Source organism: Pituophis catenifer, unplaced genomic scaffold (assembly GCF_029215685.1).
Source record: "Pituophis catenifer annectens isolate HBS135680 unplaced genomic scaffold, rPitCat1.0.hap2 SCAF_9, whole genome shotgun sequence".
Classification (NCBI taxonomy): domain Eukaryota; kingdom Metazoa; phylum Chordata; class Lepidosauria; order Squamata; family Colubridae; genus Pituophis; species Pituophis catenifer.
The window spans coordinates 5,499,590-5,641,815 of record NW_027256889.1 but is presented as its reverse complement, the minus strand read 5'-3'; the positions used below and the strand labels follow the sequence as shown (position 1 = coordinate 5,641,815).

Below are 142,226 nucleotides of genomic sequence, written 5' to 3'. Positions count from 1 at the left end.
ATCATTAATATTAATATATTTTCTAATATATAAAAATGGGAATATGCATCTTTCCTTGCAGTTACGCTGAAACGTAATAAACTATAACTGAGGTAAAATAAATCCAGTCAAACCATGGTTTTTATTCTTGTCTTCCCCACATATATTTTCTTCCTTTCCACCCGCTTATTCCACCAGAGCCGCTTCCCTCCCACGCCGCCACATGGCCTGGCCTTGCCCGGCAAGCCAGACCCAAGGGAGGCTAGGCCAGAGCACCGAGAAAAATTAGGAAAGCCGGAGTCGGCCCCGCCGGGGGTCAGACGGACTCCCGGCCTGCCTCCCCACGAGCCGCCACCTCGCTCACCGTGTTGCCGCCTCAGCGCTACCGGGCAGGAAAAAGAACGCACGGGGCTCCCCACCCGCTCCTCGCAGGGCTCCAAGCATCGCGAGGTTTGTCTCGACCAATGGCCATTCGCGAGATCCTTACCTCGCCCAATCGTTACCCGGAGGGTGGGAGGGAGGGAAGAGGCAGGCATCGCGCGACTTCCCGCCAAACGACGAGAACGGGTTTGCCAAGACGGAAGTTGAGGAGGCAATTTGCCCATCGAAGGGCGGAAGTTGGTTCACTTTTTTTTTTTCCTTCTTGTTTTCCTAACCATGATAATAGGTTTGTACTTTGTAGAGATGCTCAGTCATCCAGGGCAGGGTTGTCCCAAAGATCCTTTTTCAGGAGGCAACTGGACTTTTTTGTTTTTTTCTTGACATTTCTTCTTTTGATATCTATATATCTATATCTATATCTATATCTATATCTATCTATCTATCTATCTATCTATCTATCTATCTATCTATCTATCTATCTATCTATCTATCTATCTATCTATCTATCTATCGACATCTAGGGTTTCCTGCCTAAGCATGGGGTGGGACTAGAAGACCTCCAAGGTCCCTTCCAACTCTGTTATACTATTCTATAATAAGTTTCTTGATTCTGTTTGTTAACTGCGTTCGCATTTCCTTGGTCTTCCTTTTCTAAGCCGTGGTATCTATTGTTGCTGAAGTTCTGTAATAAATATTAAAGGTCTCCCCAAGTTCCTGAAGTATGATTGCTTAATTTTTTAAAAACAAATAATTCCCTCAAAACTGTCAAACTATTCACTAAGTCTGCATTACTATTAATCTTCTCATCGTTCCTATCACCCATCTCCTCCCACTTATGACTGTAACCTGTTGCTGTATCCTTACGATTTATATTGATTGTTTCCTAGTATAATTTGATTGCTTATTTGTACCCTGTGACTGTCATTAAGTGTTCTACCTTATGATTCTTAACGAATATATCTTTTCTTTTTATGTACACTGAGACCATATGCACCAAAGACAAATTCCTTGTGTGTCCAATCACACTTGGCCAATAAAGAATTCTAATTCTAACTGGGACACAGCAACGGTTATAAGTATGAACCAGTTGCCAAGAATTTTGATCACAGGATCATGGGGATGCTGCAAAGGTCGTAACTGTGAAAAAAGGGTCATAAGACACTTTTTTCAGAGCTGTTGTAACTTTGAATGGTCACCAAACGAACTGTTGTAAGTCGAGGACTATCTATACCCACAAAGGCAGGCATGAAGGTGTCTGAATAGTGCAGTGGATATTAACTTTAATAGGGGTAGATAGAGGATGAGAGACACATTTGGACTGTTTTACGAAGCAGAGGATCTTGGAGTAAGCTGCCAGGTCATATGTAAACACCCCGTTCCAAGATTGGAAAGCTAGAAATTGGAGTGGTTGAGTTATCTGAAAGGCCCCGTGAATTACCTGCAGCCAGAAGTATCCAATGCTATTGAGGCTGAAATGGAAGTACTGAGGATTGATGGCTTTTCCTAGCAACTGCCTGGAGCCAGCTTTATTAAGGACGGCTGCAACAGATGGAAATCGATAGGCAAATCTTGCCAGCTAAAGTTCCATTATTGATTTACGTCTGCTAGTTAGCCCTGGGGGGCACACAGCCTCTGTTGGTAGAAAGTTAATAGGGAGAACAACATCACAAGGCAAGAACCCTGGAGGTAAATTATCTGAGGAATGAAAGTTGTTGGGTATCCCAAGCATTATAAGAAGCAGAGATCAATAACTCAAACCCACATTTTCTGGCACTAATTTCTTTCTTCCTTCCTTCCTTCCTTCCTTCCTTCCTTCCTTCCTTCCTTCCTCCCTCCCTCCCTCCCTCCCTCCCTCCCCAAGATAATAAGATTTATTGCACTGAATTTTAAACCAAATCAATTTCATCTCTTTATTTAAGGGTTTAAAAATAGGGGCCAACCTACCACCTTTGTTTAAATAATGGGCTTATCGACATTCACTGATGTCCATTATGTGCCTTAATGTCGCAATATTCAATAGCTTTGTGCAGTTCAACTCCCTCATTTTCAATAATTGCTTTGTGGGTGGAAGCGATTTTCCTGTTGCTGTCTTAAGTGGGCCTCGGTCTATTGCATTCAGCTGACGACACCCAGAAGCAGACAAAGCACACAGATAGAAACGAATAAAGGAGGGGTAGCCAAATTATCCATTCCGCACCATTAGAAAAGTGGGGCTATTTTGTCCTCGTTGGCTTATTCAGAGCTTGCATCAACAGGCATCAGCATCAGGACTATTCAGAATAACCGAATAACAGAAGGGACCTTGGAGGTCTTCTAGTCCAACCCGCTGGTTGAGCAGGAAACTCTATCATTACAAAGAAACAGCTGCCCAATCTCTTCTTCAAAACGTCCAGTGTTGGAGAGCCCACAACTTCTGAAGGCAAGCTGTCCCACTGGTTAATTGTGGTCACTGTCAGGAAATTTCAAGCAATGTACATTCTCTTCCTCTTTTTTTGCTGTTGCTCTATTTACAAGTTTTCCTCGAATTATGACAGTAATTAAGCCCGCAGTTATGGTCCTAAATCATGACAATCATTAAGTGAGTGAGTCATCATGTTCTTGTGCCCAATTTTACACTTTTTGTCACTGTCGTTAAGTCAACACATTGATGAGAATGCCTTGATCATTAAGCAAAGGCCACAGTCGTTAAGCAAACCCATTGGTCACTATGGGGAGCTTTTTCCCGGAAGTAAACTCCAGTTTCCGGGAAAAAATATTATAAATCGCAGTCAAATGTCAATGGGACACTGCAAATGGCCATACATGCAGGCTGCACCCCAAATGTGACCGTGGGTGGGGGGAAGGAAACCAGCTGTTCAAACTGTAATAGTGGGTTGTAAGTAACTTTTTTGGGGTTTGTCATAACTTCGATCAGTCATTAAGTAATCGGTCATAAGTGGAGGACTACCTAAACTTGCTTCCCTAAGAATTAGGAGAAGAACCAATCACTTACCGTGTCCTCATTTGCTGGGCAAGGCCATCCTAGGGTCAAGAGGCAGAGAATAAGCCTTTCCCCCAAAATTTAATCAGCACAAGATTGATCTATTGCTTATAAATCTTGCTTTTTTTCAAGAGACAAACAGGCAATATTTCTATTAGTCCAGTGGGTCTATCTGCTAGCTACACAGCGACCACATATTTAACGTAATTTATAGCTTGACCCCCCAAAGAAATAAGGTCAGAATTCATCTGGCTAGCGACAGTTAAGAGATATTACACCCCATAAGCAAAAATGATTTGGATCTGATGTACCTTATTGTTATTTGTTTTCATTTAGTTAATTGGTCAATGTAATTGTTTCTAATGAATGAAACAACTAAATATTTTTCAGGCTTAATTGGGCTTTCAAGGGATTGCTGATCTGCCTCTTTTTTCAATTATCGTTGAACGCTGCAAATATTTTAGGCTGTTCTATGCCTCATCCTTATTTCTGCTCAGCAATACATTGCAAAACAAATTGGAGTTGAGTATTACGCTCTGAGTTTCTCCGTTCCCATCAGATGCTGCCAATGAGTGAGAACAGGGATGGGGAAAACCAGAATGAATTTAATTCTTTGATCCTCCCGCTATTTCACATTTCACAGTAAAACCTCAGGTCATCATCATGCAGATACAGATACAGATTAACAGAGTTGGAAGGGACTTGGAGGTCATCTAGTCCAACCTCCCACCCAAGCAGGAGACCCTACACCATTTCTGACAGATGGCAGTCCAGTCTCTTCTCGAAAGCCTCCAGTGATGAAGGTCCCACAACTTCTGAAGGCAACTTCTGTTCCATGGGTTGATTGTTCTCACTGTCAGAAAATTCATCCTCATTTCTAGGTTGAATCTCACCTTGTTTAGTCTCCATCCATTGTTCCTTGTCTGGCCTTCAGGTGCTTTGGAAAATAGCCTGACTAACGTTCAAATAAAGAAGACAGGGAATAGCCATTTGGAGATACTTGACGCTTCTGCAGAATAGAGTACAGGTAGTCCTCAATTTACAATGATTCATTTAGTGACCATAGTTACAATGGCAGCCAAAGAGAACCGGTTCGGTGACATCACATCGTCACCACTACCAGCTCGGCCGAACCGGGCTGAACTGGGAGAATCCCACCACTGGTCTGGACCTCTCCGGGGTCTTCCAGTAGCTCTTTTCTTGTTTCACTGTAGAACCAATGCATGGAATTCAACCAAGTTGTCTGTGCATCCATGAAGAGTCATTTAAGAATGATGCTTTATAACTTCAGGCTGAGGATGGATTTTGGGGCTAGGACCACAGCAGGTCTTCATGGAAGGCCAGTGCAAGACTCGATAGAGGAACACAGACCGGAGGGCCAGTCCTAAATTCTTCTTCCTCAAAGCATAGACCAGTGGGTTGGCCAAAGAGTTCAGATGAGAGAGCAACACCGCCAGATGTTCCAAAGACTCGTACTGTTCACAGCTGGGACACAGCAGCTGGATGCAGTAGATCATATGCAGAGGCATCCAGCAGATGAAGAAGACGCCCACCAGGAGAAGAAGGGTGCAAGCCATCTGCATTTCCTTCCTCTTGGTTGGCCAAAGCGGCTGTGAGCGGAAATGGTCGTGGACGACTCGGAAGATGTCGCCGTAGATACCCAGCATGGCTGCCAAGGGCAGCAAAGTGCAGATTAAGAAAATGAAATAAACCAGAAACTCAGGACTAAAGATGGAGGTGAACGAACAGCGGCCTAGATGTTCGACTGGGCCGTGACTGTAGCTCAGAATCTCTGGATCTTGATAGGCTTGAGAGAGGAGGTCTCTGGGAGGTTTATCCCCGATGACGAAAACGAAGACGGCTCTCTGGAAGTTGATCACCTTCGACTTGTTTCTGGTCTCTCCGTATTGCTGGAATCGGTTCCACCCCATCATAGGGGAGAGGCCGATCAAGAGGGACAGCAACCAGCAGAAAACCACGATGGACATCACCCAGCGTTTTTTCACACGCAGGGGGTAGCTGCCCAATGAAAGACATTCATTAGTATCTTTGGACGGAGAGAAAGCAGAAGAACAGAAGAAAGCCCTACTAAGTTAAAGACCTTACTATTTCACCAGGCGGGCCTGGCCTAATTTTCTCCCTCTTTTATAAAAGATTTTTAATTTTTAAATATCTTTTAGTATTTTATACATTCAATTTTAAATTGGTTTTAAAAGTTTGGGGTTTTAAATTTGTCGGGGCCAAAATTATTTAATTTGATTTTATCCTACTTTTAAATTTTGTATGTATGTGTTTTATTGTTTGGCTGTGCACCGCCCTGAGTCCTTCTGGAGTAGGGCGGTATAGAAATAAAATAAAATAAATAAATAAATAAATAAATAAGTAGGTATATACAAAAGTATGAAGGCTATTGCTTAATGCATTGTAAGCCGCCCTGAGTCTCCGGAGAAAGGGCGGCATATAAATCGAACCAATAAATAAATAAATAAATAGATAGATAGATAGATAGATAGATAGATAGATAGATAGATAGATAAATAAATAAATAAACAGAGTTGGAAGGGACCTTGGAGGTCTTCTATTCCAGGTGCCCCCAACCCTCAGGCCGCGGCCTAGTACAAGGCTGTGTGAGTGATGGGCACAAGAGTGCAGGTGCGTGAAACTCCATTCATGCGAGTGGAGAGTGTGTGTGTCTGTGTGTGTCTCAGAGGTGGGTTTCAGCAGGTTCTGACCAGTTCTGGAGAACTGGTAGCGGAAATTTTGAGTAGTTCGGAGAACCGGTAATTAAAATTCTGACTGGCCCCGCCCCCATCTATTCTCTGCCTCCCAAGTCCCAGCCTGATCGGGAAGAAATGGAGATTTTACAGTATCCTTCCCCTGCCACGCCCAAGCCACACCCACCAAGCCATACCCACAGAACTGGTAGTAAAAATTTTTTGAAACCCACTACTGGTGCGTGTGTGTGTGTGTGTGTGCCTGCCACTCACAAGCCCCATACCCAGGGGTGAAATGTAAAATCTGTTACTATTGGTTCTGTGGGCGTGGCTTGGTGGGAGGGGTAATGTGACTGGATGGGCGTGGCCAACTGTTTTTTAAAAAAAACTTTTCAAAGCATTTTTTCCAATGCTTTGAAAAGCCTCTCTGCCGATCAGGCAACTCAGCTGGGATCATCAGAGACTTTTCAAAGCATTTTTTTTAACCACCTCTTCGGCCAAGAGGTTGCAGAAAAAAATGCTTTGAAAAGCCTCTGATGATCCCAGCTGAGCCGTGTGATCATCAGAGGCTTTTTTTTTTTACTTTTAAAAGCATTTTTTCATTGGAAGAGGTTGTAGAAAAAATGCTTATAAAAGAAAAAAAAAGCCTCTGATGATCGTGCGGCTCAGCTGGGCATGGAGGTGGGGGGCGCAGGGATTTTTGCTATCGGTTCTCCGAACCATCCGCTCCCGGTTCGGGCGATCCGGTCTGAACCGGGAGCATTTCACCCCCGCCCGTGCCCACCATGCTGGACAGGGCCTCCAAGGTGGAATGGTTGGGGACCCCTGTTCTAATCCAACCCTCTGCTCAATTCTGAAGTCTGGTTAGAAGTTGAATGATTCAAGTACCACGAGCATGGCTGGCTGGGGAATTCTAGAAGTTGAGGTCCACAAGGGTCTTCAACTTCCAACCACTGGTCCTCCAGCTACTTGTGATATCGTTAATAAACCATGGTTAGACGACGTAATGTCTGAATTTGTCTTAATTGAAATGGGCCAAATTATTTAATTCCTTTTAAACTGTTTTAAATTTTATATGTGTTCGTTTTTTATTTTTGGCTGTGCACCGCCCTGAGTCCTTCGGGAGAAAGGCGGTATAAAAATTAAATAAATAAATAAATCGCTGCTGAGAAATCAGTTCAGTTCTTGCCTTCTCTTAAATTAAAACAAGAACCCGGTTGTCTGAAGCTTCGAAGACGAAACCTGGTTTTGTAGGTTTTTATCACCGTTGTACACCATTAGCTTTTCTCCACAATTACAAACCAGGCAGGTACCTGATAAAATAGCTAAGCGAGCAATTTAACCGGCTGAAAAACAGATGATGTTTTCTGGGTGGATAAGAGCTTTTCCCAACCTCATGACAGTTCATCCTGAAAAAAAGGCAATCTTGTTATTGCCCCCAAAATACAAGATGATAAAACATAGAAGCGGCACTGTTAAAGAGAGAACTGATTTGAGACCAGATATTCTTTGTGTACACCCATCCTTCTTTCATCGCACAATATTATCTCAGGTGTGAAACAACCAAACAAAGATGAATTATCCATCAGCACTGCAGACTGCCCTTAATTCTCTAAACAGAAAGAGAGAGGTGATTCATTATCATTGTGAAATACCGCATTTCCCTGAAAATAAGCCCTCCGCCAAAAATAAAACCTCTCCCAAGAATAAGCCTTCCCCCCCAAAATAAGCCCTCCCTGAAAATATGTAAACACATGCACAGCCAGTCCCCGCCATTTCCTCTGGTTAGGGTTAGGGAGACAGAGCTGGAAATCAGGTAAGACGGCAAGAGGAGCCCCGTCTTGCTCCACGCGCCCCAAAATAATAAGACCTCCCTGAAAATAAGACCGAGTGCTTATTTCGGGGTTCAAAAAAATATAAGCAGGGTCTTATTTTCGGGGAAACACGGTATATATATATATATGTGTGTGTGTGTGTGTGTGTGTGTGTGTGTGTGTATGTATGTATGTATGTATGTATGTATGTATATCCACAATTTATGACCACAATTAAGCCCAAAATTTCCATTGCTAAGCGAGACACTTGTTAAGTGAATTTTGTCACATTTTACAACTTTTCTTGCCACAGTCGCTAAGCGAATCACTGCAATTGCTAAGTTAGTAACACGGTCGTTAAGGGATTCTGGCTTTCCCATTGACTTTGCTGGTCAAAAGATTGGCCCCGAGACACTGCGACCGTCATAAATACAGGCCAGTTGCCATTTTGATCACGTGACCATGGGGGACGCTGCAATGATCGTAAGTGTGAAAAATGGTCGTAAGTCATTTTGTTCAGTAGCTATGGTCACTAAATGAATCATTGTAAATTGAGGACAACCTGTACTCTATTCTTCAGAAGCGTCAAGTATCTCCAAATGGCTATTCCCCGTCTTCTTTATTCGAACGTTAGTTGAAGTAAAAACATAGGAAGAACATACGTTCTTGAAAACATATGAAGAACGGTTGCAGGAACTGGGTATGATTAATCTAGAGAAAAGAAGGGCAAGGGGTGACATGATAGCAGTATTCCAGGATTTGAGGGGCTGCCACAAAGAGAAAGGGGTCAATTTATTTTCCAAAGCACCAGAAGGCAGGACAAGAAACAATAGATGGAAACTAATCAGGGAGAGAAGCAATCTAGAACTAAAGAGAAATGTCCTACAAGTGAGAACAATTAACCAATGGAACAGCTGGCCTCCAGAAGTTGTGAGTGCTTCATCACTGGAGGTTTTTTTTTAAAAGAGGCTGGATAGCCACGTGTCTGGAATGCTATGGGGTCTCCTACTTGAGACCCCATAGCATGTTGGACTAGAAGACCTCCATGGTCCCTTCCAACTCTATTTTGATTGATTGATTGAAACATGTCCCACGGGCATTTGCAGAACCTCTGAGTACCACCCAGATGGCTGTGACTATGAATAATCTCTCTCTTTCTCTCTCTCACACACACACATTCAAACTTCACACTCTGGATTCCGATCCAAGAACATGACTTGCCTGTTGGGTAGCTTGATCTTCAGGTGGGTATGGATGGCTATCACCAACAAGAGGAGGATGGAGAACTGGGTGGTGACCAGTGGGAAGCAAGTGAGGAAGAGACAGGTGTAGAAATACAAGGTGTACTCCATGCTGAGCACCATGGAGAAGGGGATCGCTAGAGCGCCCACGCCAAAGTCAGCCACCGCCAAGGAGACAATCAGGTAGTTGGTGATACATCTCAGTTCCTTGTGCAGATAGATGGTGACACACACCAGCAGGTTGATTGTGATGATGGCCATGGCTAGGATGCTCTCAAGGACCACAAAACCAAAATCCATGGTAGCTCTTGTTCTTGGGGATCATCTGATAGCAAAGTCACTTCTTCTTCCAGAGAAAAATCTCCCTGAACTTGATCTCTTCCAGCCAAATATCTTACATCCAAAAGGCACCTCAACATCCAGATATTTCTCTGACTTCGGCAGCTCGAAATCTCAGCTCCTGGCTTTCCATCACCAATAACAGGGAGCTATCTCTGTTTGCTTAGCGCATTGCCAACACATAGATCAGACATGTCATGGACACGAGATAACTTTTTATGTCAGGTAGTGCATTAACGTCCATGTATTAGAAGATGTATTTCCAGAGTAAACCAATCAATGTAAGAGCTTAAGTGAATTGGGGTAGGCAGAGCTAGAGATAATAAAACAAGCTGAACTGAAGGATATAATTCGCAGGGGGAGGTTATCATGCCAATTCTCGGATTAAAATATCCCTTGTATTAAACGTCTACCTTTCAAATATAGCCAAAGAGAAAAATAGAGTAAAATTACAATTAAATTGTGAGTGTGAGTGTGTAAATAAGCACAAAATAGTTTGGTAGCTGCCTTGTTCAGTGGCCCAGATATCAAGATTGGAAAAACTATATAGAAATTAATTAATCCTGACATTATTTGACTTACTACCACCTTCAAATGGCATATTATTTCCACACAGTGATAGGTGTCCTCCAATCAAGGGATAACTGGAAGATGGGGTCCAAAAAGTCAAAATGGCAGCCATCATGACGTGATCTAAGCCAGGGGTGAAATCCAGCAGGTTCTGACAGGTTCTGGAGAACCGGCAGCGGAAATTTTGAGTAGTTTTGGAGAACCGGCAAATACCACCTCTGACCGTCCCCAGAGTGGGATGGGAATGGAGATTTTGCAACATCCTTCTCCCGAGTGGGGAGGGAATGGTGATTTTGCAGTATCCTTCCCCTACCACGCCCACCAAGCCACGCCCACCAAGCCACACCACACCCACAGAACCGGTAATTTCACCACTGATCTAAGCTCCTCCATTTATATACAACACATAAAAATAGGAGGGGCATTTTGGCTTGGTAGACCTTTCCTTTTGGTCCCTATTGTTCCATGCCATTATCTCTTTTTCCTAACTTTACCACCATCTTTTGTCCATTTATTTCTAAGAGGCAGCTTGGTCTTAGAACAGGGGTATCAAACTCAAGCTACAGTGTGCTTAGATCCGGCTCGCGGGGCTGGCCTGGAAATATCAAAGGACTGGCTTGTGGTGCCTCTGCCACCCAAAACGGGCATCGGGTGGGGGGACTCCTAAGGCCCCTGCATGTCCCATTTTCAGCCTGCAGAGTGCTGCAGGAGGCTGTCCAGGCCGAAAACAGTCTGTGGGGAAGTGGGGCGCGAGAGGCTCTCCTGCCACCTGCTTTGGCCAGCAAAGTGCTGCAGGAGACCATCCAGGCCAAAAATGGGGCGCATAAGCCCCCTCCCCATGCCCCATTTTGACCAGCAGGTTGCTGCAGGAGGCATCCGTCCTGTCTCCCTCCCACTCTCCACACCCTACACCCCCAGCCGGCCCTGGAGGAGAAATACAATGTTGATCTGGCCCTCAAAGAAATCCAGTTTGAGACCCCTGGTCTAGAGGTTACGAGATCAGGCTAGAAGCTGGGAGTTCTAGTCCAAATCCATCTGGGTGATTTTGGGCCAATTGCTAGGAGATGGTGAGTTCTAGTCCCACCTTAAGGCATGAAAACTGGTTGGGTGACTTTGACCCAGTCCCTCTCTCTCAGTCCATCCCACCTCACAGGGTTGTTGTTGTTGTGGGGAAAATAGGAGAAGGAAGGAGTGTTAGGCATGTTTGCCACCTTGAGTTGTTTACAAAATTTATAAAGGCAGGGTTAAAAAAGAATAAATCTAATCTCCCTTTCATCTACCTCCCTTCCTCCTCCCCCTTTTTTTAACTCTTCATTCCTTTACCAGCTTTGGATTCTCTTCTGAGAGAATATATGCATACATACATGCAAAATCAAAGTTTCAGTTTGTCTTTTGTAAAGAGCTGAGGTGGCGCAGTGGTTAGATTGCTGTACTGCAGCTACTTCAGCTGACTGCTAGTTCAGCAGATCAGTGGATCAAATCTCACCGCCTCAAGGTTGACTCAGCCTTCCGAGGTGGGTAAAATGAGGACTCAGATTATTTGGGGCAATATGCTATTTAGTATACTGTCGATTGTTGTAAGCCACCCAGAGTCCTTGGAGAGTGGGCGGCATAGAAATATGATTAATAAAATAATAAAATAAAATAAATAAATAAATGAGGAGTGAAAACTACTCAAAATAACGCCCACTGAGGGAGGGCATCCAGAAGGTGTCCAGGATATCAATTAGCTTAACATCTATTTTTATGAAACTGAATAACAGAGTAACCAAATTGGAAGGGACCTTGGAGATCTTCTAGTCCAACCCTCTTCTCAAGCAGGAAACCCTATACAATTTCAGACAAGTGGCTATCCAGTCTCTTCTTAAAAACTTCCAGTGTTGGAGCATCCACAACTTCTGGAAGCAAGTCGTTCTATTGATTAATTGTTCTGACTGTCAGGAAATTTCTTCTTAGTTCTAGGTTGCTTCTCTCCTTGATTAGTTTCCATCCATTCCTTCTTGTCCTGCCTTCAGGTGCTTTGGAGAACAGCTTGACTCCCTCTTCTTTGGGGCAGCCCCTGAGATATTGGAAGACTGCTATCATGCCACCCCTGGTCCTTTTCCTTCTTTCCGTTAAACTAGAAATACCTCATTCCTGCCGAATAAAAATCAATTTCTTCAAAAGAAAGATGTGGAAATCAAAAATCAACAACTGGCTGTGTTTTCACCAGAAGCAACTTACTGGTCTTGTGGGATCCCGCAAAGGCCGGTCTAGAGACTCCTTGTCTGATGAAGCTGTTCATTTCCCCCCCCCCTTTTCATTTGTACCGTAGCATGTTGTTTAATGGCAGTCTCCAGGTGTAATGAGTTTCTATTTTTTCTCTCATCAGAGTCAGGTTAGTTGCTTAATTTTTAGTACGTAGACACAGACTGCGGAAATGGACAATCTGAATTGGCAAGCCTTCCATTCCACGAATACATTCCGTACGTCCCTAATGGCTGTTCCCCGCATCAGGTGCCTACCTAAATTGGAAACCCCATGCATTCTGGCTCTTTTCCTAATTATGGAAGGGAAAATACAGCTCATCGGGGAAAACGCGCGCTCAAATCTAAGGCAAGCTCGTTAGGAAGATTCTGGATGCAGACAGGCCTGCGCAGATTGCTAACTGCCCTTCCGAGAAACAGGAGTCCGATTAGAATCAGCCGAATAATCCCATGGCCAAAATTGGCAGTGAAAAGAATTGGGGGGTGGAATTTCTCCATAATCCCCTATTGCTTCATCGTTAATATGTTAGGATTTAATGTGGCAAAGACCTTCTTGCATGCTCTACAAATAATAGCAACAGTTCTCCGGAGATTTTCCTTGCAAGCTGTGTGGATAAGGGAAATATATATATATATGTATAATCTCCATGTCACTGGTGGCTTACTGTAGATGATAAATTATAATAGACTGGAGCAGGAAAAAGCAACCAGTTTGCTTTTTCCTGCAGTAGAGAAGGGCTGGGACTTTAAAAGGCTGGGCTACCTTTCTCAGTTGTGAGCTGTGCAGACAGCACTAAAATGTCAAGGAATTATGGACTATACGATATCTATGCATTTAAAGATAAAGGATTGCCCTGTCCAGTCGTGTCTGGTTCTAGGGGCCAGTGCTCATCTCTATTTCTTAGCCGAGGGAGTCAACGTTGTCTAACGACGTTTCCATGGTCATGTGGTCAACATGGCTATAGCCAAAGTGCATGGAATGCTGTTATTTTCCCACCAAAGGGGTACCTATTTATCTACTTGCATTTGCATGCTTTCAAACTGTTAGAACAGCAGCTGAGGCAAGTAATGGGAGCTCACCCCATCTTGTGGCGCTCGGGTCTCGAACCCCTGGCGTGTCAACTTTCTATGCATTTAAAGGGCAGGAAAACTTAAAACCAGCAGGAAAGGGGAAAATCAGAGATAACCATCTTCTCTTCAGCATGATTGTATTTGGGATATAGAGGGCTGCAATGGAACAGAATTGACCCACAACTGGTGACCTACAACACTGGGAGTTTGTTAGCCTTACTAGGTACAGCAGACAGGAAACATAACCAGATATCCTAATTGTGCTTTATTGCAAAGCTACAGAATCTTGCAAGTCTGAAAGGACAATTGTCCTGTCTCCTCCTTTAGAGTCTAAGAAATTAGGGAGGGTCCCTTCTAAGCAACTTGCAGAGGCTCAGGGAGGGTGAAAAACAGGCCTACCAGAAGTTCGACAGGGCCTCTGGAGTCTGGGGAGGCCGTTTTCACCCTTCCAGAGGCTCAAAGAAAGCCTCCGGAGCCCGGGGAGGGAAAAAACGCCCCCCCCACCATGGTGCAGGAGACTGACTAGGCCACACCCACCATGGCCACACCCACCCAGCAACTGGTCAGAGAACTCCTTGCTGAAAATTTTGAAGCCCATCCCTGCCCCCAGGGGAAATGTCATGTGATAGATTGTCCCATCCAATATGATATTTCTTGCAGGCAACCTTCTGCCCTTGAGAGATTTTGGATTACAAATTTTACTGCCATTGAAATCCAGCCCATGCAGAGAGTATCAATAGGGAGGAAGCTGCCTTAAAGAGATAATAACAATCTTTGAAACAACTCTAAAGTAGTTTATGTCTAGGTCAGGGATCAGCAACCTGCGGCTCTGGAGCCACATGTGGCTCTTCCACCCCTCTGCTGCAGCTCCCTGTCTCTCAAAATATGCATCACAACTGCCAATGTGCGACACCTACCGGCACGCAATTTATTGAGCTTTTCAACCCCTGGTAGGCCAAACCATGGATAAATTCAAGAAAAGAAAAGTTTCAGAAGAAAATAGAACATATAATTCAACTACATATGCTAGTTTTGTGGCCGCTCAAGAAATAGTCAAGCACGGGAAGGTTTTTGTGGCTCCCGGTGTTTTCTTTTCTGTGGGAAACGGGTCCAAATGGCTCTTTGAGTGTTTAAGGTTGTAGACCCCCTGATCTAGGTATATAATAGTCACCATTACCAACTGATCTGCAGCCAGCAGAGGGCAGTGCAGGACAGGAATTGTGGAGTCTGTTTTACTTTTCAATTTCATATTTATTTTTTTGTCCCATGCCTGGTGAACACACTCCTCCTTTCTTCGGCCAGGTGTGAGAAAGACCTTGGTTCACAAGAGAAAGTATTTTACTATGGCTACAAAACTTCAGCTATCTCCAATCCCCCCTCCCTAACCCTCCGCTCCAGGGTGGCAGGGCTAAAGCTCCAAGAGGGCTTCAGCCAGGCCAGCTTCAGGGTTGACACACCCCCAGTTCCAGCAACCATTCTTTGTATGTTTTAAGCCTCCAGCCCCCTAATCCTGTGTGTTGCTCTTCTCTGCACTCTTTCTAGAGTCTCAACACCTTTTTTACATCATGGCGACCAAAACTGGATGCAGTATTCCAAGTGTGGCCTTACCAGGGCGTTATAAAGTGGAATTAACACTTCACATGATCTTGATTCGATCAAGATCGTAGGAGGAGCTTAACATGAAGCCTGAATTCAACTTACGACAACTCAGGAAGCCTTTCATGAAGCTTTGAAATCAAATCTTAAGCTTCTTAAAAGAAATCCCTAAGGTCCGAGAAAAGAAAACCAACAACTTAGTTGACAAGGAGGGGAAAATAATCTTGGATGAGGATGAAAACTAAAAAGATAGAAGGAATATATTGAAGAACTTTTTGAAGACACCAGGGATGATACTGATATGGGAAATATAACAACTAGACCAAACATCACTATGGAGGAGGTTGAACATGTAATAAAAATAACAAAAATAAGGAAAGCATATCCCAGTAGAATTTTAAAGTTGCTGGAAGAAAATGGGAAGAAATTTTTACTGCAGGTCTTCAATCGAATATATGAAACAGGAAAGATACCAAATGATTGGGTAAAGTCAACCTTTGTGACAATCCCCCAAAAAATAAATGCAAAGAAGTGTACCAGGGGTGGGTTCTACTTACCTTTACTACCGGTTTGCAACGGGACTGCGTGCACACATGAGCAAAGTGTATGCACAGAAGCGTTCTGATGACATTGGGGTTGGTGTGCGGAGCCTCCCACCGGTTTTACTACCGGTTCTATAGAACCGGTGTGAACCGGGGGCAACCCACCACTGAAGTGTACTGAATACAGAACAATAAGCTTAATGAGTCATGCCCTGAAAATATTCCTGAGAATAATTCACACAAGAATATACAACAAAAATGAGGAGTGTCTAAGTAACACACAATTTGGTTTCAGAAACAATCTTGGTACACGAGATGCCCTATTCGGCATTCAAGTTCCTGTACAGCGCTGTAGAGATGTCAGTCACAGTGTTTACATGTGCTTCATCGATTTTGAAAAAGCATTTGATAAAATAAGACACAGCAAACTATTCCAAATCCTGAAACAATTGGGACTAGATACGAAGACATCCGAATCATAAAGATGATTCATAATCATCTTTAAGAATCATATTGGCATCAGGTAGCAAATGTGAGACTAGGCCAAAAATACTCAGATGACACAGAAATACGAAGAGGGGTCAGACAGGGCTGTATTCTCTCTCCGATGTTATTTAATATCTACTCTGAGTCAATTTTCAACAAAGCAGTGGAAAACATTGATGCTGGCCTCAAAGTAAATGGTGTTCAGATCAACAATTTAAGATATGCTGATGATACAGTTCTGCTTGCCAGTAAGCATGAAGACCTTCAGCTCCTCGTCAATAGAGTCTCAGAAATTTCTGAAAAATATGGCTTGAAGCTTAACCTCAAAAACCAAGATTATGGTCGTCAGCAAAGAACCCATTAATTTACCACTGATAAATTTGGAAGGAATACCATTAGAAAAAGTTGAAAGGATCATGTACTTTGGTTTTAATTGACATGAAAGCTGGGACATGATCAGGGAAGTAAATACAAGGATAGAGAAAGCTCGTACAGCATTCTTCAAAATAAAAAAGATCTTCTGCAGTCACAACATAAGCCTAAGACTGAAAATCAGGCTTGTCAGATGTTACATCTTTTCTATCCTGCTCTACGGAGTACAGAGTTGGTCTCTGACAGAAAACCACTTGAAGAAACTAGAAGCATTTGAGATGTGGATTTACAGACAACTGTTACATATAAACTGGGTTAACAAAATCACAAATGAGGAGGTGATAAGCCGTCTAGGAAAGCAAAGGGAAATAATCAAAGCCATAAAAAAAACAAAAGTTAAAATATTTTGGACATGTGATGCGACACCCAGAAAAATACGGCATCCTTCACTTAATCCTCCAGGGAAAGATTGAAAGCAAACGAGGTCCAGGTACTAATTATTGTCCTAATTATCTTGTTTTTCTCTTCTAGACCACTTTGAGTTTCTTACTTCTTTTTTTTTTAAAAAAAAAACCCTGACTCCTGTAAGGTTATACAACTCTTAAAGTGGGGACATCTTTTTTAAAAAATCCATGCAGAAGTTCTGGATTAGAAAAGCTTAAACGATTTAAAAAGTACCAATATAAGGGTGCCTATAATTTGGGGCATTACGCAGATGAGTGCTTTTTCCAGAGTTGCAAAAATTGAGATGATCCAACTTGGGTTTTCCATGGCTTCCTTTTTCTTTGTGAGCTTCTGGATCTCCTCCTTCAGTTGGCTCGCTTCCTTCCAGAAACCCATTGCAACTAAAGCCTTCTGTTCCTGCAGACAGAGCAAACATCAACATTATTAGACTGAAAACAAACCCGCCACAAGCTTTGCAGATCAGGTTAGGATGGTGGGGTTGGGTGGGAGGTGATTTTGTTATATTATATTAATTTATTTGATTCTTTTTAAATTAGTTTTATTGTTTTAAATAATGTTATTTATTTATTTATTTATTTATTTATTTATTTATTTATTTATTTATTTATTTATTTATTTATTTATTTATTTATTTATTTATTCTCCGGAGACTCAGGGCGGCTTACAATGCTTTTAAGCAATAGCCTTCATACTTTTGTATATACCTGCTTAGTAGGGCTTTCGGCACCCCCCAAGCGGTGTTCTTTTTTATACAAAGTCAGCTTATTGCCCCCACAAACCGGGTCCTCATTTTACCTACCTCGGAAGGATGGAAGGCTGAGTCAACCTTGAGCCTGGTGAGAATTGAACTCTCAGTAATTGCAGGCAGCTGGCAGCTAAGTGCTACTTTAACAGCACTTTAGTCCGCTACGCCACCAAGGCTCATGCCACCAAGGCTCATGTATATTCTGTAAGCCGCCTTGAATCGCCATGTGCGAATAGGCGGCAATATAAATTCAATAAATAAATAAATACTATGTCAGAGGAACAGTGACAATGACATCCCCTAAACTCTACTGAAGAGGTTACTTAGCCTAGTAACAAAATGTTCAGAATCCGACCCACAATCTCAGAGGACGAACCTCCACCCTTAGGATTTTAAGTGTGAAAAAAGGTCGAAAGTCACTTTTTGCAGTGTCGTCGTCATTTAAATGGTGACTAAAAGAACTGTTGTAAGCCAAATTGCTACACCTATTTTCATTAGATTGGCCCTTTCTATATTTAATCACAGTTCCGTATTTTCACCCTGTTCCTTAACTTTCTTTACTACTTGTGTAACTCTGTAAGTGATATAATTGTGGTGACTAGTTTTTTTCTTCCTTGCTGTTTCACAGCACCTCCTTCTGAGCACTAGAAAGCTTTCGGATGCTCCCTTTTCCACCGATTGTACAATTCGCTTTTCTTATATGGTCCCACTGACTTTAAATTTTACCCACGCAAATAAATGTATTGCAATGTTATCAACATGACATTAAATGGAGAGGATGTGACAAAAATAAAGAAAGAAGCATTTGTGGTATACGTACCTGTTCTAAATCCATTGCTTTTCAGTTTTGAAAGTCTGCATATTTATTAATACCTGACTGCTTAATTACAACAAACCATTGCCAAGAAAATAGTGCTACCTTGAATTTGCTTTTGCTCATCTTCTCAATCTCTGCCTTCATCTGTTCCCTTTCTTTCTCCATCTTCTCCTTTAGCTTCTGAAAGTTCATCTCAAGCCTCTGCTTCTGGTCCTCCAACTTCTGTTGGGACATTTCCGTTCCCTGCTTCTGGAGCTCTTGCTCTATGTCTTTGGCTTTGGCCTTCATTTTTTCATCTAAACCAGGGGGGAAAAAAGAACAAATTCCTGCAGCTGGTGTGCAAGATGGCTAGATTTGGTAGCTTGCAAATAATGTGATAAGTAAATAGGCAGCCCTTGCTCAACTCTAGTAACTGGGACCGGAATAAGTCACAACATCACATGACTGGGATGCTTAATGATGGCAGTTACAGTGTCACATCATTAAATGTGATGTCACAGTCCCAGCATCATCTGGCAACTTCTTAACACCTTTACCTGCTTTTTCCTTGTCCTTCTCTTGAAGGCTCACATCACTTTGAAGGATGGTTTTGCTGATGTTTTCCTTGCTCTGGAGGAATTCTTTCAGGATCTTCCCTGCCTGATTGAAGGGGGAAAAAGGAGAATAATCTGGAGCGATATAGTGTTGCCAGCAATGAGAAGGAAGCTTTGCCAAAGTAAACCACCGAATAATCTCCCTGGAGGATGGCACAGCTCTCAAGTGGGTGACAAAATGAGTATTAATTTAGCAACCCTCATCATTTTGTACCATTATTCCTTTCTTAGGTGTCTCCAAGAATTGTTTCTCCACTTTTTGGAGGTCATTTAGAAATTCCTGGTGGCCACCAGGTCGGGAGTAGCTTCCGTTCTTGATGTTCTGCTCCAGGTTCTCAGAGAGTGAGCTCAATAAAGCTGAACAGATTTCAGAAGATTTCAGCTCATTTTTGCTGCAGTACTCTTCCTGTTTGTTCTCCATAGTTTTCTGTTAGGAATAAAACATAACATTTATTCTATGTACCCATTCTTATACAGAAGATACTGGAGGTCAGGATATCAGATCCCAAGAAGCCATAAGCCTTAAATACTATCTATGAATGGAGGACCTATGGAAAACTATAAAGAACCAACACTGAATGGTTGGATCTGGCACCTGGGTCTGGACAAAGTTGAGCAGGATGGAAATCTATATATATAAAAGCGAAACCATTCAAGCCGTAATCACGAAATCTCCAGAACCATAAAGTCTACAATCTTGAAATTTGCTACATATGTTTCTTTTGGCTTTTAGGTGCTCACTAAGAAAGGATTTTTTAAAATGACCATCAGAGCATTTGTATTTCCTATATTATTATTAACATGCTCTGATGCTAAGGAGTTCTACTCCCCCTCCCCACCTGAAAAGAAATCTGTTCCAAATGCAAAACACAAGCAGAGGAGAGGAGTTTCACTTTCAGTTTTACTTTCACAGCAGGAAGCAGCTTTAATACAGAACAGTTGAGCTAAGCCATGCCCAGCCTCCTTCCTGTCTCCTTCTTGCTCATACAACAAATACTGTTTGAGTTTCCAAACACCCCTCAACTCTTTCACTGATAGGATGCTAGCCAGATGAATACCAATGGATGCTGCGGGCTGGGACATTCTATCCCCCTCTCCCTCTGTTCCAACTGCCAGTTCCATTATATTAATACACTCTGATGCTACGGAGTTACAGATTCTACCTTAAGTTTCAGGCTGTGTCAATTTATCAAGCCCGAGCACATAGTTTCGTAGTGAAGCACGGGCGTCCAGCTAGTCTTGAATAAACTGCAAACGGATACAATAAGATCCAGAGACACTCTGAACAAATGGGGCTATCCATGGGCCTCTGCCCTTTGCGATTGTGGTGACATGCAGACAACACCACATATGTACATCTGCCCTTTGTGTCCGAATCTGTGCACACTTCAGAATCTCATGGCAGCGTGACAGACCACAATGTTCCTAGTTTCTGGGAAAAGATCTATTTAACTTGTACATATTTAAATCTTGTATCTTATATTTTAAATTTTATGTGGCATTATATGCCTTATTTTAATTGTGATGCTTCTGACACGAATAAGCAAACATCGTCTATGAAGGTTGGCAGCTTATGATTACCGTATTTTTTGGAGTATAAGACGCACTTTCCCCCCGCCCCCCAAAAGAGGGTGAAAATTTGGGTGCATCTTATACACCGAAGGTAGCCCCGCCCACATGCCGGCCCCTCGGAAAATGGGGCATGCGGAGGCGGCAATAGGCTATGGCAATCCTTGCAGCCTGAAATGGCTGATCTTCGGGAGGCCAATCCAACTGACAATCACTCGCTTGTGCTAATCAGGCTCAAGCTGAAACGGGTTGTTTGCTGCAAGGAGGCAAATTGCTGGGAGGCAGAGGCAATTTTTTTTTCTTATTTTCCTCCCCAAGAAAGGTAGGTGCATCATATAGTCCGAAGCATCTTATACTCTGAAAAATACAGTACCTACCATGAATTCAGCCTGGAACTGACGTGTATCATCCTTAAAGGCACGAGCCATGAACTTCTCAAGGGCTTGTTCCTCACATTTTTTGTGTACGTCCAGAAGTTCCTGGAGAGTCTCAGTGGGTAGCTGCAAGCTTTGCTCCATCAGTTGTGCATAGTGAGCAACTGCTTCCTGCAAGGCTGCCCTGTTCTCAATCTCCGCCAAGGCCAAGACTGCGTTCTCCAGGCAGGGAACGTTCCCACTGGAGATAGTATCCACATAGGACTTTACTAACTTTGCCAACACTGCATAGACAAACATAATAGATTGTTGGAGCATCAGCTGCATATATGGGTGTAGTCTAGACTTACAACCACAACTGAGCGCAACATCTCTGTTCCTAAGCAAGACGCTGGTTAAGTGAGTTTTGCCCCATTTTATGGTCTGTCTTGCCATAATTGCTAAGTGAATTGCTGGAGTGGTTAAGTTAATAACATAGTTAATAAGTGAATGGCTTCCCCACTGACTTTCTCATGACCCTGGGACACTGCAACCGTCATAAATATGAGCCAGTTGCCAAGCTTCTGAATTTTGACCACAAGAGATGGGGATACCGCAATGATTGTTAAGTGTGAAAAATGGTCATAGGTTATTTTTTTCAGTGCATTGTAACTCCAAACAGTCACTAAATGAATAGTAGAAATTGAGAACTACTTTTATTATTATCAGTCAGGGACAGCTGGAAGATTTGAACTCCTTATCGCTCATTCTCTTGAATGAAGCCTCCTCCAGAAAGCTACCCAGGCTGGGAAAATAGGGCAGTCGGCATCCATCTAGATTGGAAAGCAACTTGTGGCATAATGCCTTAGATCAGGGGTGTCAAACTGGCGGCCCGCGGCCCAGATGTATCACACGCAGGCCACGCCCAGCCCAGCTCTACGAATGGAAAAAAGGTCGCAAAATGTCACATGACAGCAACATGATGCAGCAAGTGGTCCATAGTCAACAAAGGCTGTGGTCACATGATCAAAATTCAGGTGCCTGGCAACTGACATGTATTTATGATGGTTGCAGTGTCCCGCGCAGGGATGGAATTGAAAAATTTCAGCAACGGATTCGCTGCCCGGTTGCTGGGTGGACAAGGCCACGGAGGCGTGGCCTACTCGGCTTCCTGCACCATGGTAGCGGGGCGTTTTCGCCCTCCCCAGGCTCCGGAGGCTTTCCTTGAGCCTCCAGGAGGGTGAAAACGGCCTCCGCTGGGCTCCAGAGGCTTCCGATAGGTCCGTTTTTTCGCCCTCCCAGAGCCTCTGCGCACGCCCTGCACTTACCTGGCATCCAAAACAGGTCGCGTGGAGACTTCTGGGTGGGGAGGACAGGGTCAGCCAGTCCCTGGAACATCCGGTTCAGCGAACCAGATAAAAATTAACAGCCCACATCGGTCCGAACAGGCTGAATCCCACCACTGGTCCTGGGGTGATGTAATCAATTTTTGCAATATTCTGACAAAGCGAAGTTAATGGGGAAACCCGATTCACTTAACACTTAACTGTGACTAGAAAGATTGTAACATCAGGCAAACCTCACTTAACAACTGTCTTGCTTAGCAATAGAAATTCTCGGCTCAGTTATGGTCATAAGTCAAGAAGTACCTGTAGTAATAGTAGAACTAGAGGCACTTACAGTTGCCAGTGACAATGTGCCCGCCTGGAAGAGTCTTCTCTCGAGAAGCCCAATGGATGAAACTACAGAACATCTTCACTTGTTCCACAAATTCAGGCTCCAGATCACTGTCCTCCATCTCTTCCAGGTAAGGTAACTTCTTCCTTTTAGTAGGGCAATCAAAGATAAAACACTTCCGGGTGGGGAAGAACAGCCGGATGCATTTGCGTGGCAGATTGAACATCTGATCCTTTTCGGTGTTCCCTAGAAAGCAACATGTCCATCTTGAAGGTAAGTCTGAATTGCATTTGCTAGTGGACATTTCATTGGAGAAGGCAGGACTACAACTCATAGTCTCCTAGCGATTGGCCCAAGCCACCCAACCAACTTTCAAGGCTAAGATGGGTCTAGAACTCACCATCTCCTGATGATTGGCCCAAAGTCACCCAGCCAGATTTCATGGCTAAGGTGGGACTTGAACTCACCATCTCCTGGTTTCTAGCCTGGTGACTTCAAAGAGGGAGATCAAAGAGAAAAATTCAACTGGCTCAAGAGACTCTTTTCACTAATAACTGAGGTCTATTTTGCTTCTCCCTGAAGAAGGAAAAGTTAGGCCCAACAGCTCCTATTCCTTATCCGAACAACCACATAGATCTTCACACTGCATCTGCCATCAGTACCTTTTTTTAATTCCAGAGCATGTTCAAGATAATCATTCTCCGTGATGGGTTGCCCATCCTCTTCCAGCTGCAGTGTGAAATCTCGCACCGCCCAGACAAAGGTTGGGAAGAAGCCAACAAATTCAGAAGAGTCATCTGTATCTCCAGGGCTGGAGGAAGCCTTTGCCTTGATATGTTCAGACACCTCTGTCACAAAACTATTGGCCCAGTTTAGGAATCAATACATGTACATGAGCAGTGAGTAAAGAGGGTGGCCTGGAAGTGTAGAGAGAAAATCTGCTACCACGGCAATTGTCAAATAAATGACACAACATTATAGCTCTCAAAATGAAAGTGAAATTACCCCTGATGAAGAGCAAAGTGGTTCTAATAACAGGCTTCACCTATTTGTTGCCTCAACCCATTTTCTGCTTCTGCACAATATCCCAAATGTAACCAGTCAATATTCAATCAATCAAGTTTAGCATGCTGGGAAAAAGCAGTGGATGAACTTGGAAATTACATAGGCAAGGATGTTTCTGAAAGATGCCTCACTCCAAATCTGATTACATAGAACAGGGATGGGGAACTTCAGAGCTTTATTTTTTAAAAGACACACACACACACACACACACACACATATATAATTGCTTAAGCAACTCTTAAAGTAGGCAAGAGTTATTGAAAATGTATTTCAGAGTGTCTGTATTAAGAGAAAGTAAAAAAAAAAAGATAAATCAGTTTAAAGAAAAACTTAGTTTTTAATAAACATCCTTTATAAAAGGATATTTATAAAATAAATAAATAATTATTCTATAAAGGTTGGAGGGAGGGAGCTAAAGAGAATATTGAAGTTTAAAGCTTGTATGTTAAAGAATAAGATGTAATAGAAGGTTTTGACTTACAAGAAAAAAAGTGTCATTTTTATTTAAAAAATGTTTAGTACCTTTAAAGGGAAAAAAGGAGGGAGAAGGGAGGGGAAGATTCTCCCCCTTTTTTTTTAGCCAAAGAATTTGAAAGAATATAATAAACTTTGTAAATAAAAACGGTGAGAGTTTATAAAGATTACTAGGTGCAATTAGAAATATATGTTATTTCCATAGCAAGGAAGATAAAGCAGGAATAGTTAACTTAATTACTTTATTTAAAGAGGAAAGTATGTTCTTATTTGGATATCACTTCTGGGATTTGTGCCTGTGAAGGAAAAAAAAATGAAACTTTGATCTTGGTTTTGTTAATTAGAAAGATTTGGTGTTATAGAAATGGCTAGTTATATATTAATGTGTAAAAGCAAGAAGTTGAGGCTGGAATGTGTTTATCTTGTCCTGAGCTAGGAAGAGCTGGGAGTTAATTCCCCTTTTTTCTTTTTCTTTCTCTTTCTCTTCCCCCTTGTATTCCACCCCCCTTTTCCTGTTCCCTTTCCTGCCCTTAATTTCTTATTTATTTATTTTTTTTTTGTATTTTATATAATAATAATTTTAAAAAACCGGTGGGGAACTATGGCCCTTTTATGACCTGTGGACTCCCAGAATTCCTGAGCCAACATGGGGAACTATGGCCCTTTTATGACCTGTGGACTTCAACTCCCAGAATTCCTGAGCCAGCATGGGGAACTATGGCCCTTTTATGACCTGTGGACTTCAACTCCCAGAATTCCTGAGCCAGCATGGGGAACTATGGCCCTTTTATGACCTGTGGACTTCAACTCCCAGAATTCCTGAGCCAGCATGGGGAACTATGGCCCTTTTATGACCTGTGGACTTCAACTCCCAGAATTCCTGAGCCAGCTATACTTCCCCACCTCTGACATAGAACTACAGAGCTATCCTTGAGAAGGATACTGAAGCTTGTCCAGGGCAGTCTGATCAATGGTCCCCACACTGTTGTAGACCAGGGTGCTACTCAGCAACACGGCCAAAGCGAAGATCCAATTATCATTTTGAAAATTGCCCTAAGAAAGAAGAAGTAGTAGTTATGATCTCCTTCTGACTTCTTCTGAATATATAGCAAAATAACAGAGTTGGAAGGGACCTTGTAGGTCTTCTAGTCCAACCCTCTGCTCAAGCAGGAAACCCATTTCAGACACATGGTTGTCCAAGGTCTTCTTTAAAATCTCTAGCGTTGGAACGGCCACACGTTCGCTAGAAGGTAACTTCTCAGGAGAATGAGATAGCATTCATTCACCAGTCCATAAATTCATTCACTAAATCATTCATCTATACAGGGTGCTGGGAGTTGTAGTTCAGGGACAATTAGAAGCCTTTAGATTTTATATTTGGATTTGGTAGAGGTATATTAGGCCTGACCCTTGATATTAATATTGAAATCTTTCTGGAAAGTCATATTTAGTGCAAATAGTCCTCAAATTATGATCAGAATTGGGACCAGAACTTCCATTGGCAAGCAAGGTGGTTTTTAAATGAGACTTGCCTACTTTTACAACCTTTAAAATCTCTAGCATTGGAACGGCCACACGTTTGCTAGAAGGTAACTTCTCAGGAGAATGAGATAGCATTCATTCACCAGTCCATAAATTCATTCACTAAATCATTCATCTATACAGGGTGCTGGGAGTTGTAGTTCAGGGACAATTAGAAGCCTTTCGATTTTATGTTTGGATTTGGTAGAGGTATATTAGGCCTGACCCTTGATATTAATATTGAAATCTTTCTGGAAAGTCATATTTAGTGCAAATAGTCCTCAAATTATGATCAGAATTGGGACCAGAACTTCCATTGGCAAGCAAGGTGGTTTTTAAATGAGACTTGCCTACTTTTACAACCTTTAAAATCTCTAGCATTGGAACAGCCACACGTTTGCTAGAAGGTAACTTCTCAGGAGAATGAGATAGCATTCATTCACCAGTCCATAAATTCATTCACTAAATCATTCATCTATACAGGGTGCTGGGAGTTGTAGTTCAGGGACAATTAGAAGCCTTTAGATTTTATATTTGGATTTGGTAGAGGTATATTAGGCCTGACCCTTGATATTAATATTGAAATCTTTCTGGAAAGTCATATTTAGTGCAAATAGTCCTCAAATTATGATCAGAATTGGGACCAGAACTTCCATTGGCAAGCAAGGTGGTTTTTAAATGAGACTTGCCTACTTTTACAACCTTTAAAATCTCTAGCATTGGAACAGCCACACGTTTGCTAGAAGGTAACTTCTCAGGAGAATGAGATAGCATTCATTCACCAGTCCATAAATTCATTCACTAAATCATTCATCTATACAGGGTGCTGGGAGTTGTAGTTCAGGGACAATTAGAAGCCTTTAGATTTTATATTTGGATTTGGTAGAGGTATATTAGGCCTGACCCTTGATATTAATATTGAAATCTTTCTGGAAAGTCATATTTAGTGCAAATAGTCCTCAAATTATGATCAGAATTGGGACCAGAACTTCCATTGGCAAGCAAGGTGGTTTTTAAATGAGACTTGCCTACTTTTACAACCTTTAAAATCTCTAGCATTGGAACAGCCACACGTTTGCTAGAAGGTAACTTCTCAGGAGAATGAGATAGCATTCATTCACCAGTCCATAAATTCATTCACTAAATCATTCATCTATACAGGGTGCTGGGAGTTGTAGTTCAGGGACAATTAGAAGCCTTTAGATTTTATATTTGGATTTGGTAGAGGTATATTAGGCCTGACCCTTGATATTAATATTGAAATCTTTCTGGAAAGTCATATTTAGTGCAAATAGTCCTCAAATTATGATCAGAATTGGGACCAGAACTTCCATTGGCAAGCAAGGTGGTTTTTAAATGAGACTTGCCTACTTTTACAACCTTTAAAATCTCTAGCATTGGAACAGCCACACGTTTGCTAGAAGGTAACTTCTCAGGAGAATGAGATAGCATTCATTCACCAGTCCATAAATTCATTCACTAAATCATTCATCTATACAGGGTGTTGGGAGTTGTAGTTCAGGGACAATTAGAAGCCTTTAGATTTTATATTTGGATTTGGTAGAGGTATATTAGGCCTGACCCTTGATATTAATATTGAAATCTTTCTGGAAAGTCATATTTAGTGCAAATAGTCCTCAAATTATGATCAGAATTGGGACCAGAACTTCCATTGGCAAGCAAGGTGGTTTTTAAATGAGACTTGCCTACTTTTACAACCTTTAAAATCTCTAGCATTGGAACAGCCACACGTTTGCTAGAAGGTAACTTTTTAGGAGAATGAGATAGCATTCATTCACCAGTCCATAAATTCATTCACTAAATCATTCATCTATACAGGGTGCTGGGAGTTGTAGTTCAGGGACAATTAGAAGCCTTTCGATTTTATGTTTGGATTTGGTAGAGGTATATTAGGCCTGACCCTTGATATTAATATTGAAATCTTTCTGGAAAGTCATATTTAGTGCAAATAGTCCTCAAATTATGATCAGAATTGGGACCAGAACTTCCATTGGCAAGCAAGGTGGTTTTTAAATGAGACTTGCCTACTTTTACAACCTTTAAAATCTCTAGCATTGGAACAGCCACACGTTTGCTAGAAGGTAACTTTTTAGGAGAATGAGATAGCATTCATTCACCAGTCCATAAATTCATTCACTAAATCATTCATCTATACAGGGTGTTGGGAGTTGTAGTTCAGGGACAATTAGAAGCCTTTAGATTTTATATTTGGATTTGGTAGAGGTATATTAGGCCTGACCCTTGATATTAATATTGAAATCTTTCTGGAAAGTCATATTTAGTGCAAATAGTCCTCAAATTATGATCAGAATTGGGACCAGAACTTCCATTGGCAAGCAAGGTGGTTTTTAAATGAGACTTGCCTACTTTTACAACCTTTAAAATCTCTAGCATTGGAACAGCCACACGTTCGCTAGAAGGTAACTTTTTAGGAGAATGAGATAGCATTCATTCACCAGTCCATAAATTCATTCACTAAATCATTCATCTATACAGGGTGCTGGGAGTTGTAGTTCAGGGACAATTAAAAGCCTTTCGATTTTTATCTTTGGATTTGATAGGGATATATTACAATGGTGGAATTCAAAAAAATTACTACCGGTACTGTGAGTGTGGCTTGGTGGCTGTGGCAGGAATCTCCATTTCCTCCTGATCAACTGGGACTCAGGAGGCAGAGAATAGTTGGGGGCGGGGCCAGTCAGAGGTAGTATTTATCGGTTCTCTGAACTATTCAAAATTTCTGCTATCGGTTCTCCAGAACTGGTCAGAACCTGCTGAAACCCACCTCTGGTATATCAGGCCTGACCCTTGATATTAATATTGAAATCTTCTTTTTGGAAAGTCATATTTAGTGAGATAGTCCTCAAATTATGATCAGAATTGGGACCAGAACTTCCATTGTCAAGCAAGGTGGTTTTTAAGCGAGTCTTACCTACTTTTACAACCTTTTTTTTTTTTTGCCATAGTTTTTTTTTTTTTTTTTGGGCCATAGTTGTTAGGTGAATGACTGTAGTTGTTACATGAATCACACGGTCGTTGAAATAATCCAAAACTTACCCCGTTGAGTTTGCTTGTTGGAAGCCAGCTGAGAAGGATCACAAATAGCAATCACACATGATCCAGGGACATTCCAACCATCCTAAATACATGCCGGTTCCCAGTTTTGATCATGTGACTGTTGTAAGTCGAGGACTATGTGTAATGGCATTCTTTTGTAAAAAGAAATATACAAATACAAACTCACCTTTCCTATGTCACCTAATCCTTCAGTATCCAGAAGGACAAGGGTTTGGTTAGGCCTGTCCGGATAGGGAATGCACCACATCCAGATTCCTTTCGTTTTAGCTTGCACTGTGGAGCCCAAACAGAAACCTACAAATGGAAAAAATGTGATATACTTTAGATCCCAAACGGTCATCTTGTAATATGTAATAAGGTTTTCATCACCAGTTTTTCTGGTTGTTTACTGTCTTTGTTAACCCCTTGAAACAGGAAGTTATGCAAGGGTGCCATTTCCCAGATGAAAATGCTTATCAAACATACATCATGTTGAACAGAAGAATCCTCAAAGAAAAGGGGAAGGGGCTACATTTCTCAGAAGCCAAACAGAAACTCAGGAGCAGAAGCATAAATATGCATTGATTAAATCAGCGATTTAAACGGTATGTGGAAAAGGTATGGGTAACAGTATGTGGGAAAGGCCTTGGGCGTCTAGCCAAGGAGACACTGCCTAAAAAATGGTCGGACAAGAGGCAGCTCAACCTGCAGATGGATAATGGGAGGAGCAAGAGGCTCCGAAGAGACCTTCCCTAGTTTCTCCGGTGGTAAAGGAGATGAGTGGAGAATTGTACTTTCATACTTGCAAGATTCTGTCAAGGCAGCTTTACAATACAGTAGATTTGTAGATTTGGTTTCCTGTCTGGTTTGCCCAATGAAGCTAATAATAATCATAAAAACTATGATAAAATTCTGCAAGCTAACATTGGTCCAAAGGGTTCCTTGTCACCAGATGATGATCATTCATAGTGAGCATTTGGGAAAATTGCATCCACACCTGTCCATTGGAGCAGAAAACCCTGGAATTGGGAATGTTCATTTTCCCACCCAGGTTTTAACCTTGTGGATATAACCCTGGTTCATCTCAGACGTTCTCACCGGTAGTTTTGCCAGCCAGCCTGTTCATCAGGTAGGACTTGCCCGTGCGATACAGTCCCACGATGGACACCACCACCACCGGCTTCCGGATTTCAGAGAGCAACTGAAGGGCCTCCGGGCAAGCCCGGAGGCCATTTGGCCCGGTCTCAATCAGGCACACGGGAGCTTCCATCAGCATTGTGGAGAAGATGCAGCTGCAGAGAAGATGTGGCAGGTGCAGGAACTCTCTTCCCAAAGAAGAACTATAAAAGACCCTTCCCCCAAGTTCATGGCCTCACGGTGACATTAAGCCCATCCCAGGTCAGGGAGCACATGGGCTTTGTCATCCCAGATCCCTTCTCAAGCCATCTTCCCCCCAGACTTCCAGAAGCCACTCAGCTGGAGGGCAGTGGGTCTCCAGAGCCAACCCAGCCCCTGATGGCAGACCCATCAAAAGGCAGTGATGGGCCAAAGGGGACTACTCACCCTGCAGCTTCCCCAGAAGCATTTCTGCCCAGGAGCCCCCCAACCTCCCACCCGCCCCTGTCCGAAGACAAGAAACCCTCCTGACCCCCAACGGACCCTCCTGCCAGCCCTTCACTCTCCCCACCCCGTCTCTGCCTCCCGCATCCTCCGCAAGTGCTCGGCTAGAGCCGGCAAGGGGGACCCGGGACACCCACCCACCCAGCCTGGCCGGAGGACCCCCAAGTCCAGAAAGCCCCTGCCGCTACGGCGAAGGGCCGGGGGGGGGGGAAGCGTCGCCCCCACCCGTTCCCGGGTTCTCCGCCCCACTTTACCGTCTTTGCAAAGGAAATCAGTGGATCGGCCGCCGGGTCTCTTTGCCGTCTGCAGCGATCTCGCTCGGAGGTTTTATAAAGCAGCAGCCGAAAGCGAAAGAGAAGGCTGGAGGTGGCCGGTCCCTTCGCTTCCCCGAAATCGCCTGATTTTGTTTGAAGGGTAGAGTCAGTGCCAGGATGGGCCACCAGAAGGCTATAGGGTGGGGACAGATCAACAGATTAATAGACTTGGAGGGGATCTTATAGGTCATCTGGTCCAACACACACACAGACACAGACACACAAACACACAGAGGCTCAAGGAAGAGACCCTACACCATTTCTGACAGATGGCAATCCACTCTGTTCTTGAAAGCCTCCAGTGATGAAGCTCCCACAACTTCCAAAGGCAACTTCTGTTCCATGAGTTGATGGGTCTCTGTGTCAGAAAATTTCTCCTTATTTCTAGGTTGAATCTCTCCTTGGTCAGTTTCCATCCATTATTCCTTGTCTGGCTTTCAGGTGGCTTGGAAAATAGCTTGACCCACTCCTCTCTGGGGACTGCGATCATGTCTCCCCTGGTCCTTCTCTTCACTAAACTAGCCATGCCCGGTTCCTGCAACCGTTCTTTATATGTTTTAGCCTCCAGAGAAGCGACTGACTTCTCACCAGGGCAGTTAAGATATCTCTCTTTTTACACACACACACACACACACACACACACACAGAGGCTCAAGGAAGAGACCCTGCACCATTTCTGACAGATGGCAGTCCAATCTCCTCTTGAAAGCCTCCAGTGATGAAGCTCCCACAACTTCCGAAGGCAACTTCTGTTCCGTGGGTTGATGGGTCTCACTGTCAGAAAATTTCTCCTTATTTCTAGGTTGAATCTCTCCTTGGTCAGTTTGGCAATCATTGGCAATCAATTTATGACGGTTACAATATCCTGGGGTCATGTGATCCCCTTTTGCGATCTTTCGATAAGCAAAGTCAATGGGGAAGCCAGATTCACTTAACAATCGTGTTAGTAATTTAACAACTGCAGTGATTCACTTAACAACGGTGGCAGGACAAGTCATAAAACGAGGCAAAGTTCACTTAACAGGTGTCTCGCTTAGCCACAGAAATTTTGGGCTCCATTGTGTGGTTGTAAGTTAAGAACTATCTGTGTAAAACACAAGTAGTACGTTATATTATTTGAGTTCAGGGGCATTTATAGAATATTGATTAAGATGATTACTGCTCTCCTATTTAAACTTTTTAAAGATAAAAAGAAGCTGATACAATATTCATTAGGGTTTCTGAAATATTAATGGTGACAAAGAGAGATCAACAAATTCCACTGAAGGGATAAATATCTACCTTTTTTTTATTATTTTATTTTATATCAAATTTATATACTGCCCTTCTCCCTGAGGACTCAGGGCGGTGTACAGCCAAATAAAAACATAAACTACAAACATTAAAATACTATTAAAAAGATATATATAAATTTGGCCCCGTAATTAAAAAAATACAATGACAACCTGTTGTGGAATGGAAGGACTAAAAAACATTCCCAGGCCAGTCAGAGACAGTTTATTGCGCAAGGTTCAGAGCCAGATTTGTACCTGAAGCTTTGAACAAAGAAAGAACTCTGATACAATGGTTTTTATACATTTCTAAGACAAAGGATTCAGTGAGATCATACATTTTCCATATATGGTTAATCATGAGATCATACATCCGATTTTCCTTCTATGGTTACATTTACTTTTAATAAGCTCATCTAATTACTTAAAGCATTAATCTTAGTTTATAAAATTATCTTAGCCACACAACTTTTCTTAAGTGCTCAGAGTCGCTAATGGGAGAGTTACTACTATCCTTGGGTAAATTCATTGGATTAAGTAACTCTTTGTAACATATAGGTCTTTGTGTCATTCACAGTCAGGTCACTCAGATGTTTTTCCATATAGCAGTCCTTTCCTTGACATCTAGGTATCAGAAGATATATTACCACTTAAAAGGGTTTAACTGTTTGTTAATGTAATTTCCAACAAGCACTTTCCTCTCTTATAATAATGTTAGATAGAGTCTCTCAGAGTTCATGTATCCAAGCACGTCTTCCCCTTATAATAATATGAATAGAGAGGGTCCCCCAGAGCCCATATATCTGACTCTGTATGATTCCTATTTTATTCACATTATTTCTTTTATCTACATTATTCTTTATTTGCTCTTTACTTCAAACCAGTTAAAAACATTTAAAAGCGTTAACGTTAATCTGCATAGCTCCATCCTCGATTAGTTCTAACTTGGATTAGTTAATTGCATGTATCTAAATAACCCAGAGTTTAGAATTCAGTGCTTTTGTGTGTGGTGTGTGTGTGTGTGTGTGTGTGAGAGAGAGAGAGAGAGAGAGAGAGAGAATTATGGTCCTTCAAAAAAACTTTTTTTATTTGCTTTATATTAAAGAGGCAACACACACGCCTTTTACACTGTCTTTGACTCTCCCCCCTCCAATGACGTTGCAATGGTTCGGCCCAACTGTTGCTCGTTCCCTCCTTCCCAAATGTTTGAGAGGCCGTCGCCCTTCACCCCATCGGCGCGAGCTCCAGTCCTTTGGCCTTTTGTATTTCCCCAGCCTGGAAAAGCGACAGTTTATAAATCCCGATCAAAAGCCGGCAAATCAGGAGGATCCTGATTGGTCGCTGGGGTTGAGGGAAAATAACAGGCCGCCGTTGATTGGCCCGCCTTGCCAAGGGAGGATGTTAGGAAAGCTGCGACTGGCTGCTTGGCGGGGAGCTGTTGCAGGGACCGTTTTATGGGGTGGCGGTGGGTGTAGAGAGGTTTCAGAAATGCAGATTTAATTCTTGCGTAAAGTTTCTCTCTCTACCTCGGCGCTCCACGCACAAATAACCTTTTATTATGCAATATTTGAGTGGCACCTCACTGCCTAGTCCCCCGGGAGTGACCTTATCAGAGAGATCCAAGATCCCCCTTGTTGCCTCACAACTATTCTGGTTGAGGTCGACCCGTCTAAATCTTTTCCTCCTCCTGATTGAAAAGCTTATATAAAAAAAGTTTTTGAAAAAGGCCTGGTTGCCTTAAAACCCCTGCAAATCTCTTTTTTCCTAGCCAAAATTTGGGGGCACCTCGGGGTGCAGCTGCATCCCTGCTTGTTGCGAGATCCTGATTCCCCCATGGGGCTCTCCCCCATTGTGTGAGATTGTCTGAAGCCTTTGGGTCCTTGGTTTTGGTCTCCTATGAGACCTGCAGCCTTTGCAAACCATGATTTATTATGCTTCAGGACAGGGGAAGCCAGCCAGTTGGGTCTTGAGCCAGCAATCCAGGATTAAGCAAACTCTGGTTTAGGTCAAGCCATGATTGCAGTCGGAGCAACCTGAGATCCTTTTAGAAGATGCCACACGCGAGGCGGCCCTCTTAAGACTGCCAACCGGGGTCCAGTCTGCGCCCTTTGTCAAACCTTTGTTGTCCTGGGAGTTCATTTATTTCATTTCATTTCATTTATTACAGCTGCCCAATTTTGATGGACTCCGTCTAATTCCAGCATGATCATTTCAGTCATATATCAAAACGACTCACGGGGTGTCCCCTGAATCTTGCAAGCAGGAAATATCCCCAAACAATTTATGGTGGCAATTAATAGACCAGGCTTTTCCCATAAAGGCCCTCATTTCACAGAAAGAGATTCTAGTATTAGTCCTGACCTCTCATTGTTATCTTTATGTGGCCTCAAGCCAACTTTTCGCTTATTTAGAAATGACTTTTCTGGACGCAGATTTGGCTCACTTAAAAAAAATACTTTCATTTAGTTTCCTGTATATGCTAATCCCTCTCTGGCAGTGCTGTTCTAAAGTTGGAAAGCAACTTCAAAATATAGAGGGGAAATGCATGTTTCAAATAAGGAAAAGGATAGAAGATGCATGGCAGGGTTAAATCTCTGGGGAATGTTTTTGATGTGTATAAAACATGGGATGAATTGGAAAAAAATTCAATTTCCTAAACAGTAGCCAACTAACTCTGTGGTTGGATGTACTCTGACTGAGGAAGGGCCTTTATGTTTTCTTCAAAAGATATTTCCTCCCTCTCTTTCAGGTTCACACGTTATGGGGGACAATGAGGATCTTGATGCTGCAGGTGCCTCAAATGTTCAGAGCAGCCTTTCAGACTCCTCTGTGGAGAACAGTGTCACGCAAGATGACTACCCACTTTCCACCACGGCACGCTCTCCAACCTGCGCCCGCTGCCGTAATCATGGCATCAGGGTGCCATTGAAAGGCCACAAGAACTGTTGCCAATTCATGGACTGCCAGTGTGACAAATGCATCCTTATTCTGTAAGCTGGGAGGGGGAAACATGGTGAAAATTAAATGGCGGGCTTTGCTGTTCTTGTTAGGTGTGCTGCAGCTGACGGCATCATCGGATGGGCCTCAGTGGGAAGCGTAAATAAGAACTGAATTGCTCTTTGCAGGGATTTGGTAGCTTGGAAACATGTTCAGGAGGATAGTGCCTGCTTTTGTTTCCGTATAACAGCCGCTTCTGGTTGAACTAATAGCTTCTTGGCCAGTAACTTGCTCTGAAAATGAAAAGCAATCTTGAAAGTGTTCAGTTTTAATGGGAGGAACATGTCTGTATGCTAGCAACTTAAAGGCATTTTTTAAAGCAGGGATAGACACAATATGGTCCTCTAGATTGTGCTAAATTACAAGTGCCATTTGCTTTTGCCAAGGGAAGATAGCAATGGCACTTAGATTTATATACCGCTTCACAGTGTTTTAAAAGCACTCTCTGAGCGGTTTACAGAGTCAGCCTCTTTCCCCCAACAATCTGGGTCTTCGTTTTACCGACCTGGGAAGAATGGAAAGCTGAGTCACAATCTTGACAAGATCGAACTGCTGGCAGTGGGCAGAATTCGCCTTCAATACTGCATTCTAATGACTGCCATCATTTGAACAACATGAGGGGGCATTGCAGGTAGTCCTCGACTTGCGACCACAATTGAGCCCAGCATTTCAGTTGCTAAGTGAGTTTGCATTTTACGACTTTTCTTGCCACAGTTGGTAAGTGAATCATGGCATAGTTGTTAAGGGAATTGGGCTTCTCTGTCGACTTTACTCGTCAGAAGGTTGCAAAAGGCGATCACGTGACCCCGGGAGGCTGCAACCATCATAAATACGAGCCGGTTGCCAAGGGTCCAAATTTTGATCATGTGACCGTGGGGATGCTGCAACGGTCATGTCGGTCATAAGCCACTTTTTTCAGGACCATTGTAACTTTAAATGGACTCTAAATGAATGGCTGTAAGTCGAGAACTACTTGTATTAATTACGCATCCCTTATAGAGGCCAAAGCAGATCCAGGAAGCTATTCCTGACTTACAAGCCTCTATATCCCCATTGGGTTAATTGACAGGTGAACATCAGAGGGAAGTGAAATTGAAGAAGTACAGAAATGTATTTAGTTCCTGATTTATATCCTGTTCTCTAAGCAGTGAAGTGGCTCAGTGGCTAAGACACTGAGCTTGTCGATCAGAAAGGTCGGCAGTTTGGCGGTTCGAATCCCTAGTACAGGTCTCCTGCATGAGCAGGGGATTGGACTAGATGACCTCCAAGATCCCTTCCAACTCTGTTACTGTTAAGTTAATTAAAACTCAAGGCAATAAAGTCTCTTCATTTCTCTTGACCAATTGAACTGCTTCATTTAGCTTTGGAGACAACCAGGCCATTGTCGTGCAGTCAGTGGGAAGGATTATTAGAATAATAATGCAAACAGTGCTTTGTCTTTACTTCTTCTGTTATTTGATTGTAAAGATATATATATATATATATTGGGTCTTCTAGGCAAAGACGCCGGGTCATGGCCGCCCAAGTGGCTCTTCGTAGACAACAGGAACTGGAGCTGAAACGACACTTTCCCAGTGGTTTGCTACAGCTTCAAGACAGTGGGCCACCAAACTTCCTCCCCTTGGCCAAACCGCTGAAAGCGATTAAACCATGCAGGGGAGGGACAGGTAAAACCATTTCTAGCATCTGACGGAATACAAAAATAATTTTAAAAAAAGGCTACAGTGGCTTAGCAATGAGTAGGTGTTCTAGATCAGGGGTGTCAAACTCAAGCAGCCCGTGGCGTGCTTAGATCTGGCCCGAGGACCGCCCTGGAAACAATGAAGAACCAGCCTGTGGTGCTTCTGCCAGTGAAAATGGAGCTCGGGAGAGCCACCCGCGGCCCTCCCAAGCTCCGTTTTCACTGGCAGAGGGTTGCAGGAAGCCGTCACAGCCGAAAACAAAGCTCGGGACCCTCTTTTCACTGGCAGAGCGCATGGGCCACCACAGGTGCCCCCCACATGAGTGATGTCAAACTGGCCACACCTATCCTGACCACGCCCCACACCCCCAAGGTCAAACACAACCCTGATGCAGCCCTCAATGAAATCGAGCTTGACACCCTTGAGCTAGCTTCTAGAACAAGTGTTTCTCAGTCTCAGCCACTTTTAAGATGTGGGGACTTCAACTGTGTGGATCCCAGGGGAATGCTGGCAGTTGAAGTCCACACATCTTAAAAGTGGCTGAGACCGAGAAACACTTGTTCTAGAAGACGTGACACATCACGACTGAGGAAACTGATGTGGTTCAGCCTGGGAATCTTGTCCATTGGCCAAACAATGATTCATATTGGACCCATTCTCCCCTTTGATTGGATAGACAAGAAGGAAAATGAAGAACCTATGAACGAGTCAGAAGATGGACTCCGAGGAACTTCAGGACTCCTGCGAAGACAAAGGCGGAGAACTGCAAGGAAGGTGAGAAAAGAAGTTCTTATTGACGAAGTCATTTTAACAGCAGATTCCATGTAGCGCCTCACCTATCATACTTCCCTAAAAACAAGATTCCTTTAAAAAGTTTAACAGAATCCATGGCAAAGGAAACAAAAATAAGGAACGCTATTTATCTCATTCTATGAACTATACAGTACAGGTAGTCCTCGAGTTACAACAGTTCATTTAGCGACCGTTCACAGTTACGACGTCACTGAAAAAAGTGAGTTATGCCCATTTTTCACACTTATGACCGTTGCAGCATCCCCGTAGTGACATGATCAAAATTCAGACACTTGGCAACCGGCTCATATTTATGACGGTTGCAGTGCCTCGGGGGTCACGTGATCCCCTTTTGTGACCTTCTGACAAGCAAAATCAATGAGGAAGCCAGATTCACTTAATAACCGCATTACTAACTTAACAACTGCAGTGATTCTCTTAACAATTATGGTAAGAAAAGTCATAAAATGAGACAAAATTCACTTGACAAATGACTCGCTTAATAACAGAAATGTTGGGCTCAATTGCGGTTGTAAATCGAGGATTTTTATGTGGAAAATCTTAATATTTTGTAAAGAAAACATTTACCTCTCAGTATTTTATCAGCAATCACCATGTGGCCATTAATTCTGACAAACTGAAACAGGATTTCCCAATTGGCAATGCTTTCTTCCGGCGTTCCTAAGAGCCTAAGACAAATGTGTTAATACCTATGTAATGAATAATCTACATACAACAGTGATTTTCTAAGGATAACTAGCTAACATATTTTGTGGCTCAAGTAAGCTTTCCTAAAAATTCCAAAAAAACCCATAAAAGTTATCTTTTAAAATTACAGTACATTATTTCCTGCAAATAAATTTCAGTAAGATGAATGCTGGGGGGTGAGGGGGAAGGAATTCATTGATGTCACAGAATAACGTGTAAGATTACACAGTATAGTATCTACAATATGTTTCTTATACTAATTTATGCTATATGTTGTCCTTTAGGAAAATTCCTGGTTACCTCTGTCTCCTTGTTCAAAAGTGACTGAGCTGCCCTGGGCTCTCGGAGGACATCATGCTCCTCCTCCTTGGTTCCCGCCTCCTCTTGCAATGCCCCCAAGCTCTTTCTCCCCTTTCCTGCCTCAGGAGCATTCCTTTAATCTTCCGTGTATGGAAGGTAGGTAACCTATTATTTTAGTCATTGAAGCTAGCATGAGTGTCCAACCTTTTGGCTTGCCTGGGCTGCATGGAGTGAAGAGGAATTGTTTTGGGCTGCATATACAATATATAAAGGTAAAGGTTCCCCTCGCACATATGTGCTAGTCGTTCCTGACTCTAGGGGTTGGTGCTCATCTCCGTTTCAAAGCCGAAGAGCCAGTGCTGTCTGAAGACGTCTCCGTGGTCATGTGGCCGGCATGACTCAACGCCAAAGGCGCACGGAACGCTGTTCCCTTCCCACCAAAGGTGGTCCCTATTTTTCTACTTGCATTTTTTACGTGCTTTCGAACTGCTAGGTTGGCAGAAGCTGTGACAAGGAACGGGAGCTCACCCTGTTAAGCGGCACTAGGGATTCGAACCACTGAACTGCTGACCTTTCGATCGCTCAGCGTCTTAGCCACTGAGCCAACGCGCCCGTTTTATACACTATATAATAATGTATATAAATCACATAATAAAACTTTACAATCTTTTTATACTGTAAGCCTCTTATTGGCCTTCCTGCTCAGGCTTGACAACAGCCACTTACAACTTTCTTTTTTTCTGCAGGTTGCCATGGAAATGAAGCTTTATACACACCAGAGAGTTATCTGCCTGCTCCAGGGCAGATGTTTCATCCGGTGCCTGGTGTCCCCTGGTGTCTACCTCCACCTACTGACCTATCGAGGTACACTGGGCTTGTGAAGGAAGGCAGAATATACCTGTCCCAGGAGAAATGTCTATGGAGATTCACAGTCATCCAGGTCATGGTTGTCCCAAAGATGCTTTTCCAAGAGGCAACTGGACTATCTGTTTTTTCTTTGAAGATGTTTCGCTTCTCATCCAAGAAACTTCTTGGATGAGAAGCAAAATGTCTTCAAAGAAAAAAACCTTTGGTTTTTTCACCTTTGGGACTGTCCCAGTTGCAGGATCCAATTTGAATCAGTCACCAGGACCAGAAGTTTATTCTTCCAAGCTTTTAGACTCGCCCTTGTGGCCCATTGGCTGCCGGCCCCTCCAGCAGCCGAATCAGATGAGGAGGAGGCATGGCAGTCAGGGTCAGCATCAAGGCAACCTGAGAGCTCCGAGGGGGAAGAGGGAATGGAGCTGTCAGAGAGAGAGAGACAGAGGCGGATCCTGGGCTGTCCGTCAGCCCTCAGATGGAGAGTCAACAGCCCCCAGGTCTGGAGGTGGCTGATGATGAAGAGGAGGAACAGCTGGGTCCAGTGCCTGACGCGCGGATGCGCAAAAGGCAGAGGAGAGGAGAGCAGTGAAAATCCATGGGCTGATCTGGGGAAGGAAGAGCCACTGCTGCTAGTGAAGCCCCATCCTACCTCTGGGGATAAAAGGCAGGGGGCAGAGATGAATAGGTGTGGTAGACAACTACCGTATTTTTCAGAGTATAAGATGCACCTTTTTCCCACAAAAAAGGGTGAAAACCTGGGTGCGTCTTATACTCCGAATGTAGCCCTGCCCAGCTTTTCAAACGGAGGTTTCAGAGGCTGAAAAAAGCATCAGAAAAGAAGCTTCAGAAAAGAAGCCCCCAGACAGAGCTTCAGAGGCTTTTTTTCTGAAGCTCTGTTTTAGAGGCTTTCAGAGGCAGGAAAAAGTTTTTTCTGAAACAGTTTCAGAAGTTTCAGAGGCAGAAAAAAAAGCAAGGCACAGAGCTCACAACCAAGGTACCTGTTGCTAAAATTCACCTCTGGGAACAGCTGATTGGGGGTATTCCGGGAGGCCCCACCTGCCAATCAGCTTTTTTCTTATTTTCCTCCCCAAAAACCAAGGTGCATCTTATACTCTGAAAAATAACGGTATTCATCTCCCCTGCCAGACAGGCTTGTTGAGGTGAAAGAGAAACTTTTTGCCAGGGCTGCCGGCACTCCTAATGAATCTTTTGAGTTCACTTCAGAGGGTTTGTCATGTTTGGGGAGCTGAATCAGAACACCCATCCTCAGGGAGCTTCTCTTTCTCCAAAAAGTGACACATTTTGTAGAGAGAGAAGTTTAACGCATTATAAGCCGCCCTGAGTCTCCGGAAAAGGGCAGCATATAAATCAAACTAATAAATAAATAAAGTACCTAGCTGATCCTGGGTGATTTTAGAAATGCCAAGCAGAGTCCAATCTGGTTATTACTTGGATGGGGGGAAATCCATCAGGAAATCCCAAGGCTGCGAACAAGATTGGAAAGCTGAAATGTACCGTCGCAAAAATCAAGCTGGATTGACCCCCTAAATAAATGGGATAAGAGAGTGACCCTGATCTTGCAGGTGTCTAGAGAGGCATTTAAGGCCTGGTTCTTTTGCTAGTACTTGGGTCAGGATGAGTAGAGCTCCCAGTTAGAGCTATTTAATTCTGATTGCGATTTAATAGTGGTGTTTTATTTATTAGTCGATTGTTTAGTCCTGATTGCCATTTAATTGTTTTCGTTTGCTTTAATGGTGTGTGTTATTTTTCTTCTGTGTTTTAGTTTAATGATTTTTTATATGCCACCCAGAGTCGCGTTTGAGTTGGGCAGCCATGAAAACGTTCCAAATAAATTAACAATAAAACTCAACAGGAGTCAAGATTATCTTAAGGGAGAAATGAAGTGAACCGAAATGGGTTTATAGGAATATATTTACAAGAAGCAATTTAAGCTGTGCCAGTTGGATGAACTATGGGAAGTTTTAAATACTCGATTCCTGCAGTTTTGAGAAGGAAAGTTTTTAATGAAAAGAATGAAAACCTATCGGATTTATAAAAAGAAATTCTGGCAGAATTATTTAAAAAGATACCCAACCCTGATTCTTCGTTCCATCTGAACCAGATGAGATAATATAAGGGCTACACTAGAGCCTAGATACAAATTGCTTAACGCCTTGTAAGCCGCCCTGAGTCTCTGGAGAAGGGCAGCATAAAATAAAAAATAAAATAAAATAAACGCAAAAAAAAAAAAAAACACAAGCTAGGTTTTATTATAGAAATGTGTGAAATAATGCAGAGAAAATTAACACTTTTTAAAATACCAAGTTATATTGGTAAAGAAAATGCTCAAACTAGTTAGTTGGAACTACTAACTTAGTTCTAGTTGGATGGAACTCTTCCACCAGAAGAATATAGTGGGAGCATGCAGTCAAAAACATGAACCAAATGTAACAGAAAGAATGGATTAATTGGATAAACAGAAAACAAAACTGCTGGAATAACGATTTCGCAAGCAGTCTTTCTGTCTAAGGCGAAGCCTCACATCCTGGGAGGAAAAAATACTTCAGTGAATGGAATAGCCAACTTAAATTCGGTGTCTTGTATTTTCTGATTCGGCATCTTGTATTTTCTGATCCGAGTACAGGGGCAGATGTCTATCCTGACAAACATTTACTCCAAACAGCAAGTTGTGGGTGTATATGTAAGGAGAACTTGGAAGAATGACAGGTGTAGTAGTCTCTTCCCCCTCAACAGTTTGTGTTTTAGCAAGGACAGAAGGCAAGTGGGAGACAAGCTGCCACTTAAGAATGTTACAAACAGACCTCTCTCTTTTTCTTTCTCTCTCTCTCTCTCTCTCTCTCTCAGCCGCATGGCTCTGAACCCCATCAGTGGCAACATGGATTTGAGCCGACGTTCCAAGGCCCCACCTCTGGGAGGTCAGGTATTTTGTTTTACCTGTGTTCAGCCCATGAACAGGAGTCATTCTGTTTCCTCTCCTCAGAAGGAACCAACCTGAGGGAAGTTGTGATGAAACAGTGAAAGAGAATTATTTCATCTGTGGGTCTGATATGGGGACAGACTCAAAAAGAGATTCATTTGATTGTGTCTCTCTTGATATCTCCATTTCCAGTTAGTGGCTGATAGGAGTGAGATAGAAGTAAATCCTCAACTTACAACTGCTGGGGAAAAAAGGGACTTATAACTGGTCCCTCACAGTTATGACCATCTCAGCGTCCCATGGTCACAGGCACAGGCATGTATTTATGACAGTTGCAGCATCCCTGGGATTGCATGATCATCATTGGCGACATTCCCAGAGGGGCTTTTGACAAGCAATGTCAATGGGGAAGCTAGATTTATTTAACGATTGCAGCAAAACAAAAAAAAAAAGTTTGTAACATTGGCTGCGACTCACTTAACAATTGCATTGCTTAACCAGGGAAGTTCAGGTCCCAAATGTGGTCGCGAGTCGAGGACTACCTGTATTGTCATAAAGAAGTGCAAGGCTTCCCACTTCAGTGCTACTTTCCTTCCAAATAACCCACTGGCTGAATTCAACCAGCACACAAGGTTAAGCTAAAATACCCAGGCCCTTTGTGGCATAGGCATTTGCAGGAGGGGCAAATGGCAAAATGGACATCGCAACATGTGACGCACCTTGAAATCATTGTGGCTAGCCACAGGCATCTCTGGTTTGTGATTGTTGTGCCATGTTGTGGGAAGCTAGTCCCGTTTTAACAGATCTTGGGAACTGGGCTAATCATATGGAATATTTGTTTTGGCCTTTTATATAGGCACAGCAATTAAGTTGTTAATGTGGCTGTAGTGTATGTACATTGCACGAAGCCAGGCATTCTCTGTGGGGTTGCTTCCTATTTAGCACAGATCTCTTCCTTGCAAGGATCTTATGCCTGCAGACGATGCAATAACGTGCAATAACTTACAGAATGCACGAATTGAGCAAAATGAATAAAAGAGAATGCCTAGCCCGGGGATAAGGCAGCCTAAAACGTATCCATAAAATGATTAATTAAAGCAAACAGTTTTGCTCTTTGTCACTGGCAGGTGGTCAAATGACTAATTTCTGGGACAGTGTTTCGCACAGGGTACTTACATAAGCGACCAGCGCGTCATCTTTATTCCGCTCGAATTGAAAGTTCTATAAAAGAAGAGCCCAGGTCACGTGGCACCTCCTAAGCCAGCCTTGGGCTCGATTGAAACTAAAGCTAGAAAAAGCCTAGGCTCTGGTATAATTTTGCTCTGTTCTCTTAGGATGAGGTAGTAGGAGAGGATAGGTTTCCCCTGCCCTCACAGTGTTTCCTCACTTGCTGGAAAAAACAGATGGGACAGCCACTTGTCTGGAATGGTATTGGGGGGGGGTGTCTCCTGCTTGAGCAGCGGGTTGGACCGAAGACCTCCGAGGCCCCTTCCAACTCCGTTGTCCTGAATTGAAAAAATATAACTTTGGTCCTGTTGACGTCTCTTTGTTGATCCTGAGGTTAATTGTGTGTCCTGCTCTCTTTCAGCCCAATTCTTCCGCTCACCTTTCAGTCTGGCCCACCCGAGGGTTTTTCTTCTCGCCCCTTTCTGAGCAACAGCTCCAGAAAGAGGCCGCCGAAGCCTTGATGGTGTTAAGGAATGCCCCCCAATCTAGCCCCATGCTTTCCCCTTCGGGCCTCCTGCCCCCTGCCAACACCATCTCTGCCCTCATGGGCCCCCCGAGTTTCTCCCACCCTATAGAAGCCATTCCCAACCCTGCCCTTCCCAGTCCTTTCCAGCCACATCCCTCGTACTTCCTGCCTCCCTACGTTCCACAGGGTATCAAGGCCTCGAGGGACATAGCCTTGAAGCGAGCCCACGTACCCCCAGAGTCGGTCAATGCTCACCCCGAACAAGTTCCAGGGCCCTTCTTCTTTCCACTGTTCCACGGTAGCCCTCATCCCCAGCAATACAAAAACGTCCGCCTGTTCTCGGTCGCTCCGTCTCGAGGGGCTCAGGTAGCGACTTCTCTCATGGTTTCCAGCATCCAGCCGGTCAAACCGAGCCTTGGGACGGCTTCCGGTTACAGCCACCACTACCATTTTGCCCCAAACTTGAGAACTTACCACAGCACCTCAGGCTCCATGCAAAAGACTGTCTGCTTGCCCCAAAGCATGGAGGCCGGCTGGATTTCTGAGACCAGCGTTGAAGTCCTTGCGCCCTCTAGCTCCGCTCCTGTCCATCCGCCGCTGATGCCTTTCTGCGTCTCGCCCATGGACGTCTCGGTCACCATGCCCTTCCAAGCAGGATCCCCCGTTGGGATGGATCTGCACATGCTCCCTCCCAGTTTGTCTCTGCTGAACCCCGGCCCCTGCCTTCTAGCTCAGCCCTCTTTCCCAGACCCCTTACTTCTCCCAGGGCAGCTGTCTCAGCAGTGCCAGTCCCAGCAGTTCCAAGAAGGAAGGTGTTCCGGCAAAAAGCTCAAAGAAGAAGAGCACGACAAGTGCCATAAGGGGCCTGACAGCAAGGATGAAAAAGGTCAGATTTCTGCCAGCTGCTCAGAAGTTCATTATTTTACGTTACGTTAATGCCGCCCCTGCGTGCATTAAGCACGTAAAGCAACTCCCATCACCTCACCAGTATGGCAGAGGTTGCGATGATGAGAAATGTGGTCCCTAATACCCAGTGGATGTTTTATGTATGGATCTTTGCAGTTGTTCAGAAAGCCTATGGAGCGAGTAGAGAGATCAATAGCAATAGCGCTTGGACTTCTATACCGCTTCGTAGTACTTTATAGCCCTCTCTAAGCAGTTTACAGAGTCAGCTTCCTGCCCCCAACAATTTTACCCACCTCAGAGTGATGGAAGGTTGAGTCAACCTTGAGCCTGTCAGGATCGAACTCCTGACTGTGGGCAGCGTTGGCCTGCCATATTGCATTCTAGGCACTGCCCCACCAGGGCTCTTAAATTTAAAAACAACCAAGCAACTTATGACACTGGTAACCCAATCAAGGCGAAACAATAATTATCTACACCCAACCCATCCTTGATATGGAACTGCATCTCAAACCAAAGTGCAAATGGTTCCTGTAGTCTGCAGTTTTTCTGGAAATCCGTTCATACTCCCACACCATTCGAAGGGTGTTCCTAACAGCTAGCGTTTTGCCAAAATCCGTGTCTGAATGGCTGTTGTAAGTTCAGTGGAATTGTGATATAGGAGGTGTTGGAAGAAATGTCCATCTGGGCTCAGTTCCAAGTGGGGGAAAAAGACACTGGAAACCTGGTGGCTGTTTGGAAAAAGATGGTTTAATAGTGGACAGGACCACATGGTTTCGAGGTCCTGGGCAAAAAGGGCACATGGAGTGGAGAGAGAGAGAAATTTATATCCTCTGTTGGGATTTGAATTTGAGCTTGTATTCTGATTGGTTGTCAGGCTCCCATGGGGCCATGCAGGGGTAACTTTGTAGGTTGTCTTTTGAGTCCCAAGCTTGGTTGACTCTTGCTGGGTGATGATGTAATAAAAGGCCTTTGGGCAATTCCTACTATGGCTCTGCCTGAAGGAGGTAGATCTTTGTTATGTAGAACAAACTGGCCCAGGCCTTAATGGCCCATTGACAAAAGGGGGGGGGGCTGAGTTTCTGCCTCCCTTTTAGAGGAAATAGTCTGCTCTTTTAATATTTCCTAAAATATTTTCCTAGGAGAGGGGAGGGTGCTAACTTCCTATAGAGCAATAGCTCAGTGATATGTAGTATCAATGATCTAACAGGCTTCCTCTGTTCCGTTTAGATTCAGCCGCAACAGGGCCCGAGTGCCTGACATCCAAACAAGCGCCTAGCCAGTCTGCTCAGCAGGTCTCAGAAAACCCCCAGCAGCCAAGCCACCTCCACCAGGCCAACGGCTCCCCTTCGGTGTCTTTGAGCATCGGCCAAATGGGCTCCATATCCCTTCCCAGTTAAGTCTTCTGGTTGGGAAAGGACAAGGCTGGCATACACCCAACTGCATCTGCGGAAATCTTTGAGCGGAAGGGGGAGGCTTCCGTTGATTAAGGCCCCACTCCAAGCCAGGAATCTTTGAAAAGGAGAGGGGGCTTCTACACCAGGTTGCAGCCTTGGCATGTTTTTCATTCTACCTGCAACTGAATTATTGCAATTGCTTTTATTGGCGTAATGCACCAAGTCCAGATCATTTAACACGGTCAATTCATTTTTAACTAGTTCTGTGCCCGATGGAAGGCCGAGTTTGTTTTGACTTGAACCATTGTTATATTTTAGACAACAGGAAGTTTACTTTTAGACACCAAGTTGGTTTGCATTCCTTTTTTGAAAAGGGTATTTTCCCATCGTTTTCTCAAATCAGAGGGATATGATTGATAAGCAAAAACAGGTTTAAGGCGCACTGAGAATTTGATCCACTTACGGGATCTTGCATATTATTGATTCAGGAGAAGAAACGAATGTTGAATTCATGATCCGAAAGTTTGCTGCTAATAAAAACGTTGAGAAGTACTACTGAAGTTTCTACTGTCTTTTATCAAAAGGTTGCAGTTTTCAAAGACTTTTAGAATTTGGTCATGTTTTACAAAGTTAATCAGGGCTCTTTAGATTTTAAACCCAATATCCTTACAGTGTGCACTCCAAGTATTTTGTTAGGTTTATGTGAAAACTTTCAGCTCCTGTTGAAGGTAACAGAATTCTGGGAACTGAGAAATTAAGCATATTGCTTTGATAAATCTCTAGAAATACCTTTGAGGGTAGGAATGATAGCTATGAATGTATGATTTAAATAATACATGGCAGTCATAAAACCATTTTACATTCAACCATGTATAACCCTCTTCTGTGCACGACTTTAACCTTTCTATGAATTTCTGGTTTTATTTCCATAATCAGATTTCTCTTACCACATCTACTTCTGCAACACCTGTGCAGCTAACCCGTGATAGATTTCCTCCCTTAGCTAGCAAATGTCACCTTCTTATAGGGCTGTGATCCCAATTTAAGTGAGCTGTTATTCCCCCCAAATTGCCTTCAGTGCTGACCTTAGGAACCATCCCTTTCGCTTGAAGATTTGTAGAAAACCGGCGCCCTCATGTGGCTGATGGAGAGACTGCAACGATTACTATCGTATTAGTTCCTATTTAACTATAACGGATGGCGCATCTATCTGTGGAACAAGGCAAAACAGTCTTCATTAAACGACTTGAAAGAAATGCAGAGCCTCAAATGCATGTTATAAGATAACCTTTATTGACATTGACAACCCTAACCCTAACCTGTATACTGCACAAGTGAAAAAGAGGGCTGTGAAAATATTTACAGACCCCTCACATCCTGGACATAAACTCTTTCAATTCCTACCCTCAGAACGACGCTATAAGGGCACTGCACACCAGAACAACTAGACACAAGGACAGTTTTTTTCACTCTGCTAAACAAATAATTCCCTCAACACTGTCAAACTATTTACTAAGTCTGCATTGCTATTAATCTTCTCATTGTTCCTTATGATTGTACCTTCTCATTGTTCATTGTACCTTATGATTCTTGACGAATGTATCTTTTCTTTTATATACAGTGAGCGTATGCACCAAAAACAAATTCCTTGTGTGTCCAATCACACTTAATTTAATTTAATTTAATTTAATTTCGAATTTATATACCGCCCTTCTCCCTGAGGACTCAGGGCGGTGTACAGCCAAGATAAAAAACATAGAATACAAATATTAAAACATTTAAAAATATATATAAAATTTGGCCCAAAAAATTAAAATCGCAGACTAATTAAAAGGATTTAAAAATTTTAAAAATTTCTTCTTAAGCCAACCCGGCTTGCTGAAAAAGATAGGTTTTCAGGGAACGACGGAAGGCATTGAGGTCCTGGATTCTTCTTATCTCCGTGGGCAACTGATTCCAGAGGGTGGGAGCCCCCACAGAGAAAGCCCTCCCCCTGGGGGCCACCAGCCTACATTGTTTGGCTGATGGCACCCTGAGGAGGCCCTCTCTGTGGGAGCGCACGGGTCGATGGGAGGTCATCGGTAGCAGCAGGCGGTCTCGGAGATAGCTAGGCCCTATGCCATGGAGCGCTTTAAAGGTGATAACCAACACCTTGAAGCGCACCCGGAAGACCACCGGGAGCCAGTGCAGCTCGCGCAGGAGTGGTGTTACATGGGAGCGCCATGTTGCTCCCATCACTACCCGCGCTGCTGCATTCTGGACCAGCTGGAGCCTCCGGGTGCTCTTCAAGGGGAGCCCCATGTAGAGAGCGTTACAGTAGTCAAGGCGAGAGGTGCCGAGGGCGTGAGTGACTGTGCACAGGGAATCCCGATCAAGAAAGGGCCGCAACTGGCGAATCAGGCGAACCTGATAAAAGGTCCCCCTGGTAACAGCCGTCAGATGTTCCTCCAAAGACAGCTGCCTATCCAGGAGGACTCCCAGATTGCGAGCCCTTTCAGTGGGGGCCAAAGACTCGCCCCCAATAGTCAGTGATGGAGTCAACTGACTATATCGGGATGCCGGGAGCCACAGCCACTCAGTCTTGGAAGGGTTGAGCCTGAGCCTGTTCCTCCCCATCCAGATCCGCACAGCCTCCAGGCACTGGGACATCACTTCAAGGGCATCGTTGGGGTGGCCTGGGGTGGAGATGTACAGCTGGGTGTCATCAGCGTACTGGTGGTATCTCACCCCAAAGCCACGGATGATCTCGCCCAGTGGCTTCACATAAATGTTGAACAGAAGGGGCGAGAGGACCGATCCCTGCGGCACTCCACAAATGAGAGGCCTCGAGGTCGACCTCTGCCCCCCTGCCAACACAAACTGCGACCGGTCGGAGAGAAAGGAGGAGAACCACCGTAACACGGTGCCTCCCACCCCCAACTCTTCCAGCCGGTGCAGCATGATACCATGGTCGATGGTATCAAAAGCCGCTGAGAGATCTAATAGGACCAGAACAGAGGAATAACCCCTGTCCCGAGCCCTCCAGAGATCATCGACCAACGCGACCAATGCCGTTTCCGTGCTGTGCCCAGACCTGAAACCTGACTGGAACGGATCCAGATAGGATGTTTCCTCCAGGAATTGTGGAAACTGTTGCGCGACCACACTCTCAACAACCTTCGCAATGAAGCGAAGGTTGGAGACAGGACGATAGTTAGCCAATATTGCTGGATCCAGGGACGGCTTCTTGAGGAGAGGCCTCACCACCGCCTCTTTCAGGGCAGCGGGGAAGTGACCCTCACTCAAGGAAGCATTAATAACGCCCTGGAGCCAGCCTCGTGTAACCTCCCGGGAAGCCAGTACCAACCAGGAGGGACACGGGTCCAGTAAACATGTGGCCGCACTAAGTCTCCCCAAAATCCTGTCCACATCATCGGGAGTCACAGCATCAAACTCCTCCCAGATAACATTCTCAAGACTGTTCCTCGTCACCCTGCCCTGATCTACCCAGTCAGAGTCCAAATCCCCCCGGATCTGAGCGATTTTGTCATACAGGTATTGTCCGAAATCCTCCGCCCTGCCTTCTAAGGGATCCTCCCGCACTCCCAGATGGAGCAGGGCGCGGGTCACCCTAAACAGGGCGGCCGGACGATTCCCTGATGACGCAATAGAGGCGGAAAAGTAGTTAGACTTTGCCGTCTTTATCGCCACTAGGTAGGCCTTAATATGCGACCTTACCAGTGTTCGATCAGATTCAGCGAGACTGGCCCTCCAACCGCTCTCCAGGCGTCTTTTCCGGCGCTTCATTTCCCTCAGCTCCTCAGTAAACCAAGGAGCCACCCGGGATCGGCATCGGGTCAGAGGCCGCAAAGGCACAACTCGGTCCAAGGCCCCACCAGCCGCCCGATCCCAGGCGGCTACCAGGTCCTCGGCCGAGTCATGTGCTAGATCCTCAGGAAATGGCCCAAGCTCCGTCTGGAACCTATCAGGATCCATCAGGCGCCTGGGGCGGATCCATCTAATTGGGTCCGCCTCCCTGCGGCGAGGGGTCGCGGTTCGAAGATCTAGGCGAAGGAGTGAGTGGTCAGTCCATGACAAGGGTTCCATGTCTATATCCCCTATAACAAGACCACTCAACCACTGGCCAGAGACAAAAATCAGATCCAGAGTGTGACCTCCCCTGTGAGTAGGGCCATGAACTAACTGGGTCAGGTCCATGGCCGTCATGGAAGCCATGAACTCCCGAGCCACCTCAGACGTTTCACCGACAGATGGCAAGTTGAAATCACTTGGCCAATAAAGAATTCTATTCTATTCTATTCTATTCTATTCTATTCTATTCTATTCTATTCTATTCTATTCTATTCTATTCTCTGTACCTACCTACCTACACACATATATACATATAAATCACAGATAAGAGTCTTATCAAACAGGAAAACAAACTATCCAGCTATTAGCTCTTATCTACTTTATTATGCACACAGAAACTCTGGTTAACCCCGAAAAGGAGGATGCTGGGACATGTAGTTTAATAACAAACGGGAAGGCACCAGGTTGGAGAAAGCAAGTAGATAGATGTAGGCCAGGGGTGGGCAAATGTGGCCCTTTTACAACCTGTGGACTTCAACTCCCAGAATTCCTGAGACAGCCAAGCTGTCTCAGGAATTCTGGGAGTTGAAGTCCACAGGTTGTAAAAGGGCCACATATGCCCACCCCTGATGTAGGCCAACTCAGCCGTAAATCTGACTGAACCAGATGGCTAGAAACGGATAACAGGACTGCAGAGCACATGATTTTCCCAGGCCGCAGTTCCACCGGGGATGCTCTCAAGCAGCCACGTCGTCGACGGAGCCAAGAAGCGAAAGATGAATGGGACTAGAGCGGGCGATACCATTTGCTTCACCAGGAGGGTGCTGGGAGAGACAAAACGAGCCTCTTCTTCCTCCTCCTCCCCCCCCCGCTTCCAAGGTCAGGTGGTTCCGCCCAGGTGGCAGGCAGGAAACCGCTTCCAAAGCGGAGCTGAAACCGGGCGATCCCAGCAGTTTCTCCGGCAGCTGAAAGGTCGGGGGGGGACCAGTTTATGACTATTATTTTTCCCCGATTAACACCGTGAGTAGTTCCCCACCCCTTTTTTTTCGAATGGTATCGGCTGTTTGCAAGCAGTCAGAGCTTGCAGGGGGAATGAACCATTGTGCCCCGGGGAGGAGGAAACGGATTAAAAACCCCGCTTTTATTTCCTCTCCGAAAACGGAAAGATTATTAATCCGTTAGAAGGCTTTAAAAAAAAGGAGACTGGAACATGGGACACATATCAAGAACTATATGTGATGGGGGGGTGTAATCCTCCTCCGCGTTTGCCCCCCCCTTTCTGTGCATTGATGCATTGATCCACTACTATACGGGTTTGATGGAATTGGTGCAAAGGATGGGTGTAATATCAAAACGCTGCAGAGAAATGTCGTCTTTTGCCGGGGTGGAAATGGCAATGGCTGCACAGCTTCGCCGTTACTTCTAGCGCTATTAGCGCCGCATTAAAAAAAAAACAAACAAAAAACCAGACAGCCCTACAGGGATTGCAACAGAATAGGTTTACGTTTCCCCCTTCTTTGAGGAATGGGACCGCCCAAGCTTTGTACGGTGGAAGGGGGGAATGAATGGACGAAACCATTGGCGAGGGAGGAACGGTGACTGGCGCCGCCTGTATTGTTCCTGGGCGAAGTAGTCCTTTCTGGCAGGTCCAGCTGTTCTTTGGCTTTGCCCTCTGGATGGGGAGCAAGCGGGGTCCATGGTGGGATGTGCTGTGGAGGAGCGGGGAGGGCAAACTGTTAAACCAGGGATTGAGTCCCCTTCTTCTCTGCTTTGTCTCCGTAGGATCTGCAAGGGACCATGAGTGATGGTGACAAGAACCCCGCCAGCACCCCAACCCCGGTCATCGACGTCCAAGGGGATGGACGATGGATGTCGTTGGTGAGCTGCTTGCTGGGCCGCAGGGATCTAGAGAGAGTCTTGGGGTGGAGGGGAGGCACCCCCTTCTCTGGAACTGCATGGCTTCTCCGATCCCCGTATATTCTGTTAAATAACGGAGTTGGAAGGGACCGTAAGCCACGATGTAAAAAAGATGTTGAGACTCTGGAAAGAGTGCAGAGAAGAACAACGAAGATGATTAGGGGACTGGAGGCTAAAACATATGAAGAATGGTTGCAGGAACTGGGGATGTCTAGTTTAATGAAAAAAGGACTAGGGGAGACATTATAGCAATGTTCCAATATCTCAGGTGCTGCCACAAAGAAGAGGGAGTCAAGCTATTCTCCAAAGCACCTGAGGGCAGGACAAGAAGCAACAGGTGGAAACTAATCAAGGAGAGAAGCAACCTACAACAAAGGAGAAATTTCCCAACAGCGAGAACAATTAATCAGTAGAACAACTTGCCTCCAGAAGTTGCAAATGCTCCAACACTGGAAGTTTTTAAGAGGAGATTGGATAACCATTTGTCTGAAATGGTAAAGGGTTTCCTGCCTAAGCAAGAGGTTGGACTAGAAGACCTCCAAGGTCCCTTCCAACTCTGTTGTTTTATTCTATTCTTTGGAGGTTGTCTAGTCCAATCCGCTGCTCAAGGAAGAAACTCTATACCATTTCAGACAAATTGCCATCCAATTTCTTCGTAAAAAACATTTCAATGATGGAACACCCTTCTGGGAGGCAAATCGTTCCACTGATTTGTTTAACTTGGGGTTTAACTCTCCCATGCTGGCTGGGGAATTCTGAGAGTTGGAAGTCCACAAGTCTTAAAGTTGCCAGTTTTGGAGACCCCTGACTTTAAGGAAAGACCCAAAATGTTGGTGGCAATTTTGAGCTGACTCGGCTATAGTCTACTCTTGGAGGCACAACTCACTAATTTCCATGAACAGCCAAATGGGAATATATCAATATATATGTCAGAAATCTTGGGGTTAGCACCCATAAATCCCCTGTCTCAATCCACTGAATTTGGCTTTGGGTCCCAATTCCTGTGCTATTCCTCAGCTGTTTTCCCCGCTTCCAGAAATTTAGTCTCTCCTCAGCTTCCCCTCTTAAAAACTCTCCAATTTTCTCTACTTTCTGCAGCACCACCGTTTCATTGCCGACAGCAAAGACAAGGAACCTGAAGTCGTCTTTATTGGGGACTCCCTAGTGCAGCTGCTGCACCAGTTTGAGGTAAAGTGTCTCTGAAAAACTCTCCGGGGAAAATCATCAAATGGATCCATCGTTTTTATCATCTGCTCATTGGCCTTTCTCTCTATCTTCCCCACCAGATTTGGAGGGAGCTTTTCTCCCCACTGCATGCCCTCAACTTTGGCATCGGGGGCGATGCCACACAGCACGTGCTCTGGCGCCTGCAGAACGGAGAACTGCAGCACATCCGTCCAAAGGTAACAAGATGGCGGCTCATGAAATAGGCCTCAAGCCCAGGATCATCTCCCTACAGTTCTGAAAAATGTTACTCAGACCTGCTCCCTGTATATTTATTTATATCCCACCTTTATTATTTTTATAACTTAACTCGAGGCAGTGAACATATCCAACACACCTTCCTCTTCCTGTTTTCCCCACAACAATCCTGCGAGGTGGGTTGGACCGAGAGTGACTGGCCTAAAGTCCTCTTGTGGGCTTTCATGTCTAAGGCAGAACTAGAACTCACCGTCTCCTGGTGATTGGCCCAAATTCACCCAGCCAGCATTCATGGTGAAGGTGGAACTAGAACTCATTGTCTCTTACTTTCTAGCCTGGTGCCTTAACTGCTAGACCAAACTGGCTCTCATATATATATGATGGATGGATGGATGGATGGATGGATGGATGGGTGGGTGGGTGGGTAGGTAGGTAGGTAGGTAGGTAGGTAGGTAGGTAGGTAGATAGATAGATAGATAGATAGATAGATAGATAGATAGATAGATAGATAGCTATTAGGGGGAGCGTGAGATGCCAGAAATGCGAAGAATGTATTCCATCAGAAAGGACTATTTTCTTAATGGAAGCATCAAATGGGAATCAAAGAGAAGGGCAAGCTAAGGAACCTATGAGCGGATGCAATCTGAAAGATATACCCATTTAGGTTTCTCCAACTCCACCCCTTTAATTTTTCTGCTTAATAATTAGGGAGAACAAACAGCCTGAGATTATCTGGGATTCATTGCACGTTTAAAGACTTGAAACTTTTTCTTAAAAACATTCTGTTGTAAAATGCTATACGGTACCTCTATGGCAGTGTTTCTCTATGGCTGGGTGTGGAATTCTGGGAGTTGAAGTCCATACATCTTCACGTTGCCATGGTTGGGAAACACTGCTCTATCAGTTGCGCAGAGATTCCTCAAACTAGACAAACTCCAGAGCAGCATTCAACTTAAGGATTGCTGAGGACTACAAGATAAGTTTGTCTTTACTTTTCAGACTCTGTAGTCTTGTCCATCTAAAGATCCAGAATGTACACTTTTTATAGCAACAGGTTTTCCCTGCGCACGAGAGGGTGTTGTGTTGCCATAGCCAGATTTCCTGTCGTGGTGTTAGATGGGTAGCTGTGCGTAAGCACCAGGGTCATTCATTACTTCCTTTCACCCAAGCAATCAAGAGAATGATTAATGCTTTCCCTCCCCTCCCCTTCCATTGGTTCTAGATTGTGGTACTCTGGGTAGGCACCAATAACCACGGACACACTGCGGAACAGGTGACTGCTGGCATAGAATCCATTGTGCGCGTCATCAATCAGCAACAACCCCAGGCCCGTGTGGTTGTATTGGTGAGTTCCAAGCTCAACTCCATCTGATAAAAAATGCCTTTAAAAAATGCCATCCTCTAAGCCAGCCAGAATCATATTGGCCAAAGAAACTAGAATGGTGTGGTTATATATGGTTATTTTCATATTTATGAAGCCTATAGCTGTGGTCCTCGACTTACGGCTGCCATTGAGCCTGGTATTACGGTTCTAAGCCATGGCTGTCATTAAGTGGGTCACCGTGCCAGAGGTTATGACTATTGCAGCGGTTATAAAGCAAACAACACAGTCGTTAAAATAAGCTTTTATTTTCTTCAATGGGTGCTTTTTTATTTTATTTTTTGGATGGGAACTGGAATTAAATGCTGGAAAACTGGCCAAAAAAAAAAAAAAAGAGGCAAAAATCGTAGTCACATGACCACGGGCGCTGCAAATGGAAGCCCGTTGCCAAAGCAACCAAATTGCGATCACGTGACTGTAGGTCGGTGGGTCTCCATCGGAACTTCAAAATCAGTTTTTTTTTTTAAAATAGTCCTGGGGAGATGTGTCGGAACGTCGAACGGTCATTAAGTGAGGGCTATCTCTACTAAAGGAAGACTGCTTTCCCAGGTCATTGAGCCCAGCTGATGGCTCGCATCAGCTTAGAAACAAATCCCTTTGTGACTTTTAAGATCGTGGGTTTTTTTTTTCTGTATCCTGTTCAGGGCTTGTTGCCACGGGGCAAAACCCCCAACCCATTACGAGAGAAGAACAGGAGGGTGAACGAGTTGCTGGAGAGTAAGGTGCCGCTGCTACCCAATGCCTCCTTCCTCAATGTTGACCCGGGCTTTGTGCATTCAGACGGGACTATAAGTCACCATGACATGTACGACTACCTCCACCTGACCCGCAACGGGTATGCCAGACTCTGCCCTGGACTGCACCGCTTGCTGCTCTACCTACTGGGAGAATGCCATGCTCAAACACCTTGATGGATGCCCTCAATCACACCTAAGATGCTTGTCGTTGGTTTGAGTGACTGCCGGAGGCTTTAGAAGCTAGATTGCTGTTGATTCCAGATCGGCTGTTTTCAACCGACTGTAAGGTAAGTGGACTTCAACTCCCAGAATTCCCCAGCCAGCTGTGCTGGCTGGGGAATTCTGGGAATTGAAGTCCACCTGTCTTAAAACTTGCCAAGGTTGAAGAAACCTGCTCCAGTGCCAATAGTGTTTCCCACCCGTCTTCTGCCTGGCATTTAAAACTGGGCACTCCTTTACTAACTCCATAAGCCTCCGTGTGGGTTGTTTTCTTGCAAGGGGTGGGGATGATTGGCACCGTGATCTGCAGCTGCCAAAAAAAAAAAAAAAAATTGGCACAAGACAAGTTAACGGGAATCTGTCTGTTTTTATGTAATAAAAGTAACTTGGAAGTTTCTCGGCAGACATTTTTGTGTTTCTTTACCTATTAAGTGAGTTTCAGACAGGTAACTAATGGCCTAATGGAGCGAGTCATTCGTCACGTTTGGCTAGTCACCCGACTTTAAAGGGGAAAAAACTAAGGTTTTCCCCAGAAGCAATTAGCAACAATTTGCATGCGAAGTCTTTATATTTTGGAGAAATCTTGTTCCTGCTCTCTGCAAACGAGTTTTCCTGGTTGGTCCGTTTCTGAATTCCTTAAGTTTTATCTTCTTGTAGCTAAAAAAAGAGAGGCTGCTTCTGTTTTTTTTTAGCCAGCTTTTATACACAATATGAAGCTTATAGCTGTGCTGCTATATAGAACCTTGAGCCCAACATTTCTGTTGTTAAGCGAGATATTTGTGAGAGTTTTGCCCCGTTTTATGACCTGCAGTTGTTAAAGTTAGGAACACGGATGTTAAGTGAATCTGGCTTCTCCATTGACTTGTCAGTAAGGTCGCAAAAGGAGATCACGCAACCCCAGGACATCGCATAAATGTGACACTAGTTGCCAAGTGTCAGAATTCGATCACCTGACCACAGGGAAGCTGCAGCAGTCGAAAGTGTGAACAACAGTCGTCACTTTTCCGTGCCCTTGTCACTCTGAACAGTCACTAAACGAACGGCTGCAAGTTTGAGGATTACCTGAAGATGCAATTCCAGAAATCTGCACTGTGGTGCTGTAGGGAACGCTTTGTTTCAAAGCCCGGAGACAAGATTTGTGTTCTCACTGCCGTTGCAAATCCACAAGGGGAGCCGAGATACTGCTCCCCCCCCAAAAAAAAGCTTTAAAATCTGCCCCAAGGAAGGTCTTTAGTCCCCTTCTCTCCCAACAGACCTTAACCAAAACATTTCAAGCATTATCTTGGCCCCTGCAAGGATGAGAAAAGCGGAGCTGGCCAAAACGGCTGCAGGAACACTCCGTAAAAACGTCACTGCAAAGGAAAAGGAATGCAGAATGCAGAACAAACCGAATTCTCTGCAGGAACCGAAATTCTACAACCAAGACCAGATTGTTAAAGAGCTTTAATAGTATGTGAGGTGGGGCCACCCCAATACAGAAGGGGTTACACATGGTCAACATGTGGCTGTGGCCACCAGGGCACTCGTACTTGGGAGGGGAGCTCGCCAGGCCAGCTCCCTCTCTCCCAAGACCCCTCTTTTAAACTCCCGTCCAGATTTAGGCTGCGCCACACACAAAAGTCCTCGTTCCCCTCTTTGCAAGGCCCTCTTGGCGAGACTCCACGGAGCCCAGCTTTGCCCTGGATCGACTTCTCTCTCCTCCTCCTCCTCCTTTCTTCCTTCTGGCTTCTCCAAGTGACCCAGCTTGCCAAATGACCAAAGCGATCACCTGTCCGGGAGGCCCAAGCCTCCCACTCTTCCCACTGCAAGGATGGATGGAAAAGGCTCCCTTTCCCCACCCCTCCCCCTCCCCCTCCCCCGATGACTTGACACAGAAGCAATAAGTTGGTGGGATCTCCAAATACTTATAACATTATTCGAAGGAGATAAGTGTTTGTGTGTGCGGGGGAATGGGGGTATGTGGGGAAGAAATTAACACGAGGTCTTATTTTACAGGGGTTTGGTTGGTTGGTTGGTGCACCTGGGAGGGCCTTCTGGCAGCCCCCCCTCCTTCCCCAGAGGTCTCCTGGCCTGTGTCCTGGAATGGTCGATAGGTCAGCACCAACTTGAGTTCTTTTGGGAGGAGGGAAGGTGCGGAAGGACCTGTTGGAAGGCCATGCCCCATCCATGTCGGATCAGAACGGCTGAAGAGGCCTGCAAGGAGCCCAGGCAGTGTCTACAGGTTGCGGAAGCTTCTCCCGTACAGTCACAGAAGAGAGCAGGTGAGGTTAGCAAAGGGAGGGGCGCCGGTGAGGAGCAGGGCAAGGGTGTGGGGGAGGGGGTAAAGGTCTGGGGCTCCCCCACCCTCCACGCGGCTGCTTTTCTTGCTTGCTGTTGGGGCGGCTCTTCATCTGGTGGTGGTGGCAGTGGAGGTGCTGCTACCGGCCGTCCCTGGAGAAGACTGCTGGCTACAGTCCCAGCCAGCGGCTGTGGTGGAAGGGCTGGCTGCTGGCGGGGCAGCCTCTGTGCTCTGGGCGGAGTCTTGCGGGAGGCTCAACTCCGCCAGCTGTCCCTCTGCACCGCTGACCCCCATAACGCTGCCTGGGGCGCCTCCGGGCTCTGGCGTGCTGGGGGCTTGCTCCGTAGGAGTGGCTGCCTGCATAATCTTCTGCCTCACTTCCCGGATCTTGAGTTGTAAGCAGACCTTGGTGGGGAAGATGTCCGAGTAGCGGGCTTGGAAAGCTGCAGTGGCTTGGGCTGTGGAAAGCGGAGGGGAAAAAAAAAAGAACTCAGCGAGGCTCACACAAAATTGAGAACAGATGGGTAAGGGAGCAGCTCCCTGTTAGCAAGTAGTCCTCGACTTATAACCATTCCAACCCAGTATTTCTGCGGCTAAGCAAGACAGTGGTTATGTGGGTTTTGCCCCATTTTACAACCTTTCTCGACAGAGTTGTGAAGCGAATCCCTGCCGCTGAATAAGTGAGTAACCCGGTTGTTAAGTGAATCTGGCCTCCCCCTCGGCTTTGCTTGTCAGAAAGTCGCAAAAGGGGATCCCACGACACCCCTAAGGACAATGCAACTGTCATAAATACGAGTCAGTTGTCAAGTATTTGAAGTTTGATGTTTTTTCAGTGCCCTTGTTACTTTGAATGGTGATTAAATGAATGGCTGCATAAGTCCAGGACTACCTGTACAGGAAAATCTTTTCCCTAGAGCAGGGGTCTCCAATCTTGGCAACTTTAAGCCTGGAGGACTTCAACTCCCAGAATTCCCCAGCCAGCTTTGTTTTGGTGGCTGGAGAATTCTGGGAGTTGAAGTCCTCCAGGCTTAAAGTTACCAAGATTGAAGACCCCTGCCGTAGAGTTTCTCAATGTTGGCCACTTTAAGATGTGTGGACTTCGACTCCCAGAATTCTCCAGCCAGCATTGCCGTGAGTTTTAAAGTGGCCAAAGCTTGGGAAACACTGCCCTTATTCCTTAAAGCCTTTTTTCCCAAATCAAACAATCCAGAAGCACGCAGAAATGAGCACACTCTGGCCGGCAGCTTTCAAGACAGCCGTTCCTTCCCTGGCGAAGTTGGGCCAACCGGGCGCTGATCTACAATCTAGTGGCAGCTGGCAGCATACTGTAGGAGGCCATGGCAGCCAAAAGCGGATCCCCCCCAGCCCACAGGCACCAACATGAGTGACATCCAGCTGGCCACGCCCACCCCAGCCACGCCCACCTGGCCCCCTGAGGTCAAACACAACCCTGATGCGGCCCTCAATGAAATTGAGTTTGACATTCCTGCTCTAGGGAATCCAGAGCCCATTGATACTCAAGATGGCCATTCAGCTGAAAGGCAGGGTCAAGGCAGTGAATTGGGATTCTAAAGTTGGGTCACTCCAAGGCGGCAAAAATTTACTCCTACCTGAAGGGAAGAAGCCATGATCCTGGAAGAGCTGCATGACTAAAGCTCTCCTCTGATCCAGGGTACGTCGGAGTGAAGAGTAGGGCACCTTCTCATACTCCAGTTCTCCAAGTACGTCATCCGTGTCTGTGCCTACAAGAGAGATGGACACGGCTAGAAGAGGGAGTCTGTAAAGACCGTACACTTGCCAATCCCTAAGGAGGTCCATCTAGCAGGACCGAGAAGAAGGGCCTTCTCTGTGATGGCACCCTCCCCTGTGGAACATCATCCCTGTGGAAATAACACTGGCCCCCACTTCGACACGCTTTCCAAAAGCCCTGAAGATATGGTCTGCCAATTGGGGTCTGGGGTCCCCGAGAGTGGGATGGACCCCATCAAATGGTTTGTTTGATTATTGCAGCCAGGGGATGGGGGTGGGTGGGGTATTGCTGTTTTATTGTTCTTAAGCAGTGACCAAAATTGTGGAAACCTTTTGGGATCAGTGTTATTTTCTAAAACTAGCTAATAACACCACTTTTTTTTTTTTTTGAGAATAGTACCTTAAAATTATATATCAATGGAAAGATAATTTAATCAAGAATGTCATGCGATAACTTTGATGAAGGATTTGCTATTAGAATAGCAGTTACAGTATAAAGAACAAAAGTGAAACATGTAGAAAAAACGAGATATACAAAAATGATCACCATGTCAGTTAATACTTCATTGGGTAACCTTTAGCATGAATTATGGCCTTACAACGTCTTCCCTTGGAGTGAACCAAGTCTTTGAGTTCTGCAGCTGTTATAATGTGAAACCAAGATTGAATGATGGCTTCTATTAACTGGGTTTTATTGCTGGGTCGCTTCTGACTAACAAGTTTCTTTAGTCGGCTCCATAGATTTTCAATTGGGTGAAGGTCTGGGCTATTCCCAGGCCATTCCAGCAATGGAATATGATTATCTTGAAACTCAAAAAAAAAAAGTGGTGTTATTAGCCATCAAACCTCAAAAATGCACTTTACTTTAAATACACAGTATTTACACAATACTGTATATTGGGCTCTTATCCTTGTGAGCTGCTGGGATCACTTATACATTTTCTTAAATAAATTCCTTCAGTGAGCAGAGATGGCCCTCCCTTGGCAGCCTTCTTCCCCTTGTGGCTGGGATTCCCTCCAGCTTTCATCTACCTGTTTTGTCAAAAGTGAAGATGTCTCCTTCACACTTGGCGCTCTTGGGAGTGTTGGGCTCCGAACTGCAACTGGAGCGACGGCGCATCTTCCGTTTGGGGGAGATGGGGTCTTCCGTGGAGGAGTCGAGGTCTGAAAAAGGAACTCCAGGTTAGGAGGCAGACACACAAGAGATGCTCACACTCCGGCAACCTACTTCACACAAAACTCAAATTAAATTTGTCACATTAGAAACATAGTTCGATGCTGCTTGTTTTGCACATTGCTCTACAAGAGGAAAGGGGATGGGGCTAGCATGGGAGTAAAGAAAGGAGAAGGATCCAGAAGCATGAGAGAGGCCCCAGAGTGTATTCCCAGGTCCCAAATGCTATGCCAAAAGCTGCCCAAGACCCTCACCATTCTCAGTGGAGAGCCAGTTTGATGAAGTGGTTAGGATGCTGGCCTAGAAATTAGTACCGTAGATAGTGAGTTCTAGTCCTGCCTTAGGATGACTGGGTGACTTTGGACCAACCACCAGGAGGCAGTGAGTTCTAGACCAACCTTAAGCATGGAAGCTAACTGGGTGACTTTGGGCCAATCATTCCCACTTCGCTCAACCAACCTCACAGGGTTGTTGTTGTGGGGGAAATAGAGAGTAGGAAGGCATGTTGGAGATGCTCACTGCCTTAAGTTATTTGTAAAAATAATAAAGGCAAGATACAAATAAATACCGTATTTTTCAGACTATAAGACACATTGGAGTATAAGATGCACCAAGAATTTGAAAAGGAAAACAAGAAAAAAAAATTAGTTTTTGCCCTCCCCAGCCCCCAGGAGCACTCTGCAGGCCTCCCAAACCCTCTGCGTGTCCTGTTTTTGCGAAAAACAGGCCCATTTTTCGCAAAAACGGAATGCGCAGAGGGTTTGGGAGGCCTGCAGAGTGCTCCTGGGGGCTGGGGAGGGCAAAAACGCGATGCGTGGGGGGTTTGGGAGACCAAAAATGGGCCTGGTTTTGGCAAAAATGGGATGCAAGGGGCGGGGTTTCAGGAGGTCAAAAATGGCTGTATTCGGTGTATAAGATGCACCAACATTTCCACCCTCTTTTTTTGGGGGGTGGGGGAGTGGGTCTTATACTCCAAAGAGAACGGTAAGTGAACAAATTCCTGCACTACCTCAATCATGTGAAGAAGAAACTTTGCAGTCTATTTCAGGTTAACTCAAATCAATCATTCCACTATGTTTTTTCTTTTAAAAAAAAACATTTTCAAATCACTTTCCAGTAAATCTAGGTCCTTGACTTGTAGAGTTGCCTAGAACCTAGAACCTTGTCAGCAGCAGGACTAAAGACGTCCGTCCTCTCTCCCAAGACTCAGCGACCTTCATGCGCTTCCCTGGCTGCCTCCTTCCCGCTTACCGGTGGAATTCTTGCGCTTCTTGCGGTAGCTACCCAGGATGGCCCGTGGAGAGGTGGCAAGGGACTGCAGCGTAGGTGAAGGCAAGACCTCTTCCGGCTTGAACTCGGGCAACTCGGCAAAGCGCTCCTCAAAATCCACTTCAGAGAGAACCCTACTGGGACGAGAGGAGGGCAGGGAGGAGGTATGGGTCAGGCAAGGCAAGGCAGACAAGCGGACGGCCTCCCCTCCCACAGACTCTCCCAACTGCTTCCAAGCCAGCCTCCTGGGCATCCCTCCATACGGCCGTGCTGCCCAATCACTCCAGGAATCCCTCTAGGAATATGGCCTTTTCTGGGGACACCAGGCGGCTTTAAATACAACTTATGAGCCTCGGTGGCGCAGTGGTGAGAGTGCAGTATTGCAGCTACTTCTGTTGACTGCCGGCTGCCTGCAATCTGGCAGTTCAAATCTCACCAGACTCAAAGTTGACTCAGCCTTCCGTCCTTCCGAGGTAGGTAAAATGAGGACCCAGATTGTTGTTGGGGGCAAGAAGCTGACTCTGTAAACCGCTTAGAGAGGGCTGTGAAGCGGTATATAAGTCTTAAGTGCTATAGCTATTATACATTATATTATATTAAATATTATATAATATTATATTAAACGCCCTAGCGAGGACTGATGGGTTCTACTGTTTTAAATTGGTTTTTAGTCTGTTTTAGTCTGTTTTAATTTGTATTTATTGGGATAGTTTCATTTGATGTGAGCCGCCCTGAGTCTTTGGAGAGAGGGCGGCATATAAATCCAATAAATAATAATAATATAATAATATGGGTAACAGTCTCTATCCTGCAAGGAAATACGGCCCTGCAACACAGCCATCATAGGACAGGAAAACAGAGGTGGGAAGTTTGTTTCAGCGTGTTAAAAGGCGCTTCCAAATAAGCCTGTGGAGGTAACCAAAATATGCACCAATGTAAAAACTGTCCATGTTAAGGACCTTTGGCTCCTCCCAGTACTGGGTTGTTCCCCAAGCAATAATAGTCTAGTGGTTAAGGCACCAGGCTAGAGAGCAGAAGATTGTGAGTTCTAGTCCTGCCTTAAGCCATGAAAACCAGCTGGATGGTTTTGAGGTAGTCACTTTCTCAGTCCAGCCCACCTCATAGGGTTGTTGTTGTGGGGAAAATAGGAGGCGGAAGAAGGAGTATTGTATTCACCACCTTGAGTTATTTATAAAAATAATAAAGTTGGGATATAAATAATAAAACAAATAAAATAAAACAAAATAATAAAATAAAATAACATAGGAATGACTCTCTCTTTAAGTTTTTATATATCCCTCAGAATCTCTTCGTCTTTCCTCTTGAGCAGATCTGGGCCTGTTCCCTGATGAAAAGGAATCTCTTCATGGGTTCGTGTCTTGCAAATATTCTGTTAGTCCTGCACCACGGAAGCTCTAAGGCCAGTGAGGGAACGACTAACCGTCAATAGCGGATTCGGGGAAAGAGTTTTTAACATTCATTCACAGTTCATCCCCAAGTTCAATATCATTTGCATTTTTTTATTTTTTTAAATTTGATTTATATGCCGCCCTTCTCCGGAGACTCAGGGCGGCTTACAATGTGCTAAGCAATAGCCTTCATCCTTTTTGTATATTTATACAAAGTCAGCTTATTGCCCACACAAACTGGGTCCTCAATTCACCTACCTTAGAAAGGATGGAAGGCTGAGTCAACCTTGAGCCTGGCGAGATTCGAACCTGCAGTAATTGCAGGCAGCTGGTCTTAATAACAGGGTGCTTTAGACCACTGTACTACCAAGGCATTTAAGCAGAAGGCCCTCTCAGAACACGACTAAGCCTGGCATGGCCAGCCGAAGAGGAGAGACGGATACAGCTGGATGAGCTGCAACTTTTCTACAACTGTAAATCACCACCAGGATAAAGTCACAAAGAAGTCTTGTTGTCGTTCCTGTCCCCCCTCCCCACCACCACCAAAAAAAGAATACAATCCATGTAGTGGGAATCTTGAGGGCTTTGGCCACAGACACTGTCCGCGCTCACCTCCCCGACACTCACTTGTCAACAGAATCGAAGGTTTTCTTCAGCGGGGGAGGCCGGACCTTCACTTTCTTCCCACCTGGACTCTCCTTTGGGTCAAGGCCGTCGGCTGTAGGGGCGGCTGCTACTGGGGGGAGAGTTGAAGCGCTGCTTCTGGAGCCCTCTCCGGCGTTTGACGGGATCGGACTGAGCGAAGAGGAGGAATTGGGAGCCGCAGATGAGGCCGAAGCCTCAGGACGAGCCTCTGGACCGGCTGTTCTCCAGTCAGGGGAGCTGGGGAATTTCGGGGCCTGGACAAGGAGAGAAAGCTAGTGAGCAGCTTGGACGAGAGGACTCCAACTACGGTGAGGAACACAGCAGGAGGTTGCCAAGACACCAACAGGAAGCAGATCCTCTGTTTCTTTTAAGAACCAGGGTAAAATAGGATCCAATCTGGCTCGTCACCGGGATCCAGACTGGATCCTACAACATTATCCTGGGACACATATTCGTCTTCATTCGTCAGGGTAAGACAGAGGTGTCAAACACAAGGCCCGCGGGCCAGATGCAGCCCGCGATGTGGTCGGATAATGCCCGTAGCAATGTACTGACTTGCTTAACAACCCCGTGTTCACTTTACAATGGTCACATTTGTTTAGGTCATAAAATGGGGCCTTGTCGTGTGGATGCCTCAACTTGTGACCATCCTGAGTTAGGATGGAAATTCCGGGCTCCTTTATGGGTGTAAGTCAAGGACTACCTGTGCTCTGTTAATAGGCTCACCCCCTAAACCTTTCTAAAACAGGAGAAGGCTAACTAAGGAGAATATTTGTAGCTCAGGATTGATGTGAGGGGTCCTTCGTGCTTGTTTTCTTGCAGACGTTTCATGACCCAACTAGGTAACATGCTGGGGTCTTTCTGTTCTCTTTTGGGCTGGTTGATGGTCTCTTTTGCACTGTATGTAGATGTTGTTTATGTCTATGTGTCTGTTGATGGCTGATTTGTCAGCGTGCCAGGCTTCTAAAAATCCCCTGGCATTTTTGGACTTGGCCTGGTTTAGGATTGTCACATTTTCCCAATTGAAACGAGGGTTAAATCTGTCTATATGTTGTGAAATTAAAAAAAAGGCTGCTTAGTGCACTGCGAGCTGCAGGACATGGTTATGGCGGCCAGAAGTCACCAAGATGGCTTATGGGGAGAGGGAGAGAGGCTGGGGGAAGCCGCCCGCCTTTCTTACCATTTCTGTCCCTTTGCTGCCTAACAGAGAGGATGGTGGAGGTTCACGGACAGCACCCTCTTCGCTGGGCCCCGCTGCCATCTCCTGCTGGCTCCAGACGACTTCTGCGGCCGGGGTCTCCGTTACTTGCGATGGCTGGGACGCCGGGGGTGATATTGGCTCCCAGCAATCTCGCTTCAACTCCTGAGCTTTGGCAGGACTCTTGTCGGCGGCGCCATGGCAGGCGGGGGAAGAGGGAGTGTCTTGGGGCCCTGTCTCCCGCGAAGGCCGTTCTAAGGTTTCAGTCTCCCGGTGGTATCGTGCCGCTCCAGAATCATGCTGCTGCCCCGCAGGAGGGGGAACGGGGCCTGGTGAATAAACAGCTTCGTAAGAACCAACTGGGATGTTCGCAATGGTGGCTTTGACTTTCTGGGGAGGCTTGAGGGGTGGACGCTGAGGCCGAGTGGGCGTCGAAGGAATCACTTGTGCGGCTGGGAGGGAAGAGCAGAAAAAGGTGATTGTGAGCGATACAGGTTCAGCACAGCCATCCTACTTACAATACAGATAGTCCTCGACTTACAACCACAAATGAGCCCACGAAATTTCTGTCACTATGCAAGACAGGTGTTTGGGTGAGTTTTGCCCCCCCCCCATTTTAGGACCTTTCTTGCCACGGATGTTAAGTGAATCACTGCAGTTGCTAGGTGAGTAACAACAGTTAAGTGAAACTGACTTCCCCATTGACTGCTTGGCAGAAGATCGCAAAAGAGGATCACGTGACCCCCCAGGAGACGTCAACGGCCAAACATACCTGGCAGTTGCCAAGCATCTGAATTTGGATCACGTGGCCATGGGAATGCTGCCATGGTCATGTGAAAGATGGTCATAGTTTCTTCGGTGCCATTGTTAACTTTGAACAGCCACTAAACAAAATGATGATAAGTCGAGGACTAACCTGTAACGGAGACGCCCGCCTCTCCTTTCCCATTATTCCCCCTCCCATTCATTTTCCCCTTCTCAACTCCACTTGTGGATCTGCGTTCAATCCCGTATTAAGAAAATGCAAGGAAAACCCTACTATTGCTGGACTAGGCTAGGTGAAATTAAAATGAGGTCGGATGCTTTATGGTCCAGGTGCGTTGCGGGGAACCTGCTCTCCAAACCAGGCCACCGTAATGATCATCATACGATTCATCTGCTTCGGCATCCCATATTTGGGCAACGAAGATTTTGGCTAGCCTAGTTTTAGAGTTTGATGTCAGCACGTCAAGATGCATTTATCCTAGTGCTGACATAAGAAGGAGAACGCACGCATCTGCAACGGGACGGTTGCCTTTCACCTACTTATTTCCTCTGGAGATAATGTCCCCTAGGAGATGGATGGGAGGGGGGAAATTCTTTGAATTGGAGCAGTAGATTAGGGATGAATAATTGGGAAGATGAATGCAGAGGAGTGGGGGAAGGAAGAGGAGGGGTTTTTGGGCAGCACGTCAGTGCCGGCTGCAACGAGTCAATGTAAAAAGTGCTGTGCTTAATAAAATGAAAGTTTGTTTTAGAAAAGACTTTGCTTGCGATGCAATTTATTTGAAGACAGCCTGAAAACCTGACATTTAGCTCAGCACTGAGCACCACTTGGGAAGCCAGCCGAATCACACCTGCTGAACCCGAACCAACATGGCGTCAAGAATATTGACAACAGCTGGGAGAGAATGTCCTTGCTTCTCCTTTTCTTCATGACCAGCAAAAGCTCAATGAGGACAGGGGTGGGCTTCAAAAATTTTAGCAACGGGTTTTCTGCCCGGTTGCTGGGTAGGCGTGGCCATGATAGGCGTGGCCTAGTCAGACTCCTGCACCACGACAGGGTGGGGTGTTTTTGCCCTCCCCGGGCTCCAGAGGCTTTCCTTGAGCCTCCAGGAGGGCAAAAAACAGCCTCCCCAGGCTCCAGAGGCCGGAAACGAGCCTGTTTCCAGCCTTCCCATAGGCCCATTTTTCACCTTCCCCGAGTCTCCGGGCGCACCCTGCACTTACCTGCGTCCAGAACAGGCTGCGTGGGGACTCCTGGGAGGGGAGGGGGTGGGCGGGGCCAGCCAGGAGTGGGATTTGGGGGTTCTCCGAACTGCACAGAATCTTAAGAGGTGAACCCCTGCGAACCCCCAGCAGCCCACCCCCTGAATGCGGAAGATCCTTTTGAGGGAAAGCTCAGAAGAGGTTCTTTTTGAGTCCCTGCCTTCGTTCCCCCTTCCTTTTCTCTCTGGGACACGACTCCCACCGCTACTTTCTTTCCCCTTGAGACTCCGAACCCCGTCGCCCACCCCCTACCTGTGGAAATCAGGCTGTGGTTGGAACTCCCAGCACTCTGACTGGCGCTGCCTCCCTTGGGCAGGATGGCTGTGGGAGAGGAGACCGTGGTAGTGCCCGTGGCGGCCACCGAATAGACCACGCTGTGACTGGCGGACTGAACAGGACTGGTCCCTGTGGGGGTGGGGTAGACGGCAGTGATGACCTGTCCTTGTCCGGCACCGGAAACTGGGAGTTGAGGGCTCTGAAGTGGGGACACCCCCACTTGTCCCGAAGCCAGCACAGGATTCTGACCTGAAGGAAACAGAACGCAGGTTTCAAATCAATATTCTTTGGGGTTGATTTTCTCCATGTTGTGTTCTCAGGCCCACGGCAGCCAAGCAGTCTGTTAGCTTGGCATTCTGGCCGCTTGCGCCCCCCCCCCCCCTCTCCCCGGTCCCACAGCTGCCTCCCTGGCCTTACCCGAGAGCAGTGGCCCAATAGCTGTGAAACCCAGGGCCATGGGAGCAGGCCCCACTGGGGACTGGACGTAGGTGGTGGTAGGAGCAGCTGGAGGGATGCTGGGTTGAGAATGAGAAGTTGAGGTGCCCAGGGAGAGAGCATGTCCAGCTGCCGACTGCACATAGGTGATCCTAGAGGCAGAGAGACAGAGAGAGAGAGAGAGAGAGAGAGACAAAGAGACAAAGAGACAGAGCAAGAGAGACAGAGAGAGAGACAGAGAGAGAGACAGAGAGAGAGAAAGAGAGAGAGTGTGTTTATTTTATGGCAATTGCTACAGGCACATATGTTCTCCGTGCCTCGAAGACTCAGTGCAAAGTCCTACCTGGTTGAGGAGGAGGGCAACAGGACTTTCTGGGCCTGGCTCGGGGAACCAATGACAGCGGTGGCCATGGTGCCTTGGAGCGCAGCAGGGCTAAGTGGGGGCACCAAGGTGGCACTGCTCTGGGAAGAGGACTGAGGCTGGACAACTGGCACTGGAGTGAGCTGGATAATCTGAAAGGGCAGAAAGAAGACTCAATTGGCACAGGCAGCCAAGAGGAGCACCAGTGGAGGCTTAGGCTGGAGGTGAGCCCCAGGAGCAAAAAAAAAAAAGAAGAATGGATCAAAACCAGACTCAGCCTCAATGTCATTTACCAAATCTGTACTCTTGCGGTAAAGAAATTTAGCAAGTGATAATATTCAAATACAATTGGAGACAGATGACTAAGTTCTGCATGAGACACAACATAGGGTTTCAGTCTTTACTACAACCGGGAAGAAGAGAGAGGAAGTACAAGCTGGGCAGGAAATGGTGATCACCAGCAAAGAGAGACTGTGGTTCTCTTTAGCAATAGCAATAGCACTTAAGACTTATATACCGCTTCACAGTGCTTTTACAGCCCTCTCTTAACGGTTTACAGAGTCAGCCTCTTGCCCCCAACAATCTGGGTCCTCATTTTACCCACTTCGGAAGGATGGAAGGCTGAGTTAACCTGAAGCCTGGTGAGATTCGAACTGGTGGCAGCCGGCAATCAGCAGAAGTAGCCTGCAATACTGCATTCTAACCACTGTGTCACCAAGGCTCACTAGGCTCTTTTAGGCATATGAAGCTCTTTTCAGACCTTCTAATACAGGGGTGTCTAACTCAAGGCCCAGGGGCTGGATTCGGGAGGGGCAGTTTCTAGTGTTTATTTCTGGTTTCTACCAAAAAACATCCACTGAGGAAAATGCACTTGTTTAATAACTGTGATGTTCACTTAGCGACTGTTGCCAAAAAAAAATTGTAAATGGGTGCAGTTGTGTGGTGACCCACTTAATGACCATGACCTACGACTCTAATTCCAGGCTCAATTATGATCGTAAATCGAGGACTACCTATATATTTCTGAGGCTGCAGTTCTCTGTGTTTATCATTGATAATTTCTCAGTCCCTGGATGTTGTGCCAAACCCTCACTGCCCCTATGCTTGCCTATCACCCTCATGAACCTGACACTCACCTACTTATTAGCACAGGGAATGTGCTTCAGATTCTACATGTCTATTGCAGCACAACGAACAATTTGTGACCGTCCTGCACTTCCTGCCAATCACAAAATCTATACTTTGCAGTATACAAATCTGTTTGTGATAGAAATTCTATTTATATAAAGCACCACAGAGCAAACAGAGTACAGTCACCATGTGTTTTACTGCTCAACTGTTTTACTGAACAAGGAAACTCTTCTTAGAACAAAAGAGCTTAGAGTATATATCACAGATCCAAACCTGTAAACATTGCCATCTACTGGCTGAATACTACTGTATTTGTTGTAAAGAAATACATTCCAACACTGAATTCCAACAGTACATCACTCTCCCTTTCTTCCACGTGGTCTCTTCTCCCTCCTTACTTCATCCTGTTCTGCAGATACTGACCTTGCTGGCTGGCTGACTCCCATTTTGCACCGGGACAGTGAAAGGCGGAGTAACCAGAGGCAGCTGGGCGGCTGAGGTGGTCCTTACTGTCACTTGGGAGGCTGCCATTGGCACCAAGACTTTGCCTTGTACTTGTAGCCCTGCAGGGGGCATCACCTGCCCAGTCACGAGGTGGGCTGAATTGCTGGGAGATGGCGCCTGGACAGGGGACACGGACTGAACTGTGGGGAGGAGGGAGGAGGAGAGGGAAGAGGGGAGAAGCGTATTTATTTTACTGGTTTTTGTTTTTTCTTTTAACGCACTCCAATTTGCACTCTGGGCAGGATACCACAGTGTAAAGACGTGAAACAATTTTAACAATAAGACAGTTAAAAACAATACACCACACACACAAAAAAAAAAACTTACTCCCAAGATGGACACCACAAAGTAAAAGAACTAAAAGATCTGGCTGACCAAAGTTATTTCACAGCCTTCCAAAGTTCAAAGCATTCAAATATTTTGCTTGGAAGTAACTCTGTGAGAAATCTTCAGTGGAGGCTGCCCATCGGGGTCAAAGAAATCTCACTGGACTACATCTGGCTCATCAACCGCCAGTTATGTAATTGCAGCTGAAATTACGATGAGGCTACAGTTGTGCAGGCAGTCCTCAACTTATAATTTCAAGTGAACCCCTTCTAAAAGTACAGGTAGTCCCTGACTTACCACAACTGAGCTCAACATTCCTGTGGCTAAGCAAGGCATTTAAGTGAATTCTGCCCCATTTCACAACCTTTCTTGCCACATTTGTTAACTGAATCACTGCAGTTAAGTTAGTAACACAGTTGTTCAAAATGAATTGGGCTTCCCCAATTGACTTTGCCAGAAAGTCGCATCACCCCGGGACACTGCAACCCTCGCAAACGTGACTCAGTTTGTCAATGGTCTGAATTCTGATCAAGTGTCCATAGGGATGCTGCAACGCTAGTGTGACAAAGTCTTAAGCCAATTTTTTCCAGTGCCGTTGTAACTTCAAACGTTCACTAAACAAATGGTTGTAAGTCCAGGACTACCTGTTATCTCCAGATTTGCTGCTTTATCTAACGGGGTACCTCATATGAGCTTACGTAACGTGTCCGTGGAATTGAAATTTAGCAGACCTGTATTCACTTTGAAGATGCCACCTCGACATTTAATAGACCGGACCTGCCCAAGTTCTCCGGAGGCTGGGTAGACCAACCTGTTGTGGCCCACCAAGGGAGCTGGCGGCCGACTCAGACAGTGAGGAAATTGGGGAGGAACATGGGCCAGTCCTGGAGTCTGGGGAAGCCTCTGATGACTGCTCTGAGTCGGAGGCAGAGTCGGGGCCAGGTCTGTCCGACAGTTATCAGCTGCCTTCAGAGTTGGATATCAGTGGGGCAGAAGAACAGCTGGAGCCTGTTCCCAATGTGCGCATGCGCAGAGCTGCCAGGAGAAGGGAACAGCTAAGGAACGAGGGTCGACTCAGGAGTAAAGCCACAGGTGGATGGTGAATGGCCCCTCCCATAGGGAATAAAGAGGAGCAAAAGGGGGGGGGAGTTTGCAGGAGACAAATTAGTTCAATTCATTAGGGTGAAGATCTGTTCCTGACTTCTTGCCAAGTATTGTCTGTTACAGAATGGCGTTTGGAAGATATCGGCCTGGCAGCTCTCCAAGCCTGATAAAGGACTGTAGTTATGAAATCTCTTGAAAGACTGTTGGCCGGGATTTTGCTGGAAAAGAATTCCCTTTAAACTAAATAAAAGGGGTTTTATCGGGACAAGGAGTCAGTTTCGTGCTTTTGGGAAGCCTAGGTCAGAACACAACCCTTCCTTCGTCTAGTACCTGTTCACTCTCAAGCTCCTTTATCCACTATATCTTATCTTATCATCTGCCCTAACCTTCTGGAGACCAGGTAGACCAGTCCCTCCACTGGCTGCCAAAGTGGGGGGGTCAGCAGCAGTCAAGTTTACATAAAGTTGGAAGTTGCTCTGGCTTTCCTTGCCTTTTTGCCCTTGGTCATTCTGTTTCTCTGTGTAGGTAGGGAAATCTCTCTTGAAATTATTATTATTATTATTATTATTATTATTATTATTATTATTATTAATTCAATTTATATCAATTTATATTGGGAAATGATGTCCCAAAAGGATTGTCTAGTCCCTAAGAAAAGTTGCCCAAGCTTCAGTTCCATGAAAAGGTCCAGAATACTGAGGGGTGTCCAACCTTGGCAATTTTAACACCTGTGGACTTGAACTCCCAGAATTCCCCCCAGCCAGCTATGCTGGGGGAATTCTGGGAATTGAAGTCCACAAGACTTAAAAGTTAGAGAGAGTGGACAAGCTCTGGTCTAAAGCTTACCTTTGGGTGCCGAGGACATGACTGTCACGCTGTTGCTGTTGCTTCCCGGGGCAGGCTGGATGATGGGGATGCCTTGGGGGGCAGTGATGACTTTTCCGTTGGGGGGAGGCAGAGTGAAGTGAATGCTGGCGGCTGCAGGTGTGCCTGCTGCTGCTGGAATCTTCCCGCCGGCTACCTGTAGCTGCTGAGGCAATGTAGGTAGGATGTACTGAACCTGAGTGATGCTCCCAGCCTTTCCTGCTGTGCCTGAAAAAATACCTTGGGGCTGCAGGATGCTAAGTGGCACTGGCCCATTCTGTCCGGGGGGATTCTGGGTAATGAACTGGACAGAAGGCTGTTGGGCAATGGCGCCAGGTGGCAAAACAGTCACGGGAACGCCAGCTCCTCCAGCACCGCTGGCTTGGCTGTAACCTTGAGTTCCTACCAGGAGATTGGTCACGACGCTTCCTTGGGTCGGGGGGCACTTCCCCACGGCAGCCAAGCCTTGGCCAAGAAGCGGTCCAGCTACTAAGTGAGGAGAGGTGGCTTGGATTCCAGCCATGGCAGAGGTCTGTGGAACCTTTTTATCGGCGTAGAGCAAGCCGAGTCGACTGACGGAAATCCCTTCAGGCTTCGCATTGCCGTCGGAAGGTGGGGGGCTGACCAGCGGCAGCGCGTCCCCCGTTCCACGCAGGAAAGGTTTGCTGGCAATAGGTACAGGAGTGCTGCTAACTGGCTTGACCACGTTGGTGACCACGGTGGATGCAGTCCGGACAAAGCTGGGCGATCCGCTGTAGCCGATCACCCCCATGTTTGGGGTGCTGAGAGATGGGGCTGTCACCAGCACGGTGCCAGTGGACAAGCGGGTCGAATCCGGAAGCACCAGAGTCTGCACCGCCCCACTGGGCGGAGAGATGACGGAGTGGGCGGGGACAGAGAGGGGAGCCGTCCCGGCCTCAGAAGGCCCCTGGGAACCGCCTGCGCTGTCCGCTCTCTTCCGCCTGTAGGGGGCAGCCGCTGGGTCAAAGCGGGCCTCCAACCGCTTGGTTGGGGTGTTGTGGGGACGGAGAGCTGAATGCGAGTCTTGGGACTTGAAGGTGCTGGGGGACATCTGGAAGGAACTGTAAGGTTTGGATGGGGGCTGCTCCTGGTGACTGTGAGGTGGCGGTAGGGGTGGGGGCGGTGGAGGCGGCTCCAAGTCCAGAGGAGGTGGTGGACGACATGGGGCAAAGGCGGCAGAAGAAGGAGGCAGGGCTGCTGACCGGATCACCGGGGCGAAGAGCTTCCGTCCAAAGTCCTACAAGCAAAGGGGAACGCTCTTAAAAAAACAGCCCCAGGAAAATCCTTCTCATGTTGTTCTGCCTAACGAAGACCAGCCTTGAAATGGATCGGGTCCCGTCTTGAGTCTCATCAAGAGACATGGTGGCGCAGTGGTTAGAATGGAGTATTGCAAGCTAATTCTGCTTGACTGCCGGCTACCGGCAGTTTGATTCTGACTGGCTCAAGGTTGACTCAGCCTTCCATCCTTCCAAGGTCAGTAAAATGATGAGGACCTAGATTGCTGTGGGGGCCATATGCTGACTTGGTAAACTGCTTAGAGAGGGCTGTAAAGCACTGTGAAGCAGTATGTAAATCTAAGTGCTAGTGCTATCACGATGAATTGAGACAAGATTTTCTCCAGCTTCAATCTACACGAGAACGGCACACGGGTTAATGTAAGGTGAATGTTCCCAAACATGATACATAGGTGCTCACACAGAACTCCCTAGTCAGAATGGCCTTTTCATGCCACTGACTTGTGACCCCTGCCCCCCATTTCTGTTTTACTATTATTACTACTACTGCTGCGGCTGCTGCTACTACCGTACTACTACTACTACATTCATCTCCCAATGCGCTTCCGGGTTGAAAGCATTAGCCAGTGACATCACCATTGCCCCAGGAACATCCAAGGGGGGCTCCTTTCACGTCCCTGTTATTTTCCCACCAAAGTGGTACCTATTGATCTACTTGCATTTGCATGCTTTCAAACTGCCAGGTGGGGTAGGAGCTGGGACAGATTTCTGTACTGATCGGTGCACTTAAAAGCTTTTGTGCTTAACCAGCCTCTTGCTACTCACACACCTTGCTGTCAGATTCATCCCCTAACGATCCTTCGCTATCGCTGTCCGTCACTCGTTCTTTGCACTTCAAGTCGACGTCAGCCGGATTGAACCCGTCTTCAGCTGCAGGAGGAAAGCAATGAGTCAGCAAGATCCTGTCTCCCCATCTCACTTCCCCTATGAAAACTCTCCAGGATGAGAGGCAGAGAGGGAGGCTGCCAGGAGATAGTGTTACTGCAGATCTGCAGATACGCTGACTGCAAAGGCAAGCTCAATAGAACAGGGATTCGGGAGGGAAGCACGTGTGTTCAGTGCACATACCATGTTTTCCTGAAAATAAGACCCTGTCTTATATATTTTTTGCCACCAAAAAAGGCACCAGGTCTTATTTTCGGGGGTGGGGGCGAGAATGTCATCCACTGACTTACCTCACTTGTGCACGTCACCCCCCCCCCGGCCTCCTTTTCGCTATCAGAGGCTTTCAGGAACTTCTTTGGCCAGCAAGGCTTTCCTGAAGGCCTCTGCAGCCGATAACAGAGCTCCAGATCGATCCGAAGATCTGTTATCGGCTACAGAGGCCTTCAGGAAAAGTCTTGCCGGCTGCAGAAGAAATGATGAAGTTGAGATGTGCGAGGCCTGGTTGCAACTGTCCAAAGATAAGTAAGTAGTAGGGCAGCTCCACCACCACCCCATTCTCACCCTACCTTAATTTTTACCCATGCACCCTGGAGTGGGTGGGTTCTTAATTAGGGATTATTTTGAGGGTAGGGCTTATATTGGGTGCACGTGTAAAAATCAAGCTAGGACTTGCTTTTGGGGTAGGTCGGATTTTCGGGGAAATGCGGTATTAGAAATCTGAGAAGAGTTTTCTAAAGAAGGAATTCAAGTCCAGGATACCCAGCTGAACTGAGTCCTCAAAGAACTGAGTAAATGCAGGAAATGAAGGTGACAGTCAGCAAATAACTACGGCACAAAAAACCCACTGTAAAGGCAGAGGGGAAGATGGTAGGCCGAAATGCCTGGTTCCTAACTGGCCACCACCTAGCTTTGAAACAGTGCATTCAGACATCTGTGGAGATTCTCAGTCATCCAGGTCATGGTTGTCCCTAAAGTGTTTATTTCAAAAGACAAACTGGACTTTGTTGTTGTTTTTTTTCCTTCAATGACTAGATGACTGCAAAGAATATAAATCTTTCCATTCTCAGCATCTTGGATGAGAAACAAAACATCTTCAAGGAAAACAAGAACAACATCACTGGAGGCTTTTAAGAAGAGACTGGACAGCCACTTGCAGTTTGAAATGGAACAGGGATTCCTGCCTGAGGAGGGGGTGGGACTAGATGGTCCCTTCCCCAAGGTCCCTTCCGATTCTATCACTCCATATTCTAGTCTAAAAAAGTCCAGTTGCCTTTTGAAGGAAAAAAAAAACACTTTTGGGACAGGACATTCAGACCCATTATTATCAAGAATACAATCAGATCTTCTTTTAAGCAGGAATTGTGGGTTCTCCCAGTCTTATTGCTTTCACACAACCTGAGCTCTGGTGCACAGCTCATTGTTTTCGGCACTGGCAACCAAGGATTCTTCAGGATTTCTTGGCATACAGTGACTGAACTTTGGGATTTTCTCCACAAAAAACATTTTCACTGCTGCCGAACCACTTATTTTTTGTTCATAATGAAAATAGGCTCTGCCTTATATCCAATTTCTATTTCCTATAACGGATTCCACTTAAGGGAATCTGGTTATTATACTTTATTCTGGCAGCTGTTAAAAGTATTACTATTATTCTTCTCTTCCTTACTAGTGTCTATCTCTTCCCACGTATTACTATAACCATGTTGCTTGTATCTTTCAATTTATATTGGTTTTACTTGCTTCCTAGTACAATTTGATAGCTTATTAGTAACCTTGATTATCACTAAGTGTTGTATCTTTTTATTCTCGATGAATGTAATTTATTCTCCTTATGTACACTGAGAGCTTATGCACGGGAGACAAATTTCTTGTGTGTCCAATCACACTTGGCCAATAAAGAATTCTATTCTATTCTATTCTATTCTATTCTATTCTGTTCTGTTCTGTTCTGTTCTGTTCTGTCTGTTCTACTCCTATTCCTATTCCTATTCCTATTCCTATTCCTATTCCTATTCCTATTCCTATTCCTATTCCTATTCCTAATTCTATTCTACCATTTTCCCCCCAAAATAGGAACCTGTCTTATATTTTTTTGAACACTGAAATAAATGCTTGGCCTTATTGCCATGTGCTCAAAAGCCCAATTGGGCTTATTATCAGGGGATGTCTTATTTTGAGGGAAACGGTAATTCTATTCTAAATCCCAATTTTAAAGGAAAGTGGCTCATGCATTACAGTCCTGGAATTAAGTTTGGGTCAGTATTAACAAGATAAAAATGTTTCTCAGAGAGGATCTTGCTGCTAAAAAAAGAAGCGCCTTTTAATTTCTAGCTATCGTTGGTAAATGTCAAACTATGTAGTCAAGGCAATCCAAGGTGCGCTAACATCTTCTATCCACAAGTATTTATTTCACATCTCTCCCTTATCTCATCCTATGTACGTCTCTACTTGGCAGAGTTAATTTTTTAGCTTCTGGAGAGCAATTTTTTCAGAAATCAGCTATTCATAATATAAAGTAGGCAAAGTGATTGGGGCCCTCAGAATCCCTTTAATTGCCCATCCCTTGAATTGCCCTCAGAGCCTCATCAGAATGGGTAAAATTAAAGGGGACAGTTAAATCTTTGGATAAAAATAGTCCTCGACTTACGACCGTAATAAATCGCAAATCATATCGGTTGTTAAGTGATTCATCACACGATCGACCCAATTTGATGACATTTTTTGCAGTGGTTATTAAATGAATCAACACGGTGGTTAAGTGAATTCATGGTTGCTAAGCAAACCCATCATTCACAACGGTGTTTTGTGGGGGGTGTTTGCCAAAAACCAGAAATAAGCGCTAATATCTGGTAAAAATAAAACATTATAAATTGTAGCTACCCAATTCTTTGAATCTGGGTGGTAGCCTTTTTGGGGATCTGTCGTAACTTCAGTTGCTAACTGAGCAGTCATAAGTTGTAGACTACCTGTATTGCGTATGGGGAATTTAAGGGGCATTTAAGAAATATTTAAGGCGTGTTTCTTAAAACGATTGAAAACCTCTCTCAAAATGTTGCTGGCTTCTGTTTGTTTCTGGAAGACTCTCCTTCAGCTGCATGAGAAAGCCACCTGTCTTCTGATTTAAGGTCAAAAGTCTATGCCAGTGATGGTGAACCTGTGGCACATGTGCCGGAAGTGGCACACAGGGCCATCTCTCTGGGCACACCAGCCATCACCCGTTGCTCTTCTGGGTTCCGGCCAGCTGGTCTTTGCGTGCCCGGGAGCATTGGAAACAGGAAGAGCAGCTCCCTGGTGCGCTGGGAAGCTGAGCTTGCATGCCAGCAGAAACTGGAAGACCAGGTGACCGGCGCACATGCGCACACAGGAAACCGGAAGCTCAGCTTCCCAGCGTGCGCATACACGCCGGGGAGCTGCTCTTCCGGTTTCCAGCCCCCCCGGCGAGCGCTCCCGTTTCGGCATTCAGTGCCAAAAAGGTTTGCCAACACTGGTCTATGCTGTAAAAAGCCCAGGAGCAGTTCGGGTATGGGGTCCTCACCAATGACGTCATCGTCCCCTTCCTCCTCACAGATCACCATGCGCTCCTCATCGCTGGTCATGTCCTCACTGGTTGTGCGTTGAGAACGAGAGGCACGGGAGGAATGTGGGTGCAGGGAATGACGGGGACCCTCGCCTGGGGTTGCAAAGGGGGATCCTGAGGGGCCCAGCCCCCCATACTGACCCTTCCCGCTGGCATACGGAGACTGTCCCGAGCAAATCTGAAAGACCAAGAGAGTCAACGGTTAAAAGACATGGAGAGGCAACTTCTAATGGTTGTTGAAGACAAAATCTTCAGGGGGTGGGGGGTTTGCACTGGGCGCACAGATCACCGATATGCCAAGCTCTGTAAAGGGCTGCTAATTCGTTTCCAGGTACAATTCAAGTTCCTGGTTGTGGCTTAGGAAGGCCTTCATGGCTTGGCACCTGTGAGGCCCTCCGAGACCAGCTGCTCCGACAACTGGCTGAAGGAAACGAAAAAGTGCAGTTGATCAGATGACGTTAACAGAACTTAGAAGCTCCACCTTTCTTGTGTTGTCTAGCGTACCAACTCTGTGCTGCATTTCTGCCATTTCATATTATGTGTATGAGAATGAGAGAGAGAGAGAGAGAGGGATGCAGGAAAGAGGATGCAATCGAAGGACATAATGGGCGACCCGCAGACGGACATAAATCTTAAATTGTGATGGACAACCTGACATTCCAAGATAGCCTGCATCCTTCAAACTCTTTTGCTGAGCCTCCAGAAAACCCTCCAATCACATTAGGTTTAATCAATGAGGTTAAAAGAGCCTTGGTGGCGCAGTGGACTAAGTGCTGTTAAAGTAGTACTTAGCTGCCAGCTGCCTGCAATTACTGCAAGTTCAAATCTCACCAGGCTCAAGGTTGACTCAGCCTTCCATCCTTTTGAGGTAGGTAAAATGAGGACCCGGATTGTGGGGGCAATAAGCTGACTTTGTATAAAAAAGAACACCGCTTAGGGGGGGCCGAAAGCCCTACTAAGCAGGTATATACAAAAGTATGAAGGCTATTGCTTAACGCATTGTAAGCCACCCTGAATCTCCGGAAAAGGGTGGCATATAAATCAAACTAATAAATAAATAATAAATAAATAAAAGAGAAGAGTAGGCCGGTCTAGAATATCTAGGAAATAAATCTCAACCACCTGTGTGTATTGTGTAGCTCCACTTCCTTTGTGTCATTGTTCCACCCACTGTAGATCTCACCATTTCCAAAAACTTAAGGACGCTCTGCTCTGGCCATCAAATACTTTCCCAGCTGAGACAGAAGTCACAGTGTTTGCAAACAGCAACATTACCCTCCATGACGGCTCAAAGCCTCCTGAATTCTAAGGGCAAGCACAGCCCAACCATCCCATAATAAGCTTCTTTGATTCCCGTTGCCCTGTGGTTCCTTGTGCTGACTTACCTGGGTAAGCTCTTGCAACACCTGGTTATCCCGGTCACTGTCCATGCCATGCACACCGCTGTGGGAAAAGGCCCGTGGACGCTGAGCATCAGAGGCTGAGGGCAGGATTCGCTCCCCGTGGCAATGCCCGGATCCCATGACACCTGCTTTGACGTCTGGGCCCAACAGCATTTCAGAAGCAACTGATGAAAGGAAAAAAAAAAAAAAAGGAAGAGGCAAAAAGTAAGAAAAGTCTAGAGGAGCCCCACAAGGGGCAGCTGGTGACATGAAAGGAGCTCATCTCCATGTAAAGCAGAGGTCTTCTAACTTGGCAGCTTTAAGACTTGTGGACTTCAACTCCCAGAATTCTCCAGCCAACTATGCTGGCTGGAGAATTCTGGGAGTTGAAGTCCACAAGTCTTAAAGCTGCCAAGTTAGAAGACCTCTGATGTAAAGTAACAGTACCTGTCTCTGACATGCTACGTTCACGCATCTCTTTGGGGCAGCCGCCTGGCCCGGCAGATTTTATATCCGAACTAGACTTCTTCCGATCTTTGTTACACCACTTCCAGTCGGGGTGTGCTTTAAAATGGGCTTCTTTCACCTTTTGGGGGGGAGGGGGGAGGGAGAAGATGAGGGAAGAAAACAGTGAGGACTGAGAGGAAGATGGGGGAGAATGAGAGAGACTGCAAGCAGAGAGGATCCAGATGTTGAGGGCTCAGCTGGAACCAGTCATTGCTCCCGCTGCAAAGATTCCACACTGTGGAAGATTCTCAACTGCTGTGAAACCACAGCCCCTGTATATCTGCGTAATTCCCATCAATCTGCACAGCTTCACCGAGTTTGAAGCCAGTTTCCTATCTAAATCTGTCTTAAGACAATGACGGCCTGCTGGCCAGCATTGGAGATCTTTTCTCTGGCCAATTCTGAGATTTCACTTAAGCTTCGTCTACACTCTCATCGTGGTTGCCACCGGAGATAAAGCTCATCTTTTAAAATTGCACAAAAGCCAGGATTTTCTGGGAACTGAAAAGTTCTGCTGAAATGCCCATATTGGATGATTCATTTCAATCCGAGCTGTCATCATATTTCCTCCCTTACTTGGAAACGGGCTACAGTCACTTCTCAAGAGGCGGAACACCAGACAACGCTGATCCTGAATTATGCCAGCTGTGCCAGCTGAGCTAATAAGACAGTGGCACGCCTGAGCAGAGCTCGGACCCTTGACCTCACTTTCTGACCAAGGCGCTGTACGAGGCTTTACCTGGAAGGCCAAGTCGTGATACTTCTGCTTCTCCTTGGGCCCCAAAGCGTACCACCACTCGCCCAGGATCTTGCTGACGGTACGGTTGTCTTGGTTGGGGTGCCGTTGGTGCACCAGGGCCCGGTGTCGCTTACTGAATATCATGAAAGCGTTCATGGGCCGCCGAATGTGATCCTTTTCTCTCTACCAAAAAAGAAGAGAAGAGACGGAATGTAAGAGAAAAAGAGCCAGAGTTACGTTACCCCAAGGCGGAACAAAATGAATTTGGGTAGAACGTTGCAACGGGGTGGCCGAAGAGTCTTTTTAAATTTTTTTTCCCCCTCCTGGAATAGTTCCTACAAAAGCGGGTTAAGGAGATGGAAAGGAGAAGGGGTGGGGGGGAGGGGGAAAAAAGAAAAAAGCCCCCCCACCTTGTTTGGACTGCGACCATCCTTCTCGGAAGAGGAATCGCGCTCTTTCGGCAGTGCGCTCAGGGATTGGGTGCGCCGCTTGCCTGGCAGTAGTGGGATTGAGATCTCAGAAGATGAAATGGATAGGAACCTAGGTATGAAAACATCAGGTGAAGGCCCAAAGGAAGCATCCCCATTTCTTGCCGCCTATCCCAGAGACCTCCCAGCAGTTTCAATACTTCTGGGCACCACACACACCCCTTCCTTCCTTCCTTCCTTCCTTCCTTCCTTCCTTCCTTCCTTCCTTCCTTCCTTCCCTCCCTCCCTCCCCTTCTGTCCTTCCTTCCTTCCTTCCTTCCCTCCGTCCCTCCTTCCCTTCTGTCCTTCCTTCCTTCCCTTCCCCGCTTCCTTCCTTCCTTCCCTCCGTCCCTGCTTCCCTCCTGTCCTTCCTTCCGTCCTTCCTTCCCTTCCCCGCTTCCTTCCTTCCTTCCCTCCGTCCCTCCTTCCCTTCTGTCCTTCCTTCCGTCTTCCCTTCCTTCCCACATACGAAAAAGAGGTGGGGAAGGTGTAAATCTCTCTGCCACAACCAGCATCTGGGCTTTTTTTGGCCTCACCCTCCATTCACTCCTGCTTCTATTTCCCTGCGAGTTCCTTCCCAAGATGTTCTCTCCTAGGCGTGGCTCAATTTCATTCCCTCAAGGGGTTGCCTCCAGCTGCACGTCCAATTCCCACTATGCTTCAAATCACAACCAGCAACCCTCCCGGAATCCAGCGGCAAAGGATCGCTGTACAAAACACGAACTGTGCGAAAGGCTGCCACATCATCAAACAGGAGGAAGCGCCGCTACGAAGGGTTTGGTGGGTTGTCCGAGCAGCCTAATGAGAGATATAACCACCCAAAACAGGGGTATATACTCACGCGTCGTCATGGTCGCTCTCCGTCTCGCTGTCTAGGCGTGGGTGTCCTGAGAGGTCATCATCATGCTGAGATGGAACTCCGCTTCCTCCTGGGATCACCGTAGAAGGTTGGGCAACTGGAGTGGGACTGTCGGGGTGCGAGGGGGTTGGCCTCCCTGCACTATCAGCCTCTGAAGACAACCCGGGGAGTTCGTGGGCCACAGCAGCCGATTCGGGAGGTTCTGAAAACATAAACCAAGGTTGGAATCAGGGGGCTGTTTCCACAGGGATGGGTTATCACAAAGTTTGCCTTACTTGTTTGTGCAAGCAAAGGCATCACTTCACTCCCAGTGTCTCTTCAGCGGCAGTTCTCCTACCCAAAGACTTTAGGGCAGGGCTCTCCAAACTTGGCAACTTGTGGACTTCAGCTCCCAGAATTCCTCAGCAGCAATGGCTGGCTGAGGAATTCTGGGAGTTGAAGTCTGCAAGTCTTCCGAGTTGCCAGGTTTGGAGACCCCTGCTTTAGAAGGAAATCTGTGCATACGCTCTCTTTTTTCCCTTTGGCCCACCTTACCTTTGTTCTGATTGGATGTGGACGGATGACTGACGGGCTGCTGGCCTTCACTGGGCTGCACGGAGGAATCTGGCTGGCTTGGCGCCAGGAAGGGCACTAGTGAGTGCCATGGGAACACGGCCACAGATCGAGGCTCCACATTTGTCCACACTGGAAGGAGGTGGGGAGAAAAAAAAACACACACACACACAAAAAGTGTTTCATCAGCCAACTCAGTCCGGTAATTCGGAAAAAAAAAGAGAAAAGAATAAAAACAGAGTGAGGTTCAGTTGCATGGCAAAGAACAGGAGCCCAGAATTGACGAGAGTTGGGTTACTAGGGAACTCGGACTACGCTGCTTTCCCTTCCCTTTAAAAGTTCCCTCCCTTTCCCTGGCAAAGATGCCTTGTTTTTCCCTCTACGATTTTCGGTCCTGCTAGTCACCGTTTGTGCCATGCCTTATCACTGGTTAGTCACTCGAGTCCCCCAGAGGAAGGGGCCCGGGGGGGGGGGGGAAAGAGATTTTCTTCTCCGCCTGCCAGGAAGCAACCATGGCTGTCCTCCGCCCTTCCCAGCTGGAAGCCAGGCAAAGGAATTTTACAGCTGCAGGAGGGGAAGGGGAGGGAGAGGCTGAGGGGCCCCGCTTGCTCAGACTCCCACGCTCACTTGGGGCAGCCAAGCCGTTTGGCTTCCACCCAACTAGAAAGCTTGGGAGCATCCTCAAGAGCTCAAGCGGTGCAGGGCACAGATAGCCAAACACAACCCAGGCTGTATACAGGGGTTTCGGGGATTGGGGAGGGGGCTTCTTTTGTGTAGACAGAGGTGGTCAGATCCTATTTGCAGGCAATTTAGAGCCGAAATGAAGAATGTTGTGGTGCACTTGCAAATTCTCCTGCCCTCCCATCGCTTCCTGCTACCCCCATATCAAGCTGAGCAATACTTCCTTCTTGGGGTCTCCAGGAAAAGGCCAAGACAAAGGGACAAATAAGACAGGCCTGAATACACACACACACAAAGTTACAACATCCTCAAAACCACATTTCACAACGAACTCTAATTGCCAATAAGCGACATTCCCTTGTCAATACAGACTTACAACAATTCATTTAAGTGACTGTTCAAAGTTACAACGGAACTTGTGACCCTTTTTTCACAGTTACGGCCTCTGCTGCATCCCCCCCCCCCGTGGTCAAGTGATCGAAAACTCAGATGCTTGGCCACTTGGTTCATATCTTATGACCGTTGCTGTGTCCAAAAGGGGTGATGGGATCCCCTTTTGCGACTTTCTGACTGCAAGCAAAGTCAATGGGGAAGCCAGATTCACTCAACCAACGTGTTTCTAAGTTAGCGACGGCAGTGGTTCACTTAGCAACTGTGGCTAGAAAGGTCGTAAAATGGGACAAAACTCACTTAACAAATATCTCATGTTAACAACTGAAACTTTGGGCTCCGTTGTGGTCATTAAGTCGAGGACTACCTGTACTATAACTGTGAAATCATAGCTTAACACAGCAACAGGTGTGAACAGATCAGAGTTTTGCATCTGGCCAACAGACCATGACTGTCATGTTTACCAAAAAAAAAACCCAACTCTTAACCCAACACTGATTGTAGTGTAGCCTGTGCAGATCAGCCATATGGACTTTCAATCATCAAAAGCAATAAGAGCGTTCAGTAGGATGGGCAGGAGCCACAACTGGTATCAATCATCCCACCGCAGAATAACACAGTGTTGCAAGGAACATCCAGAGCTGGATAAAAGAAGATTCAGCAACCCTGAAACAATCACGTTTTAGCTACACTCTAGGGCAGTGTTTCTCAACCTTGGAAGCTTGAAGAAGCGCTGGCTGGGGGATTCTGGGAGTTGAAGTCCACCCATCTTCAAGCTAGCAAGGTTGAGAAACACTGCTCTGGGGAGTGAAGGGTGTCCAATTCCCAGAGACTGCCAATCGGACACAAATGACCGAATCAACAACAAGAATAGTGTCGGAGGGTTAGGGATTACAGGGTCGTAAAAGGGAGCGTTGGAAGGGTTAAAGGCCTCCCCAGCACAAGGACACCTCTGTCCTTAGCATTTCAGTTAACGGGGAAGGTTAGGAAACAAACCCAAACCGGGTTTGCATGTATAAAGAAGGTCTGTGTCTTGGCATCCCCATTCAAAAGATCCCGAAAGAGATAATGGGGCAGATGATTCCTTCATTTGCTGCTGCCAGGGACTGAGATATACTAGTAAGCAGCTTGACAGCTGAAGGGACTTAGATCACCTTTGCTACAGATTTGCATCTGCAATTTGTTTCCGGGGGCGGGGGGGGGGGGGGCCGGTTAAAACCCCTTTGAAGTACTTGCTGAAAACTAAAACTTTGCCATTAGTGATTAAATATTGGGGGGGGGGAGGGGAGAGAATGAAGCAGACCTGCTCCAACAGGGGACGCATTACCTGTCGAACAAAATATCTCTTTCCCCATCCTTACTCTTCCCTTCCTTGTAGTCCTTAATGGATCAGCTACACTGCTTCCCCTCTCCCCCTCCCTCCCTGCACTTGCGTGTAAAGTTAACTCAATTATTAAAAGCACTGAGTGCATCGTGGTCGGACTCTGCCGGGAAGCGCTGGCTCAGTCGCTTCCTGTCCTCCGCTGGTGACCACATCCCTATGCAGGAGGAGGAGGAAGGATTAAAGGGGGAAGGAAGGAGGAGAGTAGAAACAAGGACCAGAAACATTAAAAACACCCACCCACCGCAAAACAAGAAACAAGGATCTTAAATATAACAACCAGAGGCTATCAGGAGTCCTAGCATTAGCCCCACCCCAAGCAAAGAATTAAAAGATTCAGCTTCCGAGATTGAAGCCACATCAAGTGAAGAAAAACTACCAAAAACACGTGACCAAAAAAAAGAGAAATAACTGCACACAGGAGTAGTAGTTTGAAGCTATACAAGTTGAATACAAGATTTTAAGAGTCCTGGTGTACCGTAAACACCCTCTTCCACATCTGGTCACCTGGAACAACTGCCTGAGTTTACAAATGCTGTCTTCACACAAAGCAATGGTCTAAAAAATGTGGATTCAAATCCCACTCGTGTCACAAATTATATAATCGTTAACTATATCGTGCAGTCTATGGACACGTCTGCTTCTATAGAGAGAGAAACAATATCTAATACCGCACGTAAACGAACTGCCCTGCCACTTCTCATCACATCCATGAGGCCAGACTATGAATTGCCATGTGCACAAACAGAACTGTCACTTTAGTTCCCCCACTGCGCTTTTAACAGCATTCCCCCCCCCCCACCCCACCCACTGGAATTTAATAACTTCTGTTAAATCACATCTCCACTCCAAACAAAAAAAATTTAAACTGGGAAATTTCTGGGTAACAGGATCCCAACATCCATCATGGGACAGCAAAAATAAGCCCAAACCTTACACCCAAGGCTCGCATCTTGTACTGAACGGATGAATTAGAAAAGACGGGAATCTCACTGTATGTTTATTAAGACTAGGATATTTTGAGGCTAATTCCCACTTCTTCTACTGCACGGAACTCAAACCCCAATGAGCACGAGATTAAACAGCAGGCAAGCCAGGACCTGATACAACCAAGGTTAAAGGTTATCCCTTTTGGGGCAAGGGGGCTCTTATCACCTTCACATCACACCACTGAGCATTTCAATGGGATGCATCTCAACCCAGGGATCGCCCTGCCCCTCGCGCCTCCCGCTCTCTCCATGCACACACACACACACACACATACACATATATATATATATATACCCCACAAGGCACTAACCGAACATGCCTAACCCCCTGGATGGCAAAGGGGGCAACGTTGCCGGGGGTCTTTCTGTGGAGAACATCGCCAAGGCGCAAGACGACTGAGGTCTCTCAGCGAACCTGTCTGGAGACCATTCTCCCCACTCTCCCTCCCCAGAAATGAGGAGGAGGAGGTGTGGCCCAGGCAAATCCGCTTCGGATGTAGGTTTGAAAGGTGTGTGGCGAGGTCAGCAGGCCGGTACTCCTCCTCCTCGGGACCAGGGGCACGCTTTATCTGGATCCATGCGGAAAGCAGGCCGGTTGGAGGTCCAGTCCACTTTTCTAAAGATCAGCCACCACCACCACCATCATCACCATCACCATGCAATAAAACAGCAAGAGGGGCAACTGTCTTCTTCTTCTCCTCCTACGGCCTGTTCAGATCCTCCTGGCAGGTGGAGCACCTCTGGGTCTCAGCCTGGCGGGCAGCAGGGGCCAAGTCAGAAGGCATATTGGGGGGGGGGGTGAGGGAGGGAGGGGGAGGAAAGGAGATGAAGAAAGAGGCCAGGTGGGTTGGTTGTGCAAGGGGTGTGGGTGTGCAGGATGAGGAAGGTGTGTGCGTGCACAGGCAACCCCCAAGTTTTCCAAAGGTCAGAAAGGGGGGCGGGGGGGCGGGAGGACACACCGAGCTGTGCAAAAGGACCGTCCAGCGGGTGGGGGGGGGGAAGAAACCCCTTTCCCTCTTCGACCACCGCGAAAAGGGTCCGCCCCCCTTCCTCCTCCTCCTCCCCAGGAAAGAAAAGAAGAAAGTGGGGAAAGGGAAGGGGGGGGGTAGTAGAAAAGCAACGGCAGAGGGAAGAGCCGCCGGTCCGCCTGTTCCGTCCCCCGCCAACAGCAGCAGCAGCAGCAGCGACCGTAGCCGGGCAGGATTAAAGGGCGCGCGCAGGGAAAAGGGAGGAAAGCGCGCGCGGGGGGGGGCGGGGGGAGAGAGAGAGAGAGCGAGGGGAGGGGGTGGAGGGCGAGGGTTCCAAGTTGTCCGGCTGTTCCGTCCCGCCGCCGCCGCCCCTCCGCTTCCTCTTCTCGCTTGGGCTGTCGGCGACAGGCGGGCGGTTGCTGGTCGCGGAGGGAGGGGGGGTAGAAGAGAGAAGAGAGGAGGAGGAGGAGAGGAGGCTGTCGCTGCCGCTCCGCCTGTCGCGCCGTCCCCTCCGGTTGTAACCAAACACCATTCACTGCCTTCTCCCGCCTTCCTTCTTCCTCCTCCTCCTCCTCCTCCTCTTTTCCCCGCCGCTCTGGGTTACGAACAAGGGCGGCCCCCCCTCGCCCGAACCCTCACCCCTCCCTCTCTCTCTCACACACACACACACACAGATACACACTAGGGCGCGCGCACCGCCAGCCCCGTCACGCATGCCCAATTAGCCCTCGGCAGGCTATTGGCTGCTTCCAACGCCGGGTCATTCACATGCAAATGAAGCTTTCCCCCCCACCCTACCCCACCTCTCCACGGTCTTTCTTTTTTTTTTTTCCCCCCCCTCCCTCTCCGCCACACGCGCGCAACCAGGCGGCCTCCCATTGGCCGCCGCTGGAATGTCAGTCATATGCAAAAACAAGAGCGGGTCACGGGGACAAAGAGAAGCCTATTGGCTTGCGGTTTACTCCAAGCTCTTTCTCCCTTTCTTCCAACCCCCCCCCCCCCACCTTTCGTCTTTTCTACTCTACCGCCTCGGGCGGGCTCGCTCGCTCTCTCGTCAGAACTCCTGGGAGAGGGAGAGACCACGCCCGGGAAAAGGAGGGGGGGGAAAAGGAGGAGGAGAAGGAATGGGCGAGGGAAAGATGACGCCTGAAAGAGGGGGGGGAAGAGGAGAGAGAGAGAGAGGGAGGGAGGTGGCTAAGGTGAAAGGGGGCGGGGGGGGGAGGAGGGCGCGTGACAGCAAAAATAAAAAGGTGTGTGTGGGGGGGGCAACGTGGGAAGGAAGGAGGGGGCTGCAGGAGAGCAACTCCGGGGTGGTGAAGAAAAAGGGGGGACGAGGGGAAGGCTGGGGGGGGCACAAGAGGAGGGACGGACACACACACACACACACACACACACACACACACACACACACACGAGGGGGGGAGGTGAAAAACAGAACAAACTGCAGAAAAGTAGAAAGGGGGGGGAGATGAATAGAATAACAGAGTTGGAAGGGACCTTGGAGGTCTTCTAGTCCAACCCCCTGCTTTACACAGGAAACCCTACACCAGGGGTGGGCAAATGTGGCCCTTTTACAACCTGTGGACTTCAACTCCCAGAATTCCTGAGCCAGCTTGGCTGGCTCAGGAATTCTGGGAGTTGAAGTCCACAGGTTGTAAAAGGGCCACAGTTGCCCACCCCTGCGCCTACACTACTTCAGACAACTACTTCTTAAAAACTTCCAGAGTTGACTTGGAGCCAGGTTCACACGAACAGGTGACTCGAAACAATACTTTTTCTGGGCGGCCCAGCCCGCTTGGACATTAAAGAATCCAGGCAGCCTGGAGTTGCGCGACATACAAAGCCGGTCTAAAGATCCAATCGCGGTTTATGCGAACCACCACTGAGACCACCGCCCCAACTTCCAAAACTTGACAGGTCGACTGTAAGGAGCACGATGAGTGCAGCGTTTCCTGTTGCTAAGCGAGACGGCCTACGTTTTTGCCCCCGTTTTACGACCTTCGTTGCCACAGCTTGGTTAAGCGAATCGCTGCGGTTTTAAGTGAAGCGAATCCGGCTTCCCCGTTGACTTTGCTCGTCGGAAGGTCGCCCAAGAGGGGATCGCCTGACCCCCGTCTTGCAACAACCTCCATAGACATACGCCAGTTGTCTGAATTTTAATCATGTAACCATAGAGATGTTGCAACGGCCGTCAGTGTGTGGAAAACAGTTTGTCGCTTTCTTCGGTGCTGTTGTAACTTCATAAAAACAGTCACTAGACGAAAGGGTTGTAAGTCGAGGACTACCTGTATCTGACCTGAAAAAAAATAGGCTTCCTGGGCCCAGCCAGCTGAGGAAAATGCTGAGGGGAGGGGGGGGAAGAGATTCAATGATGTGGACAATATACAAGCCCACCACACATTCCTTCCCTTTCTCTATGTGGGTTTCTGCATGTTAAAAGAATTTTATGCCTCTCTATCAGCTCATAACATTCTGAATAAAGGCTTGTTGAAGTTTACACGCCTATGTTGAAGGTTGAGACTGGGGTCATCAGATCGGCTGACACCCAGAACTGTCTGTACATGCTAAGGTGAGCGCCAGGCTGTCTGTGCACGCACACGTACACACACACACACACCTGCAGGCCAGCATCCTTATTTTACACCTGGCTTCAGCACAGATGTGTTCAGCCAGGCGTGCAAAGGAAGGGTAGAGACCCTGAAATGGGAACCCCATTGTGCAATGCACACTTGTAACGTGCCGCTGAATTGAGAGTCACCCCTGTTTGTTTCTTGCTGGCTGGTAGATATCGAAGGCGGTTAGTGGCTGGCAGGCAGCCCAGCTGGGGATTAAAAGCTTGCAGCACTGATGCATTCCTGGGATAATCGGCCTACCCTGGGGCAGGGTGGCGAGGAAAGAGAAGAGTATGCATGGGGGACGGGTGAATGTCTGAATGCCAGTGTCTGGACCGTTGTGTGATACATGCCCCTCCCCGCCTCCTTTTCCAGAGAAGCGGCCTCCACTTTGTGCTGCTCTCATCTTATGACTCACACTCAGCCTCCTCCCTTAGCATCACAATCTCGTCCTGCACGAGGCCTGACTCAAAATACCGCTTCTGCTCATGTCAGGGTGGGTGGGTAGGTGGGATACAGCCAGTCGCCGTCGCCCCCCCCCCCCAGCGCCCAGCAGGCAGCCAATAGACAATGAGGTGAAGCGAGGAGACGCAAAGGAACACCCCCACATGCACACACTACATCTGGGCGCCAGGCCAGATCAGGCTGGGCCTGGGCGAGAATCCCATTGTTAAAGGAGTGTTTGGAGCGGGGGGGGGGGGGTAAAGAGACACACAAACATACCACTCCCAGCACGCACTGTACTATCCCCGGACACAATGAGGTAAAGTGGACACGATTCGGTGGGCGAGGACGACAACTATGTATACAGAATAACACCCACACCCTCGCTCACGCTCCACAAGGTACATCCGCCCGCATGGAGGCAACTCATGGAAACCTGAACTTCCTTCTCTTTCTTTCTTGCAAGATGGTCACACAATCAATCAATCAATCAGCTGGGAGGGACCTGGGAGGTCTTCTAGTCCAACCCCCTGCTCAAGCACCATTTCAGACAAGTGGTTGTCCAGTCTTTTCTTAAAATCCTCCGGTGATGAAGCACCCACAACTTCTGGAGGCAAGTTGTTCCACTGGCTAATTGTTCCAACTGTTAGGGAATTTCTCTCCTTGATTAGTTTCCATCCATTGCTTCTCATCCTGCCTTCAGGTGCTTTGGAGAAGAGGTTGACCCAGTGGTGAAATCCTCCACGGATTGCCACCGGTTTACTGCCCGTGCATGGGCGGTGCACACCAAACACATGCTCCTTTTTCCGTGCAAAGTGCGCAGTTGGTGCACAATGTGTATGCACTGTGCGAACCAAACGCACACGTGCATGCACAATGCACACCAAATGCACACTTCACGCAGAAAACGGAGGCTTAACAAGGTAAGTAGAACAGCGAGGGGAGGAACAGCTGTGCCACACGATTTAGATTCGCTAGAAAGCAGGATTTCCTGCTTACTAACAAATTTAAATCACGTGGCACAGCTGATTGTCGGAAATACCGGTTCGGAACTGGTAGCTTTTTTTTTTTACTACCAATTCGCACGAACCGGTGCGAACCGGTAGCATTTCACCACTGGGTTGACCCCATCTTCTTTGGGGCAGCCCCTCAAATATTGGAATACTGCTATCATGTCACCCCTAGTCCTTCTTTTCAAATCCCATCCACACAACAGAGAAGCCTACAGGTTAACCTATCTGTGTTTGGCAAGAATTCCCTGTGCACAGTCACTCACGCCCTCGTCACCTCTCGCCTTGACTACTGCAACGCTCTCTACATGGGGCTCCCCTTGAGGAGCACCCGGAGGCTCCAACTGGTCCAGAATGCAGCAGCGCGGGTAGTGACGGGAGCAGCCTGGCGCTCCCATGTAACACCGCTCCTGCGCGAGCTGCACTGGCTCCCAGTGGTCTTCCGGGTGCGCTTCAAGGTGTTGGTTATCACCTTTAAAGCGCTCCATGGCATAGGGCCTAGCTATCTTCGAGACCGCCTGCTGCCACCGACAATCTCCCATCGACCCGTGCGCTCCCACAGAGAGGGCCTCCTCGGGGTGCCATCAGCCAAACAGTGCAGGCTGGTGACCCCCAGGGGGAGGGCCTTCTCTGTGGGGGCACCTACCCTCTGGAATCAATTGCCTCCAGAGATAAGGAGAATCCAAGACCTCGGTGCCTTCCGCCGTGCCCTTAAAACCTTCCTTTTCCAGCAAGCCGGGCTGGCCTAATTTTTTAAGTGTTTTTAAGTGTTTTGTTTATTGTTTTTAATTAATGGAGCCAAATTTATATATGTATATTTTAACTGTATTTTAATATTTGTACTTGATGTTTTTACTTGGCTGTTCACCGCCCTGAGTCCTCAGGGAGAAGGGCGGTATACAAATTCAAAATAAAATTAAAAAAATAAATAAAAAAGATACCATATATACAGGTATACCTCAACTTATATCCATTCAATGTTACAACAACACTGAAAAAGTGACTTATGATCAGTCTTCACATTTACAACTGTCGCAATATCGCCATGGTTGCATGATTAAAATTCAGACTTTTGGCAACTGGCATGTATTTATAACACTTCTAGCACACAAGTTCATGCGATCGCCATTTGCAACCTTCCCAAACGGCTTCCAACAAGCAGTGTCGATGGGGGGGGGAGCCAGATTCGCTTAACAACTGTATGATTCACTTAACGACTGCCGTGAATTGCTTAGCAACCATGTCAAAAAGATCACACATTCGAGCATGACTGACTTGGCAACCAAAGTGTCAGAAATTCTAGTTGCAATTGTCGTTGTAAGTCGAGGACTACCCGTAGACAGGACAAAAATTCCACAGGGAATTTACAAGGGTCACCCACAAAATAAAACATGGCAGACCTCCGTGCTGCACACAAACTCTTGAATGTGCCTCCCAGGGAAGCTGAATTTTGTTAGCCAAGTGGCATTTTCTAAATGGTTTCTGCCCCTCTCAGAGAAAAGCACTGCCCGAGGATAAGGAAGGGCCCTCCGTTGACTTGTGTCCAGAGATGATCGATGGCAGATGGCGAAAACAGTTAGGTGTGAATCAGCCAAAGCGAAGGAGGGAGGAACCAATTTGGTCTTCTGGATGAGCTCTGCTATGGAGCTATGTGCGAAGGCTGCCAAATTGCAGCGGGAGAAGTGTCACAGGCCGTTGGCAAGCTGACACAGCCTCATCCTTCAGTCTCACCAGTGTGAGCAAAAGTGGCTGGCTACGGTGTCTTCCTTCATTCATTATTTTAGTCTCAGGCCTGTTATTTATGTAACCTATCCTCCCTCCAGAGAAGTTCCAGGCCATAGAACTGGAATTATTCCAAGCTCTTCTGAATTTTAATCACATGAATACTATCTCTCTCTCTCTCTGTGTGTCTCTCTCTCCCTCTCTCCCTCTGTCTGTCTCTCTCCCTCCTCCCTCCCTCCCTCCCATCTCTATCCCTCTCTCCCTCCCTCCCTCATCTCTCTGTCTCTCTCTCCCTCCCTTTCTCTCCCCCTTCCCCCTCTCCCTCCCCGTCTCTCCCTCCCTCTCCCTCTCTCCCTGTCTCTCTTTCCCTGTCTCTCTCTCCCCCTCTGTCTCTCTCCCTCTCCTGGTGTCTCTCTCTCTCCCTCTCTGTCTCTCTCTCTCTGTCTCTCTCCCTCCTCCCTCCCTCCCGTCTCTATCCCTCTCTCTCTCCCTCCCTCGTCTCTCTGTCTCTCTCTCCCTCCCTTTCTCTCCTTCCTCCCCCACTCCCTCCCCGTCTCTCCCTCCCTCTCCCTCTCTCCCTGTCTCTCCCTTTCTTTCTCTCCCTCCCCGTCACTCTCCCTCTCCGTCTCTCTTTCCCTGTCTCTCTCTCCCCCTCTGTCTCTCTCCCTCTCTCTCTCCCTCTCTCTCTCTCTGTCTCTATCTCTGTTTCTCTTCCCTCACGCACACACATTTTCACTTTCTGAAGATGCAGGTAGACCTCGACTTACGACCACAATTGAGCCCAACATTTGACGTTGTTAAGCGAGACCTCTGTTAAAGTAGAATTTTGCCCGAGTTTACAACCTTTCTTGCACCGGTTGTTCAGCGAATCAGTGCAATCGTTAAGTTAAGTGACAAGGTTGTTAAGTGAATCTGGCTTTGCTCATCAGAAGGTTGCAAAAGCGATCGCGTGACCCCCGGGTCAGTGCAACCGTTGCAAATATGAATCAGTTGCCAAGCTTTTGAATTCTGATCACGTGACTATGGGGACGATGCAGCGGTCGTTAAGTGTTAAAAATGTCACTTTTTTTCAGTGCCTTCGTAACTTCGAGCAGTCACTATAAGTGAACTGTTGTAAGTCGAAAACTGCCTGTATCAGGGACATTAGAAGAACATTACTAAATACATAGAGAATAATCAAACTATTTAATTAACTGAATTTAATTACTGGTAAAAAGTAATTAAATCCTCTGTTTTTTGGAGGATGACCCCCTGGGCACGCCATTTAAAGATCAAGTGTGGCTACTGACCTTAGAAATGTTGCCAAGCCTTAGTTTACAGTTACGACCGAACTGGGACCGATAGCTTATTGCTCTCTTAACAAGCCAGTGGCATAAAGCAGGATTTATTCTTGGCTTGTGATTTTTGACTTGCCAGGAAAGAACAAAACCATTGATATATCAAACCATTTAAGACCAAGTCAGAGGCTTCCAGCTGTCAGCAAGGGCCAAACTGCTTGTATTAATGGTCCTGAGAAGCCAGAATTCTAAAGAATTTTGATTTAACATCATGGCCAAAATATTTGCTAGTTTGCTCTTCGCTTTCTCTCTTCAGCCCGTCTGAAGAGAGAACGCTGGCCCTGTTTTATAGTCTTACATATTAATTAAATATGGAAGCTCGATCCGCAAGTTTCTTCCCAAACCATAAGAGTCCCGCTCACTTTCCTATTTTGAGGCCTGAGGGAAAATGTTAACAGGATGCCTAAAAACAAAATAAGGCACTGGAAGGAAACAGGATGACATAATTTTGGTATCTTTAATATTTTAAAAACTCCAATATTGCAAAATGGGGTCGCTTGGCTGCAGCTTTCTATAGTAGTCCTTGACTTGCGACCGCAATGGGGACCAAAGTTTCCATTGCTAAACAAGGGGATTACCAAGTGAGTCCCACACAATTTACAACTCATTTTTGACAGGGTTATTAAGTGAATTGTGCGGTTGTTAATGCGAATCTGGCTTCCCCCATTGACTGGGAGAGTCATGAGCCGTTGCCAAGTGTCCAAATTTTGATCATGTGACCGCGGGGCTGTTGTGACACTTTTAAGTGTGTGGACCAGCTGTAAGTCACTTTTTCCAGTGCTATTGTAACTTCAAATGGCCATTAAATGAATCATGGTAAGCCGAGGACTACCTGTAACTGGGGGTTCACAAGTCTGTCCGGCCGGAAGATGAATAGTTGTCTGCCACATCTATTCATCTCCGCCCCCTGCCTTTTATCCCCAGAGATAGGGTGGGGCTTCACTAGCAGCGGTGAAGGACCGGCCCATAGATTTCCATTGCTCTCCTCTCCTCTGCCTTCTGCTCATCTGTGCGTCAAGCACTGGACCCAGCTGTTCCTCCTCTTCCTCATCAGTCACCTCCAGACCTGGGGGCTGTTGACCCTCCATCTGAGGGCTGACCGACAGCCCAGGTTCCGCCTCTGTCTCTCTCTCTGCCCCTTCCATTCCCTCTTCCCCCTCGGAGCTCTCAGTTGCCTTGAAGCTGACCCTGACTCCCACACCTCCTCCTCCTCCTCTGATTCGGCTGCTGGAGGGGCCGGCCACCACAACACTGGGTTAGTCATACATAGCATGGAACTCCATCTGGGGACATTGAATCAGGTGCACAAGAGCCCCTAAATTTACTCCCAATTGCTTCACAAAAGGATCATATGTGAGAAATACACACAGGCGAAAACATGTGCAAGTTCCCGGACAAGGCAGCGCGCGCAGGAAACACATCTTTGTTATGGACACCAAGGGGAAATAATATATACAAGCGAGTCCACTCCACGTGAGGATGTGGTAAAGTCAGCTGGTACCTTTGCGGCGAGTTTCCCAAAACTAAGCCCGCTTCCCTTGCGTTAAAGCCACAGGCGACCATATAGAATGCCACACACACACACACCCCACACAAAATCTGGATCAGATCCCTCCCATCGATGATAAAAATAGAGACGGGGCTCTGAGCAGCCGGGAGACGGTAGTCTTGGTTACCAGTTGCCGGGAGACGGCAACTTGCATATGTGATGCTGAAGGGGGGACCGGAGCCCAACCGTAGGAATCAGAAAAGCACATGCCGTACAATTCCTTAGCTTTTAAGCTTCTCCCCAACTATGCACCCCTTTCCTCAGCACATCAGAGACGCTCTCCGCACGTACACACAACAGTGTGTAAAGCCTGGATGTCCTTGAAGCAGTGTTTCTCAACCTTGGCCGCTGGACGATGTGTGGACTTCAACTCCCAGAATTCCCCAGCCAGCAGAATTCTGGGAGTTGAAGTCCACACATCGTCCAGCGGCCAAGGTTGAGAAACACTGCGCTTGGTGCATAAATTTCATAGAATCTTCTCACTCCCGGAACCCAAATAACCCTCTCATTAAAGATCTGAATCAGAATTCCTGAAGAACACGCCTGCATAATTGAAGGAAGCCAGATAAATGGCAAACATGCTATATCATATCCCATTCAAATATCTATCTATCTATCTATCTATCTATCTATCTATCTATCTATCTATCTATCTATCTATCATCTATCTATATCTATTTATCTATCTATTTATCTATTTATCTATCTATCTATCTATCTATCTATCTATCTATCTATCTATCTATCATCTATCTATCTATCTATCTATCTTTCTATCTATCTATCTATCTATCTATCTATCTATCTATCTATCTATCTATCTCCAGATCTGGTGCTTTACATGTGAAGCTTGTTAAGAGGAATAGCTTTCAATAAGATTGGGAACATGATGTATTGGGGGAGAGGGGTTTTTCAGAAGCAGAGGGCCGGATCTAAGGACCCCCCCAACTCTTGGGGATTGCCAGATGACTATTTGGAGAACGATCGGTGGTCAACCCCATAGCATCGAATACCTGGAGAACACCAGCAGCTCGGCGAGCTTAAGACAATGATGGATACATCATCAACTCACTCCCGAATTCTTGCCTTTTTGGAGCATTTTATACACGTGGGGAGACGAGCCACACACGTTAATCGAACACTTTGTGTTAATGGTTTTTCCTTCGGTGGCTTATCTTTTTCCACAAGCAACGGCAGGCTTTCCGTGCATTAGCAAATTCCGTTTTACAGGTCGTCCTCAACTTAGGATCGCAGTGGAGCCCCAAAATTTCTGTTGCTAAGTGAGACGCTTGTTAAGTGAGTTTTGCCAAAAAAAAAAAAAAAAAACTTTTACGACCTTTCTTGCCAAAGATCGCTAAAGGGGAATCATGTGATCCTGGGACACCGCAACAGTCGTTAAGCACGAATCCAGCGGCCAAGCATTAGGATTTTGATCACACGGGGGATGCTACGAAGGCCGTTTAAGTGTGAAAAATGGTTGCCAAGTCACTTTTTTTTCAGTACCGTTGTAACTTCAAACGGTCAGTAAACGGAGGACGAGGACGACCTGTGCAGCTAAAATGTAGAACTGTGTGTGCACACAAACACACAGCTGGCAAACAGCTTTGGCTTTGTTTTCACTATGAAGCCGGAAGAAGGAAGCGGTTGTAAGTCTTGGAGCTGCACCAAGTGAAGGGGAGAAAAGATAGGTGAGCTCTCATCCTCCAGAAACACTTAAGCCACATAAACACTTCCTCATGACTTCATTGCACCACTCTTGGCACAATCACGTGTCCTGTATGATGCTCCAGCTGGCTTACACTCAGTTGCAGCAGCCCACGTACACCGAGTATTTTAAAAAAAAAAAAGAAAAGAGGCAATACCAGAAAGGTAGCTTTAATATCCAGCCCTGACAGAAAACCGTACTATCGTGCTGCTGCCAGTCATGTTATTCCTCGCAGAGGATTGGATAAATGTACTGCAATGAACCCCTATGCCCCCCCATCATGCATGCACCCCCCCAATGCAGATAGAAAGAAATGTCCCCTCCTTTTCCAATAAAAAGGACAATATATATATATATATATATATATATATATATATATATATATATATATATATATATATATATATATATATATATATAAATAAATAAATAAATTCTGGTCTTTTTAACAGATTACTGTATTTCCTTGATACTTCCCTCCCACCCACCCACCCCAAAAAAATAAATAAAAAACATGAGGGGCCAATGCAGAAGACGGCAACCTTTTGATCTCCACAAACCACATGAAACATTTGAAAACTGAAAGGCTGCAACAGATGTGGCTGTCTAACACATGTTGGCAGGGATGAGGCTTTTCTTTTCTTTTTCTTTCTTTTTTTGCTTTCTTCTTTCGGTTCCCCCCACCCCGCCCCCTTAGGCTTTTAAACTTTTAAACTTTAAGGCCTGTCGTTGGAATGCTTACATTATTTATTTCTGGCCTCAAAAAAAAGTGGGGGGAATTGTACCACTTTTTTTTCTTTTTTACAGCAGTGGTCAGAAAGGGTTCCAGATGCTCCAAAAAAAAGGGGGGGAGGGAGGGAGGGGCGGAGGGAATTGGGAAACCCACCAGCAAACGATACAATAGCTTTTCCTTGCTGGTAACAGGAGGCAGATCAAAGCCCTGGCCATTCTAAATCGGGACTTTTATACTGCTACTTCTCTCTCATCTGGTTTCCTTCAACATAGTGGATCACAGCTTTATATAAGTTCTAATAAGCATTAAAGAATTGCAGTACTTCTCATCTCATCTCTGGGGTATGTTCTCTCTCTCTCTCTCTCTCTCTCTCTCTCTCTCTCTCTCTCCCTCCCTCCCTTTCTTCCTTTCTTCCTTCCTTCCTTCCTCTCTCCCTCCCTCCCTTTCTGTCTTCCTTCCTTCCTTTCTCTCTCTCTCCCTCCCTCCCACTGTCTTCCTTCCTTCCTTTCTCTCTCTCCCTCCCTCTCTCTCTTCCTTCTTTCCTTCCTCTCTCCCTCCCTCCCTGTCTTCCTTCCTTCCTTTCTCTCTCTTTCCTTCCTTCCTTCCTTTCTCTCCCTCCCTCTCTTCCTTCTTTCCTTCCTTTCTCTCCCTCTCTCCCTCCGTCTTCCTCCTTCCTTCCTTCTTTCCTTCCTTTCTCTCTCTCTCTTTCCTTCCTTCCTTCCTTTCTCTCCCTCCCCCCCCTCTTCCTTTCCTTCCTTTCTCTCCCCCCTCTCGTCCTTCTTTCCTTCCTTTCTCTCCCTCTCTCCCTCCCTCCGTCTCTCTTCCTTCCTTCCTTCCTTTCTCTCCCTCCCTCCCTCCCTCTCTTCCTCCTTCCTTCCTTCCTTTCTCTCTCCCTCTCTCTCTTTCTCTCTCTTTTCCTTCCTTCCTTCCTTTCTCTCCCTCCCTCCCTCTCTGTGTAAATGCGTTGGCTTTCCAGTCTCTGTTGACTTTTGGCTGGACTACTTCCATTTCAAAAGCGCCACTGACTCCTTCCTAGACCGAGAAAAGATCATTGGCAGGAGGTCACCCAGCTACCTTTCGTGCCTAAGGTGGGACTAAGAACTCACGGTCTCCCGGCGATTGGCCCAAAGTCGCCCTGCTGGTTGTATGTTTAAGGTGGGACTAGAACTCGTGGTTTCCCAGTTTCTAGTCTGGCACCTCAACCAAACTGGCAAAACTGTTATCAGTCAGCGCCATATTGATTTCTGTGCTGGATGAGACACAGCAAGGTATTGGCTAGCCAGCCTGTGAATGGCCTGGAAGAAATCATTCTACAAGACCCAATTGCCTTTCACTGTATAAATACTTTCCCAGCCAGAGAGAATTCCTCTTCACCCCTGACCAATGGCTATTTACAGGTCTTCAATATTAACCTATGGCAAATAATACAAATACCAGCATGGATACTCTCTTCATTGTGTTGCCTAACTGGAACTACACACCCAGCATGTTCATTGCCATGTGTCTGATCTCCCTTCAAGCATAAATAGAGAAGCAAGTAACTCAACCTGGAAAGCTTAAAAAAAAACAAAAAAAAAAAACATCCCAAGACATTAGTTTCCCGTATCGTATATACTGTATTTTCAAAATCTTTGGCATGGAAAATTTTTGCCTCTGTCATCACTGGAAGGCAGAAGGGGCCTGTTTGGTCCAGCTTTTAATCCTAACTTAAGGAGCCAAAGATAAAATTCCAACTTCAGCTCTGCAAACGGCCGATACTACACCGATCAAATAGGTTTACGGTATTACAGAAGTTGGGTAGGAGCCAGCTCGAGTCAAGAGTCACCCTGACAGAAGAATTAAAACTCAACGTTTTAAACCTCTCTCGCTAAAAAAGCAACATTAACCAAAGTCTGTCATGTTAAAAGCAAGCCAACTTAGGGACTGGGCGCTATTAAACCATGAACGAGAGAGTCATGAAAGACACGCCTATCAAAAGACTGTTCTGCACAAAACATAAGAGCTGGAATCTCCAGTGGGTAGAGCAAGAGAGCGATGACTTCACACCCAGCTTCCCGGAACCATCTGGAAGCTATTCTCAGAAGCAGATGGATGATGGATTGCAGAGACGTTTCATCGGGATCATCTCAAGAGAATGGAATTTGGCCCCATAAAAATCCGTCTACCTTTCACAGATGTATCAATATTCTCTCCTCTACCTCCTCTTCTTCCCCTTTTTCCCTTAGACAGAGGAGGACAAAGCCGAAAAAAACCTACCTTCCAACAAATAATCCTAATATCCCAACTTCTGCTGGCGTAGAGACCCAGGTTTTTTGACGAGACATATCCTGTTTTCCCTTCCCCATCTTTTACTCTTGTGGATATGTGCTTATTCTCACAACCACCTTTGTGGAGGGTGCTAAGTGTTAGCGATAGTTGACAAGAGAAGAGAAACTAAAGCGTTGCCCAAAGCTGTGTATGGAGATTTTTCTTTTTTTTTTTATAGAAAAGAGAGCCTTTCACAAACAGCTCTCCAAAATCAAATCCGCTAAGGAAAAGCAGAGTTTTTTTTTTTTTAAAGGTTAATAACCTGCCGAGGCCAATACAGAAGGAATGCAGAACTGCAAATTCTATTTTAGTTAACAGAAAAAGAGGCTTCCCTCCCTTGAACAGAAATTGCTTGTTTTGGGCTTGTGGGAAGAAAATCAGTGCAGCTTCTCCTTACCGCTGCCACCAGCCCACTCGTTTGCCAAGCATGGGTTCCTGGTCACCGAGGATTACCCAAGCAAGATTCAGTTTTGTACGAGCTCTCTGGAGAAGCCTCATGCCAAGGGGAAAAAGAAGCCGTTGTCAGAACTGCTTGGAATTCCGGAACTAGAATATGGAAACTCAAGAAACAGGCATTTGGCACTGGGACTCCTCCAAGTTTCCCCCCCCACCTCACCTGGCCCTGCCTCACCCCGCCCTTCGGAATGGGACAACTTGCCCCGGCCAACTCGCTGCAGCCAACTTGCCATGGGACCATTTAACAATTCAATTTAATTATTTAAAATCAATTAAAGAAAAACGTTTTAAATGTTTTCGTGGTTGTCATTCCCATTTCACGTCGTTCTTCCTTTTTTGCATCCTTTCTTTAACCATCTGTATTCCACCGTTTCTTCGATATTTAGTGCAACTCTTGTCCTGCGGTGAGTTGGCCTGCAGTGAGTTGGGCATGGCAAACTGTCTGCAGCGAATTGTCGTAGAGGGTCCCCCACCCCCCACCCCTTGCCCCAGAGCTACTAAGGCTAAGCAGTTTGGGTTTAACGCTGTTTAATTTTGGGCCCCGGAGGGATGGGAAAAGTGAAATAAACACAGAGAGGGAAAAGCGACGACATCCGAACACAAAACAAAAGAGAATCGAGTAGTAAGCCCCAAAGCTTACCTGTGCCAGGTCTTCCCATGATGATCTCCTTCTTGGGAGTAGGGTGGCCGGTGTATTCTCCGGGCACAAGGAGAGGCAGGAGGGCAGCTGGGGAGGGGTGGAAGGCCACAGGCTGAAAGGGGGAGGACACGCTGAAGACGGGCGGGGCTTGTTCGGGGACAGTTACCACGCTAGGCTGGCTGGAAGGCAGAGTTCGGCCCACATTAATGGGCACCGGCATTTGCAACTGCCCTTTGCCCGACAGGTGTTCCTTGGAGCCGGCTTTCCCCATCCTTGGGCTTCCCCCTCGGCTCTCCAGCGGCTTCTCTGTGAACTTGGAAGGCAACGGGACATCGGGGTTGCGCACAATCACCGGGGAATCTCTCTGCACGGCAGGCACCCTCCTCACCGTGGGGCTCGGGTCGGAGGTCAGTCCAGCTGGCGGGGGCACCAGCAAGAGCGGGGAGGCCTGCTGGGAGCGCGAGGAAAAGGGCCCAGCGCCCGCAGGCGACACGGCCCGGAAGCCAGCAGGGGTGGAAGGGGTAGGGGTGTGGGAAATGGATTCCACCCCCGAGTCGAGACTGTCGTTCTTGTGGAAGTCAGCTGCCGAGCTGGTGCTGCTGTGGTGCGACTCGGCTTTCCGCTTACTGGGACTCATTGGCACGGTGAAGGTAAGGTTGGTCTGAAAGCTGATGCCCGAATGATGGCGCTCCCGGGAGGTGGCGTGGTGCAACATCTCAGGGCTCAGCACGGCACCCCCGACTCCCTTTGGGGTGCTGGCACTCACGTGGCGGCTGCGAGCGGCGGCCCGCTGGATTACGGGCGAGGCATTAATGGGGCTGAAATTGGCTGGACGGAAGCCAAAGAGAGGGGACGGGGAGGGGGAGGGGGCAGGGGAGAAGGGGGACTGATTGGAGACTGGCGAGAAAGATGGGGTGCCTGAACGGGAGCTGCCCAGGGACACCAGCATGACGGCAGCTTCGCACTCGTCAAACTCAAAGCGTGACAAATCTGCAGGAGCCACCAGCCGAGGCCGTGAGTCCCCCCGGGCACTGCTGGCCTCACTGTCCCGTGACGTCTCGTCCCAGTCAAACTCGGCGCTGCCCTCCCGCAAACCACTGGCCCGGCCTTCCGAGAGGCTTTCCATTTCCTTGGTGCGCATGGAGAGATGACGCGAGCAGTAACCCCGCCGTTGAGACTCCTTCATGCAGCCATCCCGTGAGCAGAGTCGCCGCCACTGCTTCCCGTTGAACTTCTTGCGGATGCCATTGGGGGTACACACTACGTCTCCTTTCTTGTACTTCTGCTGGGCGGCAGTGAGGGGCGTACGGGAGCGAGAGGATCCCGGTGTGCTGCACTTATCCACGGACATCACGCTGCTGCTGCGGCTTCCGCTCGCTTCCGGACTCAGCAAAGGCGATCGCTGCTCAGGAAGGCGAGGGAAGGCTGGCGACTTGGGGGGGGACAGGATCTGGGGTGGCACCGCCACGGACTTCTCCTCTGCCCGCACCCCAGCACTGATCTTGGATACTTCGGCGTCTTCGGGCTGCTTGGACTCGGGGCACGAGAGGGCCAGAGCAACTTCCTCTGGCTCTGGCAACGGAGGCATTGCTTCGGGTGGCTTGTTGTCTTCAGAAGGATTGTCACAATGCCATGGGGAGCGCAGAAGGCGCAGGGCCAAGCGGGGCACCCAGGCGGAGTCTTTGCGGCTGGCACTGGCAGTTCCAGGGAGAACCACCGGATTGGTGAATCGCACTTTGTAGGAAGCAGGTTTGACGCTGACTTCCACCACCATGCCTTCCTGGTAAGTGGTCTCCTCGGGGTCCATACAAGCACAGACTGCGGTACCCACAGCCAAAGCTCCAGGGGGAGGGGTAGCGTCCAGCACAATATCCACAGCAGCAGATCCCAGGGCCCCTTCGTAATATGCTGTAACCCGGTCCCCCACAAATTGTACCCCCAAGTCCTGCCCTCGTCTGACCTGCTTCACGATGGCCGGCTGGAAGAGTCCGTCCCGCCGAGCCAGCACCCGCTGGGAACGCAGCTGGCGCAGGTCGTACGCACTGGGGGGCGTTGCCCACATGTTCCCCACCCCCTTGTCGTTCTCGTCTGCGGAGTGCTCACTGGCTGTGTCCGTGCTAGAAGAAGGGCAGCGCCGAGGCTCATCCGCCAAGGTGGCGGCTACGTTCTCGCTGCCGTTTGATTCTTCACCCCCAGGGTACTTCCGGCATGGCGCCCGCGACTTAAAAGTAGCCGTCTTGCGGTTCAAGGAGGCTTCTGTCCCGCAGGCCTCGGCCCCCGCCTGTGTTTCGCCTTCGGACAGTTTGTAGGGGTCATCGTGAGCTCCGGCCAAGTCCCGCAAGCTGGGGTCCATCTGTACTTGCATGCGCCGGGCACCCACAAATGCTGGGGGTTGATCGGGCGCCTCCTCTTCTGCTCCTTCTTCAAGCGCGGGGTTCTCGTCAATGGCGGTCTTGCGCTTCTGAGTTTTGGCCCGGGTGGAGGGTGGAGAGCGGCTGCAGCTGCTGCTACCGGAAGAGGAGGAAGAGGAGGAACTGGCAGCCTTTCTCACTGGTTTCATCTTCCTCCCAGGCTGGGCATAGATTCAGGGAGCTAAGAGGAAACAGACAAGAAGGAGGTTACCGGGCCATCCTCCGTTCTACCACTCCCCTGTAATCGGATTTCTCCAACCATCAACTTAATCCTCCAAACTCAAGAAGTCTGAAATTTTGGTTTTGAAGCAGACTGTCACATGTTTTGAAATGTGAACAAAATAACTTTCCTGCTTGAGCCATAAACTACTCATTAATCAACACGGACTTTCTCGGCTGTTCCTCACTTCTGAGGACTCAATGCCTCTTGGCTGTTGGGCTGTGCTTCCCTTCCCCGTTATTCTCATCCAATTCCTTATCCTGAATTCTCTAACTCCAAACTGTAAGCAGGCCTCTCAATTCCAGCCTGGGAGCTGGAAATAAATAAGCATGGACGTTTTTAACAAGCTGCACATTATATGTATGTACAAAACGACATTATGCAACAATATCTATATGCAGGCATATAGTGATTTTTTTTCTACATTTAAATGTGAACCCATCCTAAAGGGGGAGGGTGGTACTCTAGGCACTTACTCCTGCTGGAACAAGCAAAGAATTAATTTAAAATAAATCTTGGATTTGTATATATAAATAAATATATACGCACACACCACACACACACACACACACACTACAGTTCTATTTTGTTCAACATCAGGAGTTCCAGCACTTTTAACATTAGATCCCAATTCAGAGTCAATGTGATTATAGGAGAGATTACAACTTCCATTGTTAGGTTCAAAATATCCCCATAATGTGGATTTTGTGTCTATCTGAACCGAGCCTTTCTGGTGACAAACCATGACTTATAGGTGAGCATAACATATATGAACCCATCGACTGTAGCTTATTGCATCATGAGTAAAGTAAACCATGGCTTGGTATGAGGTATGAAGCCAATCTTTACCTACATTTTGATTAATGCAAAAAGACCTGAAATGTATATATATATATATATGTTTGTGTGTGTGTGTGTGCATGCATCTAGTTAGGAACAAATGTGATCCTTAACACTGGTGATTCTGCTGAAGGGCATCCCTGGACTTCAATGAAGTCCGAAAGAATAAATTGCTTTTTCCAATATTAATTATATTATAATATACATAAATATTACAGAGTCTGTTTGGTCTAGTGCAGTGATGGCTAACCTTTTTGCCATCGCGTGCCAAAAGCAGGGGGAGCATGGGGGGGTCACGCATGTGCATGCCCACACCCATAATTCAATGCCCCCGCATCCTGCCCCCCCACGCATGCATGCACAACTCCCCCCCACGTGTTCCCCCCACTTCTTACATACGATGGCAAAAAGGCTACTGGTGGGCCCAGAAGGCCCATTTTTTGCCCTCCCCAGGCTCCAAAGGCTTTCTTGGAGCCCGGGGAGGGCGAAAACGGCCTTCCCCACTCCCCCAGAGGCTGGAAATAGCCCGTTTCCCAACTTCCGGTGGGCCCAGAAGGTCCGAAAATCAGCTGGTTGACGCACGTATGCGCCCTAGAGCTGAGCTAGAGCAGCGCTAGCGTTCCCACAGATATGGCTCCACGTGCCACCTGTGGCACGCATACCATAGGTTCGCCATCACGGGTCGAGTGGGTAAGGCACCAGGCTAGAAACTAGAAGGTGAGTTCCAGTCTGACCTTAGGCATGGAAGCTGGCTGGCTGACTTTCAGCTAGTCCCTCTCTCTCACCTCACAGGGTTGTTGTTGCGGGGAAAACAGGAGGAGGAATATGTGTTGGATGTGTTCGTCACCTCAGATTTGTTCAGTCAAGATAATCAAGGCAAGATGCCAATAAACAAACGGGTCAAAACAAGACATTTTCTTAATAAAGCTCATCGACTCGATGCTCTCTTTCATTCCCTACCAACCTTGGCCCAACTGAGAAGATTCTAAATTTTATAGGCTTAAGCTTAGGCAGTATCGGAGGAACTTAATTCATTTCTGATAGTAAATTATGGCAGGGAAGTAAAAACAGAATTGTTTTGGAGGGCTCCCAAATAGTCTTCCTGAATTCCTATCTCTCTTGCTGGCCAGAGAGAGGAGGAGGAGGATGCAAAGGAATGCAGAATGGTTGCAACCCATCCGCTAACTTAGTCAAGTAGAGACGGAGGCCAAATTTCTGTCTTTTTTTCCCCCCCACACCCTACCAAAAGAAAGAACCAAGGTGGGGGGGAGAGTGGGGGAAAGACAGAATCTTCCTGGAGAAAAAGCAGTCTAAGGATCGTCTGTACAATATCCATAACGTTATCGTTTTAAACCCCCTCCTCCTTTCAGCTGTTTGAGAAGAGAAAAGGACCACCAATGTGGGGCCAATGGCTCTGCTAAGCTTCAAATCAGTTCTATGTGTTAATAGTCTTCTTGCACCCCCCACCCCCCACTCTTCCTTGGGTACTGGGCCTGAGCCTTGCCTTTTTGTTAATGCACAGAATTCTGAGTATGCTTAGAGGCATTCTTTCTCCATTACATCACATCTTCTTGGCATCTACTTCAGATTCACTTGCAACTCATCCCCCCGGGAGGAGGTTTGCAAACAATCCAGTCGCGCGGCGTTCCTTGTCACAGGACTCCCCCAGCCCCAAATCCCCATTCCACCATCACTACCACCCCGGGTGAGAAACCTCCGGAAGGGATTTTTCCACAGAGTCCCCCTCTTATCCTTCCTCCCCCAAGTTAGCTTGTGCCATCTTTCCTCCTCCTTCCCCCCCCCACCACTTCTCTTTGAAAAGCCAACCCTCAATCTCCCCCCTCCTCCTCCTCCTGCAGGTGACCTTGCTCACTTCCCCCACTCCCCCCCCACCCTTCATGCTTTCCAAAAGCTGCGATCCTTCTCTTGGATCTTATGGATCCCTCCTCTCTCCCACCCACCCCCCCTCCCCATTCTGCACTTCGGGAAGACCCTCCCATATTATGCAACTCTTGTACTTACCAGCCTCTCGGTCTCACTCCCTGCTACAGGCAGGCAGGCACCGGCCAAGCTTTCCTGTCAATCCCTCTCTCTCTCTCTCTCTCTATCCCATAATAACTGGTATTGGGTCTCAAGCTTGGAACCTTGCCTTCCACGGTGCCATCCCATAATAAACCTGCCTGCGCTCGCTCGCTTCCCCCCCCCCTCTCTCACGCACACACATACAAACAGACATGCAAGCCAGCCCCTGCATTCTGATGGGGGAAAGAGGCAAAGTTGGGGCGCTCCTGGATTCTTCCCCCCCCCTTTTTTTTTTTTTTTTGCAAAGTCCCAGGTCTGCAGGTTCTCTCCGGGGCGAACCATTAAAACTTGGGGGGGGCAAGAAGTGGGGGAATGCCCCGGGGGTCCCAGAGTTGGTACCTCCCCAAACATAATTGGGAGGAGGGAGGGGGAGGACAAATCAATAAAGTTGGCTCTTCCTACTTTGAAGGTTTCCGGGGTGCAGATGTTTCCCTTCTGCAGATCTTCCCCTTCTCCCCTCCCTTGGTTTGCGGGGGGGTGCTAAACTTGGCACCTCCCAGCCCCCTTACCTGAACGATCCCCCTTTTCCAGAGTGCCAAAAGTCTCTCTCCAGGAAATCTTGGAACAGTTCGATTTCTTCCCTCTTCTCCCCCCCCCTTTTCCCCTCCCCCGATGGTCCAGCCCGAGCCCCTCTCGTCCCCTCCGAGCCCCTTTTACTCCAACAGACAAAATGGTGAATGAATCTGGACCAGCTGGAAGAGCCGTCCAATCAGCGCCCACAACTCACTGACAGATTTTCGGCGTAGCCAACGGCTCCTCAGGGCAGGTTTCGCCTGCCCCGCCTCCCGCGACAGGCAGCAAGCGCCGCCTATCAGCGCTCCGGAGGGAGGGCCGCGCCGCTCAAAGGGCTCCTGCCCCTCCCTTGAGAGGAACACTTACAGTAACCTGTGAAAAGGCGACTTGGGGAAGGAGGGGAAGGCACTTAACATACAGTAGCCAATAGGAATGAAGAGGTGGAGCCAGAAGGCAAGACTTGTTTACCTGGCGCAGGGCGAACAGGAAGGCACCCTACTCTAAGCCTCATGGGACATGTAGTCCCTTCCAAGGGCTCTCCTCTTTACCTGACTAACTACTCTCCCAGAAAAACTTTAATTCCCAAAAAGTGCCGCGAAACAAGGCTGGGCGAAGGGGAAAGAGACTCTGTAGGGCTTGTAAATTTTGCGCCTTATCCTTCCCTTATCGGGACTGAGGAAAAGACACCAACTCCCATGTTGCACCGGGACACGAAGCCGCCCCGTCTTCGAAACGCTGGGCGCGCAAAGCCTGACGGCCCTAGTAGTCCCGGACCCCCCATCAAGTGTTAAGAGAAGAAACCAGGAAGTTCTCCTAGACGGGCGAACAACTCCCAAGATGCAGCGCGCACCGCTGCTCTTCCAAAGGTGGCGATGCCGGATTAGTTCAGGCGAGCGAAAACCTCCGGGAGCGGCGCTCGACAACAAGGAAAAGTGGAAGAGCGCGAGAGCGAAAAGACTAGCGCACCCGTCATGCTTTGAGGAAACAAGAGCGCCTGGCGAACGAGCCCAAGACGCCGGCGCGCGGCCTCCATGGGAGTTGTAGTCCGCAGCGGCGGCCCCTTCCTTCCGATATCCTGGGGAGTCCCCTTTGGAAAAACTACCGCTCCCGTCAGGCTGTGCAGGTTAATTCGAGTGCGTCCCCTCCCCCCTGCTGGACTGCAAAGTACAACTCCTGAGGTGAAGGAAAGGTAGACTTGGTTCCCCTCAGAGATCCCCTCACTGGAGGGCTCGTTTGAATCCGATTTGCATGTCATTAGCATATTCATCAACTTACCGGGGGGGAGGGGGTCCGCTCTTTGGCCTGTCTTATCCCGGCCGGGCCTCTCGCGCTTCCTCTCAGCAACAGAGGAGCCACCGCCGACAACGCCAGCGACCAATCAGCGGCCGGACCGGGATTTCCCCCCCCCCACATTCCCACGTGGGGATGGGAGAGGCGGGACCTGACAAGCAGCCAATCCTGACCTGGGGCGGCCGAAGCATGAAGTCATCACGCTGTCGTTTGATTGGTCGCCCTTCGCGAAGGCTGGCCACCAATCCGAAGGCTGGCTTCCAAACAGGACAAGAACGGGCGAGGATTCGGGAGTTGAGTGTATTTTGGCAACGTGGAGACGCGGCCAGTTAGGAGTTCGGAGTTAGGCGGTTTCTCGCCTGCGCGGACGTGTGCACTGCAGGCGTTGCATTTTCTCCACCTCTTTTATTTTTCCTTTCTTTATTGCCTAAAGCAGAGGTCTTCAAACTTTTGCAGCTTTAAGACTTGTGGACTTCAACTCCCAGAATTCTCCAGCCAGCATAGCTATGCATAGCTATGCTATGCTGGCTCGAGAATTCTGGGAGTTGAAGTCCACAAGTCTTAAAGCTGCCAAGTTTGGGGACCCCTGGCCTAAAGATACCGGGTGCAGCAGGGCTCTTTCAGTCCGGGGTTGTGCGCATAGGGCAGGGGTGGGCAACTGTGGCCCTTTTACAACCTGTGGACTTCAACTCCCAGAATTCCTGAGACAGCTTGGCTGTCTCAGGAATTCTGGGAGTTGAAGTCCACAGGTTGTAAAAGGGCCACAGTTGCCTACCCCGGCATAGGGTGATTGTGGCAAAAACGTTGCCCGAAAGGCGGTGTGTCTGGGCCCTGCCCTGCCCTGCCCTAACAGGAGTGGCCCATGCAGAGAAAGTTGCACGCGGGACTTTGGAAGACAAACGCAATTCTCACGAAGTTCTGGGACTGGCAGGAAGAGAGAGGGAAAGCTCCAGCCCTTGTGATCTCTATTCACGTTTGAGCTGCGTTCAGATAGAGCAGGGGTGTCCGACCACGGCAACTTTTAAAGACTTGTGGACTTCAACTCCCAGAATTCTCCTTGCTAGCTGGTCTAAAAAAAAAAAAAGTCTTAAAGTCGCCAAGGATGGATGCCCTGGTATAGAGGAATGGATGAATGTTCCCCAGCCAGCAACCATAAGTAAAAGTATTTATATTGGTTGCATTTATATCCCACCTTCAACTCTCAGAATTCTCTATGCTTGCTGGGGAATTCTTGAAGTCTACAAGTCTTAAAGTCGCCAAGGTTGGGCACCCCTAGTCTACTCTAGAGAAATGGATGAATAGGCCCCAGCAACCATAAGTAAAATACTTTTATAGGTTGCGTTTATACCCCCCCTTTCCACTGTCCTTTCCTCAGTCTTCCACCTATTTACAAGTATGCATCCATTTCCTCCAAGATCTGAGCACATTTCATTGATCCTTTCATTTCCATCCTCACAATAACTCTAGGACAGTGTTTCTCAACCTTGGTAGCTTGAAGATGGGGGGGGGACTTCAACTCCCAGAATCCCTCCCATCTTCAAACTTCCAAGGTTGAGAAACACTGCTCTAGGAGGTCGGTTAGGGGAGCAAGTGGGAACTATTTGCAGAGCTACCTTTTGGGGGATATGTGGTTTTCCTTCCATTGCTGATCATCTTAAAATTCTAGCCATAAGTGTGGAAGGCACAGTTTTTTGCTAGAAATGTTGCAAGTGTGTGTGTAATGCAGTGTAACATGGAAAAGAAAGTGATGGGTGTGTTCGATCAAGGCATGGAATTAAGGTGTGGTATAAAGGTGCACCGAAGCCTGATCAGGGATTTTTCCCAAATGTTGGGGGTGTGAGTTGTTGGTGCAACCCTACAACTAGGATATGAGGCTGCTTGTTTCAGACATCGTAGCGCAGTGCCTCTGAGCGTATAGAGTGGCCTATTCCCACCACCACCTCCTTGCCTTAAGGGATCCTATGTAAATCTGACTTGAGGGCAAAGTGCTGCTTAGTATTTGCAGGGAATCTTCTCTGTTGCAAAGAAAGTGCTTTGAAGTTGGGTACAAAGTTCTCAAGTACTGTGCTGTGGAGCTGTGCTTTCCGCAGGTTGTTTTCTGCCCTGTGAAGCAACAGTGAAGGGACGCAGCTCCACAACACAGTCCTTTCGGCACCACGTCCATCTACCCTACTCAGGTGACCCTGAGGACACAGACAAACCTCCAAGCGGCCTCAGCGACTCTCTAAAAGGATGCAAATGACCAGCTGTCTGCAAGGAGAATAAATCCTTCCATTTCTTATCATCCAGTCAGAGTTGATGAAGCTTCAAACGTCTTCAGAGGAAAAAATGCAAAGAAAGCCCAGTTGCCTCTTGAAAAAGCACCTTTGGGACAACCATGACCTGGATGACTGAGAATCTCCATAGACCACGATCCCAGTAGTCAGCAAGGCAGGGAAACATACTCACCGTAGTACATTTTTGGGTGGATTAAGGTGCGGTGCACGTAGAACAAGTATGGAAACAGCTAGACATGGCCAGTCTTTACTAGCTGGAGGCTACATTTTTTGGAAGGGAAGACACTATAATGAGGTAAGTACTGTACATGTAGTAACCGCAACTGGGACGGGAACATTTAAGCAAGGTAGTCATTAACTAAGACATGAGATGATCTTGATTTGCAACTTTTCCTGTTGGCTTCCCCACTGCCTTTGTTTTGTCAGAAGGCAGCTAAGGAGGTTGCAGATGGAGAATACATTATCCTGGGATGCTGAACCATCATAATTGCAAGTCAAGTACCCAGACTGTGAGGAATGCTGCAATGGACGCAAGTGTGAGGACCAGTCAAATGGGGAAGCCAGATTCACTTAGCGACCATGTTACTACCTTAACAACTGCAGTGATTCACTTAACCACCACGGCAAGGAAGGTCGTAAAATTCACTTAACTACTGCCTCACTTAGCAACAGAAACATTGGACTCAGTTGTGATTGTAAATCAAGGACTACCTGTTCACTTTTAAATAAAACCGGTTAGTTAGAAACAAGCCCCAATGCTCATTTTGAGGCAGTGATGGCGAACCTATTCGGCACTGAGTGGCCAAACTGGAACGTACTTGTATGTGTGTGCATGTGCCGGAGTCCCAAAGACCAGCTGGCTGGTATGTGCATGCCTATTTTTTGGCCATTTTTGACTGTTTTGGGGGCCATTTTCAGGCTGTTTTTGGCCTGAAAAACTGCCCCAAAACACCCCGAAAGCTGCCTGTTTTTTGGGCATTTTTTGGGCTGTTTTCAGGCTATTTTCTGGCGCTCTGGCACCCACAAAAACCAGCTGACCGGTGCACATGTGCACGCCAGAAACAAGAAGAGCAGCTGGCAACAGCATGCGTGCCCACAGAGGGGGTGCTGTGTGCCACCTCTGGCATACATGCCATAGCTTTGCCATCACAGCTCTAGGGCCTCGCAGTTTCAACCCCAAGCTGAATTCAAACTCGGGTTTTATTTTCTGGTTGTCCGTTCTGTTTCTTAAGCGTAGGTATTTTGGAAACTTTCCTTGCAAACTGAATTACAGCTGTATGTGCACACCCAAAACTCCTTTGTTCACAAGCCTCTCAGGTGACCAAGAGTCTAGACATGTACAGACTGATCCTGCCCTGTATGCCTTTTGGTTCGGCTTGGCTGCAAACAACGGGGGAGAAAAAATATCATGAAAGATTTGAAAGTATGCGGCGCTTTAAAAACACTGTTGATGCAGTCAGAGCCGATACAGGCAAAAGAAAACTTAAGGATTACTGTGTCCCCGGCTCTGTTAAAAGTTGCTGTTTCGGCTTGCAACAGCGAGTAGCTTTAAGAGGCTGTGCACAGTGTTTATTTAAGAGATATATCACCGGATCATTGTCAATAGGCAAAGGTCAAGATGTATGGTAATAAAAGGCACTTTAAATTTCTTAACAATGAATCGTTTGTATACGCTGTTTGCTGTGTGAAGTCACAGGTTTTTTGTTTTTTTTAATCATGCCACAGTCTGAAAGGTGAGATGGATCCTGGGATGTGGATGTAGACAATACCTGGATCGGTGTAAGATACCTTGCACATGGGGGTGAAATCCAGCAGGTTCTGACAGGTTCTAGAGAACCGGTAGCAGAAATTTTGAGGAGTTCGGAGAACCAGCAAATACCACCTCTGGCTGGCCCCAGAGTGGGGTGGAAATGGAGATTTTGCAGTATCCTTCCCCTGGAGTGGGGAGGGAATGGAGATTTTGCAGTATCCTTCCCCTGGAGTGGGGTGGGAATGGAGATTTTGCAGTATCCTTCCCTTGCCAAGCCACACCACACCACACCACGCCCACCAAGCCACGCCCACAGAACCGGTAGTTAAAAAAAATTGGATTTCACCACTGCTCCAGCATCCTGAGTACCAGTCTTCAATCTTAAATTTGGGAAGTCTGTCCTCTCTTAGTTGAAATCAATGTGTTGATTTTGGGTTGAAATGGAAATTGAGGGGGAATTCATGTTCGCAAATGCCTACAGGTAGCCCTCTCCTTATGACTACAGTTGAGCCAATTTGCCAAGCAAAACAGTTGTTAAATGAGTCATACCCAATTTTACGCCTTTTCTTCTTTTTTTTTTTGGCCACGGTTCCCCCATTCGCTTTCTTTGTCGATCACATGACACCCCCCCCAGATGATGCAACCATTGTTAATTACATGCCGGTTGCCGAGCGCCCAAATTTTAATCAGGCGATCCCAGGGATGCTGCAATGGTCATAAGTGCGAGGACCAGATGTAAGTCACTTTTTTCCAGTGCTGTTGTAACTTTAAGCAGTTGCTAAATGAACAGTTGTAAGTCAAGAGCTTCCTGTAAACAATTTAAAACTTTTGGGGGTGGGGTTTCCCTTGAAATTAGAAGACAATTGAGAGAATTGCTACCAATGCCTGGAAACAATAGCTGCCCCCCATCGGTTCTGGGCCTTGGCAGATGCCCAACCTTGCTGCATTCCAGAACTGGTCCTGCAACATCCTCCCCGTAATTTTTCCAAACAAACTCTATTGATGCTGTAAATGGCCGTCCCGGAATAAAGAATGCAGGCTTTATTTTAGAAACTCGGTTCCATTTATATCATATTTTCCACTTCGCTTTCTTTTGTGATTTTTTTTTGACCTCTCCCCAGCTGGAAGGAGGAGAGGAAAAAAAAAATCTTGCACGTGAAGTCTACAAAGAGGCAGAGGTGGGATTTGTGCCATGTTGAGCCAAGATTCAAATCTTGCCTTCCTTTTATCGGCAAAACAGAATTGTTTTCTCTTCGTGCTCACACTGGCTGAAGGGAAGTTCATGAAAACTATACAGTTGTCACGTCGGGAACCAGCTGTAGTCAAAGCCCAGGGTTTGAGGTTAGGGAATTTAAAAAGACTCTGTGTATTACAAAGCAATCCGGTAGCACCATTTCCTGTTAATGCATTTCATTTAAAAAGCAGAAACTTCTACAGGGTCCGGATTCAGAGAAACAGGCTACGGCCATGATGGCGAACCTATGGCACGCGTGCCAGAGGTGGCACACAGTGCCCTCTCTGATGGCATGCGAGCCGTCACCCTAGTTCAGCTCTGCTGCGCATGAGTCTGTGCCTCCCACCAGCCAGCTGATCTTTGGGTCTCTGCCACGCATGCATGGGTGCATGGTGCATGCAGGGGGCTGCGTCGCAGGTGCAGGGTGCATGTACGGGGGCCACACGAGTATGCATGGGGTGGGGCATGTATGGGGGCATATGCGCAGGACTGGGCGTGTGCGAGTGGTGGCCCCATGTGCAGGGCCTGCTCATGCATTGCATCTTGGAGGTTTGGGCGCACGCAAGTGCATTTAGGCATGCACACCCATGCTTTGGGCACTCGGTCCGGAAAAGGTTGGCCATCGATGGGCTAGACTAAAACGGAGTTGGATAGGAGTCCAGTTCAGCATTTTGTGTGAACCGTCCTTCTGTTATGTAGGAAAGGGGCTTGACCAGAACAGAGAGAGGCTGATCTCTGGGTTACTTTGGGTGAGACCCTCTCAGCCCAACCTACCTTACAAGGTCATCGTCACAGGGAATTAAGAGCAAGGGTGCCTCTTTGAGCCTCTGCATAATACAGTGATCAAATAAATAAAGAGTTTGGCTACCACAAGTTATACATGTCTCCTGTACCATTTGCTGGGCCTGCCATGGTTGAAGGATCCCAGACATGGTGCCCTCTGCAGAATCTCACTCAGGATTCAGTCTCTGCTAATTCATCTAGCCACCGTTCAAATTTACAACAGCACGGAAAAAAAGTGGCTTACAACCTTTGCAGCATCCCCATGGTTATGCGATCCAAATTTGGGCACTTGGCAACCGACTCATATTTATGACGGTTGCAGTGTCCAGAGGTGAGAATGACACCTTTTGTGACCACCTGACAAGCAAAGTCAATGGGACAGCCAGGTTTCACTTAACGATTATGTTACTAACTTAACAACCGCAGGGATTCACTGAACAACTGTGGCCAGAAAGGTCAGAAAAATGGGGCAGAACTCCCTTTACGACTGTCTGGCTTAGCCATTGAAGTTTTGGGCTCAGTTGTAAATTGAGGATTACCTGTGTGTTAAGCTGAGGGAGTTCCCTGGCTGATTTTCTCAGCCAGCCAACCTACCTTGCAGGGGTGTCGTCGTGTGGGGCAAATTGGGGAGTGGGGGGGATATACACCAGTCCTAATGGAATGCCAAGGACGTAGCAATGTAGCAAATAGGACGTACTAAGTTCTCATCTACCAAGTTAGACATCTGGGATGTCTAACTGCAACTTTTAAGACCTGTGTGGTTCAACTCCCAGAATTCCCCATGTTTGACTGGGGAATTCTGGGAGTAGAAGTCCGCAGGTCTTAAAAGTCGCTACAATTGGTCATCGCTGCAACTAGGTTCTTCTTCCTATTTTGCCTGCCAGACTTTCCCCATACAAATCAATTATGTCTGCTTATTTTGACTAGCTTGCGTTTACTCCTCCCAAATTGGTTAGGATCATCCATCCATCATTGACAATGACCTCTGTGAATGTATGAACCCAGACTGTAATAATCACAAGGTGGTCGTGACGATCGATTACATCCAAGGCAGGCAAAAACTTGCTAGTGGCAGGCAGCAAAAGCCCGCGGTTAAATTACTGTAGTAATTTATAAGCCAGAATCATTTCACTATGGAAAAGTTCCTGCGTGTCTGGAGGGAAAAACAGTGATATACAGAGAGATTCAGGGAGAAGACAAAAACGTGTGAAAGGGTCGTCCCCAGAGCTGCTTTTTTCAAGAGGCAACTGAATTTTCTGGGGGTTTTTTGAAGAGGTTTCACTTCTCATCCAAGAAGCTTTTTCAGCTCTGAAGAAACTTCTTGGACGAGAAACGAAAAGTAAACCAGAAAGTCCAATGGCAACTGAACTTTCTGGTTTTTCTTTGAAGAGGTTTCGCTTCTCATCCAAGAAGCTTCTTCAGCTCTGAAGAAACTTCTTGAACCAGAAGCGAAAAGTAATCCAGGAAGTCCAATGGCAACTGGACTTTCTGGTTTTTCATTGAAGACCTTTCGCTTCTCATCCAAGAAGCTTCTTCAGCTCTTCTTCAGCTTCTCAAAGCTTGAGAAAGACCCCCACCCAAACCGGGGCGGCTGCATTCACACAACCACCACCCCCTCTTCGGTATTAACCCGATTGCTGGGTCCGCAGAACCGGCTCTGCCCATCCCACCGGGCTCCATCACCTGAGCGTCGCGCGGGGTGCATCTGCAAAAGAGCGCCTGTTTGGGGGACTCGCGCACCAAGAAGCGCGGCTCTCCGCTCAGGGATTTTTTTGCGTCTTCGGGCTAATTGCTGGCCGGCAGGAGGCGCCGTGAAGCTAGCGCACCGGGGCTGCAGCAAAGCGCCCCCGCCAGCCAGCTAGATAGCTAGCTAGCTAGCTGGCTGGTTGGTTGGTTGAGAAAAGCAGCGAAGCGGAGCAAGGCGAGCCGACGGGAGCCTTTTGCCCGGGCTGCGTGCGAGCTGCGGAGCCGGCCCGGGCTTGCGTTTCCCGCGCCCCTCGCCCGGGGCAATAAGCAAGGAGGGCGATGCCAACTGGCAAGGCTCCCCAGGGCGGCGGCGGCGGCGGCAGCAGGGAGGAAAGATTTCACAGCAGCTGTTTTTAGTGCCTGCTGTTGCTGCTACTGCTAATTCAGCCGCAGGAACAAACTTTGGGCTATTTCGGCAATGGCAGGAGTCACAAGGCGCCCGGCCCTCCTTTCTAAGTTTAAGCCTCCGCGCTTACTCCTTCTTTTCCTCCTTCGCTTCTTCCTAAAGTCCACCCCGCCCTGGAGCTAAATATAATCACCTTCCCTTCCTCCCTGCCTCTGTCTGGACCCTGCCCGGCGGCCGGTTCCCGAGTCACCTTTCGGAGCTGGCCGGGGCCAAAGTGGTGGTGGTGGGAGTTCCAGGTTCCCAGTTGAGGGGAGGGGGGTCCCTGCTGCTTTCCTCGCGACCCCCGCCTCTTCTTTGCTCTGTAAGTGCCTTTATTATGATATTCTCGTTTTGTTCGCCTCTGCTTTTTTTGGGGGAGTGGGAGTGGGCAGGTAGGGGGTTTGGGAGGGGGGTCTCTTGAATCTTATGGAGCAATTCTTGGGGTTTCCTTCCCTCTCCTTTGGGGTGGTCCTGGATGAAAACCCTTCTTTTGGGGTGGGGTGGGGAATGCGAAAGGGGTTTAAAACCTCAGGGGAAGGGCATGGAGGTACTTTGATGCTTGGGGCTTCTGGGTCGGGGATGGCAGGGAAATCAAAACTCCTTCTGTAAAGGATATTACAGCCTGAGTGGCACAGCAGACTAATGCTACTGTTAAAGGTAGTATTTAGCTTCCAGCTGCCTGCAATTACTGTGAGTTCAATTCTCACCAGGCTCAAGGTTGACTCAGCCTTCCATCCTTTCTAAGGTAGGTAAAATGAGGACCCGGTTTGTGGGGGCAATAAGCTGACTTTGTATAAAATATACAAAAGTATGAAGGCTATTGCTTAACACCTTGTAAGCCACCCTGAGTCTCCAGAGAAGGGCGGTATATATATATATATATATATATATATATATATATATATATATATATATATATGTATGTATGTATGTATGTATATGTGTGTGTATATATATGTGTGTGTGTACAGTTAATATGATATATATATTAGAAAGACAACCCTGGGATTGTCCTTCTAATCTCCTAGCACAGTTTGTCCCAAAAAGCAATAGTTTTAAAAGCAGGGTAGAATCAAAGGAGGCGGTTCTTCAATTGATAACAAGAGTTTGGGGGGGTTTCCGTTCTAAAGTCCTTTATGATCTCTCCTGCAGTGGGTGCTGACAAAGTGGCTTTCGTCACTCACTCACCCACCCTTTGGAACCACTTAAGGAACTAGGTTAGGGAAAAGGGAAAAAAATAATAATTAAGGGAGCCCGTTTTAAATCTGAACGTGTGTGTGTGTGTGTGTGTGTGTGTGTGTGTGTGTGTGTGTGTGTGAGTGCCGAGCCAAAGCTGTTTTTACTCTTTGCGTGGCAATGTGGATTGAGTTTAAAAAAAGAAAGCGCCTGAAACTTCATATGTGCCACATCTGCCAGGAAGAACATTTTTGTTTTTAATCTGTTTTAGAGCTAATAAAAAAAATCTTAACGCTGCCTGTAAGGAAGATTTATTTTCTTCTGATTTTATCGCAGATTGGACAGGAGATTTTTGTGCCGTATACGCCGTGTGCGTGTATACACGCAGACTTGCATAACTTGCCTACGGTCACCCAGTAAGTAACGTGGGCATATATAGACATCAGAATAACAGAATTGGAAGGGATCTTGGAGGTCGTCTAGTCCAACCCCCTGCTCAAACAGGAGAACCTGTATCATTCCAGGCAAATGATTGTCCAGTCTCTTCTTAAAAACCTCCAGTGTTAGAACCCCCACAATTTCTGGAGGCAAATCGTTCCACTGATTAATTGTTTTCACTGTCAGGAAATTTCTCCTTAGTTCTAAGTTGCTTCTCTCCTTGATCAGTTTCCATCCCTTACTTCTTGTCTTGCCTTCAGGTGCTTTGGAGAATAGGTTGACCCCCCCCTCTTTTTTTTTTTTTTAATTTGATTTATATGCCGCCCTTCTCCGGAGACTCAGGGCGGCTTACAATGCGTTAAGCAGTAGCCTTCATCCTTTTGTATATTTTACAAAGTCAGCTTATTGCCCCCACAAACTGGGTCCTCAACTTACCTCCCTTAGAAAGGATGGAAGGCTGAGTCAACCTTGAGCCTGGCAAGATTCGAATTTACTAATTGCAGACAGCTGGAGTTAAATTACAATGCATTAGTCTGCTGAGCTATCCAGGCTCCCTCTTCTTTGTAGCAGCCCCCCTCGATAGTAGAACACGGCTATCATGTCATCCTGAGTTCATCTTTCCACAAACAAATTTAATAATAAAAAAGGTAAAATAAAAATATTTGAAACAGAGCTGGGGAAACTCCCACTGACTTTAATGAGACTGACTTCTGAGTAGATGCACAATGGTTAAAGGCCCTGAAAATCATGTTCTTGATCCTTTTAGTTGCTCTAAGCTGCCAATCGCTCGAGAATAAGCATACCTGCACTTCCGGGGTTTGCATTTCAGGATGTCTGCCTCAGTTTCTCCATCTTCTACTGGTAGGACTTTGCTAGAATCCCGGCTGTAGCAGCCCCTGCCCCACTTGGATGCTCCACAGATGTGCTGGATGACAGCCCGAATTCTCTCGAAAAAGGAGCTTAACACATCTGGAAGTTGAGCTCGCTTATTATGGGAGTAGATTTTATGGTTTGTATGGAATGAATTCAGGCGATCAGCCAGGAGTTGCATGAAAGGAAGTGTTAAGATTTTTGAAGCTAAGAAATACAGGTGATCCTCAACTTACAACTATTTGTTTAGTGACCGTTTTAAGTTACAACGGCACTGAAAAAAGTGACTTACAGCCGGTTTTCACACTTAACGACCTTCGTACAACGGCAGTGATGCACTTAACAACTGTGGCGCAAAAGGTCGTAAAGTGAGGCAAAGTTCAATTAACAACTGTTTTGCTTAGCAACAGAAATTCTAGGCTCGGTTGTGGTCATACGTTGAGGATTACCTGTACAAGGAGAGCTAAATCAATTACAGGTAGTCCTCGACTTACAACAGTCCATTTGGTGTCCATTCAAAGTGGCACTGAAAAAAGTAACTTAGGATCATTTTTCACACTTACGACCATTGAAGCATCCCCGTGGTTATGTGATTTACATTCGAGTACTGGACAACTGACTCATATTTATGACAGTCGCAGCATCCCCGGGTCATGTGATCTCCTTTTGTGACCCGCTGACAAGCACAGCCAATGGGGAAGCTGGATTCACTTAACCACCGTGTTACTAATGTAACAACTGCAGTGATTCATTTAACAACTGCAGCAAGAAAAGTCGTAAAATGGGGCAAAACTCACTTAAGAAATTTCTCACTTAGCAACAGAAACCCCGGGCTCCATTGTGGACGTAAGTCGAGGATTATCTGTATTGCGATCACCAAACGGATGGTTTTCCTAATTAGAAAGGAGTTGCTGTTTGGATATGCTTAGGATCTCTCCCGAAAAACACTTCCAAAATGTTTTCTAAAATACACCCGGCATCTTTTTCCCTGTAATCAAGAAACCACAATCAATCTCAGATCCCTTTTGGTTTAGGGAACAAGATTCTGGATCAGAGGGTCAACTCATCTTAGAGAGGTTTTAAACCTAACAAGGGGTTTGAGTGACTTTATTTCTAATTTAAGCTTTGCCTGTCATTTGTGTCATCTCCCCACTTGTCCTTCCTGAGAGACAGCCCTGCCTACAGGTAGTCCTCGACTTATGACCACAACCAAGCCCAAAAATTTTTGTGGCTAAGTGAAATATTTGTGAAATGAACTTCGCCCCACACCTTATGATCTTTGGTTCCACAGTCGTTAAGTGAGTCACTGCTGTTGTTCAGTTAGTAACACGGTTGTTAAGCGAAACCGGCTTCCCTATTGATTTTGCTTGTCGGAAGGGGATCACACGATCCCAGGATACTGCGATCGTCATAACTATGAATCCGTTGCCCAAACGCCCAAATTTTGATCCCGTGACCACAGGGAGGCTGCAACGGTCGTAAGGGTGAAAAAAGATCATAAGTCACCTTTTTTAGGGCCGTTGTTACTTTGAACAGTCACTAAAGGAACTGTTTTAAGTCGAGGACTACCTACATTATCTCCTCCTCAGAGTTTCTCAACTTCAGTAACTTTAAGATGGGTGGATTTCGACTCCCGGAATTCCCCAGCCAGCTAGTTTTCATGGGATGGGATCAGTGGTGGAATTCACATTTTTTTACTACCGGTTCTGTGGGCGTGGCTTGGTGGGCGTGGCAGGGGAAGGATATTGCAAGATCTCCATTCCCTTCCCACTCCTGGGGGAAAGGATATTGCAAAATCTCTGTTCCCTTCCCACTCCTGGGGGAAAGGATATTGCAAAATCTCCATTCCCACCCCACTCCAGGGGAAGGATACTTCAAAACCCCCATTCCCTTCCCACTCCTGGGGGAAAGGATATTGCAAAATCTCCATTCCCTTCCCACTCCTGGGGGAAAGGATATTGCAAAATCTCCATTCCCACCCCACTCCAGGGGAAGGATATTGCAAAATCCCCATTCCCTCCCCACTCCTGGGGGAAGGATATTGCAAAATCTCCTTTCCCACCCCACTCTGAGATAGTATTTGCCGGTTCTCCAAACTACTCAAAATTTCCGCTACGGGTTCTCCAGAACCTATCAGAACTTGCTGAATAGCACCCCTGGATGAGATGGCATGGCATAGCATAGCATAGCATCGCATCAAACAGAACAGAACAAGAATAGAATTAGAATAGAATAGAATAGAATAGAATAGAATAGAATAGAATAGAATAGAATAGAATAGAATAGAAGAATAATAGAAGAATAGAATAGAATAGAATAGAATAGAATAGAATAGAATAGAATAATAGAATAGAATAGAATAGAATAATAATAGAATAATAGAACAGAATAGAATAGAATAGAATAGAATAGAATAGAATAGAATAGAATAGAATAGAATAATAATAGAATAATAGAATAGAATAGAATAGAATAATAATAGAATAATAGAATAGAATAGAATAGAATAGAACAGAACAGAACAGAACAGAACAGAACACAGAACAGAACACAGAACAACAGAACAGAATACAGAACAGAATAAGAGTAGAATATAAAAGAACAGAACAGAGTAGAGTAGAATACAGAATGGAACAGAACAGAACAACAGAACAGAACAGAAATCAAAGGGCTGGAAAGGGCCTATTCTAATAATTTTTCTCAACTTTGGCAACTGGAAGGTCCACTAGACTATGCTGGCTGGGGAATTCTGGGAGTTGAAGTCCACCCATCTTCAAGTTGGTTTAGAATGGAAGGGATGGCCGTTCGGAATCTTCTCGTGGGAAACCCACGCAAACCCAAGAGAACAGGGTTGCAGAATCCGCTGGGTTGGCTTCCCAGCCAGCCTGTCAATGAGGAAAGGGCGCTTCAAAGCGGCAGCGGGGACGCTGGCCCGCTGTCAACCCACCCTCCCGCCATGTGCCCAAGACCTGCCTGGCCGCAAACTTCCCACCAGATAATTATAGAGAGAATAATGCTGCATTATTTATAAAGCTGACTATTTATAACGCGGGCCCAGAAGATGTGGCACCAGACCTCGGTGGCGGTGGATTGGCCTTCAGAAGGATGACCCCCACACACACACTCACACTCACACACGCACACACACCCTGCCCCCACCCTGTCCAGGCTCAAGGGCAGAACGGGGCACGCAAGGTCCCCTTAAGGGGACTTGAACAGGATTTTCCCCTTGCAATGAAAGGCTGCACGAAAATTAAAAAAAAAAAAAATTCAAAGGAACCGGAGGTCAAGATTTGCAGGGGGACGAAGGGGGAGAGGTATGTATGTATGGAGTGGGGTCTTCCATTGCTGGTCCTTGTATAGCCTCTCTTTCCCCCCCCCCACACTCTCCCCTAAATACACAGATTTCCCCCCCCCCACCCTCTTTTCATTCCTTTCTCCCCAAGTTGTCACTTTTCATGCCTGGGGAGATAGTTTCCATATTTTGGCTTGCTTCCCCCAGCAGTTTGGTCGCCAGGGGTCAGCGGCAGGGGGCAGGGGCAGGACCCAGCATTCCCACATTCTCTTTAAACAGGTGCCAGAGCACAAACATCAGTTAACCCTTCGGACGCTGCGCCCGGCCTCCCCTTCTCTTCTCTTTTCTTTGTTCCGAGAGATTGTAAAGAAGAATTTGAACCGGGAAGTTCCAGGCTCTCTCCTCTATCAACGTTTTCCTTTCCAGAGACCATAAAAAAAAAAAAGTGTTTGAAAATAAAAACAAGTTAGGTAGTCCTTCACTTAACAACCCCTTCAGTTTAGCGACTGTTCAAAGTTACAATGGTACAGGTAGTCCTCGACTTAAATCTGGTTGTAAAATGGGGCAAAATTTACATTTAAAAACTGCCTGGCTTAAATTTGGGGCTCAGTAAGAAAGGGCACTTTGATTCCTACCACGGACGAATGGTTGCGGAAGTTGGCCGAAATGGCAAAACTAACCACTTTGGTTAAAGAAAAGAGCGTAAGTACTTTTGTTCCCGCATGGAAACCGCTTCTGAACTTCATGCTTGATGTGGCAAAGAATGAAACTCTGACTTTGGGTTTTACAGATTAGACGGATAGATCTTTATAGAAATGACTTCAGGGGTGAAATTCACTTACGTTACCTACCGGTTCGCAAATGTGTGTGCACCGCGTACACGCTCACTTCACTCGCGCACACTATCGTCGGCGCATGCGCAGAGGCTGAAATCATTGCAAAAAAGGGATGTCATGACGTCCGCGCGGGTGGGTGGAGCCTTCCGTAGCCACCGCTACCACTTCACTCGAGCCGGATCTGAATTTCACCCCTGAATGGCTTGTTCATAGTATTATGGAAAAGCAAAAAACTGTGATTTGATGTTAATGCTTTATTTTACAGTAACAGAGAGAGTCGGAAATCAATGCTTCTATTTCTTTTTCCTTTTTCCCCCCTCACTTCTCTTTCCCCTTTCCCTTCCCCCACCCCCACTGCTCCTCTTATTTACTTTTGTATTTTGCATTTTACAATGCTCTATAATTCAATTTGTTAAAAATGTTTATGAGAAATTTGGGGCTTAGTTGTCGTCATAAGTCGAGGACTACCTATGTAAGCACCACTCATCGGCTGAAAGAGACCCAATCTTCTACCTCCCCTCCTCTTTTCAGGGAAGAAAAGATCTTTTGAAAGCAGGAAAGACGCTGGGTAGAATTCGGGATGGTACAAAATACTCATGAATCCAGTTGGAAGCCACGGCGGGGGGGTTCATAAGCCTCGTCCCGCTTTCCCTGGACTTTGTCCTTGTGAGGTCTTCCCAACCCTACCTCATCACAAAGATGTGTATCTATCTTTGTGGTCTGGGAAGAAGAGAGGGCTGAATGCAGATGGAGATCAGTTGTTTATTTCTAGAGATTGATGTACTAGACTTGAGCTGCGCTGTGAGACTTGCCAGCTTTCCTTGCCCAGCCAAGAGTCGCTTGAAATCTCCCCCCACCCCCCACATTTCTCCAACCTGCTGCCCTCCAGTTGTGTCCTGGCCTAAAATTCCTGCCATTCCGAAGTCAGCAGGATTGCAGAATAGATATATATATATATATATATGGTAGTTTTTACACTCTTGACAATGTTAGCAGAGGCTAACGAAAGCTAAGTAGATAATATATTTTAAGTTCCGGAGATCGTGATGTGTGTATAAAGAGTTTTTCTATAGAGACATCTGGTCTATCCCAGCATGTGGGAGGGAGCATTTCTTTATCAGCGAAATATAAATTTGATATACTGTATATAAACACACACACACGTTTTCCCGAAAATAAGACCGGGTCTTATATTAATTTTTGCACCAAAAGACACATTAGGTCTTATTTTCTGGTTAGGTCTTATTTTTGGGGGAAATACGGAACTAAATGCATTCATCTGGCTGACAATCTTAACTGGGGCTTATTTTTGAGGTAGGGTTTATATTACGAGCATCCTGAAATATCACGCTAGAGCTTATTTTCTGGTTGGGTTTTATTTCCGGGGAAACAGGATGGGGTGCTTCTCATGATCAGTCAGCAGAATCATGGCTGAAAAAAGCTTTCAGGGGTGATGTTTAGGGGATCCTCGATCTAATTAAATTCACGACTCGAAAGCCCATCAGTTGCTAGCAAGACTTAGGCACCTCTAATAATTAAACAGATTGTAGGTAGTCCTCGACTTACAACAGTTCATTTAATGACCATTCAAAGTTACACTTTGCATAGTAAAAAAGTGACGACCATTTTTCACAGCTACAATTTTGTGCAGCATCCCCATGATCCGGTGATCAAAATTCCAGAGGCTTGGCAACGGGTTCATACTTATGACCATTGGTGTGTCCCGGGGGGGGGTTGTCACATGATCCCCTTTTGCCACCTTCTGATGAGTAACGGAGAAGCCAGATTCACTTAACAATCGGGTTACTCACTTATCAACGGCAGGGGATTCACTGAATAACGGTGATACGAAATGTCGTAACTACAGAAAGTTTGGGCTCAGTTGTGGTCGTAAGTCGAGGACTAGCTGTTCAAGGTTGACTCCACCTTCCATCCTTCCAAGGTGGGTGAAATGAGGACACAGATTGTTGGGGGCAAGAGGCTGACTCTGTAAACCGCTTAGAGAGGGCTGTGAAACACTGTGAAGCGGTATATAAGTAGAAGGGCTATTGCTAGGGAAGGGAAGGGAAGGAAGAGAAGGGAAGGGAAGGGAAGTGAGGAAGGAAGGAAGGAAGGAAGGAAGGAAGGAAGGAAGGAAGGAAGGAAGGAAGGAAGGAAGGCATGGTGACACACTTGTTATAATGCAATATTGCAAGCTAACTCTGCTCACAATCAGGAGTTCGATCCTGACCGACTCAAGTTTGACTCCGCCTTCCATCCTTCCGAGGTGGGTAAAATGAGGACCCAGATTGTTGTGGGGGCAATATGCTGACTCTATAAACTGCTTAGAGAGGGCTGTAAAAGCACTGTGAAGCGGTATATAAGTCTAAGTGCTATTGCTATTGCTATTGGCGAAGGCCAATCCTTTGCAGCTCTTCTATGTGTTGCCAGCTCAGGGGTCAATTGCAGATTGACGTTCCTGGCAAAGATTTCCAGGACCAAAGCATAAATGCTGGTGTTTGAAACAGGAATGCTTTTTCTCCAGGGCCCCAGCTGTAGGTGAAATAAAAGAAAGGTATTGTATGTCATTATTGAAGGTCGGTGGTCGCTTATTAAAAGGCGATGAGAAGGAAGAGCAACGGACTCAGCATTCCAGGGTGCGATTTCAGTTTTCAATGATAAGTTTTTCTCCACTGCTAAAATGAAGGGCTCTTTCCCCCCATCTTTTTTGCGATCACAGGTAGTCCTTGACTTACAACCGTTCCTTTAGCAACTAAATTAGAAGTTACGACAGGGCTGGAAAAAAAATGACTTATGACCTGTTCTTGCACTTAGGACCATCATAGGATCCTGGGGTAAACATGATCAAAATTTGGGCACTTGGTAACCAGCATGTATTTACAATGGTTTTATATATATATATCCATATACATGCAACCTTAAATACTCATAAGAGCCATTTGGATCTGTTTCCCACAGAAAAGAAAACACCAGGAGCCACAAAACCTGGGTGGGCGTGGCCAACTCGATGTCACTCACTTCCATCAATCACATGACACCCCCCCTAGCCACGCCTACCCATTAGCTGGTCATTAGGGCAGAGAACCAGTTGTTAAAAAACACCGGGAACCACAAAATCCTTTTGACATATCTCTCTTTCCCCTCTCTCCCTCTCTCCACCTCTCTGTATCTCTCTATGTCTCTCTCTCTCCCCTCCTCTCTCTGTCTCTGCCCTGGCTGCTTCTCCATCCCCCACCGTCGCCTTTACCTTCTCAGGCCAGGCGAGGAATGACTGGGAGGGGAGGGTGAAGGGCGGGACCAGCCAGTGGTGGGATCACCTGACAGGGAGCCACAGCAGAGGGCCCAAAGAGCCGCATGCGGCTCCAGAGCCGCAGGTTGCTGACCCCTGCTGTAGGGTCTCCCGCTTGGGCGGGATGTTGGACTGGATGACCTACAAGGTCCCTTCCAACTCTGTAAAATTTGTAAAATCGAGTTTTATGACTGGTGATTCGACTGGGTGTCGCAGGGAGATGACAGCTACAGACCTAAAAGATAAATTGTGTTTACCCTCCCTTTTTTTTTCCCCCTCCACCTACTGAGTAACATTGCACTGTTGGCTTTTTTGGCACAGCTGGCGCCCGCCTTGCAGTGGAATGCATTGTGGATGTCGATTGCCAGACGCGAAACGGGATGGAGCCGCGGCAGACTGGAGAGCAGGTTAGTGGCGCCTTAAATACCTCCCTGCCCTTTAGACCTGCTTGTTAGACCTCGCTTCCTCTCGCCCAAGGAGCCTTTGCACAGGTGTGTGTGTGTCTGCCTGCCTGCAGATGCGCGTGTCTTTCTGGGCATGCATGCTCCGGGCTGCCTCAGGTGTTACTAACACTGTAATTAATAAAAGTTAGGAATAATTCAGGCTCGCTCCCTTGCCACTAAGGCCTCCCACGCCTCCACGCGTAGTTACGGGGCTTCTAATTTTAGCGCTCGCTGTTTCAAAGAGTCCGTCTCCAGGGATGGTCCAGGCCCTCCGTTTGACCTGGAAGAGATATTGAAGAAATAAAGGAGGGGGGGGCAGATTAGGAGACGGTCCCCCCCCCAAATTCTTGCTTTAGAGCAGTGTTTCTCAACCTTGGAAGCTTGAAGATGGGTGGACTTCAACTCCCAGAATCCCCCAGCCGAAAGCGCCGGCTGGGGGATTCTGGGAGTTGAAGTCCACCCATCTTCAAGCTACCAAGGTTGAGAAACACTGCTTTAGAGGATCCATTCCTGTTTGGATCTTCTCCTCCTAGCTTCCAAAGCAATGGTAGGGTTTCTACCGGTTCGTGTAAACCGGTAGCAGTGGCAGCAGGAAGCTCCGCCCACCCGCCCGGACATCATCACGGACGCACCATGCACCATGCTTACCGTTCCAAACCGGTAGCGAAGGTAAGTGAAACCCACTACTGTTCCAAAGTACAGGTAATTGTCGACTTACAATCACAACGGAGCCCGAAATTTATGTCGCTAAGTGAGACATTTGTGAAATGACCCCTTTTTTTGGGGGGCTGCGGTTGCTCAGCAAATCACTGCCGTTGTTAAGTTACCGACACGGTTGTTTGATTTGATTTTGATTTGATTTTATTGGATTTATATACCGTCCTACTCCCGAAGGACTCAGGGCGGTCGTTAAGTGAACCTGGCTCCCCCATGGACTTTGCCTGTCAGAAAGTCGCCAAAAGGGGATCCACAGGACTCCATTGTCATAAATATGAGTCGCTTGCCCAGCTTCTGAATTTTGATCAGAAGATGCTGCAACAGTTGTAAAAAAACGTGGGGAAAACGGTCGTTAAGTCCCTTTTCCCAGGGCTGTTGTAACTTCGGATGGTCGCTTAATGAACTGTTGTAAGTCGAGGACTACATTGGCTGGGGGATCCTGGGAGTCGGAAGTCCACCCAGCTTAAAGTTGCCAAGGCTGAGAAACACTGCATTCGAAGACACGGCTCCCTTCTAATGAAGAAGGTAACAATACTTCCCCGAATGTTGAATTGTTGCATCAGTCAGTTACATGCAAACATACACACACACTTATATATGCAGATAGGCACACATACGAACAAGGCGGCTTCTGTACGGCACAAAAGTCACTTGTGTCTAAATGAGGCAATCGAAAACAAACATCTTTGTAATTACCCCCTTGAGACTGGGGTGCAGCCCGAAGGCCTGGAGCAGAGAGAAAGGTCCCCATGGAGATCGGCAGTGCGGGACAACGACGACTGCACTCACACATACCACATATACAGCCCCAGCCTGTTGTTGCATTTCGATCTAGGGGAGCCGAGTTCATATTTCCTATTGATCCACCCGCCGCTAGTGCATAGGGGCGTCTTCGAACCAAAAGATCCTGCCTTTAAAAATGGTAACCCCCGGCTTAACGGTGATCGAAAAATACCGTTCCCAATGCGTTTCCGTGAACCGCTGCTTGGCATCTTCGTTAGCGTGACAGGCTATGCGAAGTATTTCACGTCTTGTCAGGACTTGATCGCTCCCCCCCCCCAATCAGCTGCTATGCTAACCTGCTTTACAGCATAGAACCCGATAAGCTTACCATTCGTAAGCCACCAGGTACACGTCTAACTTTGGCTGGGAAAGCAAGCCTCAAGCCAGGATGATCAGTCCAGCATAAGCAAACCTTTCCTGATGCTGCATTTTAGCAGCAGCGAACGGTTGGTGTACGAGACATGGAAGGGGTTTCCAGGAAGGCACAGCTGCCTATAATTTACTGTTTTGTGGAAACGTGACATCATCTTCTGCTTCCCACCCGAATAACAATGTAAGGGTCATGAAGAAGCCGTTTTTGATATCTAACTCAGGGATGAAATGCTCCCAGTTTGGACTGGATCGCCCGATCCGGTAGTGATGGCGGCGGGTGGTTTGGAGAACCGGTAGCAAAAATCCCTGCCCCCCCCATGCCCAGCTGAGCCGCTCGATCATCAGAGGCTTTCTTTTTTTACTTTGAAAAGCATTTTTTCTACTTCTTCAGCTGAAGAGGTTGTAGAAAAAATGCTTTGCAAAGTAAAAAAAAAAAAACCTCTGATGATCACGCGGCTCAGCCGGGATCGTCAGAGCCTTTTAAAAGGTAACAAAAAAAAAAAAGCCTCTGACGATCCCAGCTGAGCCGCGCGATCGTCAGAGGCTTTTTTTTTATATTAAAAAGCAATACTTTTAAAAGTAAAAAAAAAAAAATATGCGCCACAGCTGATCACCTCCCCCTCGCGTGCTGTTCTACTTACCGCATGCCTCCACTGTATGCGCGCACTTCGCATTTGATGCGTGGGACGCACTGCGCATACGCAGCCAGCGAACCGGTAGTAAACCGGTTCAGATTTCACCACTGATCTAACTTCTAGTTGTGGGCAGAGTTAGCCTGCAATACTGCATTCTAACCACTGTGCCACCACAGCTCCTAGGATAGCCATGTTCACACAACACACTGAAGCCGACCCGTTGCAAATCTAGCAGCTACTTTCACACAGTATACTGAAGGGTTTCGTGGTTTAGTACGAACCCAGATCACTGGGATAGTTTATCTTTCATCATACAGTACAAAGCCCAGACAACAGGTTGATTCATTAAACAGGACAAGCATGTCGTGAGGACACAACTTGTAAGTCTCATGGAATGGCGGATTGTCCTTATGAGCAAGTATGCTTTGGGATGTTATTGCACAGTAATTGACCAGGAAATAGCACGGAAGTCTACTTCCAGCAGCAGCAGTATAATAGCCTGATGATATATTCCGCAGTAGAAGAGATTTGGAAGAGAGATGAATCCTGTGCAAATTGAATTTGTAGCGGGCTTGTTCATTAACGAAACTGTCAGTCTTTTTGCTAATGTAAACTCATGTTTTTCAGCTCCCAAGTGACTGCTTACGCATGCATGCCTACAAAACGTATTTACTTATGGAAGGCAAAATCTCGGCGGTTTAAAATGACAGCTTAAATAAACATGAGATGCTACCACCTGCAATCGTCAGACAAGTCAGAAACTTGTTCGGTGGCCATCTTAATCCAACCCTTTATTTAAACAGAAGGAAAAGCAGGCAACGCTCAGCATAGGTGGAGGCATGATGAAGCATGAATCTTTTTTTGTTCGAGAACACGGATCAGTCCCAGCGTAGTCACCAGGGGTTGGGATGAGAGGAGGACTGGCAAACGACTTGCTTAATAACAGAAATCCAATTATAGTCGTAAATTGAGAACTCCCTGTCATTGCAATGAAAAAAAAAAGTTAAAATGAGAAGATTGGGAGCAAGAATAGAAATATTGTTTTCAAGATTTTGGTGGCCAACATCATCCCGATTTCTAAAAGTCTGTCTAAGGTTTGTGGGTTTTTTTTCCCAGCTCTTCTCTGCAAATTAGGACACTGTTTAATTTAATTTAAGAGGTACAGGTAATTCTCGACGTACGACCAGAAATGAGCCCAACATTTTTTGTAGCTAAGCTGACCGTAAGTGAGACAGTTGTTAAGTGAGTTTTGCCCCATTTTAGACCTTTCTTGCCATAGTTGTTAAGTGAATCACTGCAGTTGTTAAGGTAGTAACACGGTTGCTAAGTGAATTTGGCTTCCCCATTGACTTTGCTTCTCAGAAGGTCGCAAAAGGGGATGACATGACCCCGGGACACTGCAGCCATCATAAATATGAGCGAGTTGTCAAGCATCTGAATCGCATGACCATGGAGATGCTCATGAGTGTGGAAAACAGTCATAAGTCACTTTTTTTCAGGGTCATTGTAACTTTGGTCATTAAACGAACTGTTGTAAGTCCAGGACCGCCTATATATACTGTAATCCAAGCTACAGGTCATGGCCTGTGTAGAATGTGAGCGACATAGAAAGTTTGCCTGGAATTCTGGGACAATTTAGACTAAATCAAGCTTTAAAAACTTTATTGCTTTCAGGAAATCCCCTTTTTCCATTCATTTTTCTGCGAAGAAACAGAGAGTGGTTGTTTCCCATGGAAACCCAACATGTTGCAACAGATTCTGGGGACAAATTCTAAAGAAACTGATGCGGCTGTATCCTAAAGTCAGCCAGTCTTCTCACGCAGCTGTGAATTGTGAAGGATTGGTGGACAAGCTGCTTCTTCTTTTTTGGAAGAAAAAAAAAATCTGTATTTTATTATTGACCTTCTCATTGGGAAGATAAGTTTCCATGGAAATCCATGACTCAAGAGCCACTGAACTGGAATATCAAATCTAAGAGACAAAAGACAGTATTCTTCAGAGTTGGCATCATTTAGTTACTAGCCTCTTCTAACCTTGGTCCTCCAGAGATAGCGGATTTCAACGTCGGTCATCACGGAGGTTAGAGAATGATGGAGCTTGGAGTTTTAATGCATTTTGAAGAGCGTCAGGTTGGGAAGACTTAAGAAGGTGGCTTGTGCTCCTTTAGATGGCTGTTGAAAATAAATTAGACAAAGGTGAGAGCTTGGCAACGCTAATCCATAATAGTAGTTTGGTTTCAGCTTCGTAGATTTCAGCTTGACAGACATTGGAGTATGGAAAACATGGTTTATGCTTTGACAACGGGTGGAAACCCAACCAGTAGAGGTTTGTTTCACACTTTTGACATCGTGTGACATTAGTCCTGTACATAGGGGCAACACTTTTAGAGGCTGGGTGACCAAGGGAAGCCCTTAGATCAGGGGTGGGCAACCGTGACTCCTTCCTATGGACTTCAACTCCCACAATTCCTGCACCAGTCATGCTGGCTCAGGAATTCTGGGAATTGAAGTCCACAGGTTGTAAAGGGGGCATAGATGCCCACCCCTGCCTTAGGTCAAAGATGTCAAACCTTGGCAACTTTAAGACTTGTGAAGTTCAACTCTGGTTGTGGAATTCTGGGAGTTGAAGTCCACAGGTTGAAAAGTTGCCAAGGTTGGACACACCCTGCCTTTAGATGCTCCTGAAGATATTCCTTCAATTGAGCCCCAAAAGTCTGTTGTTACCTCAAACATTTGTTAAGTGAGTTTTGCCCAGGGATGAAATCTACTTACCTTCCCAACCGGTTTGGAAGTGCACGCGTGCGTGGTTACTTCCTGGTTAAAACCAGGAAGTAACAATGACTGGGTGGGTGGGCGGAGCCTCGCCCCGCCATCGCTACTGGTTCTCCAAACCACCAGCCGCCATCACTACCGGTTTGGCCGAACTGGTCTGAAGCAGGAGCATTTCACCCCTGGTTTTGCCCCATTTTTTGACCTTCCTTGAGTGAATCACTGCAGTTGATAACTAAGTAACTTGGTTGTTAAGTGAATCCGGCTTACCCCTTGACTTTGCTTATCAGAAGGTCGCAAGAGGAGGCCATAGACCCGGGACGCTACAACTGTCGTAAATATGAGTTACCAAGGGTTTGAATTTTGATCACGTGAGGATGGGGATGCCCCAAAGGTCATAACTCTGAAAAATGTTCATAAGTCCACCTTTTTTCAGTGCCGTTGTAACTTTGACCGGTCACTAAACGAACTGTTGTTAAGTCGAGGACTATCTGTAAATGGAAATTTCACATGAACTGACAGAGCTTTCCTTAAGATCTCCACCAGGTTTCATTTAGCAACCCACTTCCGAGAGACCAAGGTTTTAATACAATACTCCACTACCAGATTGGACATATCGCCCTCTCAGCATTTGGGCCCAGTCAGTATGAGAATCCAAATGTGGGTTCATTATCTTGGCAATAGGCAAGACTTGATTAAAATGAGATTGGCACTGTTGTTCCATTAGGTGATTTGCTTGTTGCTTTTATAGCTCTTTCTCCCTGCTACAAGGAATCACCCATTTCACAATAGCCTGGGGATCAATTGGGTGGGGTGGGAGTCACTGGGGAAGGCTGGCTCCAGGATTTGGGGAAAAAAAAATTAATGCATGTCAATCAGTAATATTTACCTGCAAATAAAGGGTGTGGCGTGTTTAGGGTTCTGGGCAGTTCTGGGTTATTTTTCAGTTGGCACCCTCAGGCTGTTCTTTTGTTGATGCCCTCAGAATATAATTTTGAACTGTTAGTTTACGTATACCTTTTGGAAGCAGTCAAAACTACTTTTTTTTTAATGGTTTCACATTATTCCATAGCAGTGTTTCCCAAGCTTGGCAACTTTCAGACGGGTGGATTTCAACTCCCAGAATTCTCCCGCCAGCTCTGCTATATAGCTGGGCAATTCTGGGAGTTGAAATTCTATCCATCTTCAAAATGGCTGAGCTTGTACAACACTGATTTATAGGACAAAACCTGTTTACTAAGAGAAGAGAATATTTGTAGTTTAGGGTTGAGTTGGGGGGGTCCTTGGGCTTGGTGGTTTTCTTGCCGAAGTGTCATTACCCTAGATAACATCATCAGTGCTCTCAGCAAACCCTACTCCCTTGTAGCACTGATGAAGTTATTTAGTTTGGTAATGAAATGTCTGCAACCGGTCGTAGGTCGAGAACTACCTGTATATGTTATGATTTAACTCCCTTTGTGAATCCAGTCATACTCTTCAAGGCAACGTGCATTCACAACAGATTTCCCGTATATCCAACAAGGGATGCATTGGGTTAATCCAGAGGCCAGCCCCCATAATCACCACATGATTAATGGTTGTATTGCATGCAACTTTTCAGGAGATATGCAAATAAATCGAAAAAGTGCAATGGTGCCCAAAGCTGGACAAAGTTTTAAAACTACCCCTACCTGCTAGAGCTTATTTCTTAAATATATACATAGAATTCTAGTCTAAAGTTCCCGGAGATGCTATTTAGGTCCTTGCTGTTTAACCTGGTGCTTTCCCAATGTGTTCAGATTAATCCCAGTTTGAGGAAGTGTAAACTGGTCCTTCCATCTTCCTTTCTCTTTCTTTAGTTATTTTACTTCCCTCCAAATCTTTTCTGGAACTTTACAGCAACCTCTTTAAAAAATTCCACTTCCTTTTACACAGTTTCATACCATGACTATTTACTCTGGGGAGGGCGGGTGAAAAGGATGAAATACTATTACATTTTTAAAAATCTCTTTTGAGATGTCTAGGAAGACTTCATCACAAGGCATTGGACTTACTAGGATGAGGGAGGGAGAGAGCAAAATAAAAAGGAAGAAAATGCAGGCAGGCAGGCAGGCAGGCAGGCAGGCAGGAAGGAAGGAAGGAAGGAAAGAAAGAAAAGACAGTAAAGAGGGAGGGAGGGAAGGAAAAGACAGTACAGAAGGAAGGAAGGAAGGAAAATAGGGAAGAAAATGCCAGAAGGAAGGGAGGGAGGGAAGGGGGAGGAAGGAAGGAAAAGACAGGGAGGGAGGGAGGGAGGGAGGGAGGGAGGGAGGGAGGAAGGAAGGAAGGAAGGAAAAAAAATAAGGAAGAAAATGCCAGAAGGAAGGGAGGAAGGAAAAGACAGTAAGTAAATAAGGAAGGAAGGAAGGAAGGAAGATAATCGTAAGGACTGGAAATCTGATCTTTTTAACTGAGCTCCTTACATGGAATCCAAGGATTTCAGAATGCTAGGATTCAACCTGCCTGATATCTCTGGGGATTCCTGCTAGGTGGGATAGGAAGCCCCCCCCCACCTATACTCAAGAGCTCCATTGCCATGATGAGCCCGAAGGATCCTTGTATGCAAATGGCACCTGAGGCAGGTGGGGTTCGCACCCAGCGCCAGGCTGTGATGTGGCTGCTTTCACGTTGGCCAAGCCTGCTGCTTAAACCAAACCAGGGTGATTTGTAAACTGTGGTTTACGGCTTCTTGGGTCACGAGCAGAGCCAGTTGCGAGTGAATCACCCTTCTCACTTTTCTGCAGCATGTGACCTTGCTAAAATCCAGTTGCCTTCCTCGCTGCTGTTCGGAATTCCCCCTCTGTCTTTCTGGTAGTCAGGACTTCCTGCCTGTCTGTCTTCTTTCTTTCCTTCCTTTTATTTATTTACTTACTCCAATGTTTCTCAACCTCAGCTATCTGAAGCTGGTGGACTTCAACTCCCAGAATTCCCCAGCCAGCACCGCTGGCTGGGGAATTCTGGGAGTTGAAGTCCACCCAGTTTCAATTTCTATAGCCACTCATCTCAACCCAGTGACTCTGGGCAGCTCGCAATTCTACAACTCTAAAACAATTCAAACAATAATAATAATAAAAAAAAACCCACCAAACCTTAAAAACCTCCCAAAATACCTAGACGCAGTAAGCTGAGAGAGTTAACCAACTAACATTAAAAGCCAAGAAACGGGACCACCTTAAACACATTCCGAGCCCAAAGCTCGGGTACATACACAGCCAAGTTTTTTAAAGCCTTACGAAAGGCCAACGGGGTTGCCAGATTTAGGGATCCAGGATTACTCTCTCAAATTTAGGGATTATTAGTCGTCCCCCTGTCCCCCCCTAATCGCAAGTCCTCTTCTACAGCCCAGGCTCCATGTCTTTGGTTGCAGCTGCCAAATAATTCTGCACTCTGGGCTGCTGTTCTGTCTCAGGGATTTCCCAGCTAGCTTTCTCCCCCCACCCACAACCCCCCATCCTAGCTCTGATCATTGTCTCTCTCTCGCAGGGCAGCATGGAATCTTCCACACTCCCCAACGTGCCTGGACAGAGATCCCGCCCCATTTGCATTCTTTCACATTTGCTGCTGCCTGCTGTAATGCCCCGTGGCCTGGGGAACAAGCAACTGCTTTGCTCCCATCTTCGTACACGCCGAGTTTTCTCAGGATCCTGGCGAGCCCTCGGGTGCTGTGTTCCACCCGGTGCTTTGCCAGAATCGGCCCGTGCGGCCTCCCGCACAGAAGCATCCTAACCATTTTTTTTGCCTTTTCAGGCGAGACGTTCACCCAAAGTTAGCAGGACTTTGAAAAAAGAAAAAGCGGTGTGTTGGGTGTATGGCTCAGCTTGCGTGGTGGTGCCTGGCAGTTCGGTTGTGTTCACAGCAAAGCTGAGCAGTCGGCCTCGTTCAACAATGATTGGCTTCATGGGGCTAGCAACTTCGGCAAACTGAGTCAGAACGTTTCAGTGTTTTCAGGGCATCTGTAAGCTTCCCAGAGAGCTTTGGCTATAGGGCAGAATAGAAAATTTGTATATATATATATATATATATACAGTATATAGTATAATAATGTTGCAGATAAAAAGCCAGTTTTTCCTGACAAAGGAAAAAAATTGGTAGTTTCTACATTAGTTTATTTAGTCTTCCTTCCTTCCTTTTCTACCTTTCATTCTTTCCCTCTCTCCCTCCTTTTTTCTTTGTTTTTTTTCTTTCCCTTCCTTCTTTCCCTCCTTCTTTCATTTTTTCCTTTCTTCCTTCCTTCCCTTTTCTTTCTGCCTCTTTCCTTCTTTCCCACTTTTTTCTTTCTTTTTGTTTCCTTCCTTGCTTCTCCTTCCTTCCGTCCGTCCGTCCGTCTCTTACATTCTTTTCCTTCCTTCCTTTATAGCTGCCCATCTCACATGTGCGATTCTGGACAATTCACTGCATTAAAACAACCAATAAACCAAATGCAAAGGTCCATAAAGAACAATTAATTCCCCTAGAATCCAATGGAAAGGAACATTGAGATCCAGAAGACATAACAAGCGGGCAAATGCAAGCCACATGTCTAACCAACGCAGCCTCCTCGTAGGCTTCGAACCACTGCTGGATCCCCAGGCACTTTGATAGATTAAGTTGATAAAAGTATCCCCCGATGGTTCGCTGCATCTCCCAGGACTGTGGGAGTGGGCTTAACCTCATTTGTGTGGGGGTTCTGTTGCTGGCAGGGCAGGTGCCCTCGAGGTAACTGCCAGGGTCTGCCAGAGTGGCCAAGCCAGTTGCGATTAGCTTGTCCCTCGCCGAAGCTTGATCCCTGCTTAGCTTCAACAAACCTAATAGCATCATGTGCTTTTAGTCCATTGTCTGGACATTCTTCCTTAGCCATTCATCTTATCATCTGCTTTTATACCCTTTCCCTACTCCCTTCGGCTGTTTGCAGAAGGCCTTTTTAGTTCTTTCCTCTTCTCTTCTGCTTTGTTGCCATCGCAGGACATGTTTGTTTTAAAATCTATGCCTCCAGGGTATTTGCAGCAATAAACCGTAAATCTTTCTCTTTTTAAGACCTCAATTCCACATCCTTCCCTCCTCGTCTAGAGACTGTTGCAGTTTGGGCTTCGACGAGGTCTAGATTCTATCAGCCTCTGGATAAAGTATTCCCGATTAGGTCAGGCAAAAGGATAATCTGCTGGACTTCATTCTTGGAAGTCCGCTTCAAAAGCCTCCCATCCCATCCTCAAACACAATGAGGAGGGTGCTTAGCAGTTCGCAGTTTCTCCGTTTGGGCTCCTGGGCAGGTTTGTGGTGAAGATACAGGGCCTACAAATATCTCTGAGGTAAACAAAAGCATTGAATGGAAGCGCATTTGTTTCTCCTTTTACATTCTGCTCAGCGGTGGGTTTCACATATTCTTACCACTGGTTTGCCATGAGCACACACGCTCGCATCATGTGTGCGGCTTCCGCGCATGTGGCCGGCCTTCTGTGCATGCACTTTCCTCGCGTGCGCGCCTTCCTCGCATGCGCCCAGGCTCAAAAATGTGGCTAAATAAGACGGCATTACAACAAGGCGGGTAGGCGGGTGGGCGGTCCCACCCCACCCACAGTCGCCGCTACCAGTTCGCTCGAACTGGTCCGAACCGGCTGAATATCGTGTTTCCCCAAAAATAAGACCCTGTCTTATATTTTTTTGAACCCCGAAATAAGTGCTTGGCCTTATTTTCGGGGAGGTCTTATTATTTTGGGGCGCGTGGAGGAAACTAGAGGAAATGGTGGGGACCAGCTGTGCATGCGTTTAAATATTTTCAGGGAGGGCTTATTTTAGTGCATGCACTCAAAAGCCCAGTTGGGCTTATTATCAGGGGAGGTCTTATTTTAGGGGAAACAGGGTACCACCTCTGATTCTGCTCCATCTTTCATCTCTTCCCAGCGATTTGGTTCAATAACACACTTATCAGTAACCCTCGACTTACAACCAGTTGTTTAGGGGCCGTTCAGGTGAGCAGGTATATAGCGCAGCACCTGCGAACCAGGTTATTATGTGAAATTACCAAGTTTTACATGAACAATGTGTGAATTTTGCTACAAGGTTGAAATATTAAAGTTATTTGGGATAGCGCTGTAGTTCTTATTTATAAAAGGGTTGTTTGTATTATTTTTTATTTTTTTAAACCACCTTTAGGCCATCTTTTAGGGCACAAAGCCCTCTCAAGGCAGCTATTAAGGTACCGTAAAATAGTAGGACAAAATAAACATTAGAATTAATACAATGCAGCGATGACAATAAAATGTCACACCCAAAAATACCGAGACCAAAAAAACACTGTAGTCAAAAACCACAAAAATGAAGAGAAATACATGGAAAATAAATGGAACTCCCCTCCCCCCCCCTCCGAAATCTTGTTATGATGCTCCTGGGAAATATCTGATCTGCCTTTAAGCTCTTAGTTTATTTATTTTTTTATTTTGTCACAATTGTGATTTGGGAATGATAATCAGGGACTAAGTATGTAGTTATGACATTTGTATAACTGTTTTGAGAAAACTGTGATGCAAATGTGTAAGGAAGACACTCTGCCATCCGCAGTTTCGTTTTTAGAGAGATAGTGGAAGTGGTTAAATCTCTATTTAAGCTGCAGTCTTGCACAGTTCTGAGAGTAAATGCCAAAGACGTCTGCAAGATGCCATTCTCAACAAACATACCCAAGAAAACCTGCCATCCAGACCAGAAATGAGTTGATTCCTTCTGCTTCCTCTATAGCAGTGTTTCTCAACCTTGGCCACTGGACGATGTGTGGACTTCAACTCCCAGAATTCCCCAGCCAGCAGAACAGAGCTGGCTGGGGAATTCTGGGAGTTGAAGTCCACACATCGTCCAGGGGCCAAGGTTGAGAAACACTGCTCTATAGTATACCAAGATACTCTCGCTCCGATTTTAAAATGCAGTCCATTCACTGATACACCAAACTTTGGACCCTACAAATTCCAAATTTTGGAAAGGGGCTCACGATAAGCACACATGCTTAATTTCTACATACAAGTAATCCTCGCCTTACAACAGTTCATTCAGTGACTGTTTGAAGTGACAACAGCACTGAGAAAAGTGACATCTGACAGTTTCCCACACTTACAGGCCATTGTAGCATTTCCATGGTCACAAGATCAAAATTCAGACCCTTGACAATTCACTATTTATGACGGTTGCAGTGTCCCGGGGTCATGTGTGATCCCCTTCCTGACAAGGCAAAGTCAATGGGGAAGCCAGATTCGCTTAACGATAGTGTGACTAACTTAATAACCAACCGCAGTGATTCTCACTTAACAACTTTGGCAAGACTGGTCATCCTAAAACAGGGCAAAATTCAATTTAACGAACGTCTCGCTTCATCACAGAAATGCTGGGGCTCCGTTATAGTCGTAAGGCGAGGACTCCCGATTTCTGGAGTTATGACATTCATTTCCCCCTGGTGTAAATAAGATTACTCAGCCAGGCTCAAGGTTGACTCAGCCTTCCATCCTTTTGAGGTAGGTAAAATGAGGACCCGGATTGTGGGGGCAATAAGCTGACTTGTATAAAAAAGAACACTGCTTAGGGGGGCCCCGAAAGCCCTACTAAGCAGGTATATACAAAAGTAAGAAGGCTATTGTTTAACGCATTGTAAGCCGCCCCGAGTCTCCGGAGAAGGGCGGCATATACATCGAACCAATAAATAAATAAATTACATAACCGTGATGGCAAACCTATGGCACGCGTACCATAGGTGGCACGTGGAGCCGTATCAGTGGGCACGTGAGCGTTGCCCTGGCTCATCTCCGGTGCGCATGCACACGCCAGCCAGCTGATTTTTGGGCCTTCTGGGCCCACCGGAAGTCAGGAAACAGGCTGTTTCTGGCCTCCGGGGAGTTTGGGAAGGCTGTTTTTGCCCTCCCCAGGCTCCTTGAAAGGCCCTGGAGCCTGGGGAGGGCGAAAAAAACGGGCCTACCGGGCCCACCGTGCCATCGCGTAACAAAAGCGGGGGAGCGCGGGGGTGTTGCACGCGGGAGGAGGGGTGCATTGAATTATGGGTGTGGGCACACACGCGCACGACCCCACCCGCTGCCCCCTGCTTTTGGCACGCCACGCCAAAAAGGTTAGCCATCCCTGTTATATAAGTTTTCTTCTTTTCTTTTCTTTTTTTTCCCTGAAAGGTTAAAGCGAACACCTTAAGCCTGTTGCAAAAAGTCTTTGGGGAGTTTGTCCCGGTTCTCTCTCTCTCTCCTCCCGCCACCCCTCTAGCCCCCCCTCCTCCTCCTCCCCCTCCCCCTCCCCCGCAAACGGCCATCCCACCCAAGGTGCCGTCTGCCGCCCCTTTAACTCCCCCACCACCACTCCGTCGTGAGCTCTGTGGGCGGAGCCGAGGCGGAGAGGCGGGCTCAGCGTGTCTATGGCGACGCGGCGGTGACGTGCGACCGGGGGGGGGGGCGTGGGCGTCCCGGCTCCATATGAAGCCGAGGGGGGGAAAGGAGGGGGGCCAGAGCCCGAGACCGACCCGGCGGCTGGAGGCTGCGGCGCGAGGAAGCCATGAAGACCCCGGCGGACGCAGGTGGGGACTTGCCAGAGGGGGGTCCCACGTTGATGCTTCGGGGCTTTCAAGTGGGGGGGAGGTGGGGAGGCGAAGAGTGGTGGGGGGGGTTGTCTGTCGGTGGATGACCACCAGGACACGTGGGCTGGAAAAGTTGGAGGGGATGCAGGCAACTTACTTCCATGATCCCCCCACCACCACCACAAACGCCCGGCCGCCGTTCTCGGGGATCGGAGCGGGGGAGGCGACCCGGGGGGGAGGGTGGGGGGGGGACGGACGGACCTTCGGGGAATGAATGGGGCGAGGGGCCGAGGACCGTAAGGCGAAGGGCGGGCGAGATCGAGGAGCCGATGGGGGTGGGGGGTGGGTGGGAAGGAGGGCCGGGGTCTCTCCCTAAAAAGAGACCCAACGCGGAGACGTGTGTGGGGGGGTGGCTCCTCCAAAGGTGCTGCCTTCCTCCCCCCACACCCCCCCCATCCTCCTCCGCCTCACCTGCGCTCTCGGAGCCGCTGCGGCTGATGGAGATTGTAGTCCGGCGCCAAATGGGGGGGAAGGGGACTGGAGATTGGGGCGGGGGGACTTCTGGAGAGGAAGCAGCCGGCGCCTCCGATCCCAAAGCGGGACGTGCTGGCGGGGCAGCCGGGGAAGGGAAAGATCCCTGCCTGCCTGCTTTGGC

General features: G+C 46.8%; 5 protein-coding genes across 7 annotated transcripts in view; 2 read left to right on the top strand and 3 right to left on the bottom strand.

Annotated features, from left to right (window-relative positions):
- Positions 1-412, bottom strand: part of RPS19 (ribosomal protein S19) — a 10,898-nt gene extending 10,486 nt beyond the window's left edge. The window contains exon 1 of the mRNA XM_070949329.1: positions 344-412. The gene's annotated coding sequence lies outside the window, so the exon portion shown is untranslated. The remainder of the gene's footprint in view (positions 1-343) is intronic.
- Positions 413-16,392: 15,980 nt separating this feature from the next.
- Positions 16,393-30,589, bottom strand: LOC139321447 (guanylate-binding protein 1-like). Of its 2 annotated transcripts, XM_070950161.1 has the most exons (11): positions 30,563-30,589; positions 29,787-29,980; positions 28,876-29,003; positions 25,033-25,142; positions 23,213-23,409; positions 22,554-22,796; positions 20,898-21,178; positions 19,166-19,378; positions 18,895-18,997; positions 18,461-18,654; positions 16,393-17,192 (listed from the first exon to the last, which is right to left on the bottom strand). In XM_070950161.1, the coding sequence occupies exons 2-11, from the start codon at positions 29,962-29,964 to the stop codon at positions 16,980-16,982; spliced, it is 1,860 nt and encodes a 619-aa protein (XP_070806262.1). In that variant the 5' UTR covers positions 29,965-29,980; positions 30,563-30,589; the 3' UTR covers positions 16,393-16,979. The 2 variants fall into 2 exon arrangements, with proteins under 2 accessions (XP_070806262.1, XP_070806261.1); XM_070950160.1 differs by lacking the exon at positions 30,563-30,589 and having other exon boundaries at positions 29,787-30,125.
- Positions 30,590-51,128: 20,539 nt separating this feature from the next.
- On the top strand, positions 51,129-56,295 carry PAFAH1B3 (platelet activating factor acetylhydrolase 1b catalytic subunit 3). Its single transcript, XM_070949604.1, has 6 exons — positions 51,129-51,255; positions 52,018-52,113; positions 53,251-53,340; positions 53,439-53,555; positions 54,797-54,919; positions 55,600-56,295. The coding sequence occupies exons 2-6, from the start codon at positions 52,033-52,035 to the stop codon at positions 55,864-55,866; spliced, it is 678 nt and encodes a 225-aa protein (XP_070805705.1). The 5' UTR covers positions 51,129-51,255; positions 52,018-52,032; the 3' UTR covers positions 55,867-56,295.
- Positions 56,296-57,775: 1,480 nt separating this feature from the next.
- CIC (capicua transcriptional repressor) lies at positions 57,776-104,437 on the bottom strand. Of its 2 annotated transcripts, none has more exons than XM_070949442.1 (20): positions 101,872-104,437; positions 82,930-83,079; positions 82,378-82,597; positions 81,480-81,609; positions 81,070-81,252; positions 80,271-80,409; positions 79,827-80,008; positions 78,400-78,619; positions 74,749-74,849; positions 72,646-73,921; positions 70,288-70,508; positions 68,716-68,885; positions 68,355-68,524; positions 67,914-68,186; positions 65,616-66,085; positions 64,418-64,689; positions 62,364-62,518; positions 60,971-61,102; positions 59,800-59,931; positions 57,776-58,647 (listed from the first exon to the last, which is right to left on the bottom strand). In XM_070949442.1, the coding sequence occupies exons 1-20, from the start codon at positions 104,429-104,431 to the stop codon at positions 58,298-58,300; spliced, it is 7,506 nt and encodes a 2,501-aa protein (XP_070805543.1). In that variant the 5' UTR covers positions 104,432-104,437; the 3' UTR covers positions 57,776-58,297. The 2 variants fall into 2 exon arrangements, with proteins under 2 accessions (XP_070805543.1, XP_070805544.1); XM_070949443.1 differs by having other exon boundaries at positions 62,364-62,515.
- Positions 104,438-141,516: 37,079 nt separating this feature from the next.
- The window catches only part of ERF (ETS2 repressor factor), an 18,692-nt gene continuing 17,982 nt past the window's right edge, over positions 141,517-142,226 (top strand). Inside the window, 1 exon segment of the mRNA XM_070949721.1 lies at positions 141,517-141,571. Within this exon segment, the coding sequence (XP_070805822.1) occupies positions 141,550-141,571 (22 nt within the window). The 5' untranslated portion in view covers positions 141,517-141,549.

Coding starts and splice junctions, on each gene's coding strand:
- LOC139321447 (XM_070950161.1), bottom strand. CDS start 29,964: ATGCTGATGGAAGCTCCCGTGTGCCTGATTGAGACCGGGCCAAATGGC. Junction 29,004..29,786: donor GCTGGCTGGCAAAACTACCG/GTGAGAACGTCT, acceptor TTCCATTTGTAG/GTTTCTGTTTGGGCTCCACA. Junction 23,410..25,032: donor ACTGCCCTGGACAAGCTTCA/GTATCCTTCTCA, acceptor CTGGGCCAATAG/TTTTGTGACAGAGGTGTCTG.
- CIC (XM_070949442.1), bottom strand. CDS start 104,431: ATGAAACCAGTGAGAAAGGCTGCCAGTTCCTCCTCTTCCTCCTCTTCC. Junction 74,850..78,399: donor AGGGGACGATGACGTCATTG/GTGAGGACCCCA, acceptor TTCCTCCTGCAG/CTGAAGACGGGTTCAATCCG. Junction 68,525..68,715: donor TTGCCCTCCTCCTCAACCAG/GTAGGACTTTGC, acceptor CTCTGCCTCTAG/GATCACCTATGTGCAGTCGG.
- PAFAH1B3 (XM_070949604.1), top strand. CDS start 52,033: ATGAGTGATGGTGACAAGAACCCCGCCAGCACCCCAACCCCGGTCATC. Junction 52,114..53,250: donor ATGGACGATGGATGTCGTTG/GTGAGCTGCTTG, acceptor TACTTTCTGCAG/CACCACCGTTTCATTGCCGA. Junction 54,920..55,599: donor AGGCCCGTGTGGTTGTATTG/GTGAGTTCCAAG, acceptor TATCCTGTTCAG/GGCTTGTTGCCACGGGGCAA.